At 41.1% G+C, this 144,179-nt stretch overlaps 2 protein-coding genes across 2 annotated transcripts in view; both read left to right on the top strand.

Moving 5' to 3' along the window:
* Positions 1 to 24,517: 24,517 nt before the first annotated feature.
* On the top strand, positions 24,518 to 77,745 carry CAPN14 (calpain 14; the record flags this gene model as incomplete). The annotated part of the gene is made up of 21 exons (XM_081943927.1): positions 24,518 to 24,766; positions 26,666 to 26,735; positions 27,489 to 27,610; positions 28,309 to 28,445; positions 28,808 to 28,982; positions 30,240 to 30,305; positions 32,288 to 32,373; positions 34,008 to 34,082; positions 35,728 to 35,891; positions 44,369 to 44,532; positions 45,219 to 45,230; positions 54,478 to 54,680; positions 55,821 to 55,857; positions 57,271 to 57,327; positions 58,333 to 58,399; positions 63,031 to 63,095; positions 64,138 to 64,206; positions 65,909 to 65,987; positions 74,561 to 74,677; positions 76,399 to 76,454; positions 77,658 to 77,745. 21 exons carry the CDS (start codon positions 24,518 to 24,520, stop codon positions 77,682 to 77,684), a joined length of 2,097 nt encoding a protein of 698 aa, XP_081800053.1. The 3' UTR covers positions 77,685 to 77,745.
* A 37,749-nt stretch (positions 77,746 to 115,494) lies between these two features.
* Positions 115,495 to 144,179, top strand: part of GALNT14 (polypeptide N-acetylgalactosaminyltransferase 14) — a 316,785-nt gene continuing 288,100 nt past the window's right edge. Inside the window, exon 1 of the mRNA XM_081945250.1 lies at positions 115,495 to 115,866. Coding sequence (XP_081801376.1) covers positions 115,738 to 115,866 — 129 coding nt within the window. The 5' untranslated portion in view covers positions 115,495 to 115,737. The remainder of the gene's footprint in view (positions 115,867 to 144,179) is intronic.

The following is a 144,179-nucleotide window of genomic DNA, read 5'->3' as shown; positions in this document are numbered from 1 at the left end:
TAGTTGAAGTGATTCATTTAATAACTGTGACAGACAATATGATAAACTTGGATGCAACTCCCTTAATCTTGCTTAGGAATGGAAATTCTGGTCCTAATTGTGACGACAACCTATATAAGGATATATAAACCTATATAAGGATATATAAATATATATTTTCAAATATAAGGAATTTCTCAGGCCAGAACAGCTTACTGTAATGTAAAAACAAGCTACCAATATCTTTAAAAGGACTGTCAGGACCTAGAGAAGTTACATTACATGATTAGACTAAAGAACTGGATATATGGAACATTAGGCTTGCCTTGCAGTGGTTTAATTCTAATTCAAAATCTAATACTCCCAGAAACTCAGATGTGATGCAAGACACCCAAACCTGATAGCAATTGTCTTATAATTATTTATTCCTCCATTGATATACTTTCTTCAGATATGGTAGCTTTTATTTATTGAATCAATAGTAATATTTCCTATTTTTACTCTCTATACTGTTAAAATATTCATGACTGGGAGAGACATGGGAACAAGGTCAGCCAATGAACAGCATAGCAACTAAGTCAACCAATGGGAGCTTAAACAGATCTGAGTCTGTGCAGAGAATTGAAACAGAAAGAAAGAAGTCTGCTGCTCTGAGAAGTAAACTGGCAGTCTGTCTGGGCTTCTCTGCTGATATGAAACTAACTGCTTGTGTTTGCCTGTAATTCTCCTGCCTTGTGTTTACTTGGAAGAACCACCTGTTGATATTGTACATTTATTCACCTATTCTTATGTATATAAAGAAGTTAATGAATCCAGCTGAATCAGTTATCTGTGTGTGCTTTCTGGATTTTTCTGCAACAAACTCTAACATATACTGAATAGTTATACTATTTTGAATTTGCTTTCTGCCTATCGTGATGGCTTAGTAGTATCTCTGTCCACAATGTTTTAAAAATAACTGATTTAGCGGACATCACAAAAAGTTTAAACTGACCCAGGGAAACAAGAGGAGAAGATAGAAATATAGGCATAGATAGAAGAGGGAAGAATATATGATTGCTTTGGTTACAAGTACAGTATATTCTGTACTGAAGAATATATAGTTCAAATCTTTAGATATCACTGCCAATTTCTAAGCATCAATCTTAAAGTGTCTGGAATACCATCAATTCTCTCATCCATTTTTTTCTGAAGTATCCTCCAAATTTGAAAAGGCTATGTAATAAACATGGAGCATGACATTTCTCAGAGGCTCTGTGCACAAAAATTCCTTTTCTATACAAACGTTAATAAACACGATTGAAAATTTAATATAGATCCCACCAACAACACTTCTTTTGATACATGACTATGTGCAGGACCAAGAGTGCAGGAATACAGAATGCCTTTTCTCCAGAAAGGAAATCATTATAATTTATATTCCAATACTTTGTCAACATTCTGGAAGCCTCTTATGCTAGGACAAATTAAACCGTAATGGGTTTTTTGGGTGAAGGGCAGTGGTGCAATTCAGTTGGTTCTATCCGGTTCAGGTGAACCAGTAGTGGTGGTGGTGGGAGGCTCCGCCCACCCACCCGGACATCATCACTTCCTGTTTTTGATGCTCTGCGCATGCATGGAAGGTCCTGTGCATGCATGGAGGTGCGCACACTCACATTTGCGAACCGGTAGTGAAGGTAAGTTGATTTCACCCCGGTGAAGGGTGTCTAATCAACCTTTGCCATCTTATTGGAAGGATATTTAAGAACATTTTCAGTAATACACAATACAATAAAAAAGAGTAATAAACAGATCTTTAACATAAATGCTAAACATTTTAACTTGTCCTAAAATGTGCAAACTTGAAACACAGTTTTCATAGATATACACATGCCTTTTTATCAATGGAAGTGGATGGTCTTTTTGTATCTGTCATAAAATCAGCTTGGAATGAACCTATCTACACCTGGCGTTTATGACAACCCATTCACTATATTATTTGTTTCACACTGGAAGACAGTTATTGTGACTTCCATTGCAGAGGAGGTATGTGAAGCTTCATAGTTCATCCTATAATTTATGAATAAACCAGTGATATCAGTGATATGATTCATGGATTGGAGAGTCATTTTGTGGGTGGATATTGCATTTATGGGCCAGTGTTACAGAGATGGCATTCTGGAAATATATCAACTAATGAAAGGAGAGGAAGGGGTTTCAAGAGAGTAAGCAGACAGACAATAGTGAACAGACATCTAAACGAATGCACTGTCACCAATAGCCACGACTATGCTCACCAGATCAGAGAGCAAGGAACCTGGTAGGAAAACTGTTGATATATACCCCCTTGTCGGCCTGCTTACTCTCTTGCAATCCCTTTCCTTTATAACTCTCAATTCTCTGAGCAAGAGGAAAAAAAAACAAGTAAGGCACAAGATGTCTATTAACTGTAATGGCCTTTACATGACTGAGTGATGCTGTGAATGTTGTAAATGTTGATCACAAAGTTATTTTTCCAGCACCCTTGTAACTTTGAATGGTTGCTACACAAGGCAGGTCCACTTATATGTTCAAAATGGGCTAAACAAAGGAATGAGTACTCTGGTCCTGGGATGGAAGGGAAAGAATAGGAACATTCTTGGCCATAACACTAAATGAAATCCAGTTGGTCAATTCAAGAGCCATATAATTGGAGATAACAATTAATTTCATGCAATATAAGAATTATCACAAGTTGCTTGGAAGCAGTGACGTGCGGTGAGGGTTATGGCTGGTGAGGCTGGTGATGTCATCAGGAAGGCGGTGAATGGGACCACGTGTGCAGGAGGCTGAGGCAGCCTCAGCCTCCAGCACACCTGGTCCCATTCCCCACCTTCCTGAGTTAACATTAAGGGGACCGCGGAGTGCACTGATCCGCGTAGCATTGCTTCCTCCACCGGCGCCAGTCCCTTCACATTTTCCTGCTGGGCTTGAATGGGAAAGCAACGAAAGGGGCTGCGCTTTCACCCCGCTCAAGCCTTGCCGCCTGCAGCCACTGCCCGCCCTCGCTGCCCCTTTCGTTGCTTTCCCGCCCGCCCTCGCTGCCCCTTTCGTTGCTTTCCCATTCAGGCGGCTGCGCTTCCCATTCCCATTTCCCATGCAGGCGGCTTCCCATGCAGGCGGCAAGGCTTGAGCGGTGTGAAAGCGCAGCCACCTGAATGGGAAAGCAACGAAAGGGGCAGCAAGGGCGGGCGGGAAAGCAATGAAACGGGCAGCGAGGGCGGGCGGTAGCTGCAGGCAGCAAGGCTTGAACGGGGTGAAAGCGCAGCCCCTTTCGTTGCTTTCCCATTCAGGCGGCTACGCTTTCGTGCCTTTGTCATCCGGTAGCGCTGACATTTCTGCCTCCCCCCCTCCGCAGCTCCCGGGCGCGGCCGGACGAATGTAGCCACAGTGACGCCGAGGCGGTCTGGGCGGACGAAAGAGCGAGCGAGGCAGCCTGATCCTTGCTCGCTCGCCCGCCGGACTGCCTCGGCGCCATTCTGTCGACGTCCGTCCGGGCGTGCCCGGGAGCTGCGGAGGGCAGAGGCAGAAATGTTGTTGGCGCTGCCAGATGATGAAGGTACGAAAGCGACTGTCGCTTTCGTGCCTTCATCATCCAGCAGCGCCGACAACATTTCTGCCTCCGCAGCTCCCGGGCGCGGCCGATATGCTGGTTTTGTTGTATTCGGGTCTTTTCCCATGTAAGGTTGAGATTGACAATCTCAACCTTACACGGGAAAAGACCCGAATACAACAAAACCAGCATACCTACACCCGTGAAAATCTACGAAAACAAATTATATATATATATATATATATATATATATATTTGTGTGTGTGTGTGTGTGTGTGTGTGTGTGTTGTATTTGTACCGATAATATATATATAGTCTGTGTGTGTGTGTGTGTTTTGTGTGTGTGTGTGTGTGTGTGTTGCATTTGTACTGATAATATAAATAAATAAAAATATAAAATATTATATACTATTATTTCATGAAGAGAGGTGAGGCTCTGCCTCCCCTGCCTCCCCTGACCGCACGTCCCTGCTTGGAAGTATAATGATACTTAGGGTGGGGTCTATTTGAAGAGTAGGTCATTCTTTCTGTAAAAGCCCTGGATTACTTAATTTAGAGCTACTTGCTGAGCAGTGACTCACTAGTCAGATAATATTTGCACATGATGGATTAGTTCCTTTTTTGGAATCAACTTTTTAAAACATTATAAGTTTTCTCCCATTTGTTTTATTAATAAATTGGAAAAATAAAAGAAATTACCCCTGCTACGTTAGAACCACATATGCTTTAATAAAGGCTAAACTTTTTCAGTATATGTTATATAACTATTTTGATATGCATCATTTAGAAGCATTATGCTGAATGAAAACAAATAAGTACACTTAGTTAAGTAATTCATCTTGATTAGCAAAGTGTGCAAACTGACACAAAAGTAAACCATTTATTTATTTTACTCATTAGCTGAAAATAACTCCTAGAATAACTTTTGAACATTAGAAAACAAAGTGCCCTCCTTCAAGTTTACAAAATAAAAGGCACGACACAAAAGAAAAAGGAGTTGGACAGCAGGACGTAAATAGGAGATACTTTCCATTTACAAAGTCTTCAAATTTATGATTTGATAAAATCATTTTTCATGATTTTACACTTCAGTAAAGAAGGAATATGTTTCACTTTGGTTCTTGTTTTTTTTTAAATAGTAAAAATGCTTTCCAATTGGTGACCTCAGCATTTTTGTTTCAGCTATAAGATATTCACTAAAAACAACAAAACAAAACAAAAATGATCACAAAATGTTGTATAAAGTGTATTTTACAGTGAACAGATTTATTATTTAATTATTTGTGTATTTATTACTTTATTGGATCAACAAGGGAGTTGACTTCACTGAAGGCAGCTTTCAAAATGATTAATAACAGAAACACACACACACACACACACACACACACACACACATATATATATATATTTGTGTTATATATATATGTGTTATATTTGTACTGATTATATATATAATATATGTTTATATATTTGTGTTATATATATATGTGTTATATTTGTACTGATTATATATATAATATATGTTTATATATATATATATATATATATATATATATATATATATATATATATATATATATGTGTGTGTGTGTGTGTGTGTGTGTGTGTGTGTGTGTGTGTGTGTGTGTGTGATATTTGTACTGATAAATAAATAAAGGGAGACTACTATAGATCTATTTCGAGCTAATTAGCTCTCATCAGCTAGCCATACCCTTACTGGGATTTGAACCCGGGCTGTATATATCTTAGGCAGGAGTTTTAGCCACTAAGCCACGGGCTCTGTTCCTTATCAGTTGAGGCAACATTAAAAAAAAAATGGTTTTCTGCCTGCATGGTCTTCTGTGATGAGCCAAAGGACAGAAAGAGGGAGTAGTGACCTTCCTCCCATATTTAGTCATACCAGGGGTTGTAACACAAATACATACATACATACATACATACATGCATACATACATACATACATACATACATACATACATACATACATATATATATATATGTTGTATTTGTGCTGATAAAATAAATATATATATACACACACATACATACATACATACATACACACACACACACACACACACACACAAACAAATGACAATTTTCAAGCAGTTAAAAGGGATGATGCGCACAATCAGCAGGCTTGGGTGGTTAAGCAAGCAAAGGAGAAACAAGTTGTCACAGATGGCTATGTCCTTAGTCCACCTTTGTAGCTCTGAACAGTCCTACTTTTGAGAACTTTTTTTTAGTAAGCTGACTGAGATGCCTAATCTGGAGCATAAACCCAGGACAATTCTAGTCCACTTTAGGCATCGAAGTACAGTAAGTTTCTCTGCCATGCTTCCATTCCATGTCATTTACATTAGATTCTGCTTTATACTGAAATGACTTCTAACATATTATGTAATTCTTTCTTATGAAGAGATTGCACATGTTTTTCTGCTTTACCCGTGACAAGATACAGATTGCTTCACCAACATGACAATTGGATTTTCTTTTGTGATTGATGGACAAACAGATGGAAAAAATCATGGAACTTTGTTTTTGTGGATGATAATGGCAACGAGATTATTTGTATGCATAAAGATGGGAAGACTCAGCGCTACTACAAGGAAGGAATAGTTCGTCAAGATGATAGAACTGGCCGAGGGGGCTAAATTAATTTTATTGATAAGAGAAAACACAATATCGGTATTTACATCTATTGCTGAGTGGAAACCCCTTTTAATTACTGGACAGGATAGATTATAGAAAGAAGAGAATTAGATTGAAATGATAGAATAAGAGATACATTTATAACTGTTCTCACAAATTTGTGAGTTTTTTCTTGCTTTTGTATTTTTTTTACCCCCCCCCTTCTGCACTTTTAGCTTTTTCTTTGATTTCTTTCTTATTTTATTTCAGTGTGGATTAGTTTTTATATTCCTTTTTTAAAAAAACTTTGATAAAATTATGTATAAAATACTGGTATAACGAATAATTTTGAAAACATTCAAAAATGTGGAATAGCTAATAAAATCCAGTGGTTGGTTTTTTTTTTTTTGGTCCATGGATATATCAATAGACTTTAGCTAAGAGGATCTGCCCTCTTACTCTGCATTGTTCAAATTTGTGCTGGAAGTCCCCAGTGTTCAGATTTGGGAACAGATGTGGGAATGGAAAAAAATGGGAGAAAGGAGAGAGATATTGTGTGGGCTGGGCTGTAAGGAGAAAGAAGCATCCATTCACCAGTGGAGCTTATTCTTATGATAGGTGGCCATGGCTGATTGTAAAGCTTTAGGAAAACGAGATGTATATGCGAATTTTAGAAAGGACACATACTGAATTATTGACTTGTCTTTTTTAATATATGAAATTCCTTGAAAGGCAACAGCTCTGATGCTATTTATATTCAGAAAAGAAAAGCTTTAGATGACTGAGTGAAGTCTTGCATCACTGCAATCCATGTTGAATATGTATACATAATACAGAAATCAACACATTTGAAAGCTAATTCAAGCCAGAAAAGGCAATCTGAAATATTAAGCTAAATAAATACTTGTCCTTCACATTTTGTCACCCCATTTCAAAGATGAGAGATGACAGGCTGTTTAGGAATGTCAAAAGAAATACTCAGTGGTTGGCCAAATCATAAGATTGTCAGGTGGTGCTTTGCATACTTGATCAAAGTAACCGAAATGGCTTTTCAAAACTGGGGATATAATTTAATTATATTTCTCCAGTCAGGGTAAGTTTTAAAACTATTTCTCAGAAATTTGGATAATTAGCTTTATTGCTATTTTCCAAGAATTTTTTTCCTATACCATAAAATACCTGGTGGTTTGCTCATCATTTTAGGTTGGTAACCAGGCTCCCATTTTGCATCTTGCTCAAACCAATGTTGTTCTGGGGATATTAAACATTGTGGAAACTATTAAGAGAAAATTTGCATTGTCCCAGGCTAGCTGAAGAATTTGGGGAGTTTAAATCCATCTAGAAGGTCTGCAGGTTGTGAAAGTTTGACCTTCACAACTGCCTGTAGCAATTTCTGTAGAATCTATGTCTGTCCATATCTTTTGTCTGGTATTATTATTATGGTTTGTCTTGCAATCAATCAAATGTTCAGACTGGATTTGGCATTTTTATCCACCTATTTTATCCACCTATCTGTTCTTTCCCAAGGATCTGGGATAAGCAGATGTTGTGTTGGAGTATCATTGCAGCATGTAAGCTGATCCAAGTAAACCTATCCTTTGCAATTATTATGATGGTGAATTATTAAAGTGGCCTTTTATGCAATATTAGCCCCCAATATTAGATAAGATTGTTAACCCTAACCCTGCCAGATTAATTCAAGATCCATATTGCCAGAACTACCTATTGTTTTTTTTAATCCAGAAGCTCAGACATCTAGAAAGAAATGCAGTCTTATATCTTCCTTTCTTCACTTTTAAGCAAACATCTCTGCTCATTCACACACGCATGTGTATATTCGCAACTCATAGTCTAGCTGGCCAGATTATATCTACAGTATGTATTCCAAAATTTCAGGATGGATACCTTCGTTTAATACTTGTTCTGTGTTAGGGTTTCCAAGGACTACAGATCCCATACATTTCCATACCTTCCAACAAAGCTTGGCCATCTCATCAAAGCTTGACCAACGCCAACCTTGGCATACTACTTGGTACTTTTCCTCTAGAATGTTATTGTCTCATTTAACCATAGGGAGCAATTTGTTGTTTTGAGAACCATTTTTTGTTATGTCTTCTTCAGACTCTTCATTTTAGTACTTTTCCACATGAAGCCTTTTTAGCCTGCATTGAATGAGTTTTCCATAGTCAGTTTTTCATTTATGTCCATTCAGATAAATATGTGGACTAAAGCCGCCACTATTGTTTTTCCACAGCATTACATAAGACTGGCATTATATGACAGTTGCAATATTCTGGCGTTAGTAACTAATACATGGATCATTAATTCAGGTGTTCATGCATAATACATTGTAATAAAGTGCTCATGTGTATATATATTCAGTGTGGCAATATAGCTATTATGGATGGGGTGGGGGAGAAAGGTTTTAAGGCAGTATCTTTAGGACAATATGGTGTTGCTGCGAGTGGAGCTGGTGGCAGACTCAGACAATGAGGAGATTGGGGAGGAACTTGGGCCAGTTCTGGAGTCTGGGGAAGGCTCTGATGAATGCTCTGTGTCAGACACAGAGATAGAGCCAGGGCCATCTGACATTTCCCAGCCACCAGAGAGGCAACTGTCTTTGGAGGCTGATATGAGTGAGGAAGAAGAACAGCGGGAGCCTATACCAGATGCATGTAGGGACAAAGCAGTTAGGAGAAATGAGCAACAGAGGAGAAGGAGTCAACTCGAGAAGCAAAGCAAATGTGGATGCTGAATGGCCTCTCTCTGGCTGGGGAATAAAAAGAAGGAAAGGGGAGTGGTTGTCGTAGGAGACAACAGTTTGTATTTCTGAAGACTTTGCTACTGTGTTTTGTGCCACAAAGATTGCTCGCCAGAACTTAATTTGCAGCCCTTTATTATTTTATTATTATATTTTTTTATTATCACAAAGAACTGATAAGTTCTGTATATTGCAGTTAACTCCTTGAAGGACTATTGCCTGGACTTTTCGGTGGGTGAATGCAATTAATTCACAAGAGGTAAATAAAAAGAGGTTTTTTGTGACAAGGAGTCTGTTTCTTGCTTCTGCTAAGGCTGGGTCAGAACATATGGGGACACAATAGTTCAGCAGTTAAAAGGGGATGAGTTTGTCAATTGGAAAGCTGACAGCCCAGGTTTGAGACGCAAGCACTTCATGATGGGGTAAGCTCCTTTACTTGCCCCAACTCCTGCCAACCTAGCAGTTTGAAAGCATGCAACGGTGAGTAGATAAATAGATACCACTTTGGTGGGAAGGTAACAGCATTTCATGCACTTCGGCATATAGTCATGCTGGCCACATTGCTACAGAAGTGTCTTTGGACAATGCTTGTTCCTTCAGCTAAGAAACAGAGAGCAGCCTTGGGTTGAATATGATTGGACAAGGGAAATGTTTATCTTTACCTTTAGGGCATGGAGTAATTTTAGGGCACTCCACCTGTAGTTGTGGATAACGGAAAAATGGATAATCAATACAAGTGCTTCCAAATTATTCTCTGGAATGTATATAATTACAGCAATAGTTGAGATGGACTTCATACAATTGGTAGATTGCAGTTGGCAGATTGCTCACAGACGTTGTCCCCTGACTGTTCTTAGCACATTTTCTTCAGTTGGTTAATTTCTGGGCACTGAGATATCTCTGGGTGTTCATACTTGTATGTGCGATTGTGCTCATGTTTGTATAGAATCTTTTTTTTTTTTCATTATGTTGGAAAGAAGTGACGAGACTCTGCCTCCTTTCCCCCCTGCCCACACCCCAAAAAAATCAACATTTATAGCGTGTGCTGGATATCTATTAAAAATACAGACGCATTCCAGTGGCATGAGTGTGACCCACAGCGTCATCTGTTTATCCTTCATGATTTGGAAGGGAAAAACAAAACCATAAACAAAGGAGGAAGTAAAAAGAGGAGAATCATGATGTAATTATACCTGCTATGAAGGCTCTCAAAAGCCACGTTGTATCTTTATTTCCTTTATTATTATTAATATTATTATTATTATTTTCTTTTATTTCTTTGCCTTATTCACATTTTAGCTTTCTTTTTTCTCCTCTACTTTATATTAGGTTGTATTAGTTGTTTACCTTCCTTTTAAACAGTTTTAATAGAATATTTATAATATATAAAAGCAGAGGAGGAAGTGCCTTTTTGTATGTGTGCAAAGCGTGTGTCATTTTTTAGATGATCCGACAGTTCCTTTCAGGTAAATCACGTGACCAGCAAAACTTCAAAAACCTCTACTATTACAACACCTCCTTCACATAGAACCCAGCTTTTGAACAGGTATCTTCCCTGAACTTGGTGAGTAGGTCTTAAGCTTACATACATAGGAGAATCTGGTATATGCATATCACAATTGTTTAAATAAGATATTGTTCTAGTATCACAAAATTAACAAGGCTTCTCTTCTGGGATTTATTACTTTAGTTTGGACAAGAGAAGTTATTTGGACAAGGTAAGTCTTTTATGGTAAAGAGAAAAGTCACCCTGTTAAAACGATAGAGCTTCAATGCTTTTGCCAGCTAAGGTTTTAATATAAAAGGCATTGTGAATTAAATGAAGTGATTTTTAAATTTACAACCAATTTTCCTTAATTTTAAAATTTAATTATACTACAGTTAAACTCTACTTTAAGTATGGGAATTCAAGTCCCATATTGTGCTATGCTGAGGTGATAGAAATATATATATATATATTTCCTGTGGCAAGATTAGCTTCATTACTTGTCACGCTTGGTGACTGGCTCCTTGTCTCACATTTTGTTTTTATAAAGTGGTGGAGAATCTTGACTAGATCTTTTATCTCTTTACATTTGGCAAACAACCATGGTCGGCTTATGGATATGATCAGTCAGGCAATAGCACTGGAGAAGAAACAACATTGTATCTTTACTTCCCCGTGAAAAACATTCCCATCAATTGGTCATTGTTTCAAAAAATATAGATTTATAGGTTGCATGAAACCACTTTTTCTAAAATAGGAAAATAGGTTTAGAAGGGAAAGTGACTTTTCAGTAGAAATATAACCGGAATTCTGAGATCTGGTAATGGATAATGCCTTTCATACATTGTTCATTAGACCAATAAATTAGTACATTGCTAGGAATCCTGAATTTTGAAACACCAAGGACTAGTAAGGAAAATTATATTATTCTTTGTATTTCGCTGGTCTCTTTTTAGCTGATTTTATTCTCAAAATAACTTCTAAGAATGTATGCCCATATAACCTATTCTTTCCAAAATACTACATGCTCTTATGAATGTTCCTATTAAGAGAATTGTTGGTATTTTTGTTACTGTTTATTTTTATTTTTGAAAGACATCTGATTATTTTTACAAGTGACATGATCTGATTTTAACTACAAAATCTAATGTGCATGATTTTGTTGGTTTAAAACCAAGCCAACCATTTGATTTCCCCTGTCATGGTCGGATCACTCACTTCTCCGGCTGGACTTCCCTGGTGCTACCCCCCGCCGCGAGGAGGCGGAACTGGAAGGTATTAGATGGTTCCGCCCCAAGCCCCTGATGGAACCAGATAGGTTCCAGACGGAGCTTGGGCCACCTCCTGTGGACCTGACCCGCCCCCGAGTGGAGGACCTGGTAGACGCATGGAATAGTGCGACTGCCGGGGCCCTAGACCGGGTGGCGCCTTTGCGGCCTCTCCTGCGGCGACGAACCACCCTGGCCCCTTGGTTTACCGAGGAGCTAAGGGTGATGAAACGCCACAAGAGACGCCTAGAGAGTCGTTGGAGATCCTCCCGTTCCGAATTCGACCGAGCACAGGCACGAGCCTATTTGAGGACGTACCTCGTGGCATTAAGAGCGGCCAAACGTCAACATTGCGCCGCTCTTATTGCGTCCGCAGATAACCGCCCTGCCGCCCTGTTTCGGGTGACTCGCTCCCTCTTGTTTGAGAGACCGCGGGAAGCCCCTTTACAGGGCAGAGCAGAGGAGTTTGGGAAATATCTACAGGACAAAGTCGCTCAAATCCGGATGGGATGGGCCCCTTTCAGTAGTTCAGTAGAGACGCCCGTGGCGAGTCTTGAGGGACCGCTTTGGGAGGAGTTTGACTCGGTTGCCATCGAGGATTTGGACAGGTTGCGTGGACGTCTGCGACCCACCACATGTTTATTGGACCCGTGTCCCTCCTGGCTTGTACTGGCATCCTGGGAGGTTACGCGCGACTGGCTCCTGGGCCTAGTGAACGCCTCGTTGGGTGAGGGGTCTCTACCGGCCGCCTTGAAAGAGGCGGTGGTGAGGCCCCTGCTCAAGAAGCCTTCCCTGGACCCAACGGACCTAGTTAATTATCGTCCAGTCTCCAACCTTCCTTTCTTAGCGAAGGTTGTAGAGAGTGTGGTAGCACAGCAGTTCCCACGTCACCTGGAGGAAAATGATTATCTAGACCCGCGCCAGTCCGGCTTCCGTCCCGGGCACAGCACCGAGACGGCCTTGGTCGCATTGGTTGATGATCTCTGGAGGGCCAGAGATAGGGGTTGTTCCTCTATCCTGGTCCTATTAGATCTCTCGGCGGCGTTCGATACCATCGACCATGGTATCCTGTTGCACCGGCTAGAGGGGCTGGGAGTCAGGGGCACCGTTTTACGGTGGTTTGGCTCCTACCTCTCGGACCGGACGCAACGTGTGTTGGCAGGGGAACAGAGATCGACCCGGAGGCCACTCACATGTGGAGTGCCACAGGGATCGGTGCTCTCGCCTCTCCTGTTCAACACATACATGAAACCGCTGGGCGAGATCATCCGTGGTTTTGGGGTGGGATATCATCTGTATGCTGATGATACTCAGCTATACATTTCCACCCCGAACCACCCCAATGAGGCCGTCGAAATGATGTCCCGGTGTTTGGAGGCCGTACGGGTCTGGATGGATGGCAACCGACTAAAACTCAACCCTTCCAAGACAGAGTGGCTGTGGCTTCCGGCCTCCCGGTTCAACCAAGTGCTTCCATCCCTGGCCATTGGGGGCGTGCAACTAGCCCCCATGGAACAGGTGCGCAATTTGGGCGTCCTCCTAGATGCCCGGCTGTCCATGGATGACCATGTAACAGCCGTGGCAAGGGGGGCGTTCCATCAGGTCCGCCTGATGCGCCAATTGCGCCCCTTATTGGACCGGGATGCCCTACGCACAGTCACCCATGCGCTAGTGACGTCTCGCCTGGACTACTGCAATGCTCTCTACATGGGGCTTCCCTTGAGATGCACTCGGAGACTGCAGTGGTCCAGAACGCGGCCGCGCGGGTGATTATGGGGAGGACTAGATACTCCCCGGTAACACCTCTCCTGCGCGAGCTGCACTGGCTTCCTGTGGTCTACCGAGTGCGTTTCAAGGTTTTGATTATGATCTTTAAAGCGCTTCATGGCACAGGGCCTAGTTACATGCAGGATCGCATCCTGCCCCACACATCCCTACGACCAATTCGTTCACACAGAGAGGGACTTCTCCGGGTGCCGTCCACCAAACAGTGTCGGGGGGCGACACCCAGGAGCAGAGCCTTCTCTGTGATGGGCCCAGCCCTGTGGAATGACCTCCCCCGTGACATCAGGATCATTTCCGATCTCCGCTCCTTCCGTGTACAGCTGAAGACCCACCTCTTTCAATTATCTGGCCTGGCTCAACCGTAATTTTTTTTTTTTTTCTCACTCCTCCTGACTGTCTTTTTAAATTCTAAATTTTAATTGTACATTGGGTTTTTTACAATTGGGTATTTTAATGGGGATTTTAACTGTCTAAATGTTGTAATTGGTTACCTCCTCCGTGCATGTGTGTCTCTGTATTTTTGTATGTTTATGTGTTTGTATACATGTTTCTATGTTCTATATGCCCACTGTACGCCGCCCCGAGTCCTGCCTGGAAAGGGAGCGGCTAATAAATTCAAATTTATTATTATTATTATTATTTGTATGCTTTCCCTTTATTAATTCTGATTTAATTCATAATTCCTGACAATTAAGACACAATGCAGTGTTCTTTTTACCATTCTGTTCCATCATTTTTCTAATATTCCATTGTAGGCAATTTATTTTATTTATTTATTATTTATTTTATTAAATTTGTTAGCCGCTCCCTCTCCACAAAGGGATTCGGGGCGGCGTACAATAAATAAAAACACATATTATAAAATTACACATTGTATGGAGGAGGTATAAAACACAATACAATAATATAATAACATAGAAATATTAAAATAAGTTAAATTAAAACCCCAATGGAAATTACAAGTTTAAAAATTGCCAGGAGGAATAAAATGGAGCTATGGTTGAGCCAGGCCTGCTAGTTGAAAAAGGTGGGTCTTGAGTTTTGAACGGAAGGAGCGGAGGTCGGTGGTAATCCTAATATCGGGGGGGGGGGGAGGTCATTCCAGAGGGCTGGGCCCATAACAGAGAAGGCCCTACTCCTGGGCGCCACCCTCTGGCACTGCTTAGTGGACAGCACCCGGATAAGTCCCTCTCTGTGAGAGCGAATTGGTCGTAGGGATGTATGGGGCAGGATGCGATCCCGCATGTAGCTAGGTCCTGTGCCATGGAGCGCTTTGAAGATGGCAATCAATACCTTGAAACGCACCCGATAGACCACAGGAAGCCAGTGCAGCTCGCGCAGGAGAGGTGTTATATGGGAGTATCTCGTACTCCCCATAATCACCCGCGTGGCCGTGTTCTGGACCAGCTGCAGTCTTCGAGTGCATCTCAAGGGAAGCCCCATGTAGAGAGCATTACAGTAGTCTAGGCAGGACGTCACCAGCGCGTGAGTGACTGTGCGAAGGGCACCCCGGTCCAATAGGGGGCGCAATTGGCGCACCAGGCGAACCTGGTGGAATGCCCCCCTCGCCACGGCTGCCACATGGTCATCCATGGACAGCCGGGCATCCAGGAGGATGCCCAAATTGCGCGCCCGTTCCATGGGGGCCAGTTGCTCGCCCCCAATGGCCATTGTTGGAATTAGCTGGTTGAACCGGGGGGCCGGAAGCCACAGCCACTCTGTCTTGGAGGGGTTGAGTTTGAGTCGGTTGTCACCCATCCAGACCCGTACGGCTTCCAAACACCAGGACATCATTTCAACGGCCTCGTTGGGGTGGTTCGGGGTGGAGATGTACAGCTGTGTATCATCAGCGTACAGATGATATCCCACCCCAAAACCACGGATGATCTCACCCAGCGGTTTCATATATGTGTTGAACAGGAGAGGCGAGAGGACTGACCCCTGAGGCACCCCACAAGTGAGAGGCCTCAGGGACGACCTCTGCTCCCCTGCCAACACACGCTGCGTCCGGTCGGAGAGATAGGAGCAGAACCACCGTAGAACGGTGCCCCTTACCCCCAGCCCCTCCAGCCGGTGCAGGAGGATACCATGGTCGATGGTATCAAAGGCCGCTGAGAGATCTAATAGGACCAGGATAGAGGAACAACCCCTATCCCTGGCCCTCCAGAGATCATCTACCAATGCGACCAAGGCCGTCTCTGTGCTGTGCCCGGGTCGGAAGCCGGACTGGCGCGGGTCTAGATAATCATTCTCCTCCAGGTGACGTGGGAAGTGTTGGGCAATGAGTTTTATAATTTATAAATTAAACGATGACTGTACCCAAAGCAAGTTTTTGATTACATGTTTATGAGGGTTTTTCACATTGCTTTGGATTTATAGCAAAAGGTCCATGTGATCCTTTTCTCTTCTTGTGTGGCCAGTCAGTACTTGTTCAAGAGGAATTTTGTTAGTTCACTGCATTTTGTAGATAGTGGTATCTTAATACAGTTAACAATAATCTTCCACTGACAAAGAAATATTTCCATATTAATATTATAATTTCTGGATGATATTGGATATCATTCTAATATCTATTTTGTTGTCATTTCTCTGGCAGAACCTAACATGCTCTATTTTCTTTAAATGACACAGTAATTCAAGTGGCTTTAATGAAATATTCCATTGATTCAGTAGAGTTGGAAAGTTGTAGCTTACGCAGGGTGAAACAGCAGTTTATTTTGATTAGTGGCTATATCCAGCAAATGCAAATATTCTCAGATCATTCATCCATCTAGCTCTCTAGTAATGTAATTTATAGTTATCCTGTTTTTACAAATAAGGGATAAAATTTCTTTTAAGAAACCATTTGGTTTTATTCATTAGATATATTGAAAACGTAATGCAAATCTATCCTACAGAATGTAACTGAGATCTATGTGAATACATATAATTGGAACAGCCATCAAAGTGGGTCCAATTTTATGAGGCCTTCAGAAGTCCCCTGGGAGCAGATTTCTATCAAGAAAGTGATATGCCCTTCCGGCACTTCTATAAGCATGGAGGAAGAAGAAGAGAAAAAGAAAATCAGGTGTAATGCTTATCAGAATTGAGATGCTAATCCTTTGGAATAGATACTTATAGGCTCAGTGTGAACAGAGCAAAACTTCAGCACTTGAATGCAGGACAAGAAACAATGGAAGGAAACTAATCAAGGAGAGAAGCAAGATAGAATTAAGGCTAAATTTTCTTATAGTTAAAACAATTAATCAGTGGGACGACTTGCCTTCAGAGGTTGTGGATGCTCCAATACTGAAGATTTTAAAGAAGAGATTGGACAGCCACTTGTCTGAAATGGCATAGGGTTTCCTGCTTGCACAGGAGGTTGGATTAGAAGACCTCCAAGATCCCTTCCAATTCTGCTATTCGGAATTAGAAGTTTCTGTTTGCTTCCAACACTGTTGGAACATTTTAAGATGAAAAAGGAGAAATAAATACATACAACGTTTCTTACTGCACATGTTTGTTAACTATACCTAGAGAAAAAAAAGAATTGTATCATGCCACACCACCAGCAACTTAGAATATTGGATACACAGGTGACTTAACTAATATGTGTTACTGTCAGTGTTGTGACCTATTTGAGTCTTTGGCCAAATAGCTCAATTGTGGGACTTTGCACAAATTCATCTTGCAATGCTGGTTACACCCTTTCCAGGAACAGGAGTACTTGCTCATTGTCACTCATGTCATGGACACTTCCTGGCTAGATTACTGCAACAGAGTATACATGGGCTGCACTTGAAGACCATCTAAACATTACTATTAGTCCACAATGCAGCAGTACACATAATTCTGGGCGCTCCATAGTCTGCTCCTGTTATACTCTTGTTGCACAAGCTGTAATAGCTTTCACTTTCTTTCCAGGTGCAATTCAAAATGCTGGTTATTACTGTATTTTTCGCCCTATAAGACGCACTTTTTTACTCCAAAAAAGAGGGTGAAAATCTGGGTGCGTCTTATAGGCCAAATGTAGCCACCTGGGCAGTGGTGGGTTTCTGCCAGTTGGTCAATGAACCCGGAAGCTCCGTCCCTGTCACTCACTCGCAAGTCCTTGGCGTTTTTTTGCATCGGGGCTTGCTGCAAGAGAGAGGGAGCAAAGACCTTTCCTGGATTGGTGGTGATGGAGGTGCGGGCCCGTATTCACTAAAGCAAGTTTGGGGAAGTCCTTTGTGCCAGCTGTAAAAGGTCTTCACTCCCCCCCCCCCCCTTGCAGCATGCCCCGATGCAAAAAATGGCGAGATCTCTTCTCAGAAATGTCTTCTCGGGCTGGCCGGATCTCTCTCCAGATCTTGCGGCTTTTTCAGGGTTTTCTTTTTAAAAAACACCTGTCCGAACTATCTTGAAAACCTACGATGTTGCTTTGGGAGGGGGCAGGCAGCAGCATTTGCCCCTGCCGCCCTCCCTGGGCACCTGCAGCCTTGGAGCCTGCAGCTTTAAAACAAGCTTTTGCACAGCTGCCCGTCTTTCCCCTCCGAAAGCAACCTCACAGGTTTTCAAGATCGTTTGCAGAGGCGTTTTTTAAAAAGAAAATGGTCTTTTTTTTGGGGGGGGGGGAAACGGGCTGTGCATGGAGGAGCTGGTGGTCATGGCACCCTGAAGCAACGCCAGCCAGCATGTCCCTTAAGGGCAAGGGCAGCAGCGCTGCGCCCACCTCTGCCCTGCCCACTTCTCAGCAACGCGCCCCCACCTCCTCCTCCTCCTCAGCAGGCAGGCCGGGCAGGGGCGTGGGCATGGCTCAGGAGGGAGCAGCCAACGGGGGGGGGGACTCTGGCCAGCCGGCGGCTGGCGCGAACTCCTCTCCTGTTCCTTCTTCTGCGGGGGGTGCTGCCTTGGTTTGACAGCCACCTTGTTTCCAATTGGGGGGTGGGGGAGAAATCCTCTGCATGGATCCCCCCAATTGGAAGGAGGAGGCTCCATCTGCGGGGGGAGAGATCCCCCTCACATTCCTCGTCTTCCTGGATGGGCTCCAGATCAGTGAAGCCTCCTCCTTTTTAACCAGGCGATCTCTGTCTGTCTGTCCCTCTCTCCGTCCCAACTGGAGAACAACCTTTTCTGTCCCCTTACTAGCCCATCTGGGAAGATGAGGAACGCGAGGGGGATCCCTCCCCCCCGCAGTTGGGCTCCGAACTAGCGGAGCCTCGTCCTTCTTTTTAAGCAGGCGATCTTTAAGCAGGCAATCTTTAAGCAGGCGATCTTCGGCTGCTGCACAAACCGTGCTGCCTTCTTCTCTTTGATAGCTGCCTGCTTAAAAAGAAGGATGAGGCTCTGCTGGTTTGGAGCCCATCCGAGGGGGGGGGATCCCCCTCGCGTTCCTCATCTTCTTGGATGGGCTAGTAAGGGGACAGAAAAGGTTGTTCTCCAGTTGGGACAGAGAGAGGGACAGACAGATAGAAACGCACTCAGAGAGAGAGAGACACACACACACAGAGTGAGTGATTGAGTGAGTGACAGACAGACAGACACACACACACATATACACACACAGAGTGACAGACAGAGAGGAAGGGAGGAGAGAGAAACACAGAGAGATAGAGAGGGAGGGAGGGAGAGAGAGTGAGAGACAGACACACACACACATACAGAGTGACAGATGGAGGAGGGAGGAGAGAGAGAGACAGAGATACAGAGACAGACAGACAGACACACAGAAAGAATGACAGAGAGAGACAGAGAGGGGGGGAGGGAGAGAGAGACAAAGAGCTACACAGAGAGAGAGAGAGACAGACAGACAGACACACAGAGAAACAGAAAGAGAGAGAAAGAGAAAGAAAGGCAGAAAAAATGAAAAAAGAAAAGAAAAAAAAAGAAAGTGGGAGAGAGATGAAAGAAACAAACAAAGAAAGAAAACTTATGACCACAATTGAGCCCAAAATTGAGCGGCTCCTCACATCGCTGGGGAGTGAAGTTTTTGTGGCCATTGTCTCTCCTGAGCTGCCCCCCCCGAATCTCTGAGGCACCTTTCGCTTGCAGGAGGAGGATGGTGAGGGCCAAGTATACCAAAGCCTCTGAGTAACTGGGAAAGAAAGCCGCGCTTGGAACCTGCCGAAAACTGCCGCCCGAAAAGCACGCCTTTCTTTCCCAGTTACTCAGAGGCTTTGGTTTAAGGAGGCGCTGCTTTAAGGCTCCTGAGAATCCGGAGAAATTTGGGGGGGGGAGGGTGGAGGAAGGGAAGGGAAGAGGAACAATCTCTTTTTACAATCTCCTTTCCAGCAGCATTCACTCAAACCAGATGCATATGAGGGGGTTACGAGACCACCAGATGAAATATGGGGGTTAGAGAGCACCAGATGAGATATGAGGAGGTATGAGACCACTAGATGAAATATGGCTGGATAAGAGAGCACCAGATGAAATATAAGGGGGGAGGGGAAATGAAGAACATATTGGTAATATTGACAGTTCTTTCATTTCTGGATTTCTTGCTGTTTCTTGCTCTGACTGTTAATGAGAGTAAAAATAGTTCTTAATATGTTACATGGTTGACATAAAAATGTTCTTAAACTGCTGTTAACTTTACACAGTTGATATAGAATATTTTACTATAGTATTTGGTTCAGATTCTTTTTTTTCTAGATTTTCCTCCTTTAAAATTGGGTGCGTCTTATATTCCGGAGCGTCTTATAGGGCGAAAAATATGGTACCTTTAAAGCCCTGAGTGGCCAGATTATATGAGGAATGGGCTCTGCTTTTGGATATTTGGCCATGCCACAAGGTCAGATAGGTTAGTCATGCCTCAGGTCTCTTCCCTGTTCCTTGCTCTGTGGAACACCTTTCCTCTTGCAATCTGGCAATCTGGCAGGCACCTTTTCATGGTCTGGAATGCCTTGAAGAGCTGGCTCTTCGCCCTCTAGCTTCATCCTCTCCAAACACTGGAAGGGGTGAGGCTAGAGCCTGGTCAATCGAATGGGGATGTATTGGAGGAGGAGTTGGATGCTTACTTTGGGGGAACTGGGAGATTTTGTAATATTTTTTATTTATTTTGCATGATGTTTTTATTCTTGTTTTGTGACCTGCCCAGGATCATAACATATAAAAGAGAATATTTGCAGCTTGGGGTTGAAATGTGGGGTCCTTGATGCTATCTGAGCTTGGTTGTTTTCTTGCAGATGTTTCATTGCCCAAATTAGGTAACATCCAATGTTCCCTCTAATTTTTTTTCAGTGTGTGTGGAAAAGTATAGTGTTTGAGTGGCACATTTTCGTGCCTGAGCACCTGATTTTTTTTAGCCATAATTGCATCAGAGCAGATGTTGGGGAGGGGGGCAAGGATGAAAAGGGTTCCCTCCCTCTCCCTCAGACCCCTAGGAAGGAAGGAAGGGAAGGGAGGGGGAGAGAAAGGAAAGGAAATGGGAAAGAAGAAAAGGAAAGGAAAAAGGAAATGGAAATGGAAAAGAAGTAAAGGAAAGGATGAAGAAGGAAGGGAAAGGGAAGGGAAAAAAGAAGGGAAAAGGAAATAAGGAAAGGAAAAGAGAAAGGAAAGGAAATAGCAAAGAAGGAAAAGGAAAAAGGAAAGGAAGTGGGAAAGAAGAAAGGAAAGGAAAAGAGAAAGGAAAAAGGAAAGGAAATGGAAAAGAAAAAAAGGAAAAAGGAAAGGAAAGGAAAGGAGAAAGGAAAGGAAAAGAGAAAGGAAAGGAAATGGAAAAGAAGTAAAGGAAAAGGAAAGGAAAAGAGAAAGAAAATGGAAAAGATGGAAAGGAAAAAGGAAAGGAAAGGAGAAAAGAAGGAAATGGAAAAGAAGGAAAGGAAAAAGGAAAGGAAATGGAAAAGAAGGAAAGGAAAAAGGAAAGGAAAGGAGAAATGAAAGGAAAAGAGAAAGGAAAGGAAAAGGAAAGGAAGACAGAAGAAGGACAGAAAGGGAAAGGAAAGAGTGGAAAGGATTGGTACTGCTCAAAAATCAAGTCTCAAGATCCCGTGGACCCCTTTGGCTCAGACAGTCCAATTCCATGCTGGTTCCCTCTCTCCCCAAAGCGAAGGGATCGCAGAAAGACTGCCCAATCCAGGATGGGGCTTCAGACAACGCAATGCCTGAGAAACCCTGTATGTGCAGAGAAAAGCAGGCTACAACCAGCGAATCATGTTTTCCTAGGAACCAACGAAGCCCCATAGGACCAATGGGAATTCTCCGTTCTGCAGCGTCATCTGTCTCCGGGCAGAGTCTTTCTTGATCATCAATCACACATGGAAGAGAGAGTTTGGTGCAGAGAGAGAGAAGGGAAGGAGGGGGGATATTTTCAGTCATATTTTAAGACATTAAAAAACACTGCGCTGCAGTTTGAAACTTCTGGCGGCATTTTCTTGTTATATGCGCGGCCGCGCAGACACGCAGCTTAGAGGGAACTTTGGTAACAGCATCAACCGGTCCAAACCAGTAGGAACCCACCTCTGTTCTGCACATCATGCCAAGCATGCAGTCAGCCAAGAACAGGATTGGCAAATGGTCAAGCAGAGAAATCTAACACCCTAGCATGCAATATCACTCCTCCTTGTTCTTTGCAGAAAGTATGGACAATTATGCAAATTGCTGACGTGAAAAATCTAGTGAATTACTGGATGAATTGAAATTGTACCTGATCTTCCTTAGTCTGAAACCAACAATTTTTCTCTTATTCTGCCAAGCTTAAAGAGGATGTTACGCAATGATCATATCTACCTAATTCTTGTTATATTTTTGTTGCCTTTAAATCAATCTTAATACATTGACTGCCTGGACTTGTCCCTGAGGTTTTCTTGGCAAGACTTTCAGAAACCTTCTTCCTGAAGCAGAGAGAGAATGACTGGCCGAAAGTCACCCAGCTGGCTTCATTCCTAAGGCAGTGGTAGAACTCACCATCTTCTGGTTTCTAGCCTTGTGCCTTAACCACTTCACAAAATGGCTTTCAATTATATCTATATGTAAGCACAGTCTTGAGAGACTGGCCATTTTATCTAGAAATTTTCTAAGTGCTCTTAGTGCTCATTTAGTGAGGATATGGCTGTCAAACTCAGAATCACTTCCCACCCCCCACCCCCCACACACCCTGGTTACAAACACCCCAAATGAAATCTTCATGTACAAAAGAAGTTTAATCTTGGAAGGAGGAGCTCACTGGGGATTTTCAAAGTAAGAATTAGGATATCTAATAAGGAGGATAAAGTGGAATTTTTGATTGACCATATGAGAGTACATTTTATGATTCTGAAGAATGTTCTGAAGACTTTTCTTAAAACCATCAAATGACTCTTAAGCACACTATTATCTGTGCAAAATATTCTGAGAATACACTTTTTAGAGGTGGAGGATGTTTGGTTTTAAAACTGTTAGGATTAGTATGGTCAGGAATCTAGTTGCAAAATACAAAGCTGTTAAAACTATTTTTTTCCTTTCTGTTTTAAATAAGAATAAACTATAGTTTTGTTTAATAGACTTGGCATTTCTGTGGCTTATTATATGCTCAACTTGTTTCCTTCCATTTACTCAGTAAAAGTTGATTCCGAAATCTACATGACCTACACGGACATATGCCAGCTTAGATCATTTTTTACTGACTTCAGTATAATTCTGGTGTGGTTTCAAAGAAGAGTTAATAATAATATGCACCATTTTTCAAAGCATTATTTATTATTATTATTATTTATTAAATTTGTTAGCCGCTCCCTCTCCACAAAGGGACTCGGGGCGGCGTACAATAAATAAAAATACATATTATAAAATTACACATTGTACGGAGGAGGTATAAAACACAATACAATCATTATAATAACATAGAAATATTAAAAATAAGTTAAAATTAAAACCCCAATGGAGATTACAAGTTTAAAAATTGCCAGGAGGAATAAAATGGAGCTATGGTTGAGCCAGGCCTGCTAGTTGAAAAAGGTGGGTCTTGAGTTTTGAACGGAAGGAGCGGAGGTCGGTGGTAATCCTAATATCCGGGGGGAGGTCATTCCAGAGGGCTGGGCCCATCACAGAGAAGGCCCTACTCCTGGGCGCCGCCCTTTGGCACTGCTTAGTGGACGGCACCCGGAGAAGTCCCTCTCTGTGAGAGCGAATTGGTCGTAGGGATGTATGGGGCAGGATGCGATCCCGCAGGTAGCTAGGTCCTGTGCCATGGAGCGCTTTGAAGATGGTAATCAATACCTTGAAACGCACCCGATAGACCACAGGAAGCCAGTGCAGCTCGCGCAGGAGAGGTGTTATATGGGAGTATCTCGTACTCCCCATAATCACTCGCGCGGCCGCGTTCTGGACCAGCTGCAGTCTTTGAGTGCATCTCAAGGGAAGCCCCATGTAGAGAGCATTACAGTAGTCTAGGTGGGACGTCACCAGCGCGTGAGTGACTGTGCGAAGGGCACCCCGGTCCAATAGGGGGCGCAATTGGCGCACCAGGCGAACCTGGTGGAACGCCCCCCTCGCCACGGCTGCCACATGGTCATCCATGGACAGCCAGGCATCCAGGAGGACGCCCAAATTGCGCGCCCGTTCCATGGGGGCCAGTTGTTCACCCCCAATGGCCAGTGTTGGGATTAGCTGGTTGAACCGGGCGGCCGGAAGCCACAGCCACTCCGTCTTGGAGGGGTTGTTTGAGCATGACATTATCTACACCAGTCAGGCATTCTTTAGAAATCCAGATTAAAAAGACTGTTTCTGCAGCACAGACTTAAGTTCCTTATTTGCTTTTAATGTGCTTTGTATGCTATCTCTTTTCTGTTTTGAATTCTACTTTCTCTCCCAGAAACTTAGGGTGGGGTACATGATTCGTCGCTTGCTTTTTAAAATGTGACGTTGAAAAATTAACCCAGTTTGTTCCTTAATATGACACGTCCCACAATGTTTTAATAGCCCGGAGAGTGCCATAGAGCAAGTGAATGAGGGAACTTGCTTGCTTATTTACTTATTTACTTGTTCACCTTTTATGGTATCTTTCCAAACAGGTGAAATTTGGATTGAAGAACATCTAGCTTTGGAAAGGGGAGTTAGAACCACTACGCAGATTCAGCACAACACTGTGTGACACAGTTATGCCTTTTCGGCAGCTACTTTGCAGGCACCAACAGAAGAGGAAGCGACAGCAATGGACACCCTTGAAGACAAAAAGCTTTTCAGAGCCCAATAAGCTTAGCCAACAGAACTATCACAGTTTGCTGGCAGAGTGCTTGAAGAAAGGGTGTTTGTTTGAAGACCTGTCCTTCCCAGCAGATGTGAGATCCATGGGCACAGGGCCATTGCTCCAGAAACTGCCCCAAAAGATACAGTGGAAGAGGCCACATGTAAGTGATGCAATTTGTATTACAGGAACATTTTATTAAAAGAAAGAAAAGAAAATGGTTTTCTGAAATCTTAGTATGGAGGACTTGTTTTACAAAGATAGTCTTTGCTTAATGACCGGTTATTTAGTGACCATTTAAAGTTATGATGGACTCTGAAAAAGACAGTTATGACCTGGATTTGAAGTTCCAACACCCACCCATAGTCACATGATTGCATTTTGGGAGCTCAGCAAGCAACCTGCATTTAAGGCTGTATGCAGCATCTCATGTCTTGAGACTGTGAGTCACATTTTTTTTTTTTTGCTGGAAACCAGTGTTTATTTTCAGTTTCCTGTAAAAACCACCCATTGTGAACAACAGGCTTGTTTAACAACCATGCCGTTCGCTTAATGACTGCCACAAAAGAAGTTGCAAAATTGTGTTGGTCATGTGATGACCTGCTTAAAGACTGGCAGAATATACTTACTCTGCTCAATTATGATGACAAGTTGAAGACTACCTGTGGAGGTATAACACATGCTTTGCAATTCAAGGCCACATAATTTAGCTTTAAAAAAGACCAGACAATGAGAAAGTTATTAACTTCATACTTCAGAGAACCACAGTCAGGGTAGATCTGTACTTTCTACTCAACCCCTTGCTTGTACCAGAGGCTCAGTTTTCTGAATGCAGGAATGGAGGTTACATTGTGCCTGCTATTCCTAGCCCATTGCAAATATATCCTGTTCTTGTGTTTTCTAGCATCAATTCAAAAATGCTATTTTTTAATGTAAGACTTCTTAAGTCCTTAAGAGAGGATGAACTCTGGCACTTTATTCTGTTCTTAAGCCAGCTCTAACTGACTGCTCTAACTGAACTTCTCTTTTGCCCTCTGTGCACGATAGTTTCCAGTCCGTTTATTATTGTTTTTCTTTCAATATTGTGAAGTTGCAATTAGTGATGTCTGATAATATTATCTTTGATAATGGTTCTATCCTTGGTAGTTTGATTAAGACATTATTTTTTCTTTCTTTTTCTGGTGTTAATCCCTCCTTATCTGGTTGTAGGCGGTGGTGAGGATGTTTTTTTTTGCTCTTTGTATTTCCTTCTTAGCTTTTTTATTATTTCTTTTGAATGATGTATGCATGTGGCTTATGTCTACAATATATGTCTATTGATGGTTGATTTGTCTGAATGTCAAGCTTCCATGAATTGCCTGATATTTTTGGTTTTATTTAACTTTGGATTTTGGCTTGATATTTCCTTGTTGGTAGATATATTATTCTTGGGCGTATAAATGCGGTTTTGAATGATCATCATTTTTTCTCAAGAAAAACGAATAATACTAGTTTCAGTAGTTCCAGGGAAACTAAGAATGCAATTATCTGATTATGAAAGCTCGGGGGATAAACACTGTATCAACAAAAGATGTATTATGTTAAAATATATCCACTTTATCTTTGAAAGAATGAACAGGCTGAAACTTTATATTTACATGACGAACACATTCTGTTAACATTGATTCCTAAGAATAGTTTGACTCATCACTTTTCTAGGCCTTCTTTTGATTCTCATTTAAATATTCATCACTACCAAATGCCACTGTATTTATGTTTTGACTCATTCAATTCAGAAATGAAAACAGTCCCTTGGTCAGAACTATTCTGATTTCTTGGGACTGGTCTTAAATCACATATTATAATGCTGGCAGGAAGCACTTATTACTTTTAGGCTGATCCTTGGTTATATGCTAGATTACAAACTCCCTATGTTACACTTCTTTCTTGAGTTGCAACATGTTTCATACGATAGCAAAACAGAAAGGCTTATAATATTATAAATATATTTATACAATAAGGCATTGTATAAACATAGTCTTGTGTGGGTTTAAAGTGGCTTATATATACCTATATATTGCAGGAGCTGCATAAGAATCCAATCTTTTATTCTACCAACAAAAAAAGGCTTGCTCTATGTCAAGGACTGATAGGTAAGAAATATTTCAAGAGAGAATGTGTCAAGTTTGGCTTAGCCTACCAGATCTATTTCAAGAGTAGTAGCTCTGGGGAAAGCCCATTCTAACTTGGAATGGTCTGACAGAAAATAGGCTGCTCCAAATTGAGCTATGTAGCCTATATTTGGAATTATCAGGATTCTGCCTCTACTTATTTGTTATATCTGCAGCATAAGCTTAAATGGCTATACATTTTTTAGATGAAATTTTCAGGAAAGTTAGCCTATGAAAAATAATTAAATTTCATGGAAGGTTCTGACTTGAAATAAGGCAGATTAAAACCAATTGTTCCAATTTAAGTAAAGGACATTTTGCTGCCCATTTGGAATTTCTCCAGCAATAAAACACACGAAAATCAAAATATAAAGTCAACCACACAACCATAAATATATGCGAATGGAACAAAAATGCAATTTTTAAAGAAAATCTTTGTAGGTTAATTGTGTGAGCTGTCTAGAGTCACAAATATGAAATGGGCAGTTATACAAATTGAATAAGCAAATAAAATTTCACTGCAAGTATAAAAGGTCTGCTTTCTAACCTAAGCTTCAGTTACAAATTTACTACTGAAGATGAAATGCATTCTACAGAATATGGCACAAAGCTACATTTGGCCTCTATTAGTCAGTTCCTGGTTAATTATAAAAGTAATAAATACCTGAATGTATACTGCCTTCTATTTAGTGCCTGAAATAAGGTCATCTTCTGTTTTCCTTAATTTTGGCACAGAGAACTGCTGGTTTTTGGCTGCAGTGGAAGCGTTAACATTTCATGAAGACATTTTATTTAATGTGGTACCACATAACCAGAGTTTTGAGAAGAAGAAATATGCTGGAATATTTCATTTCAAGGTAAGCATAATTCCCAGTACAGCTATCTGATGAAACATCCTAACAGTAAAAATGTTAGACTTCTGTAAACATAATGAATAATTCAGGCAGTTCTGTCAATATATGAACTATGAATTACATAGTTCTCTTTAGAGGTTTAGGATAGGAATTGCCATTGATATGGGCCTTTGCACAAGGGAATAATAAAATAGAGAGAAAATATGTGTCATGATGTCATTGCGTGAATGACATGACTTATGTACCGTGCTATATTAGTCATATGAAATAGTAGGTGCAGATTACATAATACATGTCTCATTTGCACAATGATGCATGTGAGATTATTGTGATAAGGATTATTATTGCAAGGAGGAAAATGACCACATTATCCCGTGAAACAAATCAAAAACATTATGTAGCCTGGATACTTAACTTTTTCAAGCAAGAAAAATCTTTTCATCTGAAGTGCTTTAATTCTATCAAATGCACACTCCTCCTTATCACTTCAGATCCTGGAGATCCATCTGACTTGCATATAACCCGAACTCATCTCTTCAAACATTATTGTTTTGATCATTATCACATTACTGTTGCAAAAAGTTCACTTATACTTTCCTGCAGTTATGGTTTGATCACCAATGAGCAGGATTAGATAATGCCCTTTCTCCGTCTTTGAAATAGGAACATGATCATTGTGTTTTCCCTTCCTTTTTTTTCAGTTCTGGCATTTTGGAGAATGGATTGACGTTGTAGTAGATGATCGACTACCAGTAAATGAAGCTGGTCAGCTTGTTTTTCTTTCTTCTGTTTATAAGAACCTATTCTGGGGAGCTCTTCTGGAAAAAGCTTATGCCAAGTATGTGATTTCCCTAGCATTCTATTATGGATCTTATTCAGTCTATTTAAAATCTATTGTTATAATAGTCCAGGGGTTGGCAGCCTGTGGGTCTGGAGCCACATATGGCTCTTTCATTCCTCTGCTGAGGCTCCCTGTCGCTGGTTGGCGCCACAATTGATAGGGCTTTTGGTTTGGACAGATAGAAGAAAAAGGATGCCATGCTAGGAGGAGACTCTATGGTGGGAGAACTGGACTTCCAATCAGCTCCAGAATTGAATGGGGGGCTTCCAGTTTGTGACTCCTTGAGGATTTAAGGTTGATGACCCCTGTTATAGTCTAACATCCATTTTTAAAAATACCTGGCAAAATTCTCTTGGCAGGCTGTGTGGTTCTTATGAAGATCTACAGATTGGGCAAGTGTCGGAAGCGCTGGTAGATTTCACAGGGGGAGTTAATATGACAATAAAGTTGGCGGATGCATCACCTGATCTCTGGGACATCTTGATAAGAGCAACCTACAGCAGCTCGCTCATGGGATGCCAGACTCATGCAGGGGTAAGAGCTTTCTTTCTTTTCTCTCACATTATTATTAAAAACAATTTGTCCTGTAGTTCCCTGTATGTTATTTATTGAAGTAAGTGAGACATTTCCTCTATTAGCTGCCCAGAAAAGAACATTATGTGATAAAAAGATTATTCTAATAAAGGAGATGAAAAACAAGATTTTTGGCACCTTCTTTTAAGAGTGCAAATGTCCCCTAAAAAAATAGTATTAAAAAAAGAATAAGGTTAATATGAATCCCTTTATAAGAACTTTGGGTTTTTTGGAGGGGGAAAATAGCCTAAAACACTCGCATTAATGAAAGACATAAATTATTTGTCATTTAAGAGTATCTTTTCTATAGCCCCATCTGTCTTAGAAACGTTTTGGAAGGAGTTCTATAAATTGCATTATTTCTATATGCCTAACTTTTTTGTCCTCGCGTGCTGAAAGCGTGCACGTTCGACAGCATACCCACACATGCCCACACCCATAATGCAATATGTGTACGACAACCCCTGCATGCCATGCCTCCCTGTGCATGCACCCACAACACTCTCCCATGCTCTCCCTCCACAGATGCACGTGTGACACCCCCTGTGGGGGTGTCCCTTTTGGGCCTAGCAGGCCTCCCTAAAGCCTCCTGGGACCAACAATGGGACGTGGGGGGAACCACACCTCCTGCTCCCATGCATGCATGCAGGACACCCCCATTCCATGCATGCATTTGTGTGTCCTGCATGCGCACATGACCCCTCCACCCTCCGTGCATACGCACGCATCTCCCGCATGAGCAGCAAAGACCCAAAATCAGCTGGCTGGCAGGAGGCACGCGTGCATGCATGTGGAGCTGAGCTGGGCTGCAGCTTGCATGCCCACAGAGTGGGCTCCACATGCCACCAGTGGCACGCGTGCCATAGGTTTGCATCACAGTTCTATACAAATACATAACTTATTTAAAATCAGATTCTGATTATTTCATATGTGGAGATAAATGATATTGCTGCTATCCTCCTATTTCTGCACTGTGCCGCAGCTCAGCAATTGTTTTTATTTTTCTAAGATGAACATTTTTATCCAGTAGCTGAATCATCCCCATAATTTCACAATAGCTTGCAGAAAGTTTAGTGAGGAGTTTAGCTCAAACTGCTTACAAATATTCAGAATGGACCAACTGCCAGTTGTTTTCTCTTAAAACTGTATTGGTTCCACTAGGCATGAAGAAAATAGTTCCCAGCATGGTGAAATATGTTGATTTTGTTTTTCCTACAGCCAACAAGGGTCCTAGCGAATGGCTTAGTGGCTGGTCACGCCTATGCTGTGACTGGCATTCGAAAGGTAAGCGCACGCTTGCTTTGATCATTCCAGACATGGTTTCCTTAATGGGTTTATATTCTTACCTTCTGTCTTAACATGGCAAAGAAGAAATTTAGAAATAAGCTGTGTATTTAGCATTTTTAAGCAGTGAGTGAAGCCAACAGTTCATCCATTTTGAAAATATGGCATATCTTTATTGACTCACACCTGACTATTTGATTTTCTGGCTTTCATTTTATATTTCTGGTTATCTGTTGTTGTTTAGCTTACTATAACTCAAGATTAGACAACCTTTTGGTGACTGAAGGCCAGATTTAATATTCTTTGTATGCCAAAGGACACTGTAGTAGGGCCACTAATGCAAGTGGGAAGGCCTTGTTGAGACAGGCGATATGAAAACTTTTCATACCATCCAGGTAGTATGAAAACTTAAGATTTTTCTTAAGCTTCAAGGAAGAGTTTAGTGGAGCTTTTTAAAAACAATATTATGATGCCAGTTTCAGAACTTATATTTTGATGATTTTGGTGTACATTTTCTACCTCAAAATGAAGAACAATTCTTCATTTGATGTTCAGCAGCTAAAGACAAAAAAAGATTCTTAGGGAATATTCCTTAAGGAATATGTTGGGGCCTGCACCTGGACCAAGGAAAGGACTAGAGCAAAGCAGAAAATACTAGGTAAAAGCCTTCATTTTTCTTAGACCAACTGCAACCGATTTATTTATAAGCTGAATCCCCCTTCCTCTTACCTTAGCTAGACTTAGAATCACTAACTTCAATTTTAACTGACTGAAAATTCACAGTAATGAGGAAGGGGCTGGGGAAGCACAAAAACCTTTGTGGAGCTGTCACATAGAGACCAAAGCTATGAATGATATTTTGCACAACCCGTGAAGGCACAGAGGCAGCTGCAGTACTGCTTTACCATATTCCCTCTAATGGCATGAATAAAAGATAGAAGAGTATTAGCTAGCCTCTTGTGTAAATCAAAAGCAGTAACTGATTCATGAGGTCTGCTGACAGTAGCTAAGCTAAGCTGAGGAAATTTGATCTTGCTAAAATGAGGACAGTGAGAAATGGAGGGGGTCTAGTTTTTTTTTTTTACAAATCATATGGCCAAAATACTGAGTGCATGCACTATATCAGAGGTGGCATTTACCCAGATCTGACAGGTTCTGGAGAACTGGTAGTGGAAATTTTGAGTAGTTCGGAGAACTGGCAAATAGGCTGGCCCCGTCCCCTTTGCCTCCCAGCTGATCTCCTAAACAGGAGAACAGAGTTGGAAAGGTTAGTGTGGTGGGAAGGGAATGGGGATTTTGCAGTAACCTTCCCCTGCCATGCCCACAAAGCCACACACGTAAAGCCACACCACACCCACAAAGCCATGGCAACAGAACCGGTAGTAAACATGTTTTGAATCCCACCAATGCACTATATCTAGTTTCCACTTTGCATACTGAATACAAGCCACCCAACCATATTTTAACCTAGCATGGTATGTGAAATCAGCCCAGATGGTTAGTATGCTGAATAATAGATACTACAAATATATCTCCCTGTGGTAAAGAAGACTAGAATTAGATTATTTCTGTGTACAGTCTTGAGTTCCAATGTTGAATATTGATGGGCAACTTCAGATCCCTCATAGCTCTCTCTATGGTTCTTTATCTTTGTATTTTAGACAGGGCGCCCCTTCTAATATAGATTATCCTCTTTAAAGTCAGAATCATAGCCTTCTTCCCAGTTCTCTAGTATGTCGCCTGTACATTTGGCTTCTTTTGGTAAATGGCAAACTATTTACTAATGGATCAAAACCTGGCAGAAGACAAAATTGGACTTATGGAACCTGAATGCCCTTGCAAATATTTAGGCAACAAGTTACTCAGTATTTACTAAACCCATATTGATATCTTGTATCTTACTTAGAAAGTTATAGTTACCCAAAGCAATGAAAAGTTGAAGAATAATTCTTACTGTAGCAATCTCTTATTGTTTCCCAAAGGTGACATGCAAACATGGACCTGAAAATTTAGTAAGGCTAAGAAATCCCTGGGGAAAAGTTGAGTGGAAAGGGGATTGGAGTGACAGGTGAGTCCTTACAGCAAAATGAAGTCACACTTCAGATGGATGCAATCTCAATGCCACCCGCAGGCAGAGATTAACACAGACAAGGCTATCAGTTAGAACACAACACTGAGCTGTTTTGAAAGATCAGACATCACTAGCGGAACTGAACTTGGGTGAACCTTAAACACATTACACCAAAGACCAGAAAATAAAACATGGTGGTGCAGCTGTATGAAAAAGAAACTTTATAACTTTCCTTGGTCTCACCCAAGACAGATTAAAATCTCAGGACTGCGATTTATTTACGAGGAATTTCAATAGCCCAAATTAATTGGAGACTTTTAAATATGTCTTGATCAAAAGTGAGAATACCAGCAACTTCTCTAAGTAGTTATGATGGGGGCTGAGAAAATCCATAGGAAGTAAATCTTTTTCTGATAAAGTTTTGATAAAGTTTCCCTTGATAGCACTTATTTTTAGTTGTGATAGTATTTATTTGTTGATTTAAAGATATAGAATTAATAATAGCAAACAATACATTTATCTGCAGTTTAATAGGATGTTAATGCACTATGTAAAAATGATCCTGTATATTAACAATAATATATGTGAGGACTCCATCTAAAGTAAATTTACATAGTAAATCAGCGACTTCTCTTTAAAACATTATTTAAGGCTTTATATGCAAAAACATTTTGAGGATTAACTAGGATAAAAGAAGAGGGAAAACATTGAATTTAATAAGTATTTATGCATTTTTCACTTTTAAATTTAAATTGCACTTTTACATTTAAATTTAAATTGTACTGTTTAACACCCACTCATTCAGCAACTGTATGAAGTGCTGAATGAGTCATCATAGTTGTAGCTGTCCTTGAGGTCATATGATTGAGATTCAGGTGGTCAGTGATTGGCTCGCAATGCACCAGAGTGTCCCAGGGTCACATCAGTGGTGGGTTGCTAATATTTTTACTATTGGTTCAGGCGCGCTCCCACGCGACACTTCTGTGCATGCACAGAAATGTCTGGGTGGGTAGGCGGAGCCTCCCACCACCGCTACTACTGGTTCGCCCGATCCAACCCAACTCTTGGTCACATGATGACTATTTGTGACTTTCACTGCTGACTTCTAACAAGCAAAGTCAATGGGTAAGTTGGCGGGAGATTGCAAATGGCAATCACATTACCATGTGATATTGTAACCAATATTTGCCTAAGAAGAGCAACTGGGGCTAACAAAATTGCTGTTGTAAATTGTCATGGTTGCTTGACCTCATGCCTTATAACCACATTATTTAGTAATAGAGTAGCTGGTCCCAATTACCATAGGCAAATGGGGACTCCCAGTAACGAATCAACCAAATTTCAGGTATTATCTGAAAATTCAATATCCTCTGAATATTGTAATGCAATTTTCCAACTAAACATTATATATCAGGTAAATAAACATGCACCATTAATTTAGGGCTGAGAATGAGAATAGGTAAATTTTGGGTGTCCAGAGAAAGCTGTAATTCAGCAGAAGCTCTTTCTGAACTGTGTCTTTCTGAATGTGTTGCCTGAGAGTCCGGACCTTCACTGGACCTGTAATTCTTAATGCATCAAAGCTGAGTGAGCTCTGTTTTACAATCATCTTTTTTTTCATTTTACTTTAGCTCTGGAAAATGGGAGCTTCTCAGCCCCAAAGAGAAGATTTTGCTACGAAGAAATTCCGATGATGGAGAATTCTGGTACTTTCATGAAATAATAAATGGCTATGTCTTTCAATCTATTCTTTTCCCAGATGCTTTTGCTCAGTACCGGTATTATTTGGAACCATCTTCTTCATTTAAGTTTGTGCCTCTGAATAGAAGTGGCGGGGCCACTTGAATAGAAGCAGGGAAAGATGAAAAAGGGAAAATGGGTATCAGACTGCAGGTCTATTGCCCCATCCCTCATGGGGTGAATATCACAAACTTTCTTCAGTGATGTCCTTCATTTGAAACACCTTCCAGTTGAACTGCTTCATCTAACCTTTGCACAGCCACAATAGGTTTACTCAATCCTGGATACCCCTAGGTTCTAGCAATTAGAAATCAGGGGTGGTATTCAGCTGTTTGCACTGGTTCAGGCAAACCGGTAGGGGAAATTTGGCCTAATTCGCTGAACTGGTAATGACCTCTGGCTGGCCCGGCCCCCCTGACCTTGCCTGGTCCTCACTCGCTCGCCCTGCTCGCTCGCCTCACCTGCCAGCTCACCCTGCCTGCCTTGCCTGCCTCCTCGCTGCTTGCTTGCCCCGCCCACCTTCTTGCTCGCCTCACCTGCCTGCCCACTCACTGCCTGCTCTCCACTTGCTCGCCCCGCATGCCCCCCCTGCCCGCTGCTTTCTGTCTCCAAGAACATGTTTCTCTATTTTTCTTTTAGGGAAATATAATATTATGCCTTTTAATATTTCCTAAAATATTTCATTCTTCTGGGAGGGTGTGGCTTCCCATATGTGTTTAGTTGGCAAAATAAAGCATTAAGATAGCAATAGAACTTATTCTTATATATCACTTCAGAAAGCTTTATTGCAGCTATCTTGAAACTTCCAAAGAGTATTATCCAAAAGATGAAGCTAGCTTGTTTTCCACTGCTCCAGAATGCAGGCTTAAAATTAATGGTAAGAAACCGCAGAGATACAGATTCCTCATTAAATATTAGAAGAACTTCCCAAGTATAAGAGTTGGTGTAGTCTCAGAAAGTGGTGGACTAGTTACTGTTATTGCTGCATTTCCTATATGGAGTTTGGATGAGATAAGATGAGATTTGAATCTAAAATCTTTTATAAAATCAGACACATCTTATCCCAACCCATACCAATGAAATTTTTGCAAGTAGTTTATGTTTGGTTTAAAAAGGGCCATTTATGAAAACCCAAAGCTTGTCACACGTTTGCACATACATTCATACTTGTCACCACATATGCAATCACATGCATACATTTCACACAAGCATTTTATATGCACAATGGTTTCACACGTATGCACAAATGTTCACACACGCTCCACAACTATAGTGTCAGAAAGTTATTTGTTCCATGGTTTCATATTATAGCATTTTACCACTAGGTGGCAATATCGACATAGATTTTAATGTTATGCTTTTTGACAAATAACATTCCCTTTGCTCTTGCCTTTTCACTCTTGCACTCATATTCATGTTTCAGCACTAATGATATGTCAGGCATTTTACTCAAGTCTGCATTTTCTTTTATCTTTTCCTTTGGTGATACCTATCGGCTTTGTCAATGCTAATTAGACAAGATGACAGGTGATTTTAAAGAAAAAGAATAAGTTCCTGATTTACCTATCTGGTCATAAAACATGGTGGGGCTTTTTATTTCTTTAATCATAGGATGTCACTGGAAGACTTGAAAATTCATTTTGTGGATCTGATGATCTGTAAATTGACTCCTGATCTCATGAGTGTGGAAGGTGGGAAGAAGTGGATGTGCTCCATGCAGTTTGGCAAATGGATCAAAGGAAGCACAGCAGGTGGCAAATGGAAGAACTTCAGAGGTGAGACTTTCTGGGGAGACGAGGTTTGAAAAATAATCCCTTGGTTTAAGGAGCTGTGCATCTGTTCCCTTATCGTAATGTCATCTGAGCAACTTGAAGACAATTCTATAATATTGAATGATATGATATCAAAATGCTCAGTTAACTCTAGCTGAAGAATCCTTCTTAAGCTATTTCTGTTGAATAATGATGTGTTTCAGCATGCACATCAGCTTAGATATAAGATTGCCCCCCAAAAGTGATTCTACCCACCCTTTGCAGAGTTGATGGGCAGTTTTCCCACAAGCAGGAAGTGATTAAGAATATAAACTGCCTTCAACAGACATATTGCAGGTAGTCCATGCTTAACAATGGCAATAGGGACCAGAATGCCCATTGCTAAGGGATGTGATAATAAAATATGATGTTATGTGACTGCATTTGCTTAGCAACAACAATCCAGTTGTGATTGTTAAGTGAGGAGTGCAGGACCTCACTAAGCAAGTGACTAGGACTTTTGACTTCCTGCCGACTTCTTTATTTACTTTGCTTGTGGGAAACAGGCAGAAAAGTTCACATGTGGCGAGCACATGACCTCAGGGACACTGCAACAATGGCAACTTTGAGGATGAGATGTAAGTCCTCCTCATTCAGTGCCTTCAATTGTAGCTTCAAATGAATGGTTACTAAAGGAGGACTATATCATTTGTTTACAAGCTCTTAAAGGGGAAGTTCAAGGGATGCAGTGACTCAGTGGCTAAGACTTTCTGAACTTGTCGATCAGAAAGGTCGGCAGTTCGGTGGTTCGAATCTCTAGCATCGCATAACGGAGTGAGCTCCGGTTACCTGTCCCAGCTTCTGCCAACCTAGCAGTTCAAAAGAATATAAAAATGGAGATAGAAAAATAGGGACCACTTTGGTGGGAAGGTAACAGAGTTCTGGGGTTCTTCGGCATTTAGTCATGCTGGCCGCATGACCACGGAGACATCTTCGGACAGCACTGGAGATGAGCACCCCCCCCTAGAGTCGGGAACGACTAGCACATATATACGAGGGGAACCTTTACCTAAAGGGAAAGGTGGCTTGAAAATGCCACAGGTTCTCTTTTACCGCAGTTACTCAACCATCCCAATGTAGCCCCAAATCACTTTGCTCTGTTCTGAATTCTGCCGATTGTTCTAAGTTTACATACTTACCCTCCACAATAACCCAGACAAAGGAACTGAGTGAAGCTGACAAGAGTTTTCATTATTTCCTCCTCCACTTAAACAGAAAGTGCCAGGCTTTTTATTAGGCTTTTGGTGTGGGATGGCAAAGCAGCTACTTTATGCTTTATGTTTGTTCCAAAACCAGTGACTCCAAATCCAATTCTGCCTTATCTTGATGGGTATTGTTGTTGTTATTATTCAGTTTGATGCCATTTGACTCTAAACAGCTTTGGGCAAACCACAAAACACCTGTCAATATAAAAAACGTAATAAAAAAGCAATAAATAATCTAGCATAGGGGGCTCTAGCCATCGAAAAAAAAAAACCCAGTCTTGGAGAACAACCAGGTGTTTATGGTCCCCAGAATGTCAACAGGGTTGGAGCCATCTGACCCTCAATGGGAACCTTATTGCAGAGAACAGCCATGCTGACAGAGAAGGAGTGCTTCTTGGGTACTGATAGATGACATGGTTTAATTGAAAGACCCCCCAAATTTGCCAACCTAAATCTTAAATTAGCTGGGCAGATGCCACCTCGAATAGAATAGAATTAGAATAGAATAACAGAGTTGGAAGGGACCTTGGGGGTCTTCTAGTCCAACCCCCTGCTCAGGCAGGAAACCCTATATACCATTTCAGACAAATCATTATCCAACATCTTCTTAAAGACTTCCAGTGTTGGGGCATTCACAACTTCTGGAGGCAAGCTGTTCCACTGATTAATTGTTCCGTCAGGAAATTTCTCCTCAGTTCTAAGTTGCTTCTCTCCTTGATTAGTTTCCACCCATTGCTTCTTGTTCTACCCTCCGGTGCTTTGGAGAATAGTTTGACTCCCTCTTCTTTGTGGCAACCCCTGAGATATTGGAAGACTAAATAACTAAGGTTTATGCTATATAGGGCTTTATACATCATAACTAGTACATTGAATCACACCCAATGCAGGTTTGCAGAGAAAAGATGTCATATATGCATACCATCACTGCCATGCCATTGAATTCTGGACCAGTTGAAATTTCTGAGTGGTATTCAGTGGCAGTCTCCTATAGAGCACAATGTAATATTCAAGCTGTGAAGTATTTAGGGCATGAATGTCTGTCTGAATACCTTCCCATCTGAGGAAAGGGTGCAACTTGCACATCACAGTTTCCACGTGTCCATCAAGCAGGAGCTGTGAATCCATGAAAGCCCCAAGTTGAGCACTACTTTTGAATGGGGACATGCAATCCCCTCCAAGGCTAAAAATACAATATCTCCCTAAACTAAGTTTCCCCAATAACTATATCTACCCAGTCTTGATGGAACTTAATCAAAAACGTCCACCACATTTAGATCCACTTAGCTTTGAGGCACTGGGTTAGGACCGTCTTACTTCATTGGACTGGGGCTGAATGATCTAATTGGGTATCATCAGTTTATGGATGATACCAAACCCCAAACTGGTGGATAAGCTCATGCAGCAATTTCACATACAGTACACGTTGAATAAAAGTTGGAGAAAATCAAACCTTTGTGGCTCCCCGCAAAGGAGTAGTTGGGAACAAGAGTATCTTTTCCATCTAACACCTACTAAAACCAGCCCTGAAGGAACAAAGCAAAGCACCATAAAATGTCCCCTCCCTCATTCCCAATCCTTCGAGCCAGTCCAGAAAATCAAAATTATTATACACCACTTAAAAAAAAAAGGATTTGTAGGAATGGTAACAATTATTTAATTTCTTTTTTTTATATCAGCTGTGTGTTTGACATGTTGCTGTAGGACCTATAGTAGATGGTGGAGGGCATTGAATGGGTAATAGTTTTTGTATTCTCCTATTAGTAAGCGAAAGATTTCATAGTATTCACTATTTGCTGTGTGTTCCAATTTCTGTAACACTGAAGATGATCAAAGATAAAGTTTCAAAAAGGATTTAGAACAATTGGAAAGTATAAATGAATATATGGATATGGCCACCGTCTTCCTCAAAGTGTTTTGATCCTTCCAAGTATTTTGGCCTACAGCTTTTTTTACAGCTTCTAAAATATCTCCAGGAGATTATGAATTTTTGGGGGCCAAGCCAAAACTTCCCACTTTGCCAAAGCCACTCCATTCCCAGACTCTTGGAGATTATCAAACACTTGATGAATGGCAACTGCCAGCAGAGAAAAAACACTCCCACGCAGAAAGCAAGGTTTATGAATCCTTCCCAGATGCTGAGGAAGAAATGCAAAGCTATCTTGATCAATTAGAGCGTTTTGAAAACTATGCTAGGGAGGAGGAGCTTCCAATGATGGCGGTCGCCTCTTGAGCTCCTAAGAGTACTATGGAGCTCCCGACCGGGTAGGGGATTGCTGCCGGCCCTTATGTCATCAGAGGGGCTGAGAGTTGGATAGCCCGACCACCCTGGCTTGTTTTGGGCTTGTTTTGGCCTGCCAGGGTGGTCGGTGAAGATCGGAGGGAAAGAAGGAACGGAGGGCGGCAAGCGGCTGGGAGAAGCTTGTGAAACAATGGCGACGGTGCGGTGTGGCTGTGCTGACGGCGCTGGCGCCGGCGGACCGAAAAAAGCCGAAAAAGCCGAAAAAGCAAGGAGAAGGGGGCGAGAGGCACCGGAGGCACCGGAGGGACACCAAAGACACCGGGGGCACCGGGAGGAGCAACGGGGCACCGGAGAGGCACCAAAGATACCGGAGAGGCACCGGAGAGGTGAGCAGGGCTGGGAGGCAGCCGGAGGCAACCGGAAGAGGCAAAGGGAGACGGCTGCGGCGACGGACGAGTAGAAGGAGCCGCAGCCAGGGACTCCTGTATGATATCTTGCCGTTCCTGGCGGCTCCCATGCCCCTGCCGGGCCTTTCCGGCACTAGTAGAAGTTGCCGAATTATTTCGAACTTAGAGAACATTGGGGCGCCGGATGGGAGGCCAAGGTGAGTGCACTCATTGGGCGCCTTGGCCGGGAACCAGGAATGAAAGTGAATGAGAGTGAAGACCTGAAACAACGGCTGGGGGTGGCCTGGAACCTTCGAGGCCACTGGAGGCCCTGTCTTGGCTATGGACAGGCCTGAGCGGTTGCCTACGCCAAAACAACTGGGCCAAGAATGCCCCCCCCCATTAAGGAACCCACATCCATCTGGGACCACCTGAACTTTCTCCCACTCTCCCACTCTTCTGCCATCTTTGCCTTCCTCCACCATTTGGGACATTCAAACACTTCCCGCCCTCCCCCCCCTTTTCTCCCAAATTACCATCTGGACATTAAAACCCCCGGTCCTCCATTGAGACCCTAGCCCTGCCGGCTATCAACTATTAACTTTGTACCATCAGCACCCTTACCCTACTGGGACTTTTAACAACTCAACAATCTATTCGAGGTTAGACCTGCTCCGCCTGCGAGAAGCCCCTCTCTCACATGCATGGCCCTTGGCTCTTTCAAGGGCCAGCCTTGATGACGGGTTTGTGAACCCCGAGAGGTGGAAGAAAAGGAAGCTGAGGGGCTTTTTATCCAAATGTTTTGTATTGTTTTTAGGGGGTTCTGGGAAGGGGGGGGACAACCAGGCCGGGAGGGAAGCCAGTGCCAGACGAACAGGTGAGTCCAGGAGGGAAGTGAGCGGGGTGGGGGGGAGAGGGAACAAGTTATTCTCGTTGAGGGTTGTTTTATTACAACGGTCGCGGGGAGGGGGGGATGCGAGGACAAGAGAAGATCACAAGGTCGGTTGGGAGACCGTGGCTGCTGGTTATGCCCGGTCGTTTGTACCAACCCCCGCAGCCTAGGTGGTCAGGAACTACAGAGCCAGGGCCTGCGGCTGATGCTTTGCAATGCAAGGTCCGTGACCAACAAGGCCCCCCTCATTAATGAGTTGATCTCCGAGGGGGAGCTGGACCTTGCAGGGATAACGGAGACCTGGTTGGGCCACGAGGGTGGTTTACCCCTCGTGGAAATGTGCCCACCGGGTTTCCGTGCATTCCATCAGCCTCGGGCCCTGGGTAAGGGTGGTGGGGTGGTGGTAGTTATACGGGACTGTCTAGAGCCGAGGGAGTTCACTGTTCCTCAGATACCCGGGTGTGAGTCGCTAGGTGTGAAATGGGGCCCAGGGAGGCAGTGGGGTCTGCTGATTGTATACTTGGCTCCTCGCTATACGTCAGCGGCCCTGCGAGCTCCTCGAGCTGTTCTCGGAGACGGCGGTTGAGATCCCCAAACTCTTGGTTATGGGGGATTTCAACCTGCCATCGACGGGAGCAGCATCTGAGGTGGCTCGGGAGTTCATGGCTTCCATGACAGCCATGGGCCTGACCCAATTAATTCAGGGCCCCACACATGAAGGTGGCCACATACTGGACCTTCTTTTTGTATCTGAGCAGTGGACGAGTGATCTGGGAATAGGGGATTTAGACATTACTCCCCTGTCATGGTCAGATAACTCATGTCTCCGGCTAGACTTCTCTGGCGCTACCCTCCACCGCGAGGAGGCAGAGCCAGTTTGTCCAAGCTGGTAGCGCCCCAAGCACTTGATGGAACCGGATAGGTTCCAGACAGAGCTTGGGCCACTACCTGTAGCCCTGACCCGCGCTCGGTCGGAGGACCTAGTGGCCGCCTGGAATAGGGCGACGGCTGGGGCCTTGGACTGGGTTGCGCCTTTGCGACCTCTCCTACGGCAACGACCCACCCGGGCTCCTTGGTACACCGAGGAGTTGAGGGTGATGAAGCGCCATAGGAGACGTCTAGAGAGCAGGTGGAGGTCCTCACGCTCCGAGTCTGACCGAACACAGGTAAGAGCCTATTTAAGGACCTACCTTGTGGCATTGAGCGCGGCCAAACGCAGACATTGCGCCGCTCTCATTGCATCTGTGGATAACCGCCCTGCCGCCCTGTTTAGGGTGACCCACTCCCTCTTGTCGCAAGAGACGCGGGGGGCACCCTTGCAGGGAAGAGCAGAGGAGTTTGGGGAATATCTGCAGGACAAAGTCGCTCAGATCCGGAGCGGATGGGCCCCCCCCCAGTGGACCGGACGAGCCGTCAACAGTGAGTCTTGTGAGACCACTCTGGGAGGAGTTTGACTCTGTTGCCCCCGAGGATTTAGACAGGTTGCGTGGATGGCTGCGACCCACCACATGTTCAATGGACCCGTGTCCCTCCTGGCTGGTACTGGCATCCTGGGAGGTGACACGAGGCTGGCTTCTGGGCCTGGTGAACGCCTCATTGGGTGAGGGATCCTTACCAACTGCCTTGAAAGAGGCGGTGGTGAGGCCCTTACTCAAGAGACCTTCACTTGACCCAACAGAGCTAGCTAATTATCGTCCAGTCTCCAACCTTCCCTTCTTAGCGAAGGTTGTTGAGAATGTGGTGGCGCAGCAATTTCCACGTCACCTTGATGAATCCGAATATCTAGACCCACGTCAGTCCGGCTTCCGACCCGGGCACAGCACAGAGACAGCCTTGGTCGCGTTGGTTGATGATCTCTGGAGGGCCAGAGATAGAGGTTGTTCCTCTATCCTGGTCCTATTAGACCTCTCAGCGGCTTTTGATACCACCGACCATGGTATCCTATTGCGCCGGCTGGAGGGGATGGGAGTTGGAGGCACCGTTTTACGGTGGTTCGGCTCCTACCTCTCCGGCCGGATGCAATATGTGTTGACAGGGGGGCAGAGGTCGACCCTGAGGCCACTCTCTTGTGGGGTGCCGCAGGGGTCAGTCCTCTTGCCCCTTCTGTTCAACGCATATGTGAAGCCGCTGGGCGAGATCATCCGTGGTTTTGGGGTTGAGTACCATCTGTACGCTGATGATACTTAGCTGTACATCTCAACCCCAAGCCACCCCAACGAGGCTGTCGAAGTGATGTCCCAGTGTTTGGAAGCCGTCGGGGTCTGGATGGGGGACAACAGACTCAAACTCAACCCCTCCAAGACTGAGTGGCTGTGGCTACCGGCACCTCGGTTCAGCCAGCTGACTCCATCGCTGGCCATAGGGGGCGAACAATTGCCCCTTGTGGAACGGGCGCACAATTTGGGCGTCCTCCTAGATGCCCGGCTGTCAATGGACCATGTGGCAGCCGTGGCAAGGGGGGCGTTCCACCAGGTTCGCTTGGTGCGCCAATTGCGCCCCCTTCTGGACCGGGATGCCCTATGCACGGTCACTCATGCACTGGTGACGTCCCACCTAGACTACTATAATGCTCTCTACATGGGGCTTCCCTTGGGACGCGCCCGAAGACTGCAGCTAGTCCAGAACGCAGCCGCGTGAGTAGTCATGGGGAGTACCAGGTACTCCCACGTAACACCGCTCCTGCGCGAGCTGCACTGGCTGCCTGTGGTCTTTCGGGTGCGTTTCAAGGTTCTGACCACCATCTTTAAACACTCCATGGCATAGGGCCTAGCTACCTGGGGGATCGCATCCTCCCACACACATCCCTGCGGCCAATTCGCTCTCACAGGGAGGGGCTTCTCCTGGTGCCGTCCACTAGGCAATGCCAACGGGCGACGCCAAGGAGTAGGGCCTTCTCTGTGATGGGCCCAACCCTCTGGAATGACCTCCCCCCCGACATTAGAACCACCATTGACTTCCGCTTCTTCCGACAGAAATTGAAGACACACCTGTTCCGACTGGCTGGCCTGGCATAATTATAACGTCTACCTCCTGGCATACATATCTCTTACTGGTTTTTTAGAGGGATTGTTCTTTTAAACTTAATTTTATAGGATATTGGGGTTTTAAATTTTGTACATTTTAAATTATTTACTTAGCATTGCCAGTTCTGTATATCTTTTTATCCTCCTCTTATTTATGTATCTATCTATTTAATAATTTTAATTGTCTTTCTGATATGGACTGTACACCGCCCCGAGTCCCTTTCGGGAGAGGGGGCGGTCTATAAGCGCTAAGAAATAATAATAATAATAATAATAATAATAATAATAATAATAATAATAATAATAATAATAATAATAATAATTTTATTCATGATTTGGCCGTGTTCGTTAAGGCAAATGGGAGTTGCAGTCCAAAACATTTTGGGAACACCAGATGGGTAACATTCTCTATTATTGAACTACATAACTGCTAAGGAAGACATGTATGCAATGTATATGCAATGTATACAGTCTTACCTTGGAAAATATTTTTCTTGTTTGCTTATTTTAAACCAGACCAGCTAGATCAATAAAATAGTTTATAATCTATGTGACATTTTTCTTAATGTTAACTCTATTCCATTTTTGTGGATTTTTGTTGTTATGGTTAGCAGTCTCTTCCCATAAATTTTACAGCAAGGCACAGAATGACATTCTGGGGACTGAGGCCTGCATTTTTTCCCTTTCCTCCCTCAGGTTCTTTTTGGATGAATCCCCAATACTTGTTGAAAGTTTTGCCAGGCAACGGGAGCAAAAGATCTTTATACTCCTGCAGCGTGTTGGTGTCTCTGATCCAAAAACATAGTGGCAAACATCGGAATCGGGTCCCTCATTTGCACATAGGATTATCACTTTATAAGGTAAAGAGAATTTTGCTTAAATGGGAGTTAGAATTGCTCAAGATGAAGAGAAGGAAGCCCCTTGGCTTTGCCAAGCAAATACTATAAACATCAACTTCTTTTCCAATACGGGTCTGTGATCTTAACCAACAGACATGTCCCAGTTCCATAAAATAGGCGCTGAATATTCAGTCATTTTTTTCTTTGCTTGAACCTTTTACTCTTTTTCTTTCTAATTTGTATTTAACTTTTCTTGTTCTAGTTAGAACTTACAATAACATATCAAAACTATTTAGCCTTATAAAGATTGTTATTAAATTAAGATAAAGAGATTATAAACTACAAGCAGAAAAAAGCAGAAGGGTCAGGATTACAAAAATATCATGTAAATAAAATATAGATAAGATTCTACACCCAAGTTTTGCATAGCAATCAAAACCTTACCCGATTTGATAATTCCCTAGTAAAAACACCAACATTTTCTACTATATTTATCACAATTTATTGTACACTTAAAAAAAGTTTCAAAGGGTTTTAAAGACGATATCGGCCTAAACAACCCTGCAAAAGATTAATCAACAAGAGTCGAAGATCTGGTTGCTGAATTTAGTGCTTTCATATTCTGATTAGGTCTATTACTTAACAATTCTCACTTTTAAAAGTCTTGGTGTTTACTTGTTGACACATGTCCTTTCTTTTCTTTCTAGGTGGACCAGGAGGTATGTAGAACATTTTTTTTGAGGGGGGGGGGACACACAGTTTGGTACAATAGATCTTATACATTACTTTCGCTTGCTTTTTAACCGAATTAAGGTTAAGCAGAAAATGTACAATTAACCTAAATGAGTGCAGCAAAACTGACTTTCTGTTGTATTAATTTCTGCTGTGAATATGATTTTCATTTATTCAGCATCTAAATGTTGGAGACATGATGTTGAAGGTAGACAATCTGAAGTGCAATAGACTTAAATTAGTAATGAAGAACATGTCTCAGTGATTGCAATGGATTTATTTTAAGTATTATACATCATAAAATACATAGGTCTTTGTGTGAAAATGTTGAAATATATTGCTTTCATAGGGTGAAATATTCAGACTGAAATCTTAATCATTTTTGTTGGAAGTTATTATTGAAATTGTTCACAATCAGGTTTTTTTTTGCTTTTCCAATCTGAACACTGTCTAATGTGAGTGTTTAGATATGGCATTCAAGTGTTCCTTGTTCTTATTTTAGATAAGCTTCTTAAGGAAATTAGAAAAAAAAAAGACTGTTAATGCCAAAGTGATTGAATACATTTCAAGATAATGCACTTTTATGGCTTAATTAAGGATTGATGGCAATGTTCCTGGGATATGCCCAGAAGCAGTAGACAAGGTTGAGTGAGAAATGGTTTTATTACATTTTTCCCCCTTTTCCCATTTCTTTTCTGGCTCTAATAATTATACATTCCTGGGAGATGTTCAACTACCATTTTGGCTGATTTGTGGAAATTACTTGTAGATGCCACTAAATCGATATAAACATTTTTCTCTATTGCATATAGCTAGCCTTAAATAATAGTTCTGAGCTACTTCATCTCAAATATGTTGAGTTTTTCAAATTTAATAATTTAAGCTGCATTCAGGAGATTAGATACCATTGTTCAGTAGAACAGCTTTTCCAAACATGAACATTCTCTAACATTTCATTTCTATCCCTCTGAATTCTTAGTTAAGTCCCTGTAGTTTGGTAACTTCTGGGACAGCAGAAGTCTAATATTCTAATTGTTTTTCATGTTTTCATTTTTATTCAGGAATTGTAATTTTTCTTTATTTATTTTTTCCTTTTCTTTTAGCTCCACTTTTCCTCAGTATCATTTTTATATACTATCAAAAACTGACCTGACCACATTCAGATTATAGCCAATTTATAATGTCTGCATTTTTGTCAAACATTTTGTTTTACAAATTGATATGTTAATGTAAATGTATACACATTTTCATTGATAATTCAAGTGCACTTTCATGTGACTGCATGTGCTTTGACAATGATTTGGAAAAATATCATCTTATCACAAGAATATGTGAGAATGTGAGCATAGCATCTCTGTTTAGCAGCCCAAGACCCTTGGAGGGGGGAAGCTGGCCAAAGGCCTGTGGAGACCTAGTGGGGCAGGAAGAGGGGGGGGATAGCTAGGAGGGGGCACTACAGCATCCCTGCAGTTGGTCACACGGACAAATGACTACAGAGGCACTGCAGTGGTCCTAATTTCAAAACTGGATCATAAGTAGCCTTTGGTGTGTGTCCTAACATTTAACAGTCACTAAGTGACTAGTCATAACTTGAGGACTACCATGTTTTCCCGAAAATAAGAAAGGGTCTTATTTTCTTCTGACCGCCGAAATAAACACTTGGCATTATTTTCAGGGTCTTAATATTTTTGAGGTGTAGGAGGCGGTGAGCGTGGTCACCTCATGGCTGCTGCTGTGTTGCAATATTTTCAGTGAGGGCTTATTTTTGGGGGAGGGTTTATTTTAACACATGCGCTCAAAAGCCCAATTGGACTTATTATCCAGGGAGATCTTATTTTCAGGGAACCAGGGTACTTGTATGGTTCCAGGCTAATGATGCATGAATGAATAATATGCTCTGGACAATTTTGCTTTAATGGACAAGAATGTTTTCAAAAGTTTTGTTTTCTGAAAAACTTTTGGTAATTATAATAGACTCCTTCAAATATAATTTCAGCATGACTGAATCACACAGGAATCTTGAGAAATATGAAATTTACTTTTAATGACTACAATATATTTAATTGCATTAAGTTTCTGATGTACTGCATGAGGTCAAGAGGGCTAAAAGTGTTTTGCTGCTGATTTTTGTTTGTACTCAGTGTCTGATGCATCTTGCTGCTATGTGAACAACTGCTATCCGGCACTGACTCCAGTTGCCGTGATACTGTTTTTCCATTGTGGCAATATGCTGGTGAAAACTTTTGCCATGTCTGTGTAGACTAGAAATGAATCTTTGGTGACATGTTGCACTTCATGGTCTTGTGTGCTGTAAGAAGTTTGTCAACCAGCTGATTAGTTACATACATACAATAGCAGAGTTGGAAGGGACATTGGAGGTCTTCTAGTCCAACCCCCTGCCTAGGCAGGAAACCCTATACCGTTTCAGACAAATGGCTATCCAACATCTTCTTAAAGATTTCCAGTGTTGGGGCATTCACAACTTCTGGAGGCAAGCTGTTCCACAGATTAATTGTTCTAACTGTCAGGAAGTTTCTCCTCAGTTCTAAGTTGCATCTCTCCTTGATTAGTTTCCACCCATTGCTTCTTGTTCTACCCTCAGGTGCCTTGGAGAATAGTTTGACTCCCTCTTCTTTGTGGCAACCCCTGAGATATTGGAACACTGCTATCATGTCTCCCCTAGTCCTTCTTTCTCTTAAGCTAGACATACCCAGTTCCTGCAACCGTTCTTCATATGTTTTAGTCTCCAGTCCCCTAATCATCTTTGTTGCTCTTCTCTGCATGCTTTCTAGAGTCTCCACATCTTTTCTACATCGTGGCGACCAAAACTGAATGCGGTATTCCAAGTGTGGCCTTTCCAAGGCATTATAAAGTGGTATTAACACTTCACGTGATCTTGATTCTATCCCTCTGTTGATGCAGCCTAGAACTGTGTTGGCTTTTTTGGCAGCTGCTGCACACTGCTGGCTCATATTTAAATGGTTGTCCACTAGGACTCCAAGACCCCTTTCACAGTTACTACTGTTGAGCAAGGTACCACCTATACTGTACCTGTGCATTCCATTTTTGTTGCCTAAATGTAGAACCTTACTCTTTTCACCATTGAATTTCATTTTATTAGATAGTGCCCCATGTTCCAGTTTGTCAACATCCTTCTGTATCTTTAGCCTATCTTCAGGAGTGTTGGCTATTCCTGCCAGCTTGGTGTCATCTGCAAATTTGATGAGTTCCCCATTTATTCCCTCATCCAAATCATTGATGAAGAGGTTGAAGAGTACTGGGCCCAAAAGTTTGATGCTCTGTAGCTGCCAAGAAAAAATTCAACATCTTTGAATGCTTTCCAGGTAATTTTCTCTAGCCCCACTAACAGATCTTCAAACCAGGAGTGAAATCCTCCTAGTTTGTCTGAACCGGTAGGGACAATCGTCCCTGGTTGTGCGAATCGGTAGTAAAAAAAAAGCTTCCAAGAATCGGGCAGCTCAGCTGTGAACCACACAATCGTCAGAAACTTCCGCCCTGCTTTTTAAAGCATTTTTCCTGCCTATTCGCCCAAACCAGCAGGAAAATAATGCTTTAAAAAGTGGGGGGAAAAGCTTCCGACAATCTCGTGGCTCACAGCTGAGCTGCGAGATTGTCAGAAGGTCCCTCCCTCATTTTAAACCTTTTTTCCCCTGCCAGTTCGGGCTAATAGGTAGGAAAAAAATGCTTTAAAAAGTGAAAAAAAGTTGTCCATGCCCACCCAGTCATATGACCCTTCCTCCCACCAAGCCACGCCCACAGAACTGGTGGGTAAAATTTTTAGATTTCACCACTGCTTCAAACCACTTGTCATTGATCTTGGCATCAGTTATTCTCTGAAACATCTGTCTCAAATAATGCTAACCTTCACTCTCCGTGTCCATTGCTTTCACAAAATTTTTCATTAGTTCAGGTTTTATGTGAAGTGGAGACAAAATATATATTTATTGGGCAACAAGTGGTTCATGCACCATGTTTTTTTTTTTTTTGGCCTGGAACCAAAATTCTTTCAAAGTGGCACTTTATTTTTAATACAATGCAACTCTCTTGCACAGCTGTCCCATTCACATATGTAACAACAGTACTTAGTATACTCAGACTGCATTCCAAGCAGTGAAGTCACTACTTTTAGATATCTACAAATATTCCAGCTGTATTTGGTGTACTGGATGTGCTTCAACATCAGTTCCATGTTTTTGTTCTTTTATGTATGCAGCATAGCTAACAGATACTGAAAGGTGTCCATTGCCATTGTGTAAGAAGACTATAAAACGCATGTAATAGGTTACATCACAGGTTATTTGTGTAATTAGCAGCCCAAAATCTATAAAATAAGCCCAAGAGTGTAGAGGAAGCAAAATCTTTGTTGTCCAATCTAATAACATCAAACTTTATTTAGAACAATACCAATAGGATAACATAATCAATATAAAGTCAACAAAGTCACCATCAAATCAGAACCATCAATGGCGTAAAACTGTTACTAAGGTAGCCTGAGAATAGTCTGTAAACATAAAAAAGAGAGTGCTTTAGTGTCAAGATAAAATCCATATCACAAATCTATATGCCATTGAAACTCTCCTTGTGCATTTGTAACCTTCAGTTGAGTGAAATGGTGAATCATTGAATCAACATATTTCAGATCGGCTAGCTCAGGGGTGTCCAAACTTGGGAACTTTAAGACTTGTGGACTTCAACTCCCAGAATTCCCCAGCCAGCTTTGGACACCCCTGGGCTAGCTTAAAGAATGTACCCCAAATATGGAACCCATAGGACTGAGATTTGGCAGAATTGTGGTAGTTTCAGCACCACCATACTGTACAGTACCTCTCCATTGTCAAGGTCAGTTGGGGACATATAATAATTTCTAACATTGCCAGCTTCCTGGCAGAAAGGAAGGTCAATGAGGAAGTCAGCAGGAAGACAAAAATCACTCCCACTCCTAATGCTTTTTTGCCTGGCTGCGGTCGTTCTGTTTGTCTAGTTTGGCAAATAACTATCTCTCAAATGGTGAGCCAATGGGTTATGAACCGCCTAGTAAGTAACTAAAAATCCTGGATATATTATATTTCCATCTGGCAATGAAAAAACTACAATTAGGTGTCATATGAAGTTCTCTAATGAACGTGTTCCATTGGAATAAGAACTACTAAGATTGATGTCAGCCTAACAAGATAAATCAGAGTAAAAACTGTTGCCATATAAGTAAAGGCTACTTTTATGTTGAGCTAAAGTAATAACAAAATCTTGCAAATCTGAATGTACTGCCCTCTGCCTCACTTTATCTTAGTGTGTGCTAAGGAGGGTCTGTTTGAGATGTTTACTCAAACTAATTTTTTGGCCCAGGCTCATGCTTCTCTTATCTAACTGCTGACTTAGTTGTGGCTCTTTCTACTGTCCTTCAAAGTCATTATCTATTCCCTCTACATTTTTGCTCGTTATTTATTTATTTATTTGATTTACATATATTTATACAGTCATACATACATGATTCTAGATCATATATGTGAGATGATGTAGGATTGACTATCAACAGTTAGGGAATCTGTAATCATGAAATATGATGCAAATCAGCACTTAGTAGGACAACAATGAAGACATGGAAAAGACACAACGACAAGTCACTAACTATAAAGAACCAAATTGTTCAGAGAATAGTTTTCCCTGTGGTACTCTGTGGGACTAAGGAAAATTGGATTTTGAAGATGCAAATGGAAGGAGCAATGACACTTTTGAAGTTTTGTGATAGAGGAGACTCTTGGGAATACTATGGGTAAAAATAAAAATCAACGAATGGATCATAGAGCAAGGCAATCAGAGTCCTTACTGAAGACATTAATGACAAGGCTCAAGCTATCATATTTGGCATACATTGTGTCCAGGTTTTCAGCTTCTTGAAGGCCATAACGGCAGGAAAATAGAAAGGTAGAGAACAACTTGCAGCAAGTTGGATAGACTTTTTAAATTAAATCCAGTTTACTGCATACAGAATCCCTTAAATGAGCTTGCATTTAATGAACGACGCAACTCAAATCCCAAAGAGATTGTGCAACTTGTCAAAAGCACTCAGGTTTTATTAAGGTTGGAGAGTAGTACACAAATTCAAATTCTGACAACCCTCCAAATGTTCTGAATTTTTATTTCAGATTTAATGAGAATATTCTGTTCCTGAGTGAACCCATCAGACTTTTGTGCTTTAAAAGCTAAACTCTACATGTTGCTTTGCTGTGAAACCTGTCAAGTTGTCATTGCTTTCCATAGGGAGCTCTTAAGGATATAGGGGATGGCAAGCTATATTATTCGGCTAGAGCATGGAAACTAAATCTATTTGTCTTTCATGTGGCACTTTGGACCAATTGGGAGACAGCACTTTGCCATTTAAGCTCATTGAAGCTTGGAGCTGGAGACTGCTAAGAGGTAATTTCAGACATGTATTGAACATCAAGATTAATATAGTGAAGTACAAAACCAAGAGCAGTTTTAAAATTGGAAATACAATGAATCACAGCATTGACCAAAGCATAAATGCTTTGCATTTAATATATGATGCATTCTAAGGGGCAACTCCACCCTCTTAGCAGATGATAAATTGCTCCATTAGCAAGAGAGAAATACAACGAGAGTGAGGGAGAGGGCAAAAGTTGCTCTGCCAATGCTCTTGTGGTAACAAAGTCCATTGGAGAGTAAAATGTCAGAGTCATTGTGAGGTATGGCTGGCTCCAGGAGGCTCCGTTTTTCTTAGCCAATGTAATTATTGATAGTCTTTCTATGCGGAGTATTCTCTGTAGTTGTTTGTGATAGAAATGCCTAGTCAAAGGGCAAGTTTTTCTTCAGGGTCATATGCAGTGCTCAAACTGTATATCTACAGTTGTAATTCTAAACATGCTTACACAGAAGTAAGACTGGTTAAGCTTAAGGCAGCTTTTATGGAACAAACAAGAACAGGAACACTGTGAAGAATATAGACTTGGTATTCTTGGGTTACATACAAAAATGGAGGTAAATACAATTTGAACACATTTGGATCACCCTATTATTGCACTTTTTAAAGTTCTTGTGTTCACTCGTGTCTTATTCTCAGAGTGCCTGGACAAGTCCTTGCAGTTTTGTTGACAGGTTTTTACAAAAGTCATTTGCCATTGCCTCCTTTCTAGGGCTGAGAGAGAGAGAGTAACTGGTCCAAGGCCAGCCTGCTGGCTTTGTGCCTATTGTGGGAGTAGAACTCACAGTCTTTGTTTCTAGTTTGATGCCTTAATCACTACACCAAACTGTCTCTTGCTTGCTCCTGACATAGTATTGAATCATTGACAGGTTTCTTTCTGGTGCTCCAATTGCAGTCAGGCATGGTGCATGATGTGCAATCAAGAAGAATATGCAAACTAAATGTGATACAAAATGCAGCAGCTTCAGCACTGATGCATATATCCTGATATTGTTAGGTGAACTTACTTTGTCAATAACTCACTCAACTTTGTGAACTGCATTGGCTGCCATTTGGCTTCTGGATGCAATTCAATATGCCAGTTGTCCCAGAGGTGGGTTGCTCCCAGTTTGGCCCGGTTCAGGCAAACTGGTAGTGGCGTGGCAGGAGGTTCCAGCCACCCACCTGGATGCTTCTGTGCATGTGCAGAAGTGTTGTGCGCGCGAGAGTAAACATGAGCAAACCGATAGCCTTGCGGGATCGTATCCTGCCCCACACATCCCTTCGGCCGATTCGCTCACACAGAGAGGGACTCCTCCGGGTGCCGTCCACTAGGCTGTGCCAGCGGGCGGAACCCAAGGGAAGGGCCTTCTCTGTGGTGGGCCCGACCCTCTGGAATGACCTTCCCCCTGATATTAGAACAACCACGGATCTCCGCTCCTTCCGTAAGAAGCTAAAAACCCACCTGTTTAATCTAGCCGGCTTGGCCTAATTCCAGCTCTCCCACCTCAGTCTGTATTTTTAAATTTCGTGGGTGGTCTTAGGCTGAGTTTTTAATTTTATAAATTTGTACAGGGGTTTAAAGTTTAATTCGATTTTAACTATATTTATGTTTATTTGTATGGTTTTTAATTTGGTACCTGTACACCGCCCGAGTCCCTTCGGGGAGAGGGGGCGGTCTAGAAATAAAATAAAATAAATAAATAAATAAGCCCTGGGATTTGCAACCCACCCCTGAGTTATCCCCTTTAAAGACCTACAAAACTCCAGACCTGATCTGATAGATCACATTCTCTTATATTTATCTGCCAGTACAGCCAATTTAAATAGATTCAACCTTCTCCAAGTTCTGCCTCTATAAGGTCTTGGAGAGTCTCTTGGAAACTGTTCTGAGCTGATTATTCAGAGGGCTTAAAACTGTACCCAAAGAAAGCATAGGGAAAAAGGGAAGGAAGTGAAACTGAGGAAAGACTAACATGGAGAGATGAGTGAAATGGCTGAAATATTTGTTGGGTTCAGCCGTAAAGTTTAATTTCTATTAAAACATACCATATGCATTTTTAGAATATTATTGGTGTGGAGGCTGGGTTGACTAATATTCTAGCCATAGGGAGTAAAAACTGTCAGAAGAAGAAAGAAACACTGACCATTCCCAGTGAAAATCTGCCACCTCTGCAATTAATATTAATATGTTTAAACATTCCAGAATGGTTATAAGTGTTGCATTTCATCTAGAAATATATAGAAATGATCTCCAGCATCTGTTTTTAATACAGGAACAGGATGATATGCAGGGGTGGGATTCAAACATTTTAGGAACCGGTTCTCTGCCTGGTTATTGGCATGGCCTTAGTGGGCATGGCCTACTCGACCTCCTGCACCATGAAGGGGGGGCTTTTCACCCTCCCCAGGCTCCGGAGGCCCTCTGGAGGCCAGAAATGGGCCTGTTTCCAGACTTCTGGATCTTCTGGGAGGCCCATTTTTCTCCTTCCCAGAGCGCCCGCCAAAATGGGCTGCATGGAGACTCCTGGGAGGGGTGGGGTGGGCAGAGCCAGCCAGTCCTTGCAACTACCGGTTAGGCGAACAAGATGTAAAATTAGCTTCTGGTTCAACTGAACCAGTCCGAACCGGCTGAATTCCACCCCTGATGATATCTATATTTGTTCCCAGGGCCTGAGCCAACATTGTGAACAGCATGAACATGTAAACATTCATTTCCCTTCTATTATTATTATTTTTAATTCTCAGTCACCATGGTAAATGCCCTTGATTTATTTTCCTGTTTTATTTTTTAGTCCTGTGATAATAATAAAAAGCTGCCTCCTTCTTTCTTCATCTGGAACAAACCTTTGGGTCAGTCGCTCTTTGTGAATAATCGGGAAGTGACTCAGGATTTCCGCCTCCCTCCAGGGACTTACGTGGTTGTTCCCTCTACCTTTGAACCTCATCAGGAGTCAGAGTTCATCTTGAGAATCTTCTCCAGAAAGCACAGCCTGTGGTAAGAAATTCTTTCTTAGTTTGCAAAAAACATCCCAACACCCAGACTTCTTGTTTTCAATTCCTCCTGTGTGTTTCCAGCAAAACCTCTGTGCTCCTCAGTTCTGCTTCCTTTAATCTCCTTTTTCACCACATTCATAGTTTCATTTCTTCAAACATCATAGCATGCTGTGAAGTGCCACTGAGCTTGGTATTTGGGTAACCAGTAGATCCATGGGTGGGCTTCAAAAATTTCAGCAACGGGTTCTCTGCCCAGTTGCTGGGTGGGCGTGGCCACGGTGGGCATGGCCTAGTCAGCCTCATGCATCATGGCTGGGGGGCCGTTTTTACCTACCCCAAGCTCTGGAGGCTTTCTTCAAGCCTCTGGGAGGTTAAAAACTGCTTCCCCCAGGCTCCAGAGGCCTTCTGGAGGGCAGAAACAGGCATGTTTCCAGATTTCCAGAACTTCTGGGAGGCCTGTTTTTCCCCCTCCATAACCTCTGCGTGGGCCCTGCACTTGCCTCGCATCCAAAAGGGACCATGTGGAGACTCCTGGGAGGGGTGGTGTGGGTGGGCAGGGCCAGCCAGGGGTGGGATTTCGAGGTTCTCCGAACCGGCTATAATGTTAGCTATGGTTCTCCTGAACCCAGGCAAACCCCTAGCAGCCCACCCCTGAGTAGATCTTTCTGTGCAGATTTCAGGCCTGTATGAAGTGCTCTGCATTTTTTAGAACCCAGAGATTTGCCATTTGGATATGGATGCCAAAGAAGTACAAGAGTTCCGAGATGAGAAATTGGTTTAAAATAACAACGGAACTCACAATCCTTCGAGACACAATCCAAAGCTTTCTTAACTTTACTAGGACAATTTGGAGGAGGGTGTTAAAAAGATTTGCTGATCTACCACAATCATTACTGCTCAACTGAATCAGCTGCATGAGCAACCTAAACATTTTTAAAGTTTTTAAAATAATAATTAAATTAAATTACTATTAAATTAAATTTTTATTCAAGTTTAAAAATCTAAAAATATACTTCGAAGTAAGATAAAATATCAGATCTCAAGATCAGGGTAAAACAACAGATCTCAGTCTAGATAAATCATGATACTCACTTCATCATTCTAATATTCATGGTGGTTTCTTTCTTCTTCTTTTTTAAAGTGAATTGGGTGGAGACTTGAGCTGTGTCCTTTCAAAGGTGAGATGTGATTAGGAATCATGGCGTATAGCTACTACTTTGTTTTTGTCTTTTGTTCTTCTCTGCTTAACTGCTCTCAGAAGCATAACCTGAATGGGGATGAGGCCATCAGTGAGCTAAATTTACAAATGGATTCTGATTGTCAGTCGTGACACCTGAATGTCAGAATAAAAATTAAAGAAAAAGTAGGAGTGATTGAGCCATCCTTGCGGTGTGCTTTTAAGGGGTAGCAGAAAGCAAAGGAAATATAACTCATAGTACTTCATAATGTAGAAATGGCAACATAAGATCTCCACTTCACCACTCATGTGGAGTGAATATTTCTTTTGATTTAAAGCATAATAGCTGATCATGAAAGAAAATCTTGAGAACTCACTAGCTAAAGGCCACAGGGACCCAAAACATATCCACTGTCTCTTACTAAGCTGTGGCTAAGGTAGAATAGATAAATAGATTGCTATTGAGAACAGCATCATTTAATCTCAGTTTTAAAAGAACAGTGAAGGGCTGCTATCATGCTTTCTGTCCAAACTGAAGAGGCAGTGAAGCTGTTTAAACCTCCTAATGATGTTGACCTTGAGGTTTAAGTCAATGTCTCTAGCTCTGTTCATCTGTTTCAATATTAAAATTTTGTATACATTTTTGGGAGCCAAATAACAGATGCTTTTATACCAAGGGTGAAGGGGGGGGGGGGGACCTTTTGAAGCTAAGAGCCTCACCTAAAAAAGAAAATCATCTGCATTTGTGGCCAAAGTTCAAGAAAGGGGATTTTCAAGAGGCTGAAGATATTGTATGGATCAATAAGGCAATTGCTAGCCATGAATTGCAGAATATGGCAAATAAAATGATTCGGGAGATGCTAACATTTTTTGACGACCTCTATGCAGCACACAGTTTAACAGTTTAGCTGGGAGACACATAAATGTGACGATGTTGAAGACTTAGATAGGTATCTCAGGAGCTTAAACACATTTATGGAGAATCAATAATGTATCTAGGACAGGGTATTTTTGATTTTTCCAGATTTTGAGGCTTTACATTGTATACATACATAATTAGAACTGGGGAGTCAGGGTCATATAGTGATTGAACTAGGACCATGGAGACTCAAGTTGAAATCCATCTTTAGCCATGGAAACTGACTGGTTAACCTGGGACCAACTACTAGGCCAGATTCACACATTGTAGTTGTAGGGAAAAATGGAAGAGGGAGTACTATATACTGTATACTGCCTTGAAATCCTGATGAAAGATTGGCTATACATCTAATAAATAAATATGCTGAGATACAAGTTGCTGACAGTAACTCGTAGGGAAAGGCCATTCTCAAATCAAGGTGAATATGAAAAAATCCTGAAAAATTGGATAGATTTTCCCCTTCCATCTTTTGAGTTTTTGTTTTATTCTTTATAGGAAATAGTTGATAAACATGAAGATTGTGAAGAATTCTTCTCTAAGTATTTTGAGCAAGTGAGTATTCCTTTCTGGTACATCTAAGGACTTTTGTTTGAACATGCCTGACCAAAAACAGTTTCTCAGAAAAAATTATGGGTTTCCCCACTTTACATTTGTCTGTTGGTGTGTAGGTATTAACTAAAGAAATATACTCTAATTGGATTCACATAGCAAAACCATACAATGGTTTGTGTGGGATTTTACTTCTTTGTAAAATATGTTTTAAAAACCATGGATTTGTGGATTTGTGTTGCATGAAACCAGGCAATTTTGGTGAATTTAATCATGATTAATAAACCATGGCTTAGTCTGAAGTATAAACCTCCTCTTTGATGATCATTACATCTTGAAGATTCAATCTTCAATGTCTGATAAGAAAAATAATGTGCTTCTCAATATCAAATGCCAGTATCCCTTAATCGCATGATGCAATCACTGGACCCAGAATGTCATAAATGGGCCATCCCATCTAGTAGCACACAATGGGAAGTGCTGAAGATGTCAGGTTCAAACTTCAAGTTGGGTATTGTGTGGTGGACCTGAAATCCAGACAGGCAGAGCTAGTTCTTGCTGAAAGTACAGCAACAGTTAGATCAATGGTCTTGCTTGATATAAATGAACTAAAAATCTATATGACCAATAAAGGACAGTAACAGTACAGAAATTAGAAGGTTTGGTTTTTATTACGATCCACTGGGATTTCTGCAGCCTGGACATAGTATGTCTAATATAAGACAGATTGTATGTGCTTGAACAGAATAATGTTTTTAATATATCATTGTCTAATAGATGGAGGAAAGATGGGATAAAATTAAATTTAATTAAATTGAGAATCATAAACCTTTCTCTTTTATTGCTTTGACATAGTTCAAAAATTGATTTGTTTTTGAAAACTCAGGTTTCCATATTTTTTTAAAAAAGATAACAGGACTATTCCCTATCTTTCCTTCCCCATTAGTAATTTTAGATGTAAAGATGTTAATCACTGGATTTTCTATAATTTTGCCTTCCCTGCTTTAGTATCCTGAAATAAACGCAGTGCAGCTGCAAAGGATCCTAAACAGGATGACATGGACAATTATGCCTGGTATGGAATTCCAAAACTCAGTATGTATTTTATACACATTTTCACACGTACCTACATGAAATCTATGAGTGATGCCAACAGTTAACTTTCCATTCATTCACATTTTAAGTATTTTAACTGCTTTAAGTGCTTTTTAAGTAGGAAAGTACACAAAATATTTTAAATCAATAAATATATAGGTTAGTCCCACAGGCTTTTAAAAGAGAATGGGATTTAATTTCCCTTTTATCCTTTATAGCACAGGAGCTCGTGTTACAGATGCAGATGTCTAAACTGCAGCATTTACATGCTCTTAATAAGACTATTGTTTTTAATGCAAATGAACTCATATTCATGAAGTGCAAGTTTAGTGATTATGCTTTCTTCATAGGAGAAGGGCTGAAAATTAGTGATAGTCCCTGTATGTAAGTGCAAATGCATTCATAGTGTCAGGAAAATCTACTTGTATCTTATCATATAAACTACAGATGTTCCTATAGGGCAGGGGTGTCAAACTTGCAGCCTGTGGGCTCAATGCATCACGCGCTGGCCACACCCAAATCTGGTTTAGCAAAGGGGGAAAAAGTTGTGATACATCATGTGATGCCACGAGTTTGACACCCCTGATATAGGGGCTGCCACAAAGAAGAGGGAGTCAAGCTATTCTCCTAAACACCTGAAGGCAAGACAAGAAGCAATGGGTGGAAACTAATCAAACAATCTAGAACTAAGAAGAAAGTTCCTGACAGTTAGCATAATTAAACAGTGGAACAACTTGCTTCCAGAAGTTGTAAATGCTCCAACACTGGAAGTTTTTAAGAAGATGTTGGATAATTATTTGTCTGAAATAGTATGGGGTTTACTGCCTGAGCAGGGAGTTGGAGTAGAAGTCCTCCAAGGTCCCTTCCAACTCTGTTATTCTATCCTATATAGGTAGTACTTGACTTACGACCACAATTGGAACCATAATTTTCATTAGGATGCAAGGTGGTCATTAATTGTGCCAATTTTGCAACCTTTTTTCCTCCTCTTTTGGTAGTTAAGCAAATCACATGATTGTTAAGTGAATCTGACTTTGTTGGAAGCCAATGGACTCAAATGCATTTTGTGTGCATGGTAATTTATTTATTTAAGTTTATATCTCACTCTTCTTCAAGGAGTACAGCGCAGCATGCCAAATATTTCCTTCTATTTTTTTCCCAAGCATCAAATCTGTGAAGTAAATTGGGCAGAATCAGAAAGACAAGCCAGTGAAACTATTATCTCTGTTGGGACTGGAGGTAGACTTGAGATTTGAGGGCCCTAGTTTAAGATCTTAATTATTATCTGTCTGTCTCTTCTCTTTTCTTACTCTGTTACATGCCTTACGTTCTTTTTAAATTTATGGCAGCAAATTCTTTATATTAGTTTTCCCAACTTTCATAACTTCTCGATGTGTGGTCTTCAGTACTCAGAATTCCCTACCCAAGCATGGCCATTGTTGAGAATTCTAAGAGTTGAAGTCTATATATTTGAAAATTGGCAAGGGTGCAAAAATCCAAAGACATTTGGGTTTCTGCTGGAATTTTTAATATGATTACTTCTCTTCATTATATTGCAAATGTTTGTGCATTTCATATTTATTATATAAAAAATAAGTCTCCCTCAAGTCAGACCTGCTTCTATAAACTATAACAAAAATATATCCAACATTCAACAGTATACAGTATTTGATTAAACAAAAGAAAACATGGTGTATAATTCTAAAGAATAGGTCTCTAAAGCATATCAATGAAAACTCATCTTATTTTCTTTTTGTCGACAACAATAAAAAAGAATCTATAAAGCAACTGCCAATGAATAATATATTCTTTCTGCATCTAACACAAACAACATCCTAATATACTGTTTATAAATTTAGCGTTCATGCCACCAAACAGGCAACAATTAATAAGATAGAATTCCATACCCTCAATTTGAATGTGTAGATATTTTGGCCAAATCTACTACCAGAAAACTTTAGAATAGTGCCATTATCCATTATAATGGAAAATGAATGTTTTGGAAGCTTGTCCAAATGTAGTACTTTATTATGAACCTCTTTAAAACAGGACAGGAGTCAAGAATGCAACACTTATGGGCATCAGGGTATCTTTTAGTAAGATGTTAAAACTTGCAAGATCTCAAAAGCCTACAAGATTTTGGTAGTGTGGCATGAAGCTGCATGAAGTTTCACATATGATTATGAAATATTTGTGAAATTCCACTTGAGAATTCCCAAACCTTTCAGCTATATAATTTTTTCCCCTCAGGTCCTTTCCAAGATCACATGATGACACCCAGAGCCAAACCTTAAAATAAAGAAACAGTTTGCAATTTTTGAAGTTTGACTAATAGTTTAGAAGGACTTCTAAGAAATTAATTCCTGAAGGATATTTTGCTCATATACTACAATTTATTTGATTCCTTCATGACACAAATCTTTAAAAACCTCTGATAAATTGAGCCTGTTTATGCACTGGTCGAATACAATTAAATAGACTCTCTTCTCACATCTTTTTGTTGAACTTTAATAAGCAACAATAAATCATTGCAGTAATAGAAGGGTATATTGCAATAATAGAAGGGTAGTACATAACAGAACTGTTGGGAGTCCTAAGGAAAAACAAACATTGATTTAAAAAAATATTTTAGAATTTTTCTATATCTAGTGCAAAACTCTTTAAAGATTCCAGAGGACCATCTTTTCTGCAGGAACTAAATCAATTGCTAGTTTTCTATTAACCAGTTGATGTTTTAAGTTCTAATTGCATTTGGAAAGCTTGTAGGTAACCTAGCTAGTAGTAGCAGTAGGCTGCAAGATGGCTAAAATCTTCTCTCTCTCCCTCTCCTGTTTTATTTTTTACTGAAACATGAAGTTTACAAAAACACAGCTTTGGTGAATATAACAGATAAATAGGATGGAATTTTTTTTGATTGGATAAGAACGGAAACCATTGGGGAAGTTAATGAGATAAATGCTTGTGTAGCATCAGTTCAGAGCCAAAGTAAGGATGGGGAAGCAAAACCTTCATCTCCTCAGGACATGCCAGTCTTTCTAGCTTCCCCAAGAGTGAGAGTAGACAGCTATTTGATTGCTCTTGAACATCTTTCCAAAGTAACCCATCAGGCAAGGGGAAATCTACAACGAAACTAACCAGGCTGTGCAGCTCATCTTTTATTCTTCATAGGCAATCAATTTTAAAGCTTTCATTTCCAAAGTTTACAGTGCATGATTCATATTTAATAAACAGGGCAATAATGAGATTAAAACATCATTGGTTTCTGTAGAGAAGGAATCCGTGAGTTATGAGCCTGGCGCCTGCTCAGTAAAAGTCTGCAGGCAATCTATAATCATGATTTGCGACAAGATTAGATACACTTTCTGTTTCATTTCTTGTCATTCGTGTCTCACTAGGACTGCTTGGGTCTAGCTTTTAACTTCCCTATTTATTCTGTCTGAGTGAGGCAGAGAGAAAGAGGGCAGGAGGGAGGAAGAACGCACAACTGTCAAGATTTATCCATGTTCCTGTTCTATTTTAGCTGGTATAGTTAGACAAGGGACAAATCAAGCAGAAAAAAAGGAGACCAGTGACTTCTCCCAAGGTCATTCAGACATTCCACTAAGCAGACTTCCTTAGAACTAGAAATGAACAGCAGCAACATTTTACCAAGATGCCCAAATAAAAAAGCCTAAGATGCATTATCATTATTATTATTTTGGCAATTGATCTAATATCATCTCCAAGATGGAACCCTTAGGATAAATTGAATGAATTAGAGAGAATTAGACATACCAATGAAGGATTGTTCACTCAGTAGATAATTATATTTAAGATAACTTTGGGTTACAATAAGTAACCTTCTGTTGGCAAATAACTGCTGCAGGAGCAAGAGCACCAGAAAGTTATTGCTTCTATGGTGCAAAGATTTGGTATGACCCACAGTGGAGGAATGATGGTGATGATGGAACTTAGATGCCTATATTGACTTCTTTGATTAGACAAAAGACAATATGTACATTTTTTGCTGACTGGAAATCCCTTAAGGACTTTTTCCATGGAACAGAAAAAATAAGCTTTTGATTTGTGGTTTTGATTATTAGGCAGGAGCGATTATAGAAAGAAGAGAGTTATGTGAAAGCATAAAGTAAATGGTAAATCTATAAATGTACTTACAACTAATATAAAGATCAGAAGCTACTTTTTTGTGTTTTTTTCCTCTTCTACTTTTCTCTTACTTTCCCCCTTTTCTTGGATTTTAAGCTTTGATTTTTTCTTTTTGTTTTCTTTGCCTTGTTTTTCTTGCTTTATGTTAGTTTTTCTTAAATTGTTTAAAATGTATGTTTGTATATGTGTTTGAGTCTCTGTGTCTCTTTCTTTATTTGAGGGACCTATCAGAAGTAACTGCTGGATTAGTGTGAAGAACAGGATAGTTTGTCATTTTGTGTGAATTTGGGAAATGATGATTTATTCACAAATCAGGGTTAAATAACCTGGATTAGCATTTTGTGGCAGCTCATTTATTTTTTATGTTCACATTGAAGATACATAGGCTCGGGTCCCTACTCTACTATGGAGAATATGGTTGCATTATGATTATATCTTTTCATTTCTTTCTTCCCCCCCCTCTAGATCATCAAAATTATGGGATGATATTTAGCCTGGATGCCTGCCGTAGTATCTTGGCCCTCCTAGATGTATCCTGCTTTTGGTTCTTAGTTGTGTCATCTATTTTGCTAGCTTGACTGATTGAAGAATGCAATTCTTGCCTTTTTCTGTAATAATTACTTAATATCTACTCACATGTTTATAGTTCTTCTGAACTCAAAGGGAAAAAGGATAACAAAAGTAGAGAGGAACATTATGTGAGTATCAGAGGTGGGCCCACCCACCTGCGTGTGGTCTATAGCTGTTTTTATGGCAAACGGCAAAGTGTGCACGCACAGTGTGCAGAGCCTGCGCAAACCCCAACAAGCAGCTGATTGTCGCAGGGGTGGTGGATTGCGCAGGTGTGTGCAGAGCAAGTCAGGTGCATGCATGAACAGAATGCATCAGTGCGTGATCAGCGTACCGGTAGCGACAATAAGAGCAACCCACCACAGGCGTATATGATTTCCTACATATACGATTGTTCCTGACTCTCATCACTGTTTTGTGCTACTCTCAATTATCTCTGTTTCATATTCACATTTCTTTCCCTTAAGTATTACCCTAAAGGTTGAGATTCTCACAAGCATTTCAAGTCCAACAACCTTGCCATGAGGGCTGCATAATAATATCAGGAGAGTGAGAAAGAATGAAAGGAAGAAGCATCTTCCAGAGGGTATGAATCTCTTTGCATGTAAAACAGGCCAGAGTACTTGGCTTAAGCCTTAGGAAGGACTGCAGGATTTAGATGCATCTGTATCAACAGTCCAGCCTCATAAATTATTCATCTGAGCTAACAGGGGGTTATTTTTCCTCTTGTGTCTACTCAGCCTGACGTCTGGCTTTGCAATCTTGGAAATTAATGGTGAAGAGATTCTTTTAGGAATTGGTACAATGTTCCCTAGGGCATAATTTAAAGACCTTCAAAATCAAGACCTAGTTTTGACTTTGAGTATATTAGACAGAAGGCATGCTTTGCTGAAATAAATTCCTAGCCTCCTTTTTGCCAAGCTAACTTGGTTTCCAGCTTTGCTATCTCTTCCCGGCCCCAACCTTGTCTGTCATATTGCATGCCTTAACAGCATATTTCAGCTTAACAGTACTGGAACCTTGAGCATTCAAGAATTCAGATTGCTCTGGAAAAAGCTGCTCCTTTACCAGGTAAGCAACAACATGGTGTGTGTTGTGTGTGTGTGTGAGAGAGAGAGGGGGGGGGAGAGAACAGTAAATCACCAATAGGAGTGGAGAGAAGAGTCCTTATGGTTTTTCCATTTTTGCTCCCATTTTTGCTTTAGACAGTATCAATAATGGAGCTGAGAGAGAATCATTATGCACAATTGCTTCTATACTCTGTCAGCTCCAGTGTAGATAGTAAGGAGAAAAACAGCTTCATACCGAGGCAGATACTACTATCATTCCAAGGCTGCTAAACTTCAATAGCTAGAGCATTTAGGCTTATATGCCACCTCATAGCACTTTATATCACTTTTTGGGCAGCTTACAATGTATTTACATGTTGCCCCCAACAATATGGGTGCTTATTTTACCAACCATGGAAGGATGGAAGGCTGAGTCAACTTTGAGATCTATCAGGATTGAACTCTAGGCTGTGGGCAGAGTTCGCATGCAACCCTGCACTTTAACCACTGTGCCAGCAGGACTCCTGTGGCAATCTCATAGTTTGACTGATATAATGGCATTTAATTGAGAGTGACAAAAACCATGAGCAATATATGTTCCATTCTTCTTATAAGCATTTCAAGACTTCCTGACCTCACATTGAACTTTATGATTAATTAGAGTCTCTCTGCTATAAATATGTGTGATCGTGGGAAAATATTTCCAAGAATCTGTGCAGAATCTGGGATTCAACTATTGCTGATAGGTATTTTTCTTTTGTTTTGTTTTTGGAGTTCATAGATGACTCATTTTTCTAATAAAACAATGTAACATGCATCTGTTGGGTTTCTGCTACCAATGTCCCAGCAAACTTTTAAAGAAGGGATAACAGCTGTTTGAGAAAGGAACAGCTGCTTCCAAGATAAAACATTGAAAATATCTTTTTTGAAACAGAAAGAAAAGGGAGTTGTTGGTAGCCACCAAGATCAAGGTTCGGTTTTCCTAAAATATTTTCTAAATTAGTTTCACCCACCATATGCCAAAATACCAGCAACATCATTAATTTGCAACAAATGAAGACAAAAACTGACAATTTCCCCTACAGTTAAGGCAATTCAAATTCTCTGGCAAGAAAAGCTACCATATGTAACCACTACAAATTATACATGCAGATGTGCATTATGTTGTGCCCACTTTTACCAATGATCGCCCATCTGCTTAATTTAAGGAAAAAATGGGGAAAATATAGGCTAAAATACCTTTCTTAATTATTGCCAGTTGTAGAGATTTAGCACACTTATGTTCCAATCTCTACTCCCTTGTGAATTGTGCTTTTTAAAGGAACGTCTGAAAGCTTCCCTGCATTGTGGAAGAAAAAGTGCAGCAAACCTAACCATGTTTTGCACAGATTTGGGTGTTTTAGAAAGCACAGACATCCTTAGCTGAAGAAGCATTTTAGTTTTTCTTAAAATTTTCCATCGAATGGAACATTCCTGTCCTCTCCAAGAGTTCTGCTATTTCTCAGCCTCTCTTTAGCTAAAGCCATGTCTCTTGGGTCACTGAAGAAAAGAAAGACATTAATGCAGGGGTGTCCAAACTTGGGAACTTTAAGACTTGTGGACTTCAACTCCCAGAATTCCCCAGCCAGCTGCATTAATGGAAGGCTTCACCAGCAGTGAAATTGGCTGCTTAGCATGATTTCATGTTATTAATTTCTCTCTTTCCCTTGAATCTCTCATCGCAGGAGGTTTTCCAGAGAAAGGATACCCATCAATTAGGTGCCTTGGATCAGTTAGAATTTCGTCGTGCTATGCAAGAAACAGGTAAACAAAAATGGAAGTAGCAATAAGATGGTTTTGTATCTAGATTTCATGATTTGTTCTTGACCTCCTAGTCAAGTATAAAATAGCAAACTCCCGAGCACTTTAGCTTTTCCACAAAAATATCCTACAGCTGCCAAACCTTATATATATATATATATATATATATATATATATATATATATATATATATATATATATATATATATATATATATATATATATATATATATATATATATATATATATATATATATATATATATATATATATATATATATATATATATTTCTATTTGATCAGCTCAACCATCCCTTTTCAAGAATGCCTTTGTGTGTTTTGGGATGTATGTCTTTCTTTGATGCCTCTTGTATCATACCTGGCACTTAGAATTAACCTCTCATCAGCAGATGCTTGGACCAGCCTCCATCTAAAGCATTTTTTTTTGTTGAGAGACCAGTTGAATATAATTATCACCAACTCTGCTAATCTACTTTGACTGACTTACAATACACACACACACACACACACACACACACACACACTCCAATACATACACAACACTTTATTTCTCTTTTTAATCCATTCTCAGTCTCTTTTATGTGAACAATGTTAACTCAGTTTTTTTTTCCTTTTTGGTCTAAGGCCAAACAAATAGATAAAATTCCTAAAAAGCAGACTAAAACTTTTCTTGTATTATCATGTAATCAACCATATCCCCTCCAGCGTTGTAAGGCCAAAGAAATAAATTAATTCAGTATAACTCCTAGTTCTTAAAAAAATGACCTGCCGTGGCACCCTATATATGACTATAATGGCATTGCATTCACTTACATATTTACATCTTAGCCCTTATCCAGAATGTTGTGTGTGATGCAATATTTATGAACATTGAAGTAGAACTGAAACATCCTACATTGGAGTTTCCAATCAGCCATAAATTTCAGTGGATGACTTTTGGTGAATCACTGTCTTTCATCCCAATTTGACAGTTTAGGCAATTTTAAGGATTATCTCTGTGGAGAAATCCTGAACCATCTCAAGATTCTAACTTTGACTGTCTCAGTATCTCAGACTGAAATCAGTCAACTTCATCTGTCTCTGGACAAGTGCAACACATATCCAGAATTCCCATTTAGTATCTGGGTTGAGGAGGAGGAGCTTCCGGAGGGGATGGAGGACTGCTTCTGAGCTCCGCTAAATGCGGAGGGCTCTTTGACGGGCGGGATGCTGCCGACCCTCATTTCCACCTTGAGGGTCGGGGATTTCGGGCGCCGAAGATCCTGGCACCCTGCCCGGCTCCAAGCTGGCCCGTTGGGTCGGCCGGGTAGCCAGACAGGAGGAAGATAGCGCGCCAGTCAGCGCGGCAAGGTGGCTGGCGTTTTAAGCCAGCATGGCGGCTGGCATTTTTTGAGTCGGAGCGGCAGAGAAACGGAGCGCCAGCGCCAGCGGAGCAGCGGTAAAGACTTGAGCACAGCGGTAAAGACTTGAGTGGAGAGGGCGGAGAAGGCTGGAGGAGGTGGAGGACGGCGGCGGGGGTCTGTGTGACTGTGTGACTGGGCGGATTTTGGCTTGGGATACTTAAAAAGATGGTGGCAACCCAGGAGAGCCGAGCAGCCCAAACTATAAATCTATGGATCGCTGAGCTCCAAGCTAGCTGGCGATTGTGCTTTAGACCGGCGAGAGGGCCCTGGGAAGGAGTGCAAGGCCCGAGGGAGGCCCGTGAGATCCGAGGCGCCGAAGGGAAGAAGGGAAGGAGAGTGAGGCCTGAGGCGCCGGAGGAAGTAGAGAACGGAAAGAACGGAAAGAACGGTGGAAGGGCTGCAGGGAGGCCGCAGGGAGGCCGATGCAGCCCTCCCGGGCCCAATAACAACAAATAACAACAAATGTGGATTGCCAAATGGACGGAGGACCATTCACAACCATGGCAAGCCATGGAATGGAGGCTTGGAACATCAGAGGCCCATGCAGAAGGTCAGACCCAGTGCTTTGCTGTACTCACTACTACCCCCCCACTCATTTACCACCTACTTACTATGGGCTATTCGCCCTACCGCCTATTATGACTTACCATCTATTACGAACTATTTCTTAGCTGCAATTTTTTATCCATCAACTGGCTATTGTATCTTATTTCCATCAACCATCATTTCCATTCTGATGCGGATTATTTCATCAGCCTATCCCCTTGCCTGGACTATCCTCTTGCCAGGACCATCCCCTTAGTGGGAATTGCGGCTGCTGATGCATATTATCATCTACAGCACCCACTTGATGAACTTGGCCCTGTCCAATTATGTTATACACGAGGCTAGACCTGCTACAGCTACGAGAGTCCCCCCTCTCGCAGTTATGGCCTCCAGCCCTTTCGAGGGCCCACCTTGAGGACGGGTTCATTAACCCAGAGAGGTGGAGGAAGCGCTCGTTGAGGGGTTTTTTAATTAATTGTTTTTTAAAAATTGTAAGGGGTTACAGGGATGGGGGGGGGGGAACAAGACAGGAGGGATGGGAGAGCCAGGCCCCTTGGTGTGGTCGAAGGAGGAGGGAGCGGAGTGGGGGAGGAGAGGGAAGATAGCATTCCTGTGCAGGGCTCTTTGATACCAACGGTCGTAGGGAGGGGCAGGTGCGAGGACAGATTAAGAGCGCGTAGTCGGTTGGGAGACCGGGGTTTTTGGTCATTCCCGGTCGTTTGTACCAACCCCTGCATACTAGGTGGTCAGGATCTACAGACCCAAGGCCTGAGACTGCTGTTATGCAACGCGAGGTCCGTTGTTAATAAGGCCCCCCTCATTCACGATCTAATTTTGGAGGGGGAGCCGGACCTCGCAGGAATAACCGAGACCTGGTTGGGCCACGAGGGAGGTTTACCCCTCGTGGAAATGTGCCCGCCAGGTTATCGAGCATTTCACCAGCCTCGGGCCCAGGGAAGGGGCGGTGGGGTAGCAGTGATTATCCGGGAAGACTTAGAGCCGAGAGAGTTCACCGTGCCACAGACATCCGGGTGTGAGTCCCTTGTCGTGAGATGGGGCCCAGGGAGGCAGTTGGGCCTGCTGATAGTATACCTGGCTCCTCGCTATACATCAGCGGCCCTGCCTGAACTCCTTGAGCTGATCTCATCGGTGGCGGTTGAGACCCCCAAACTTTTAGTGATGGGGGATTTTAATCTGCCGTCGATGGGAGAAGCGTCTGAGGGGGTTCGGGAGTTCATGGCTTCCATGACAGCCATGGACCTGACCCAGTTAATTCAGGGCCCTACTCACGAGGGAGGCCACACGCTGGACCTTGTCTTTGTCTCTGGCCAGTGGATGAGTGATCTGGGAATAGGGGATCCAGCCATTATTCCCCTGTCATGGTCGGATCACTCACTTCTCCGGCTTGACTTCCCTGGTGCTACCCCCCGCCGCGAGGAGGCGGAACCGGAAGGTATTAGATGGTTCCGCCCCAAGCGCCTGATGGAACCAGATAGGTTCCAGACGGAGCTTGGGCCACCTCCTGTGGACCTGACCCGCCCTCGAGTGGAGGACCTGGTGGACGCGTGGAATAATGCGACTACCGGGGCCCTAGACCGGGTGGCGCCTTTGCGGCCTCTCCTGCGGCGATGAACCACCCTGGCCCCTTGGTTTACCGAGGAGCTAAGGGTGATGAAACGCCACAAGAGACGCCTAGAGAGTCGTTGGAGATCCTCCCGTTCCGAATTTAACCGAGCACAGGCACGAGCCTATTTGAGGACGTACCTTGTGGCATTAAGAGCGGCCAAACGTCAACATTGCGCCGCTCTTATTGCGTCCGCAGATAACCGCCCTGCCGCCCTGTTTCGGGTGACTCGCTCCCTCTTGTTTGAGAGACCGCGGGAAGCCCCCTTACAGGGCAGAGCAGAGGAGTTTGGGAAATATCTACAGGACAAAGTCGCTCAAATCCGGATGGGATGGGCCCCTTTCAGTGGTCCAGTAGAGACGCCCGCGGCGAGTCTTGAGGGACCGCTTTGGGAGGAGTTTGACTCGGTTGCCATCGAGGATTTGGACAGGTTGCGTGGACGTCTGCGACCCACCATATGTTTATTGGACCCGTGTCCCTCCTGGCTTGTACTGGCATCCTGGGAGGTTACGCGCGACTGGCTCCTGGGCCTAGTGAACGCCTCGTTGGGTGACGGGTTTCTACCGGCCGCCTTGAAAGAGGCGGTGGTGAGGCCCCTGCTCAAGAAGCCTTCCCTAGACCCAACGGACCTAGTCAATTATCGTCCAGTCTCCAACCTTCCTTTTTTAGCGAAGGTTGTAGAGTGTGTGGTGGCACAGCAGTTCCCACGTCACCTGGAGGAAAATGATTATCTAGACCCGCGCCAGTCCGGCTTCCGACCCGGGCACAGCACGGAGACGGCCTTGGTCGCATTGGTAGATGATCTCTGGAGGGCCAGAGATAGGGGTTGTTCCTCTATCCTGGTCCTATTAGATCTCTCGGCGGCGTTTGATACCATCGACCATGGTATCCTGTTGCACCGGCTAGAGGGGCTGGGAGTCAGGGGCACCGTTTTACGGTGGTTTGGCTCCTACCTCTCTGACCGGACACAACGTGTGTTGGCAGGGGAGCAGAGATCGACCCGGAGGTCACTCACATGTGGAGTGCCACAGGGATCGGTGCTCTCGCCTCTCCTGTTCAACACATACATGAAACCGCTGGGCGAGATCATCCGTGGTTTTGGGGTGGGATATCATCTGTATGCTGATGATACTCAGCTATACATTTCCACCCCAAACTACCCCAATGAGGCCGTTGAAATGATGTCCCGGTGTTTGGAGGCCGTACGGGTCTGGATGGATGGCAACCGACTAAAACTCAACCCTTCCAAGACGGAGTGGCTGTGGCTTCCGGCCTCCCGGTTCAACCAGTTGCTTCCATCTCTGGCCATCGGGGGCGTGCAACTTGCCCCCATGGAACAGGTGCGCAATTTGGGCGTCCTCCTAGATGCCCGGCTGTCCATGGATAACCATGTAACAGCCGTGGCAAGGGGGGCGTTCCATCAGGTCCGCCTGATGCGCCAATTGCGCCCCTTATTGGACCGGGATGCCCTACGCACAGTCACCCATGCGCTAGTGACGTCTCGCCTGGACTACTGCAATGCTCTCTACATGGGGCTTCCCTTGAGATGCACTCGGAGACTACAGTTGGTCCAGAACGCGGCCGCGCGCGTGATTATGGGGAGGACTAGATACTCCCCTGTAACACCTCTCCTGCGCGAGCTGCACTGGCTTCCTGTGGTCTACCGAGTGCGTTTCAAGGTTTTGATTATGATCTTTAAAGCGCTTCATGGCACAGGACCTAGTTACATGCAGGATCGCATCCTGCCCCACACATCCCTACGACCAATTCGCTCACACAGAGAGGGACTTCTCCGGGTGCCGTCCGCCAAACAGTGTCGGGGGGCGACACCCAGGAGCAGAGCCTTCTCTGTGATGGGCCCAGCCCTGTGGAATGACCTCCCCCATGATATCAGGATTACTTCCGATCTCCGCTCCTTCCGGGTACAGCTGAAGACCCACCTCTTTCAATTATCTGGCCTGGCTCAACCGTAATTTTTCTTACCCCTCCTGACTGTCTTTTTAAATTTTAAATTTTAAATTTTAATTGTACATTGGGTTTCTTACAATTGAGGTATTTTAATGGTGATTTTTAACTGTCTAAATGTTGTAATTTATTACCTCCTCCGTGCATGTGTGTCTTTGTATATATGTATGTTTATGTGTTTGTACTCATGTTTTATGTTCTATATGCTCCATTGTACGCCGCCCCGTGTCCTGTCTGGAAAGGGAGCGGCTAATAAATTCAAATTATTATTATTATTATATTTCAAGCCCTCACTTGGAAGGAAAGACAGAGGGTTGCTTCTAAGGAGCACTCAGATCATAGTAATATCAAAATGAAACCCTCCTATTCATGCCATCTTGAGTTTTTACATTGTGTTGTTGTTAGTTGCGAAGTCTGACCCATTGCGATCCCATGGACAATGTTCCTTCAGGCCTTTCTGTCCTCTACCATCCCCCAGAGTCCATTTAAGCTCACACCGACTGCTTCTGTGACTCCATCCAGCCACTTCATTTCCTGTCGTCCCCTTTTTCTTTTGCCCTCAATCGTTCCTAGCATTAGGCTCTTCTCCAGTGAGTCAGGGAGTTTTTACATAAGAAGCATCAAATACATGAAACAAAATCATTCTTTCCTGCCACATAGATGCATTTTTATACATTTTACATAAAACCAGATCAAGTAGTAGTAATGTCTTCACAATAGCCATAATAGTAGACAATAGCCATTTAAAAACTTCATTAATCTCCATTACGTAGAGTTGAATTATCCTGCTGACTTTTATTGTTGCACTGAAATGAACCAAAATTAATTTTACCTTGTAAAATGTTTTTTAAATGATTTTGATTAAAGTAGTTGCAAGGTAAATGATTGTAAGGTGACAATATGGAATACTGTTAAATGAGATTAGTACAGTATTTAATGAATCTGAAATTTTAGCTTAATTATCTTTATTTAGTTTGACATTAACAAATATAAAGTATGGAAGTTACAGTTAAGATTATGTACAAACCAAAATAAAATTAAAGTTCATCACATTTCACTTGCATTCACATATGGCAGCAATGAACCAATCATAAATGAAAACATAATGCAATTAAAATACCAGATACGACATATCGAATTAATGCACTTTGACTGATTAAATTAAACAACTCATTATTAATGGGCAGCAGATTCCAATGCTTCTCCTGTAAAAAGATGTTTACATTTTTGGGACTCTCAGCCCTGTGTTTTCAATAGTTTCATAAATGGCAGAAGAAATGATGGCTATAATTTCATAATTGATGAGATACATAGTTCTGTGTGATATTAAAGGAGGTTAAAGATTATTTCCATATTATGGAGTTGGGATTAATCATTCTAATTGCTGTTGCCGCTCATGATAAGGCCAGTGTGATGTAGCAGGAAAGTTACAATTCCATATATAATAATCGGAGAACTATCGCTGTACTAAAATCAATGCAGTTCATAAACATATCAATACTTCTCAGCTTGCCTAAACTGGAATAGATAATCAGCTGAGCTACAGGGTGCCCCAAAATAATCATCCTCAGACCAGTACCTTTCAGTTTTTTTCAGGCAAGGTTGGTTGGGAAGTTGGGCTTTGTATGGCTTTATACTGTTTTTATCTTTGTACCTGGATATTCTGTGATTTCTTTATGTGTGTAAACTGCTGAAAGTCGTTTTGATTGGGAAGCATGGAAATATATTTAATGAATAAATAAGTAATAAACAAATACATTTGGAAAATACTAGGTTGGAGAAAGCCTTTACTTCACTCAGTGTGAGTTATCTACTCACTAGGGATCAGCCTCTTTGCTCCAGCAACTACTTACTTTGTTATTTGGAGGGAAGTCACCAGTGAATTGAGATGGAAACTATCCGCCCACCAGATACCAACTATGCAGTTTTGGATTTTGGCTATTGCCATGGGAACATACGTTGAAACTACTGGAGTTTGGAAGATGATTCTTGCATTGCAAAAGGAATTCCTTTTGGTCACAGTCATCTAGTTCTCTTTCTCAGAGAGGCATTATTATGTGATATGAGGGGGGGGGGGAAGAAGAGATAAATGCTACAAAACACTTGCAAACAGAATAGAATAGAATGGAATTCTTTCCTGGCCAAGTGTGATTGGACACACAAGGAATTCGTATTTGGTGCATATTCTGTCAGTGTACATAAAGAAAAACAAAAAAGAATACATTCATCAAGAATCATAAGATATAACACTTAGTGATAGTCATAGATTGCTAATAGGCAATCAAATTATACTAAGGCACAAATAAAACAATATAATTTTAAAGATACAAGCAACATGGTTATAGTCATAAGTGGGAAGAGATAGGTACTAGGAAGGAAGAGAAGAATAATAGTAATACCGTCTTAGTAGATAATATGACAGTGTTGTGGGAATTAGTTGTTTAGCAGAGTGATAGCATTAAGGAAAAGACTGTACTTGTGTCTAGTTGTTCTGGTGTGCAGTGCCCTATAGCATTGTTTTGAGGGTAGGAGTTGAAATAATTTATGTCCAGGATGTGAGGGATCTGTAGTTATTTTCACAGCCCTCTTTTTGACTCGTGCAGTATACACATAAATGATGAATTTATAAAATCTCTTGCATATAATAAAGGACATCTTTTCCTTGTGTTGTACATGTTAACCACTATAATCCATTATACTCTAGATCCAATGATGTATAATGGATTAAGCATTGAATTTGACCAGGGGCTATGGGTTCAAATCCCTTGCTCAATACTTAAATCCATTATGATTTACTGTCAGTTATTAATCTCTCATGGCACGATAAAATATACATCTCCAACAAACTAATCCCTATTGGAGAGGCTACTGAATTTAAAAAATGGTACCTGAATACATAAATCTATAAAGATCTGTGTTAAACTAAATTCTACTTTTTTAAATGGGATTTATTTTTTTAAAAAAAATATGATTGATTGCAGCCTAAGCATCTTTGTGGTACTGTTATGTTTCCAAAGGAATCTCACTTAGCAATGAACTTTGTAAGTTGTTGACAGTCCGGTATGGAAATCCTGATCTAAAAATCACGTTTGAGAACTTTGCCTGTTTCATGCTACGTGTGGAACTCATGACAGGTAAGTAGACTTTTCACTAAATTTCTTTCATGGGACTCCATGGGAATTTATTTCACAGATCATCCTACACAGAATACAAATGAATCTTTCAATGAGATCTCTTTAGATCCCTGCAAGAAACATGCAGGGATTTTAAAAAAAGATTTGCAGATACCATTAGAAGATAATGAATTGACAGGTTTTTTTTTTTTTTTTTTTTAAACCTATATCCCGTTTAAAAAAAAAACTTTCAAAAACTTATTTTGGGGCAATCATAATCAGGCAGTTTACAATGAAGCAAAAGGAAAACTCATTAGAGGGAACAAGTTTAAAAAGTATTAAAACTGACTGTAAGTAATACAAGCAAATAACCAAACAGCTACAAGCAAAACAACTTGAAATAACAATGTGATAGAAAAGCAAATGAATTGGGAGACAACGTCTCAGAAAGGAGATAGCTTGTTTTATTGATTTATTTTATCATCTACCTCATGTCACAACAACTCATGATACATGGCGACAAATAAAAGTACCCTTTTTCCCCAGGCTTAACCTGCCAGGTTTTAGGGCTTGGTGCTACAGTCCCTGTGAGGTTTCTTCTATGTACTATCTCAGCGATGGCGAACCTTTTTTGGCTCGCGTGCCACAAGTAGGGGGGAGTGCAGGGGGGTTGTGCATTGCATTATGGGTGCGACGCAACAGGTGCAAACCCCCCCATTTTTACATGCTTTTTTCGCCCTCCCCAGGCTCCAGAGGCTTTATAGGAGCCTGGGGAGGGCGAAAAGAGCCTGCCACACACACACCCGGAGGCCCTCCGGAGGCTTCAGGGATCATCCGGAGGCTTCTCTGAAGCCTTCAGAGCGCTCAAAATGACCCTCCGAGCAAACCGGAAGTCACGGAGGGTCATTTTAAGCATTTTGAAGGCTTCAGGGAAGCCTCTGGACGGTCCCTGAAGCCTCCGGAGGGCCTCCGGGGGGGCAGGAGAGGCTCTTTTCGCCCTCCCCAGGCTCCTATAAAGCCTCTGGAGCCTGGGGAGGGCGAAAAATGGCTTTAAAAAAGGGTGAACTCAGCTGGCCAGCGCGCGCATGTGCGCTGGCCAGCTGACAGGGCAGCACCTCGTGTGCCCTGACAAATGGCTCCGCTTGCCACCTGTGGCACGCATGCCATAGGTTCACCATCACTGTACTATCTTCTATACTTCAACCAAGGGACAAGTAAAGGTTTTCCCTCCAGTGATTAAAGGATATAAATTGGTTCAGATACCCTATTAAGGATGTGGGAATGGGGAGAGGTTAATGATAAGATGCTCAAAAGCAAATGTTTCCTGAAGGAGCAACTCTTCCAAATGTGACTCGTGCTTTCATCACCTCACATTTAGATAATCTTTGCTTTACAAATGGTTATTACAGAATTACTTGGCAATTTGGAAATACAACCATCTGACTGTAAATGTGTAAATTTCATAGGACCATACTTTTGTTGCATTGTTGAATCATAAACTTCCAGGCACAACTGAAGGTTCCAGTTTTCACCCTTGAAGTACTACTTGGCTTGATAGATTACAGTTTGTGAGGCATTTAAAAAGGTGATGCTCTCTCTGTCAATTGCTTACACTGAGAGAACATTTTCCTCAAGGATCCTTCATTGCTACAGCTGATCTGGTTTTTGAGGTGCAAAGATATGAAATAACCTGGGTTGCCTTTTCTCTCTCTGAATTTCTCCTCATTTCCTTTCTTTTACAGAAGCCTTTAATAATATGAGTAAAGATGGCAAAGGTATCTACCTTCTAGAGTCTGAGGTAAGGATAAGATTTCTATTATCTTTGGAGGGGGGGGATCAATATATGTAGACTATGGTTCTCAAGGATAAGAAAAATTCTTTAAAGAATGCAATGGCTAATGGCAGCACCCCTATCCTATTCCATGTAGCCTATGTAAGTTCCTCTTGTGCTATTCCCAATAAACAGTGGGGGAGGGGGATATTATCTCAGAACTGCTGTTTGAGGCAACTGCACTGCAGCTGGATCAAGAATTCTGCCACAGGAACTTCAGGTTCTTAGTTATAATTCATAAATGTATTCCAGTAATTCTTAAAGCATTCAAATAGTATTAGTATAGCTGGTATCTAGTACATTTGGCTGTGGGTCTACTGAGAATCTCCCTGGTTTTGCCTTGGCAAGGGAAGAAAGTGAAAGACCTCTCTTGCCACCTCATCTGAAAGCATTTACAGAGCCTGGTACATATAATCATGCTTGCATACAGATTAGATTAGATTTAGATTTATTAGATTTGTTAGCCGCTCCCTCTCCACAAAGGGACTCGGGGCGGCGTACAATAAATAAAAAACACATATTATAACAATTAAACATTTCACATTTCACGGAGGAGGTATAAAAAACACACAACAATCATTACGTACAGAAATAGTAATAATAAAATTAAGAATTAAAATACCCCAATATAAAATTACAAGTTTAAAAGATTGCCAGGAGGATTAAGATGGAACTATGGTTGAGTCAGGCCGGCTAGTTGAAAAAGGTGGGTCTTGAGTTTTGAACGGAAGGAGCGGAGGTCGGTGGTAATCCTAATGTCGGGGGGGAGGTCATTCCAGAGGGCTGGGCCCATCACAGAGAAGGCCCTGCTCCTGGGCGCCGCCCTTTGGCACTGCTTAGTGGACGGCACCCGGAGAAGTCCCTCTCTGTGAGAGCGAATTGGTCATAGGGATGTATGGGGCAGGATGTGATCCCGCAGGTAACTAGGTCCTCTAGTACACACATATACATATACTGTACATACAATATATCAACTGTATTGATAGTTGCAGAATTTTTAAGAATAGCCTCTTAACGTTATTGACAGAAAGAGTTGCTTTAGCCTTGATTTAGGACAAAGAACAACCCAAGATTTGTTCTCTCATTGGGACCAATAACAATGTTTAGATAAAGTATTGCCGGTGAATATGAAATAAATGATTCAGTTTATTTCTCCATATTGCTTTGCAGTGGATGATGATGACACTGTATTCATGAAACAGTAAAAGAGAAGAACTCAGCCGAGCTACATTGGCCCTTCAGACCAGGAAGTCAAAATCATGAATGTTAATGCGACTTTTATTATAAGATTACACTAACAGAATCTTGAAAGTCTGAATATGCAAGTCAATTATGAGATGCTTATCAAATTACATTCCTGTTTGGACTCAGTTTTTATTGATCAGACTATTGTCTAGGCTGCGGTTCTTCCTCCTGTCTCTCAAACTTCTTTTCACAGCCCATTTCAAGAGTGAAGGCAACTTCTTAATGAGTGTTTATGTATCGTGCTTGACATTTTGAGTCAGGCTTATCTTTCCTGTGAAATTCAAAAGTGTTTCATGCATCACAAGTAATTCCACTCGTCTGTTAAGGATTGCTTGTGGGTTTAATATAGTTTGAAAGTATTACATGACTTTGTTCATGCGGGTTTATGTTTAAAAGTAAATCTGAGTTACACAGCAACTACTTGGGCAGCAGCCTGGATTGACTATCAGGTTAAGCCATCAATCATTTAAAAACTTTTCTGCAAATCTGCAGTTAGGTCACAATGGCTACACTTATATCTTCATAGTAGCAAGGGGCAAACTAACACAAAGTAACCTAAATGGCCTCAAAGCAATTTTTCTCAAGAGCCACCATTATCCAATTTGTTTGAGACTTAAGATTGGTTTTGGTGGGTGTTCCCCCCCTCTTCTTCCAATGGTACTGTTTTAAGTATTAAGCATTATTTTCATTTTAAATTTACTTTTATATAATTGTATTTATAATTTCATCATATTTATATTTTGATAGTATTTAATACTTTTGTATTTTGTATTTGTTATTTTTAATAGAAAAAACCATGAAAAAATAATAATAAAAATGAGATATTTGACTGTGATTATTAGCATAGTCTGCAAAGTTTGGATAGCTGAATCACTGTGAAATCTTACATAATGCCATATCTTGCCCTTGCTTTCAGTTGTAGCTTTGAGTGTTAAGGATCCATTTTGAGGCTAGAATTAAGTAGCTGGACTACTTAAATGTTATACAATTGTTTTATTTATGGCTTTGATAAATTTACAGTTAATTTATAGTTACCTATTTAATGTTTATGAGTCTCTGTGTGATATATAACAGAAATGTAAAAGAATCTATGCAATTTTCAAATTGATGGCAGAGCAGAAAATATGCAGCATTGTCATCCTAAAAAAAAAAAAAAAAGCTCTGTAAATCCATAAATTTCTGATGAAATCAGGGATGAATTGTCATTCGATTGTAACTGACTGTAATTGTTGCATTTCTCATAGGATCAATTTTAACCTTTTCAGCCTATGTAGTTGTATGCAACTAGATAATGAGGAACCCTTTATAATGATTAAAAAATAAATAAAACTTAAGTGACAGAAATGTTAGCAATTTTGTTATGTTAAAACTTTATAGTGCAAGACAAAATTTTAAGCATATTGTTTATGTTTTAAACATAAACCTGTTTGAAAATGGCTACTACAAATGTAATACAGAATATTGTTCCTGGATTTCTTTTATGTATCAGTTTTTATATGTGTTATATAAATTTAAATCTATCCTTTTATACACAAAGTCTCTTTAACCTATTGTAATTGTGACAATATAATAAAAAAATTGATTATGAGTTTGCTACATATAATGTATTTTCTCTGTATGTCAATAAGGTTTTTAGCAACATTTAAAACAGCCCCGAACTGTTGGAACTGTTATATCAGCTGTGTAGATAAAACAGTCTGTTTTGTGTGGATCACAATAAAAGTTTTTAGCAAGATTACATGCTGTTATATAACTGATTATTTTATTGCATAACTTTCATGGCTAACAAAAGAAGCATTTCTGAAATTTTGACAAGACTCATTTTCAGTGTGTGTAGTTAAAATAATATAAAATATTTCTGAGAGATGCATTCAGTTGTATCTACAAATTCATACAAAGTCATTTCTCTTTTACTGGGGGCCATTGCAATAACAAGCAAGCAGAACAAACTCGACAATATTAACCATGGAGCTTATAAAGTCATGGGAAGTCATCCTTTTATTTGAAATAAAAAAGATATTGATGTGGACAAGCCTTCTTCCAATTTTCCCAGGGTAACATTGCTTTTCCCTAAAATTAATTTATGAAGCAGAAAATGGTTAATATGGAAGTAGGCGAATGGCGGATGATTCAGCTACCAGCAACAACATAGAAGAAGATTCTGTATTTCACTCACAGTCCTGGGGTATTCATTGGGTTCAATGCATTTCAGTTTCCTTTACATTTCTACCTAATTTTAAATCAGTATCATACGACTGTGCACCACAAGGGCATTATTGTATGTGTTTCTGCTGTAATTCTGGTTCAAGGTTATTTATTGGAAGAACTGCTAAGTACCATATTGGGCAACATAACATAGAGGTGATGGGGATAAGATTTATCCAGTCTTGGGTACTGAACAATGTATGGAACAGTTACAGGGACTGGATGTTTTGTCAGGAGGTCAAGAGACAGTGGGAAGATAGTATAAGATAATTGTTTCCAAATATATGAAGGGCTGCCATACAGAACTTGGGGCAGAATTGTTTACAGGTTGCTAGAAGATAGTCAAAGAACAAGAATCCCAAGGAAATAGATTTCAGTTGGACCTCATAAAAATATCCTAAGAAAAATATCAAATCATGGAAGCTTAGGAGGAAGTGCTGCTGAAAACATTTAAACATGGGTGGCCATAACTTTGTGATGTTTGAGCAGTGGGTTGACTACAGTACCCATCAATAGTTACCACAATTTATATGCAGTTAGAGCAGTGCTTCTCAAATAGTGGGGCGCGCCCCCCAGGGGGGGCGTGAGGCTCCGTAAAGGGGGGGCTCATTTGACCTCCTCTCCTCTGCCCACTTTTGTTCCGCCCTGGCAGCAGGGATTGCCCATCAGGATCGCTGAGCCCGCCCGCGTCTCTCTTCCCTCAGCCGCCCCTTCTCTTTCTCCTTCTTCCGACCGGCCCTCACAGTCGCGACTCAAGCCTATCCATCTCGGGCAGCCACAACAAGGTGACTGCTCCTCCCGCGGCCAGCGGCGGCGCCCATTTATCAGGTCTCCGACCCGGAACCTTTATCGGCCGCTGGAGCCATACGGGAACCGGATCTAGTGCCGGCTAAATGGGTGGGGAGTAAGGCGGGGCCCCGGCGGAGAGAAGCGAAACCCGGGCTTCAAGGATGCGTCTCTGTCTGGAGAGTTTCCAAGGCTCCGTGGTAAGGAAAGGCGAGAGTTTCCAAAGCTTAGAGCGCTCCGATGTTTTATCCCGCTCTCCTTCCCTTTAAGCCCCGCTGCAGAGAAGCTCGTTGAGGGAGCCAATCGGCGAGCATTTGGTTGGCATAAAAGTCAAAAGCCTCTGTGGCTCCCTCCCTCCCTAAGTCGGCGGTCATCTTAAGGACCACTTGGACAGTCTTCGCATCTGGGATGCGTGGGTCTTTCCCACTGAGATGAGCAGGTGTTGTTTCTAGAAATCACTGCGTGCAGGATATATATGTGTGTGTTTGTGTGTGTATACATGCACATACAAGTGTCATTTCTTCAGTGTTATCACAGAAGTGAGTACACCCCTTAACATTTTGTAAATATTTAAGTATACTTAAATATTTACAAAATGTTAAGGGGTGTACTCACTTCTGTGATACTCTATATATAAATATATGTATGTATATGTTCTAGCTGTGCTCCTTTAAATCTTTTCTGCTACAGTTAATAAAGCTATTCTTTGTTGTAAATTGATCCACATTTCTTTCTTTTTTTATTCTCTTATACGTTAATAAGGATACAGTGTTATGCAGAGGTGTACTTATAACAATTTTATAGACAAATGATACTATTTACAGTCGCGCGGGAGGCGCGAAATGTTTTCTTCTTCCGGTGGGGGGGGGGGGGGATGACAGAAAATAATTGAGAAGCACTGAGTTAAAGCAAACATGTTTTTTAATCTTTCACCTAGGAAAGTAAGTTATTATGGTCCTTGTTACCTAATCAAGATTCTGCAACTCTTAATAAAATTTTGGGAACTTCTTAAATTGCTTCTCCTGACTAAACAGAACCATGATGAGATTTTTCTGGGTTTGGTGTGTCAAAAATTTGGAAAATGCCTAATTTGATTCGGCTGGCATGACATCTCTCCCTAAAAAAAGAGAAATTTTTTTTACATACTTATTTATCTTAAAAAGGCAGTACAATCATTTGTGGAGCTATGTATTATATAAAGAAGCATCAAATAATTACAAAAATGAAATTTGAGTAAAGCAAGCTCAGTTTTGGAAGGTTCAGAGGCTGTGTCAGAGCATACACCATTATTTCGTGGCCTCTGAAAATCACATGAGACTAGCTGTCATGTGTTGGTGAATTCTAGCCAAAATGTCATGGTGTGTCATCTTTGACATAAGTGTCATGGGTTTGCCATCACTGGAGTTGAGGAACAGTCCTGTCTGTTGCCATCCGGGTGGCAAAGAAGAGAGAAGGGATTTTCTTAGGGTGTTTCTCCAATGAGGGTACAAGTTTCCATCTGTACAAAAATGGCTTCACCCACTTCAGTACCCGTGTGTATTTTCTTCTGAAAGTGAGTGGGAAAGAAAAGCAGGACTAGAAACACTTTGCAGAACCCTAGTTTTCAAAACAATTATAATAGTTATTCTGGACCAGATTGAAAAAATATGAAAATCAATTCAAACTCTATAAGCTATAGCCCCATACCAATCTGCAAAAAAGGGAATGGTGGGGTAAATTTTAGAATTTTCCAAAATGTAATGTCACTTTACTAAGTATTATTTTAATTCTTTAAGTAACCAAATTGTGCCCACCTTACCCATTCATAATATGGGGACAGGTGGTGAGACCCTTAGTTTCCAATTATTATGTAATAAATCAATGTCCTTTTTTGGATATATGAATTATTTTGGTGTTAGTTATTTTACAGGAATGAAGGAAGGAAGGAAGGAAGGAAGGAAGGAAGGAAGGAAGGAAGGAAGGAAGGAAGGTGTATGTGTGGTTTTTTTAAAGTCAGTTCTTGTTGACAAGATTCATAAAATGACAAGCTGGTGTACCTAGCACTCTCCATGTGTTTCTTTCATTTTCCCCCCAGAAATATTTTTAACATATGGCATACTGCAGCTGATTTCCCTATTGAGTAGGTTTTTGCAAAATGAAATACTGAGGTGCAAAATAATAATAATAGATGGTTCCCTTTGCTTTGCCTTTCTGCTATGTCTCACAGTGGATTGCACCTGAAAAGGAGCCTTGCAAAGCTTGAAGTTCAATTTATCAGCACAGTCAAGATTGATTTGTTACACCATCTATGCTGGGGAAATGAATATCTCCATTCTGTTCCCATCCAGTCCCAGAAGATCTTTGTTTTCCTCAGGTCACCTGTGTAATGTAAGGAGCTGACATTTCTGAGGAAAGAAAGAAAGAAAGAACGGAAAAAAAAGGGAGGAGTAGACATAGTCTGTGGAATATAAATTAACCATCAATATCTAACAAAGAAACTACCAAGAATTAACAAGCAAAGTCTTGGTGTTAAGAGGGTTAGGTAGAAATTGCTGTGAACGATAATAGCTGAAGAAAACCCATGTAAATATTTAATTTAGGAATTTTTACACTGTTGGGCTTGTAAGCGTACCATGTGATTTATACGCAGTACAAATGTTTAGTTTGTTCATCAGTGGAGTTTATGTTTTCTTTTGTGTTTCCTTAATGTGTTAATGTTGACAGCTGCTTTGTCATCTGCTTGGTAGAAAAGTGTGATCCCCGTTCAATAAAGAAAGCTATAAAGAATAAATGAATATCTCACAAGTCAAATTATAAACTTTATAAATTACAAACTGATGATATCTGTAGGATAATTTTCAGTGTATCTGTGCATTGCCAAGACAACACAGTTCTCTAGCAAAACTGTCATTCTCATCATCAAAGCAAAACTAAAAAGAATAAAAAAAACAGCATTCTGACAGTTCTTTCACATAAGAGTGTATTTTGCTTTACCTCACAATATAAATTTGAGAACAAGAAAGCAACCAAACCACTAAAGGCTGCAAATTTAGAAGGGAGACAATAAGAAAAGATGGAGATGTGATCATGTTTAGATGCCTGCATTTTTAAATTATAGAAACTCATTTTATAATTCAACTACCAACCTTATTCATGGATTTCTTGGAGTAGAGGTAGCCCAGGTTTATTACATACTTAGTACTTGGATTTTTTTTTGTAAACAAGTACTTCAGCATTAATCTCCTGAAGCCTGGAGATCCCAGTTAGTTAGTATGAAGCTTATTCATTTATTTTTAAAGATTTAAACTGTGTTTTACTCAAAGACATGTCAGAGTGAAACATTAGGTTTAAAAAATAGTAGAACAAAACATTGACAGCGACTAGGCTAAAGATTAGAGTCTCCACATAATATAATTGCAGTCCCAATCTGCTAACTGTAATGTAAATATTCTACCTGGAACAGTTTCATAGAGTATGTTAACAGAATTAAGAGAATTGGAAGGGACCTTGGAAGTTTTCTAGTCCAACCTCCTGCTCAGGCAGAAAACCTATATCATTTCAGACAAATGGTAGTCCAGTGTCTTCTTAAAAACTTGCAGTTTTGGAGCATTCATAACTTCTGGAAGCAAGTTGTTCCACTGATTAATTATTCTAAATGTCAGGAAATGTCTCCTTAGTTCTAGGTTGTTATTCTGATAGAGGCTATAGTGTAGTCTTCTTTGATTCTTGTTAATTGATATATTGTAGATATGTTGAAACTTTAACTCCCACAATCCCCAGCCCTTCTCTTGTGGCTATTCTGAGTAGGAATTGGGGCATGTCCCATGACCTTCAGATATACCAAAAGAAGATATGTTGCTAATTTCCTGCACTGGCACACATTTAATTATTTAATGTTTATGCTGCCATATAATCAATGTTCAAATTGTAATGCCCTATTGTCATAAATAATAGTGACTCTAATATAACACTCCTATGACAACTACAGAACAATCAACTATTTAATAAATAACAGTAAGGCATATTATTTCCCAAAGGAGTGGCTGTACTAAAAATAACATCCCTCTGGAATAATTTGGGTTTTACTGCTTTCTGATGCAGCTAATCCAGTGTCCAAGGCAGGTTGTTATCACAGTGTTGATGCTACAATGTAAAAAAAATAATTTCCTACACTGAGTTCTGTTTATCTCCTAAAAATGTTGGATTACTGAATTCTTATCAAAAGAACTGCATGCATAGTTCTGGTTAGAGAAGATACCTTGGGTCAGACCATATAGAGCTGTGTAGGAAAATTGTGTTTGGAAACACATCAGTAACTGTATGTATGCATTCCTAATTTTAGTACCTATTACCTATTACAACCAGGTTACCACATTCTGTTTCAGGTGTAATTTCTTTTTTTGCCTTCAAAGATAACTCAGTGTAGAGGCTTTCACAGTAATCTATAGATATGGTTATATGAACATGTTTTCCTAAAGTTAGAAATGAGGTCTAGATTGCCATGCTTAAAGGCTAATATCACTTTTAGATAAAAAGCTAATAACAAAGTCTAAATTCCAGGTTACATTTAATTTATAGTTCTTTTTACTTTCAGCATGTAGATTTGAAATTGGATGTATATTTTTGGTTACATAGCAGGTGGTGATATCTAAGCAACTTTGGTGGATTTGAAAAAAAAAACTAACTATAGTACCTAGATGGTAAATGACAAAAGTGCTAGTTGTTAGGCTAGAACAGTGGTGGCTAACCTTTTTCTAAAAGTGTGCCAAAACTGTGTGCGTGCGCACTATTGTTTGTGCTATTGCATGCATGCACGTGCCCACCTGCGCATGCATGAGCAACCTCCCACCTGTGCACACACGAGTGACCCCTCACCATGCATGCACGGACTAGCCCTGCATAGGGAGGAATTTTTGCCCTCCCCAGACTCCGGAGGATTTCCTGAAGCCTGGAGAGGTGAAAACGGCCTCCCCCAGCCCTCCAGAATGCTGGGGAAGCCATTTTCACCCTCCCTAGACTTCAGGAAAGCCTCCGGAGCCTGGGGAGGGTGAAAAATAAGCCCAACGGCCCAACCAGAAGTTCAGAAACAAATTTCCGGTTGACCATTGGGCCTGTTTTTCACCCTCTGTAGGTTCCAGAGGCTTTCCTAAAGCCTGGGGAGGGTGAAAACAGCCTCCCCGGGCCCTTTAGAAGTCTGAAAATTAGTTGCGCATGTTGGAGCTGAGGGCTGCCGAGGTCTGCCGTGCCGGCAAACATGGCTCCGCATGCCACCTGTGGCATGCGTGCCATAGGTTCGCCATCATGGGGCTAGAAGGAAATCATGGAAGAAGGCTGTTACAAATTACTTTCTTATTTCTCCTACTATTCCACACAGTCCATTTGTATTTTGGGATGGACGCCATTTCTGAGTTTCTGAATTCACAATCTCCAAAACTTACAAAGCTATTGGAGATGCAAGGGAGAAGAGCACATTTCCAAGACCAATTCCATTTAGATGTCCTGAGAAATAAATTCCACTGAGTTTAATAGGTCCCAAATAATATGAGCACAAAAAGGATTGCTGCATTAATCAAGAATAAGCACCTGAAAATCATATTAAAAATTATATTGTTATCTTAGACCAGCCAACAATTACCTAAAACCATTGAGTTGCTATGAAGAATGTTGTCAGTGCTAATAAAATAACAAAATGTATTTTTTCAATGCAATACTCAGAATTAATCATGATTAATGACTTAAGGTGCAATGAAATTAATTCAGTTATTGGAATCAATATTTTCAGCTAGTTTAAAAATATTTTTATTATGCACTTTGTCACATCATTTAAACAAATATGATGGTATGGAAATTAATTACAAATTGCTTCATTTCAGACACAGCTCTTAAAAAATCAAGCGTAAAATATTATAAAATTTACAAATAAAACATGGAGCAAAATATAAAACAAATTAAAACATGTACAGAATGAAACTACAGCAGAACCAAATGCCAAGGCATCAGCACATTTTTAAAACTGAAAGCCAAAAAAATAATAACATTAGGGAAGCATTTAAAGAAGTCCAAACGGGGGCATCTCTCTCTCTCTCTCTCATTCTCTCTCCCCCTCTCCCTCTCTCTCCCCCCTCCCTCCCCCCCTCTCTCGTCAGCAGGAACTGTGCAATCAACCCCTACCTTTTATGCAAGTTGGGTGGCCATATACACTTTCTAAAGAAATAATTTTTAGATAAACCAATGTTTCTATAGATAAACATACATAGTATTTTAGCCTGACTTTATAGCCACCGAATCACTGAAAATCTCTGACAAGATTACCCTAGTCCAAATACAGATACAGATTAACAGAGTTGGAAGGGACCTTGCAGGTCATCTAGTCCTAGATATTTTCCTAGAAGGTGAAAAAAAGTAATGGGGGAATGCTTTTAGATCTCATTCATCTAGCAACTAAGAGATGATTTTTTTAAAACCACTTTTGTCTGGCAATGTCATATATATTGATTTCTAAGAAGAAAAAAAGTCTTAAAACAGAGCATTAAATTGTGGTACATATGTTGGACAACATGTGACTGGACTATTCATCTTGATTACTGCACTAGACTATTTTACAAAGCTATCAGAAAGGTTATGTGAAAGCAGTTTTCCGGAGTAACCCCAAGAGATTCTAATTTTAGAGTGATGAAATACATGTTTTTTTTTTGTTTGTTTCTAGGAAAATTATAAAATCTAGGTCATTAGTTTTAAATGCCATAATGGCTTGGAGCTATATAATCTCAGAGAGCACAATCTTTTGTGCGAGACCTATCACTCGCTAAGATCTAACTGCATTTGTCACTCAGCAATCAGGCAGTAACTGAGAATAAACCTTTACTATGGATATACCTGACCTTTGGAATAAACTCCCCAATAGATAGACTAAATTTGGTGGATTTAAAAATAATAAAACCCTAAAAAAAATCTGTGACTAGATTTTTTTAGTGTACGTTACTTTTTCTTGCTATTTTTGTTGGTTCAATTTTTGTTTTAAAGTATTTAACACTTCAATTGTCTGTTTAGCATGTTTGATTTTCTTTGTAAATCACCTAGTGGGATAAAGACTAGGAGTTCAAATACAACAAACATATAAATATTGATTAAAATTAAATTAACAAATAAAGGGGGGTGATTGAAGTGTTAATACTCCATCTATTATTGTATTTCATGAAAATAGAACAGCTTTCACTATAACAGGATGATTTGAGATAACTTTGTGAGGCTTTTCTTTTAGTGACCCTAAATTTTGTTTCTGAAACAAATGAATGAGCCCCATTGTAAATTAGAAATAATAATCTGTGGGACTTTTTTTTCTCTCTGGGGCTTTATTAAATTACAAAGAGAACTCCAAGTACATTTATATTAACTCTAGAGATTATCACATATGTCTTCCATAAAATAAGAGTTTTCTTTCTTGCATCCATACACTCTATTTTATAAAACTGAGATCCAAAGATTGAGGAAATGTGGATTTTTTAAAAAAACCTATTCTTACAAGATGCTGGGGCAGAATTATTTCTTTAATCAAGTAGCAGGTGATAAAGGGCTCTCTATGCTTGTAGTGATCAGAGCAGATTATTCTCTGGTAACCTGAAGATGGAATCCTAAGAAGTAAGGTTGAAGAAACTAGATATAATTATGTGGAAAAAGGAAAGACTTATACCGGTCCAAATTGCTGTTTTCATTGGTGTAAATATCTTTTTTTTTTGTTTGCTGCCTAGAGTTTCTTGGATAAATCGATGACTTTATAAATTGGATCAACTGGAATTACAGTCTTTGGAATATCCCTTTGTCTTGTGAAAAAAACAGATTTCTTTCTTGCCTTTCTTTGCAGGAAGAAAAAGTATTGAGCAACATGGTTTTTGCATTGTCACGTGTCATTCCCAACAACAATGAAAAAAATGGCGTACAACACACAAGCTGCCCAAATGTTGAGTTGTCTCTTTCTCCTCTACTTCTACTCCTAGAATACCCACTCCAGGTAGTGAGCATTCTTTTTGAGTCTTGCTGTTGAGTAGCTGCTGGGCTACAAAGAGCAGCAGTCTGATCCTGAATGAGATGGGATCACACTAACTTACTGCAACTTGGTAACTTTAAGATGTGTGGACTTCAGCTCCTAGAATTCCCAAGCCTGCAAGTTGCTTCTGGAATTCTGAGAGTTGAAGTCCATATATATCTTAAAGATGTTGAAGTTGAAAAACACTATGCTAATAGGCAGTGATAAAGGTCCAAACAAGTGACAAATGCAATGTGAGTGAAAAAAGAGTAAAGGCCAATGTAACAATAAATAATTCTGGAAATTCAAATTAGGAGAATACAAAATACTACCAGAGCAGAAATACACATAGATGTATGCTTATTTATATGAAAAAAGTGTTTATGTGAGTGTAAAAAAGAGAAGATTTCCCAAATTTATCCACATTTTATCAAATGACTAGGTATCCACTGTAGTTATTTTTTAAAAAAAGGTATAGAATAAAATAATATAGTGCAGTATAGTACATTCCAGTACTATATATATATATATGTGTGTGTGTGTGTGTGTGTGTGTGTGTGTATGTGTATGTATGTATGTGTATATATATATATATATATATATATATATATATATATATATATATATATATATATATATATATATATATATATATATATATATATATATATATATATATATATATATATATATATATATATATATATATATATATATATATATATATATGCTGGTTTTGTTGTATTCGGGTCTTTTCCTGTGTAAGGTTGAGATTGTCTTTGCAACGTTTCGGCAGGATCTCAACTGCCATCTTCAAGCGTGGGCTGAAAATGTGGGCCCACATTTTGAGCCCACGCTTGAAGATGGCAGGTGAGATCCTGCCGAAACGTTGCAAAGACAATCTCAACCTTACACGGGAAAAGACCCGAATACAACAAAACCAGCATATATGTGTGTGTGTGTGTGTGTGTGTATGTATATATGTGTGTGTGTTTAAAAACATTAAAAAAGAAGGCACAGAATATAATAATACAGAGAGTTTGTTTTTAGTTTGGAATTGAATTAAGACTTTTATTTAAAAAAATACAAGAGAAATCATGTTAGAGCTAAACTAAAGCAATACATTTTTTAAAGATAAGACAAAAATGATAATGAGATTGGAGAACTGTATCTAACCCAGGAAAGACAGTGATTTCAAATTTTCCAAATCAGCAAGATGCAAATTGGAGAGACAATATGGCTCTTTCTCTTTTTAGCTTAATTAGAGGAAGAAATGCAGAGCACGCGGAAGATATGAGGCGCTGCATTTTTCTTTTTTCTTTTTTTTACATATGGTGGAGTTCTACGTCCTTAGACAATCTGTTTTTATAAACAAATAACACATCCATTTACATAACTACTCTGCATCTCTAATGCAAATCATCTGCCTTAGTGTTGCTCTGTAGAGAATAATATTCCATATTAATTACCACGCATATTTACTAAATAAATTCACTCACAGTAGCTAGCAGTCCACAAAAAATGCTTTGGTAAATGGGCCAACTAACAGACTCAAGCTGTGGTTTCTGTGATTGGAGCAGTTTCTCTCAGCTATGTCATCTACCCAGCCAAAAGCCATATGTCAAAAGTGACATACCATACTGCAATCTTCCCCTCTACTCCTTTTTGGCATGCATAACAATAACAGGGTATTTTTGCTCTTTTTAAACATAAAAACTAATTGATATGGAAAGTAATATATAAATTCTTTAAATAAACAAACATATAAATAAAGGAGACTTGGGAGACATTCTGTTGGAGTACGTGACTTCCACAGAAAATTGACAGATTTATTCTGGTTTATTCTTGTTTCTGGTGGTATTTCCATACAGTTATCCATTTCTATAGGCATCTTTTCCCCATTCCAAACGAAGCCATCATTTAGGAGCTGCGATGCTTTGAATGGAATCACTGGGCATTGGAAAGTTGGCAAATGATAACATTTGGGATAGTCATCCAGGTTATGTCCTTCAAAATAGCACAGTCTTGTAGACAAATGTGCTATTACAAAACAGTTTCCTCAGAGTTAATGTTGTGCATACTACAACTACTTTAAAAGGAAAAAAATGGCTTAAGAACATATTCATCATATAATTGACAGATACATCAAAGTCCATCTACTTGATCCCTGACAATGCAGAGGTCTTCTGCAATATATTCATGCTGAATAAGTCTCATGTTCCATCTGCAGTTTCATGAAATTCTTCCTAGTCATCAGTTAAAATTTGAATATGTTCATCCAACTTTTGTCATTTGGAGAAACTAAACACACAGTGGTTGAGTGATGTATGTCAGACATGAAAAAGGTACCACATCATGGCTCCATGTAGTTTACCGGCATCTCTTCTATGGCCCTCAAAACCATTTCTAACTGTTGTTAACAATTTTAGGTGTTTTTAAAAACATTATGGAAACAGTTAAGGGGCAAATTAATTATTTAAAGGCACTTTTATCAATTCCTCAAAATGGCATTTTAAAGTATGCCCTTCAATATATCATGTAAAATCTGTTACATTTCTCAAACAGATGGAAATTCTCTACTCCTATACAACGCATCATTAGCCTTTAAAAAAAATGAAGATGGCTATAATTTCATAATTAATTCTATTCCAGTTGACGTTACATCCCAAGATTTTTTTAAAGTCATATGATTTGGTCTTTAGTTCAGGTTGCTAAGACCTGTAGTCTAATGAAATTTAAAAAAAAAACACCTTCCTGCATAAACACACAAGATTGATATCTATATCTTGTAACATATGTCTCCTACAATCAGGACTACCCATTTACTATGAATTAAGGATTGGGTTTGCAGGCATACTTATTTCAATATATATACACTTCTCACAAAGCAATGTTTCTGTTATAAAATGACTTTTGTATGCATTTTCTTAATATATTCATTTTAACTTTTTTTTCAGTTACAAGCTGTGCTGCAAAATTCTAAGAAGTGCTGGTGTCAGCATGCATTTACATTTTTGGTTCCATTTATATTCAGGAAGTCTAAAACTGGTGCAATTTCATTAAGTTTGGACAGGACAAACACATTCTCCATTTTATGCTCACTTTGGCTATATGTGTGCCTCACTCTTTTTGGTGACTGATATATACATAGAGAAAGAATATACCCTCAATTGTTCATATGTCTAAAAGTATGCTGAAATCTGTCTTTTACTCATATGTTATTATTGAATTTCCTTTAGAATCTCTTTCTGTGTTGTTTTCTTCTTGGTGGTGGCAGAAAATACAGTTGCTGTTGTTTTCTTTGCACGTTTCTTGTTATTCTATCTATAACCTTCCTTGCAGTTACATTTCCAATGTGAACAAACCCTCCCAAGATTATTGCTTCGAGATATCTTTCTTTGGCATTTCAGTGGGGCCACAGATTTCTAAATAGTGATTGTGCATTAAAAGACAGGATGCTTACACCATCCTTTGACCCAGTGGTGACATTCAAAGTTTTTTACTACCGGTTCTGTGTACATGGCTTGGTGGGCATGGCAGGAGAAGGATACTGCAAAATCTCCATTCCCACCCTACTCCTTGGGGAAGAATATTGCAAAATCTCCATTCCCACCCCACTCTGGGGCCAGCCAGACATGGTATTTGCCAATTCTCAGAACTACTCAAATTTTCCACTACTGGTTCTCCAGAACCTGTCAGAACCTTCTGAATTTCACCCCATTTCACCCTTTGACCTATATACAGCCACCACAACCCATGATAATCCAAGTAGCATTTTTCCTTTGAATTCTTTTCTATTGAATAGAGTGAGGATGCTTTAAAAGATGCAAAAAAAAAAAAAAAACCCAAAGGAAAAGCAAAGCAAAGCAAAACAACCATCTTCTGATTTGTCATTCTACAAATCAGTTTAGTCTGCCTGTTACTAGGAGACAGGGAGAAAATTAAAAGAGAGATGGGCAACTGGTGCTCCAAAAGTTGCACATTTGTCCCCATGCCTCTTTTTATGACCTTTGGGATTTTCTCTGACCATTATTACTCCAAGCTGGAATTCCTCATGGAAACAGAAGAGAAATGGAAGGGCCTAAAATGACCTTAGTCTAGTTCAGGGGTGTCAAACTCATGGCCTGCAGGCCGGATGTGTTACAGGCTGGCCACCTCCACCCCTCCGTTTAGTGAAGGGGGCAAAAAGTCATTATATGTCATGTGATGACAACGTGACACTGTCAGTTTGACAATCCTGATCTAGTGGTTTTTTTAAAATAAAATGTTGTATTTTCTCAAACACAAGGGAAACTGCTCAAAAGAAGTCACTACTCCAACCCATTTACATGAAACATTTACTTCATTGCCCCCAAAGTTTTCTCAGTGCTAAACTAACTTTAACTAAAGATATTCCTGTATTAGCTTTATGTTGAAGGGCAATGCCAACTTTTTTCTCTTTTTCTTTGCACAACTTGTATATCTGTGCTTCTCTTGTTGTAAATGACAACCCCTTCATTCAAAAAAAAGGTAGTTAAACCATTTGTAATTTGAAAATTGTTATGGGAGGTAGAGATCCTCCTAAGATTTTAACTATTTCTAATTATGCTCTCATGCATATGCATTGCCCACCTGCATGCTCAATCATTGCAGAGAGAGAGAGAGAAAGCAGAAGGCAGCTCTGCAAAGTAGCTTGTGCTATCTTATAGGGAAAACATCCAGGTGAAATTCACTACCTCCTTCCTCTTATACGGGATAATCTTCTTGAGCTAGAATGAATTTTGCAGCTTTCTCCCAATGCAATTAAGACAAATTCACCTGCTTTCAGCTTCTATCCTGTCTGGTTTATTCCTTATCAAAGGATTATTGCTTATTCAGTGGAAATTATTGCAGCTTCCTAATGTGTGCTGTTAAGAATTCTGATTGCCACCTTTTACCTGTTTTGCATCTGCAGATTATTCCAGTCTAATGGCATCAACTGCAGCCAATATACACAATTCTGTACATATGACTTGAGGTTCAAAGGAGGATGCTCTTACTAGATTTTAATGCATGCTAACAGTGGTGAAATTATTATTTTTTACTACCGGTTCTGTGGGCATGGCTTGGTGGGCATGACAGGGGAAGGATACTGCAAAATCCTCATTCCCTCTCCACTCCTGGGGGAAGGAAATTGCAAAATCTCGATTCCCACCCCACTCTGGGGCCAGCCAGAGGTGATATTTGCCATTTCTCCAAACTATTCAAACTGTCCGCTACTGGTTCTCCAGAAGCTGCTGAATTTCACCTCTGCGTGCTACTTTACTCTCTCTTTGCAATTATGCAATGAGCATCTAGACAAAATGCCTGCTATGGGAAATTGGCTTCCTCACAAAATGGCCATTTCGCAGGAGGCAATCTGGTCACCCAAGTTACCCTTCACAATCCAAGTGGGACTTTTATCAAACCGCCAAATAAATGCAATGCTAATGGCTGGTGTTTTGCTTTGCAGTACCCCAGCAACCCCCCCCCCCATGTTTTTTTAAAAATAGTGCCTACTTTAAAAAGTCGGATACAACAAAAGGTCTGGTGGGCTTCAAAGGTGTCTGGGGTATGTGCATCATGTCAGCTATTTTATAGTAATGTCTTCCTAAAACTGGTAAACATCTGGTATACGGGTAGCTCTTGATTAATAACTGACCTGTTTAGTAACTATTCAAACTTACAACATGGGTGCTAAAAGTAGATTTATGACCAGTTCTTAAACTTAAAATGGTTGCATTGCCTCTGTGTCATGAGATTGTGATTCAGCCACATTGGACCAAGCACACATTTACAATGCTCACAGCCAGGGTTGGGTTCCTGCCAGTTCTAAGCTCTTCTATAGAAGAGGTTCCACAAATCTACAGTGCCGTTTAGAACCAGTTCCAGCTCCCTCCCCCTGCCCGTCCGCACATCATCAAGATGAACAGCAAGAGGAGGAATTCTGGGAGTTGAAGTCCACAAGTCTTAAAGCTGTCAAGTTTGAACACCCCTGGTTTTTTTCTAAAGGGTTAGGGGTGCAAGGGTCTTGTAACTTGACAGCTTTAAGACTTGCGTGCTTCAAATGCCAGAGTTTCTGAGCCAACATTTTGTTTCCTAAGCAAGAGTGTTGTTAAGTGAGTTTCACCACATTTTACAAGTTGACCATGCCCACCCAGTCACATGACTTCCAAGCCACTCCCACCCGGTCACATGGCTGGCAAGCCACTCCCACAAAGCAGGCCACACCTACAGAAGAGATTCTAAAAATCTTTGAAACCCACAACTGCTCACAGCACTCCACAGTTATGTGATTATCATTTGAGACCTTCACAGCAGTGACGTGCAGTCAGGGGAGGCAGGGGAGGCAGAGCCTCACCGCTCTCATCATGAAAAGAAAAGAAAATTTCTCCCCTTTTCTCTTTCATCTATTTCTTGCGCATGCAAGCAAAATACCCCAGGATCACGGTGGTGGGGACAGCAACTCCTTCCGCTGCGCTGCGGAGAAGAGCCACAGGAAGGAGGGGAATGGGACCACGTGTGCAGGAGGCTCCTCAGCGCCAGCCTCAGATCAGTGCAAGCCGCGGTCCCCTTCATGTTGGCTCAGGAAGGAGGGGAAGGAAACCATGTGTGCAGGAGGCTCCTCAGCGCAAGCCTCAGATCAGCGCGATCCGTGGTCCCCTTCATGTTTGCTCAGGAAGGAGGGAAATGGGACCACATGTGCAGGGGAAGGGGACTGCAGCTCACACTGGAGTGAGTTGCTGTCCCTGCCACTGTGATCCTGGGGTATTTTGCTTGCACGCTTGCAAAGATCAAAGTTGTCACAGTCCTCCCTTCATGATGATAATTTGATGATGTCACCAGCCTCACCAGCCATAAACCTCACCGCACGTCACTGCTTCACAGCCAGGTTCCGACAAGCAAAGTCAGTGGGGAAGTTGATTTTGAATGTTGTGCTCTTTGTGAGGGCATTAAGATGGAGTTGCTGTCTGCATTTGGGAAAAGCAATGTGGTCATGGCTAGTGTGTGATGCATCTTCCCCACGGACCATAAGTTTGACACACCTGCTCTATTGCCTCATGCAGAGGCAAAAGAAGAAGGACAAGAGTGGGCATTGGATGCAGCAAATGTTGTGCTGGTATAATTTACTGCTAACTCAGTGACAGCATATTTGATGAATACAAAAAAGAGAATGATCAAAAACGAGCTCTCTCTCTTGAGGGGAGCAAGTGCACTATGTAGAAAGAGAAAGGGACAGATAAGGCTACCCTCAGAATAGCTTTCAGGAGTAGTTTCTTTTAGTCCTTTATCTTGTGAAATGCCTGCAGATGTCATTGGAAGTAGCTTCTGTAATATTATTTGAATTATTCTTCATGCTCTTTTGGAATCTTCAGTGAACTGGAAGAGTAAAATCTCCACATCAGCAAAGGCAAATGTTGGAATACCAGATGGCATCTGGGTTGTATTCAGGTGAATTAATACATATAACTCAGTCTCCAGAATGTCCTTTCTTTTGTTTGACCAAGAAAAGAATGGAAAATGTGTTGCTTCTTTTAAATTCCATCATCCTAGCCATAATACAGTAGTGACTAATTTTGGACTAGGAGAAAACCTTATGGCACGCATGCCACAGGTGGCACATAGAACACTCTCAGCTCAGCTCCACCATGCTTGCGGACGCACCAGCTGGTTTTCTGGTCTCTGCCGCACATGCATGGGGGGAGGGGTGCATGCAGGAGATGTGTGCACATGTGCAGAAAGGGATGGGGTACATGTGTGGGGTTGCACATGCATTCACAGGGGGAGGGGAGCATGGGGGTCATGTGCGCATGTGGGGAGGCGCACATATATTACATTATGGGGTTGGGGTGTGTGCTAGGGGTGGGTTGCTGCTGGTTTGGTGCATGTGCGCAGTTGCCTATGTGCAAAACATTTAAAAATGCCCCCACAAAAAACCCCGTGGTGTGGCGACCAGGGAACCAGTTCAGGGGCATGGAAAGCCTGCCATTCCTACCGGTTCGGCAACCCAGTCTGAATTTCCACTACCAGTTTGCTCGAACTGGTGCGAACTGGTAGCAACCCACCTTTGGTGCACGCATTGCATTATGGGTGCGTACTTTCCTGTGTTTTCGGCACGCGATGGCTAACAAAAAGGTTAGCCATCACTCCTTATAGGATTGACGAAAGCTACGACTCATGTTTGATATATATCACCTCTGGTCAGACTCAGCAAACTTCTAAATACCATATCTTGGGAAATGACATAAGAAGAAATGTATTGACCTGCTCAGATACCTTCTAAGAAAAGGAAGCAATTGCCCATTGTAAGAAATAAGATGCTAGACATTGGTCTGATATGGCAATAGTTGACTTTCAGTCTTAACTCTATATTTAATATTTATACCATAACTTTGAGAATGAACAAGTGGTCTATTACATCCTTCCTGGCCTATGAACCGCCTGGCAGCATGTGGGAAACACAGTGAAATACGAGGTGGACTTATGGTTGGATTGCAGGGCTATTCTTATATAGTTTACAGATGTTTCAAGACTTCTGGGCTTGTCTTGAGAGTGAGATGACTTGAGGTTGCTCTGTTGCAAAATGTCAGTAATAGGTCACTGCTAACAAGAACCTGTATCAGATACTACTAAAGTTCAATAGAAGAAAATCCTTTCTTACACAATGGCAACACAAAATAAAGGCAGAAATGTACTCTTAAATTACCATATTTTGTTTGTTTATTTATTTAGGAACAATATTTTTAACCCACCCTAATTCCAGAGGACTTTGGATGGCATGCACTACAAAAACAAAATAGAAAATGAATATAATAAAAATCCTCTAATCTACATGCCTATGATAGATGCCCTTAGTAGAAATCAGCTGGGACTAACACACAGTTGAAATAAGTCTAGTAAAGGCATTAGGCCAGGAGGTTAAGTGAGCTGGGTGAATGGGTGTCTTCACTGTGGGTATATGGATTGCTTTGGACACAATGTTTTAATTGCTTTTTTTTGTTGTTTTGTAATTTTTTTGTTAGTTGTTAACTAACCAGATTTTTGATGGTGGGTGAGTGACTGTATAAATTGGTTGCTTGACTGACTGACTGAATGAACAGCTCCTTAAGTTGTTTGGAAAAAAAATCTTTGTGTGCCTCATGGTATCCATCCCGGATTCAGTAATTCCTGATAGAGGGTGGCCTATTCATTGTGGAGGTCCAAGATTTCTCTGGTCTGAAGTTTTATAAGGTACTGCTAGGATCATGGCAACAGTTGGCTGTTAATGCTATCTTGGGTTTTGGTGAGTCGGGTGGTTATGTTTAAGCCAATAAATAAACAAATACATTCTATCTTCAGATCTTTGGATTTTAAGAAGCAGGATAGAAAGAGTATTGATGCTTTTGAAATTTGGCTCAATATTTCTCTTCTGAGAATATCTTGGATAATGAAGAAAAAAAACCAATCATCAAACAAATCGACCCAGAGTTTCTATTTCACCTGAGATATAAATGATGAGGCTCAATTTTCTTAATTTAATTATTTATTAGAATTTTTTTACCCCATCTATTTTTATAAATAACTCCAGGTGTGAATTTACATAATACTCTTTCCTCCTCCCAGTTCCCCCACAACAAGAAGCTTATAAAGTGGGTTGAGCTGAGAGAAAGTGACCTACTCAAGGTCACCCAGTCAGATTTCCTTGCATAGGTTTTTTTCAGGCTTTTACTTGCTAGGCCAGCATCTTAACCACCACATTGAATTGGCTCTCATTAGTTCATTATCTCATTATCATACTTCAGACATATTATGTGATGTTTTAGCTCTCTGGAGAAAGCTGTAATGCTAGAAAAAAAGGAAAGAGGAGAAGAAGATAACCAGCAGCAAGATAGTTGGACTCAATTACAGAGTAGCAACCAGTGCACAACTAGAAAACTTGAAGGATCAAGTTCGGGAAAGATTTGATGGCACATAATCAGCATCTTCACATTGTATCTATTCCAGACTAAAGGTTATCATTGAATGCTATGATCAATTCTGATAAGCCCATGTTTGCCATGGAAATCATGAACATGAGCTGCATGAGACTCCTTCGGCAGGATATGATGGTTGAAATCAAGAAAGATCAAAAGCTATAGGAATTTCAACCTCAGCCTCAAGGATAGGATTGCCTGTAATGTTACTTAAGTCTTAAACCAAGAGCATAATTAAATCATAGTGTTGTAGAAATTCTCCAGACAAACATTTAGCTGAGAGGTCATTGGGATCACCTACAGGATATTAGGATCTTTATCATTAAATATTTGGGCAACATATAGGCCTATTAAATAACATATCCTCTTTTTTCATTTTTTAAATGAATTACATTTCCTCAGAATTTAAGTTGTTAATTAGCTAGAGATGTCAACAAGGAAAAGTTTGCTGAATTAAAAAGTAGGACAATATTTTAATTATGAGAGAAAAACAATAACAAGCAAACTATAATGAGAAACCTTTCCCAATAGCTATGGTGAAAATAAGAAATATATATGAATGTTCAGGAAATACCTATTCACTTTAAATGGCTTTATAACTTCAACATCAGTACAGAAAGAACTGGCTAATTATGGGACCTAATCTTATGTATTATCACCGAGAACTCGTGGAGAAAATTTCATGAGTAGATGACTGGAGAAGGCCATATGTAATTTTTATCTTCATAAAAGGACACAAAAGAAAAAATTCAGAGAATTAAAGAGAAGTTATTATGACAATGATACCTGGGAGGATTCTAGAAAGAACATAAAGATTTTGATCTAGAAGTATCTCAAAAATAATATCAGTCAGCACAGAGTTATGAAGCACATTGCAAGCTAACCTTTTCTTATTTATTGATTTTCTTCTTTCTTAGTAAATTGTGGGAATGTCATAGTTTGGTTTCAGTATAGTTAGTTTGAAGAGCAGCTATTCGTAGCTCCTCATTCATTGGATGGAGCCTTTATCCTTCAATTTCTATTGAAGACTTAGATGAAAATGACAGAGTGAATGCTTATCAGCTACGCAAATGTACAAAATGGATGGGATGTCCAAAGCAATAGCACTTAGATCTATATACCCCTTCATAGTGCTTTACAGTCCTCTCTAAGCAGTTTACAGAGTCAGCATATTGCTCCCAACAATTCCTCATTTTACTGACCTCAGAAGGATTGAAGGCTGAGTCAACTTTGAGCTGAACTAAGAATCGAACTGCTGTCAGTTGGCAGAATTAGCCTATAGTACAGCATTCTAACCACTGTGCCACCACGGCTCTTCAATAGTCTTGAAAACAAAAATAAAGTTGAAGATTAACTTGAAAAGCTAAAGAAAAAAATTATCATTAAGGAGATAGAAATCAGATGCATGGGTATAGAAAGGGATATCTGACTAGTAATAGTACTTGTGAAAAATTAATTACAAACTGAACAAGACAGTGGTGCGATGTGTTTATAAAAAAAGACAAATGTAATTATAGCTACATCAACAGAAGCACAGTTTCTACAGAAACCATAATTCCACTTTATTCTTAGTCAAACTCTGTCTGGGGTATTGTGTGCAGTTTTGGATACCACACTTTATGAAGGATTCAGATAAAACGGAATGAATTCAGAAAAGAGTAACAACGATTAGAGCAGTAGAAAATAAATACAATGAGTATTTTGAAGAGTTGTAATGTTTATTCTTGAAAAAAAGGACAGAGAGAGTATATAAAAGATATTCTGATAAGTACCTGAAAAAAAATGTTACATGGCAGAGAGCAGCCCAAACCTGTCTCTACTATCCTAGAAGGCAGGATTTGGAATATGGGCATTTAAGTTCCATTTGAATGTTAGCACAATGCTCCATTTCAACACTTGAGCTACTTATTCAGGATACTGGTTGGCTTGCTTTCACAGGAATTGTTTGAGAGGTGGACAGAAATCTATTATGCATGCTTTAAAACTGAATTCTATGCAAGCAAGAGAATTGAACTTGTTGGCTTAAATGGTCTCTTCCAACTCTATGATTTCCTGAATTTTTCCATTTTCTGTTTGATGATTTCTAATGCTAATGCCAGATGAGATCACAACAGCTCAAGCAGAAATTAAAATCTTCCAAATGCATCACATTTAAATCACTGATGCTGTTTGCTGTTTGGTGCTTTAGATATAAAGCAAGCAAGCTACTTAGCCTTACCAAAGAAGAAAAGACAGGAGATTTCTATTAAAATGCATTTTAGAATGATCTGTTTTAGTAGGTAGGATGCCCATTTATAAAAGCCTTAAAAATATCTAGGATATTTTGAGAAAAGTAGAATACCCCCTCTCAGATCAGAAAAAGTGTGCATTCTATTACACCAACAGCATGAAAATTGCCTCAGAAATAAACTGTATTATAACAGCATACCTGTTCTCCAGTTCCCTCCAGAAAATATCAGGAAATAATCAAAAGAAAGATGACATCTCTTGCTTGTCACCTTTGCTCTACCGTTCAGCAGATAATTTTAAGAAAAGAGAAGCTCACATCCAACATACCTGCAGAGGCTGACTGCAGGTATGATTCACTAGTATTCAGATTTACCTTTTGATAAGCCTCCAATCTAGACATTCCACAATTAATATATCAGCTAATTATGGAAGCTGTGACTATGTGCCCATTCTTTTCATAAATTAACATTCCATTGCTCTAATAGGGAGTTAATTGAGTCCAACTCCCTTTAATAGGGAGTTAATCCAGTGCTTTAAGTTCCTTCACTAGCTCCAAGACAGGAGCTCATTGGACCAGCTCATGGATACCTCATGAACAGGTTTCCTAAATCAAAGACCTACAAAATAGAAAAAGATGAATTTATAGTTTCATTCAATGGCACAGCACTTTTTACACACATAAACCCAAAACTAGCAAAAGAACCCAGAAATGCAGCACTACACAACTCACCAAACCAGAGGTGGTATTCAGCAGGTTCTGACCAGTTCTGGAGAACCAGTAGCAGAAATTTTGAGTAGTTCGGAGAACAGGTAAATACCACCTCTGACTGGTCCCGCCCCCATCTATTCTCTGCGTCCCGAGTCCCAGCTGATCGGGAGGAAATGGGGATTTTGTAGTATCCTTTCCCTGGAGTGGGGTGGAATGGAGATTTTACAGTATCCTTCCCTTGCCATGCCCACCAAGCCACGCCCACCAAGCCATGCTACGCCCACCAAGCCATGACATGCCCACTAAGCCATGCCCACCAAGCCATGCCCACAGAACCTGTAGTAAAATTTTTGAATCCCACCACTGCAGCCAACCTTACTTAATACCCAGAATCATGGACCTGACTGACCAATCTCTGCTTCATTGCCTATTTACAATTTGATGGACAAAATCAGAGGAACAGCTATAGGATCATCACTCTCAAGACTTATAGGAGAGGCTGTAATGCAGGATCTAGAAAGCAGGGGTGAAATCCAGCAGGTTCTGACAGGTTCTGGAGAACTGGTGGTGGAAATTTTGAGTAGTTCGGAGAACCGGCAAATGCCACCTCTGGTTGGCCCCAGAGTGGGGTGGAAATGGAGATTTTGCAATATCCTTCCCCTGGAGTGGGGTGTGAATGGAGACTTTTCAGTATCCTTACCCTGCCACATCCACCAAGCCATGTCCACAGAACTGGTAATAAGCAAAATTGAATTTCACCACTGTTAGAAACACTCTCTCACACACAACCAAAACTATGCACCTGAAATATAGATTATTTTGTTGTAATAAAAAGGAAGAATTAGAGAAGACACAATAACATCTTCAAAGGAATAAAATTCATAAGGGAAGAAGAAAACCTTAAACATACTTTGAGGTTATTTTTCAGTTATCAGTTTTATTCCAAATACATTCATTCAGAAGTTATTTCAGTTCCAGATACCTTTGCTATCAATATCAAAAGCATTATTATTGTCATGAAGTGATAGCAACCAATTTATGACCATGTATTCCAACAGTCTAGAATTATTATGGTTCAATCATTAACACAAATTCTAAATGCACGTTGATGACTTTATTGAAGTAATGAGGTATTTAATTTTTTAAAGGCTGGCAGAATCTTTATATCAAATAAAGAAGCAAGGCAGAAAAGGTATAGAAAGCCTTTAGCATTTGTGGGACTCAAATTTTTAGAGGAGATGGACTTTTAAAATAAATAACCTGAGCGCAGAAATTTAGGTGAGGGACTGATAAAAAGTCCTTACAATATTTTAAGGGGAAAACACTGAATTATTTAATATCTTTGAAACCTTTGCAATTTATAAGAAAAAGTTGGCATTTGCCAAGGGGTTTCTCTGGGGATCCATGTAGTTTCTTGATTCTATTTTTTCCAAATATAGCACATCAACCTAGTCAAAATAAATATATCTGGAAAATCCACATTTGAGCAAGTGAAGGAAATCACAATGCTCAATAGAAGGTATGAATTTGTCCAGCTGATTTATGGAAATTTCAGATTTCACTTGGTTTAATAATACACATAAGTATGGAATTACTTACCACCATGCATGATATCATGCATATGGAAGAAGACTGGAAGGCAAAGAAATACTGATGAAATTTCACAAAGCCTTACTGTACATATCCATGGAGGTTTTTTGCTAGAAACTGGTATGTCGCAAATCATGATCTTGTCATTGCACGATGCCATGATGGTCATAAGGGTGACTGGTTGCCAAGCACCCAAAATGGAGTCATGTTATCATGGGAGGGGGGAGACACAGGACAGTGCAATAATTTACAGTGGGTGGGGAGGGTACTTTGTGGACCATAGATGCAATGGAATGTGCAACTGCAAGCAGAACAGGGAGAGGATTTTGCCAACTAAGAACTTTACCAGAAGACTTGGATCAAGAGCCTGCATAGTTCTGAGCTGAAGGGCGGAGAGAGGAAAGAGCTTTGTGGCAACCACTAGAATCTCTCGAGAGAAATCTAGTAACTTAGAAAGTTATAGCTTTAATTTGGCAAGATGCTGTCTATTAGGTGTAAGTAAATAAAGAACTGGACTCAATTGGATCTCACTGTCTCATCTCCAGGCTGTCTCTTCCATAGTTCTTGTAAATGTGATGTCATTAAGTGACTGGTGGTAAGGCAAAGACTACCTGTATTGGACAGACTCCTGGCAATTTACAATGTAAAAAAATAAAATCAATGGAACAAATGTATGCTCAATCATAAAACTCTTAAACCATCAAGAGTCTCTTGATAACTACATTGAAAGTAAACACAAATCTTCTTGTAAGGTTTATTGTAAAGCTGTAAAGCCTTAATGAAAAAATTCCAATGACTGCTAAATATCAATTTGGTATCTATAGTAGAATTAAGCTTTAACTTATTACACCTTTTCTTCCTACATGTGCCATTTAAAAGTCTTGAAACCATTCTCTTTTGGACAAAAGGGTTGTTTCCTACCTATTGCTTGTTTCACCAACAAACTAGTCTGTTTTCAGGCTGCTTGTTTCTGACCTTGTGGCATTTGTCTTTCACAAAATTCATCAGCTCTCCCGATACATATTATTCAAACAAACAAAAATTTATTCATTAATCAAATTTATATAGCCACCTATCTCACATGAATTAACTCTGGGCAGCGTACAAAAACCATTAACATACATTATTAAATTCACTGCCAAAAATATGTCAAAATTGCACTCTTGAGCACCAAAGAAAGAGTTCCACCTAAATCTCTGCATATGCCGTACAGATGTAGCTGTAATAAATAAATATTGTCTTCTATTGCCACCCATCTCCATGAAACAACTTTATTGGGAATGGGGACTCTTTAATACTCTCATTTGAACTGAGTGAATCAGACAGATTGCTCTGTTTAGGAGATACCTGGAAGCCAAATCGTAAAACATTTATTGGTTAAAACCAGCTCTAGGAATTGCACACAGTAGCATGTTCAGAGCCTATGCAGTGCCTCCAAAATCAGTGTTATTTAGCTATAGCAGCTGTCATACATCAGCAAGCAGGATGCTGTAGTTTGCATGAATTGGAGCTTCTGGATAGTCTTCAAAAGCAAAGCCATGTAAAGTATACTGGGGGGAGGGTCTTCCCTAGAGGTATGGGGACATTTGTTACAGTTGTCAAGCTTTCTTGCTCAAAACAGGATTGGCCCACCAGCCAAATTTTAGCTAAGACTTCCCTACATACAGTCTCCATCCTATGAATCTAGAGACGTTTTAAATCAACTAATGCATACACTTTTTTCTGGGACTTCATCAGTGCTTGATCATGAGATATCCTTTTATATATTTTTACTCATAAGGCTTAACTTTAAAGTTTAATATCCACAAAATTCTTATCCAGCAATCTAGACCAAACAGAGAATAATAAATTGAGCATAGGAACAGATCAGTTCCTAGTACAATCCAATATTGGAATAGGAATAATTTGAAGGTAAACTTGTACTTTGGGGAGTTATTTGAAATGAGTTCAGAATTGGCAGTCAGCTCCGAAGAAGAAGATATCAGTGTCTAGATCATCCCTCCATGAATCCTTTTATTAATAGACCTAGAGTTCTTTCATGGTAGAATTGAAAACAATTGTCCCAAGGGGAAAAGGAAAACAGTATGATGAAATATGTTTCCTAAACCTGAGTCCAAACAGATATATTTTTTCCCCATGATTCTTCTAGAGCTGAATTGCTAAGCATAAGAGAAAGGGTTTGTGTTAATCTGAACAACGAATGAGGCAATCACATGCCGATTTTGTCTAAACCCAACCATGGAATCAATTTGTAGTTCAGTGGGTCACTGTAAACCCATAACATTTGGTTTAGTTTAATTATTCCTAGTTATCCTTGGGTAAGAGTAGCTTACGCATCCAGCCAGTACTTCAGGTGACTGATGATGGTAAGCGATGTTGAAAACTGCTGGAGGTAATTTCCTGTTTTAGTTTCACATCCAGCACATTCTCCATTAATCCATTCCTGCATGCAAATCAGAGCAAGCAGATGCACCACTCTGTTCAGCTAGCAAAAATAGCTTGATGTTTATTATTAAAGATTAGCAAAACATAAAAAGAAAAACTAGAGGGAAAATAGGACACACACAGACAGATGAACTGCAACGGAAGAAATGGATGGCAAAAGAAATTAAACTCAGACCTTTTACAGCCCACTGGAAATACTGTAATTTTGTAATTAGCATGCTCGTTTCCCAAAGGGAGGGCTTTAACCCTTTCATGTACATAATGGTAACAGACTCAAGAAGGAAAACCTGGCTGAACCTTATTTATTCTACATTTGGTGGGTGAGAATGATGTGTCCAACAAGTGACAGGAAAACAATTTGGAAAAGTGGTGCAGACCTCATGCGAGCGTGGTACCTGTTTGCAATCTATTAAAGCTGCCTAAAAAAGCTGTTACTGCTTCAAGGGCTGCATTAATTTCAAGGAGAAGAGTGCTTAAATCAGCAATGTATACACATATATATATTTCCAGATTTGTGCATAAACCTGAACAAAAGTCAGGCTTGCTTTAACAAAGAGCAGAGAGCCCCTTTCTTGCTTGAGTTCTTAAGCACTTTGGAGTCATTTTTCAAACAGCCATCCTAAATAACTTGGAGCTTTTACGATGTATAAATCTGTTGAATTTGAGCTACCTGCTTCTCCCCTAAACGGTGCCCTGAACATTTGCTCCAAATTCCTGCTCAGGTGGCGTCTGTGATTATGACTGCAGGTTTCTTTTGCCTGGAATTTGGAACCCTTTCAAGCTGCCTGCATAGCAAAGCTTTTAAAAATGGCAAGCACTGCTGCCATTAGCAACTGGAATCATTTTATCCTTTAATAATGGACATAGGTCAAGTCATTGTTCAAACTGCTTGAAAAGTCTCTATGAAAAAGGTTAGTTTCCCCCTGCCTAAATCAGTGCCATGGACAATTCCTTCCACTGAAATCTCCCTTGAGCCACAAAGTGAAACAGAAGTTCTACCAAGAGATACAATTTTGTTTTAATAAATCCAGAATAGAATGAAAAATAAAACGATTACTTTTTACCCGTCTCATGGGAATAGCAACATTAGAAAACAAAGAAACCCCAACTATTTGCTCACTGAAATATTCTATCTTAAAAGAATGAACAAATCCAATTTTAAGAACTTTTCAGGGAGCTACAGTAAATTGGAGATTGAGGTCTGCAACAGATAAAACCATATTTCAGACTTATGGGTGCATCAATAACTAATGTGATCTTTCAGATGATGGATATGTACAGTAAGGCTTTGTGAAATTTCATCAGTATTTCTTTTGCCTCCCATTCTTCGTCCACACCCCTAGACATTGTTATATGTTTTGTCTGAGGAAGCATCCTCACATTTTCTTTAAACTGACCTACAGGCAATGCATTTTTGTATCTGATCCATTTCAAGGATCTACAAGAACCATGGTACTTTAAACTTCAAAGTAATTGGGATGACATTTCTTTTCATTTTGCACCCCAAAGACTAACTGCTCCCCTTTTTTTTCTGAATAGATGCTGCCTTTCCTAATAACATATCAGAATTCAGCACAGGTAAGAGCAACTGCCTTTCTCGTTCATTTTATATAGATTTAAATGGCCTTCTACAAACTAGGAAAGAATGGATAACCTCATTCTGATGATAAGAAATAAATCACTGCAAATTTATTAGAATTGCTAGGACCTTGTCAATATCTTTTTTCACAGCAGAGGGAGATGTTTCTCAAAGTAGGAAGGCAGCATCTTTTGATTGCATTTTTGTCAGAAAAGCTATATTTATTATCTTACTTGTAATTTAATTTGTTCTGTATTTACCTTACTGTTTTGTTCCTTGGCTCTGAATTTTTTAATTTTCAATAAAGATTTGTACCCCAAAAGGGACAAAGTTTTAATCTCACCTTGGGTTGTAATATGCTACAAGTCTCTTTATTGTGATTTGTATATTAAAGATATACAAATTTACTCTTCGACTAAAGTTTAAATTTACTTAAAAAAAACTTTTGCCTATATTTTTACTCCTGTAGAGCATGCATAATATTAAAGCTTAATTTAACTCTGTTTGACTTAACTTTCAAATAGAGATATTCAGAACCAGGCACTTAATGTAATCTCTGCAAAGTTTGACCTAGAATAATTTGTGAATACAATATTACTGCAAAACATATGCTGGATATTAAACAAAACGTGCTGGATATTAATGAACACAGTAAATTTTTACTATGTACACATTTGCTGGTTGTAACATTACTGGACACTTTATATATATACACACACTGCCCATATATTTTTCATGGGCTGAAATGAATTTTGACTTTAATGCCTTGTAATTAGTTCAGTCTATTAGCAAAATAAAAAACAGAACAATGAGCTGTAGAAGTTTTAATGTTATGGTACTGTCAACTTCTGTCTTCCCTGCATATTGTTCATGTTAGATGGGATTGATGGGTTGCAAAGTTCCAGAATGCCTAGCAATGTTTATCTCCCAAATAAAGTACTGTCTAATTCAAATATGGATATATTATATCATGTCAGCAATGTATGAATGCTATACAGTCAAGTCAATGGTTGCACATGTAGGGTAGGTATGGCTGACTTGCACAAAACATGATGATGATTGATTCCTTCCTTCAAATAGGTTTACTTTAAAACTTACTGGTTTAAAGTAAACCAGTATGTATGCAAAAGAGCAGCAAGAGTTGCCATGTTTCTTCACAACAAGGCACCTATACCATTAATAGATGTGTGCCAAGAAACTGAAGATAACACTGTAGTTCTGAGTCATACTATCTGGATTTCTATCTGGTAGGTTTTCAGAAGACTGTTTAAACCAGAGGTGTCAAACTCATGATGACATGTTGTCACGTGACAGATCACAACTTTTTTCGTTTGCTAAACTGGGTGTGGGCATGGCCAGCACATGATGCATGCATCTCATGGGCTGTGGGTTTGACACCCCTGATATAGAGGGTAAGAAATCTGCTCATTGTCTATCTCTGCAATATAAGAAATTATTTAATGAAATTTGTTAACCAGAGGATTGAAGTAAGCATTCTTGGAAGGATTCTTAAACTATAAACCATAGATAATAAAGCACAATGGCTGGTTAATGCAACATGCTAGCTAAAGCCAAGAACACATTACTTAATCAATAAAGGAGCATATTTGTAGCTCAGGTTGAAATGAAGGGTTCTTGGTGCTCTCTGATTTTGGTTGTTTTTTTGGCAGATATTTCATTATCAAACTAGGTAATGGCACCAGTGCTACTTATTAGCACACTAACATTGATGTTATATATTTTGGATAATGAAACATCTCAAAGAAAACAACCAAGCTCAGAGAGCACCAAAGACCCTTTATATTGCTTAATATGTATCCAATTAGGATGATACAGTTCAATTTTTCCTTTGGCTTTGCATTTCTCTAAGTGAATTTGGATCAGTCATTATTTTTAATCTAAGTCATTTCACAGGCCTGTCATATGAATAATATTGGAGAGAAGGAAAGAAGCATTTAATATTCTCAAGCTCCTTTTAGGAAAGGTGAAATAAAAATATAATTGATATAGATAGGCATCTGTCAAAAGCTGTAATGATGTCAATAATATGAATGATTATTATTGTGTGCAATTATGAACTGTGTAATTATTTATATGATTACCTTGTAACCCCTATTGTATTTGCTTACTCTGACCAGTGCTCATATAATACATTTCCTAAGGCAGGGACCTGCGGTCAGGGGAGGCAGGGGAGGCAGAGCCTCACCGCTCTCATCATGGAAAAAAAAAGGGAAAAGGCACTGAGGAGCCTCGGGGAATGGGACTGCACAAGCTGTGGTCCCCTTCATGTTGACTCAGGAAGGTGGGGAATAGGACCACGTGTGCAGGACAGAGGGAGGTGCAGGAGGATCCTCTAGCCTCAGCCTCCCTCCTGCACAGGTGGTCCCATTCCCCGGCCTCTGTCGGGTTCTGACGCCGGAGCTCATGTTCCAGGGCGAATACGCATGCGTGAGTGGCTCCCTTCCTCGCACTGAGCAACGGCAGGTTTACGGGAAGTTGCTCGCGAAAGCAGAAAGTGCGACGGACTTTTCGGACTGTCAGCTACCATTTCCCTGCCAGCTCGCTCGCGAAAGGACCCTGGAAACTGAGTCGTGGCCGGCGCATTGTTAAGAATTCCCCGCCTTCCTGATGACATCACCAGCCTCACCAGCCATAAACCTCACCACACGTCACTGTCCTAAGGTATGTACTAGTCTAACTCAATATACAGGAGGGCTTCCTGATCCCCATTTACATTTGTTTATCTCTAATAATGTAAATTTTAATGGCCTGTTCTAAACATAAAATAGATTTTTATGGATTGCAATCTTGGAAGTATTATAACCATCAGCCCAAATCAATCCATTGCATGACAAAGGCCCTTCAGAGTCTATTTTTGTCATGCCAGGGCCATGATATTAATCACATGCTTTCTCTCTCATCTTTCATAGGTAGGAAGGGAGGGATGTACCAATCTATTTAAAGAGGCACAAAATAAAGCCAGGGATTTCTGGAAAAAGCAACGCGGTTATGTTGGTATGCTCCTTTGCATGCAGAAATATTTCATGTAAGTTTCAGCCAACCTCATTCAGGGGTGGCAGTGCTTATGCCAAATTTTTGAATTCAGCAGGACTAAATCCTCTGCCAAAGCAATTGCCAGAAAATTTTGTGAATCATGCAGATCATTTGGCTTTAGCAAACTGGCAATGCTTCATACCTACATGAGCAGTTCAACCACATCTTACTGTGTTTCATACTGTAGCTCAAGGACCTGCACGCAACCTTTTTCCACCCGGTGTTGCTGCAGTGTTTCTTAATAGTTTTGAAGAAGAGCAAAGGAATCGATGAGATGTAATTGGGTGTCATCCACATGCTTAGCTTGTGTGAGTCTGCTCTACTGCCTCCTGCAGTGAAGTGTCATCTGTCATTTTTTTCTTCTCATTTTTCTTTTCTTGTTGATACTGTATGCTAGCTAAATCTAGTCTCGCTCCACGCTAAACCACAGAAAAACAGCAGAGATGAGCTGGCGTATCTCCTTTTGTGATAGCTAATGAACTTTTCAGGCCTTTACTCTAAGCACTTGCCATGTATAACCTGGAAAACCAGGTTATGCTAGAAAAACAAAGAATGGGGTTGTGGGGAATGAAAATAGTCAATAAACAAGAAGCAAATGAGGCAAAGTAGTGGTAGAAAGGATTACACTGGACGGCATAGAATGTATGCAATGGACATTATGGCTTCATCATAGTTCTGTCTCTGCCTTTGTTGGTTTATGAACCATTTGAGCTTTTTGTGGGCTTTCATTCTCTAATCCATGGATGTCAAACTTGCGGCATCATGTTGCTATCACATGGTGTTTTGTGATGTTTTTCCCATTTGTAGAGCTGGGGTGGGTGTGGCCTGTGGTTAACGTATGTGGACCACGGGCCGCCAGTTTGACACCCCTGCTCTAGTCTACCTACTAGTATAAAAAGCTCACATCTGCTTCAGTTCCTAATTTATTGCCTGACAGAGTTTCCTATGAGAAAAGTTTTGCTCTCATAATACTAGCAATACTGTGGGTGTAAAAAGGATATTTTGAAATACGAGCATATTGCAGTTATTTGATTTTTTAAAACTTGAACATGTGACACTTTACCAGACAGAGGTTTAAAGTCTACAAGTACTCCCTAAATGAACACAAAATTTCTGTTAATCTAGTGAACTTGAATTCCAGACAGGACCATTTGATTTAAATCAAAGGTAAAATAAAAACTCAAGATAGTTTATTCAAATAACATAAAAGTTGGTGTCTGCATTTGCTACAACATTCTGCAACTGTTAGAAACCAAACTCAACAGTCAAACCTGGAACTATTAGGAGACACAGAGAGAAATACAATGAAGTATATTTTGGATATAACGTGCGTTGAGTCTCTCAGTAGAAATTAATACTTGGCTATAACTTTTATTGTGAAAAAGTTCTGAATAACAATTACAAGTGCAGTCAAACCTATTGTAGGAACATGACACATTTTGTTGTAATGTTTAATTGTACTGAAATTAACACCAGGTTGAAAATAATTGCAAGCTTGTTTATATGAGTTTAATGGTAAAAATCAGTCCAGAACAAAATAGCAATGCTTATGGGAAAAAATATAATGTTGCCTCTTTGCATTCTTTCAGAATTCCATTTCTGTTTGGAATTAAGTTTCTAGAGTAGCCATAGACATGGCCTCATGCAGTATTATGCCTGGAAGTTACCAAATGATGACACCACAATTGTCACAAGTTATGACAAACAAAGCTAATTGAAGGTGTTCCTAGCTATTGTTTTAATCTAGAAAACCAGAGACTTTGATGTAGAAGTGCCTCCAAACTGCATATGTGCTCCTTCTGGGAGAACATAGTCCAAATCTGGATTATGTTAGAAATCTACCAATTTCACAACAAATGCCTCCATGTTACCTGGATATACATACATAAATACATACATACATACATACATACACACACACACACACACACACACACACACACACACACACACACATATATATATAATTTTATTATCCCTTTATTATTTAGCACAGACAAGGTTTCAGGGATTATATGAAGATGTTACAGAGGGAAAACATGTGTGCATCATTTCCATTTTGGAGAATATCATTGTGAGATCTGGAGTTGGGTGCAAACCTAACATACAGAATGCAGCACAATGTGTAGCAAAGAAAAATGTAAGACTGTGAGCTAATCACTTAGCATCCTTTCTCCAAGTAGTAAAAACCCATGATGAAACATTCCCTATTTTCGGACAATTGTCCAGCCAGTCAGGATTTCTTTTGTCCCATTGTGTTTGTGTATCTCCATAAACCATCTTCCTCATTTTCTATAGCTCTCTCAAGAGCAAAATAATATATTTTCAGGTTTCAGAAAAGTCTAGATTTGTTTTTGTCACTTGATAGAGAACCCATCAACTTCTAAAGTAGATTGACTTGGCTGTATCCGATTTACATCTCTAAGATCAAATGAACATGGTCTGGAAACTTGTTTCCCCATCCAAGGTTACTAACACAGACACTTAGCAATAGCTAAGTGCTAATAGCTAATAGTGTCCCACCTATTAGTATTTTTTAGGTTTTCTGGAAATAGATTTGTTTCCTGTTGAAGATTTTATTTTTAAGTGTTTGTGACAGTTCTAAAAGTTCACATCCTCCTTTCCAAATCCAGTAATTAAATTCCACCTACCTGAATTTCCCCCTGCTGTTTCAATTGAACAAATTCATCTTCATACTATATTTTAACTGTAATCAGAAATGTTAAACAGCTGTTTTTGTTAAAATAAGAGATGAAATATAAAAGCGACTGTATCTTGGGTGTGGAAAGCATGTAATTTTTCTCAACAAAATGTTTGGATGTTCTTTATTTGCTTAATTTGTTTAATTTATGCATTAACAAAATCAGAAATCACCCTGTATCTTTTTTGCTACAAATTTTCACAACAACAAATAGTATTGAAGAATAGATCTACATTGAAGTAAGTAAAATAAAATTGTGTCATGTTGCTTGGAAAAAAAATGATTTTTAAGGCTTTTCCACCAATTATTTTTTTCTCAGCAATTTATTCTTCCCTAAAGCATAGAATGATAGTTCGATACCCAATATCAATTGTTTCTGCACAAACTATTATATGTGATTTCACTGTGTTTTCATTTGGTAATATTGATGAAATGGAACTTTAAAAAAAAAACAAAAAAAAAATATCTATTGCCCTGGAATAAAGTGAGTCCTTTTACTATTCACTTTAGGCTTGTAAAGGAAGAATTGTCTCCAGGCAAAAAAGTAAGGAAGTACCTTTAAGTTGGAAAGCACAGTTGGATCCTCCTTATAGTAGTGGTTGAATCAAATGCCTTGCAGAAGTATTACAAAAATGATTAAACACAAGACTTCTGTGCACTGGAAATTCTAGGTATCTTATCACAAACCAAAAAGTTATCAATTGTTGCTAGTTATTGCAGAAACATCGTGAAATGTTTTTAGAAGAGACAGAAGGTAGATCCAGATTTACTAGTGCATCCCTGGATAATTTACTTTTGATGGGCTATTATTAACTAGATGTAGGAGCATCCTAGACCATCTGCCTCAGCCTGCATGTGGCAACTGACTGCGCAAACTTTAGTCTAAAAGATCCAGAAGTTTTGTTGATCTTGCTAGATTTAAGATTTCCAATTATTTAACAATAAGAGCAACAAAGCAACCCCTCCCCCCCAAATACTGTTGCTGAAATAGCAACACTAGTAATAAAATGGGTAGCTAGGATATGAACCCCTGTTTGATTTTGGTGGTTCAAATAAGATTTCTGGCTTAAAAGTCTTTAATTCTGAATAAGTGACTTTTGAGCAAAGACAAGATGCCACAAGCTTGGAAACTGCCGCCCTATCTAAAAGAAGAATTATTTGTCAAGTTGTGCCTCTGCAGGCAGTCTCTTCTTGTGGTTCTTCCTTTTGCTTCAGGGACTACCAGGAGAAGATTATGCAAAGGAAGTAGTCCAGATGCAGGTAGAAACTTGCAATACAGGACACCGCATATGCTTGGAGCACCTTCCTCTTCTGTCCACACTCTTTCCCCAAAGGGGGATCAAGCAGGAGAATTAGCCCCCCACCCCACCTCTCATGAAGGGAGGCATGTGAGTATTACTGCCTGACACGGAGTAAAGCCGGAAAAGTATTTTTTATACAGACTGTCCTGTCTACCCATTGGTGTAATAACGGGCAAAGGATAGACGAGGCCGGGATGAAGAAGCGGGAAAATTGCGCAACTGGAGGCTATTCTTTCCCTCGCGCACTTCGCCTTGAAATAACTTCAGCTGACTCGCAGCCAGGATGGGCTTCCGAGGGTTTAGACGGAATCTGACACTAACGCGCAAGGCATTGCGCTATTCGCACCCAGCTGCTCTTCGCCCCGATCCTCTGAAGCGGAGCCCGTAAATGCCAAGGAAACACCAAGTGTGCGAAGGCGGTCAGCAGCCGTAGGATCGCGAGTTGTTGTGGCGCCATCAGCAAAACCGCATCTTTTCCTCATAGGCGGCTTTTCTTTCCCCTCCTGCCCGAACCGGGTCGGGCGCGAACTCGCTTCAAAGTTGCCGCCTTTTGGCCCCTCAGCCCCATTCCAACTCAGGCAGCCGAGTCCGCGGCAGCCCGGAGTGAAGCCGGCCTCTCGAGATCTCTCACCCCTCACGCTCGCTGCCAATCCAGCCGGAGCCTCCCCCGGGGCTCCGGCGATCTCAATCCTCGCGGGGAGCCAGCAGCACGGCGGCGGCGGCGGCGGCGACAGCGACAGCTGCGGCAGCGAAGCGGAGGGCAGGAGGCGCGACAGCCCTTCCCGGCGGGCGAGCTTGACCTGGGTAAGGGATAAATAGGCAAAGCGAAGCGCCCCACCCCGCCTTGCCTGTCAATTCGGCCCGGGAGTGCGCGGTCGGCGGGGGAAGACTACTATTCCCAGGGCAGGAGGAAGAGCGGCGGACCGATCCGCGGGCGGGATTTCATCCGAAATCGGTGCCAGGAGAGGCGGGGGTAGAGGCTCTCCCGCTTGATGCCAGTGGTTTGAGCCACGGAGGGATCCCTTCCCTTGGCGCCCGGGAACCCGGCAGCAGGCAGAGCCGCCGGAGGAACTGCTCGTCTCCGATCCGCGGCTCGAAGACCCATCCGCTCCGTTTCCCCACCCCTAGCGCCTCCCCCTCCGGCTCCCTCCTCCCCTGCCCGCCAACCCCACGCGGGGAGGACGGCCCGGGACTGCCTGCCAGCGCCGTTCCCGCTCCTCTCCCTCCTCTCCTGGGCTACTCCGGAGGGGTGGGGGTGGTTACCTCGCCGTGCCCCTCGCGGGGCTCGCCTGAACTCATCCCGCCGGCAGCGCTCTTGCCCGCTTCAGAGGGGCGGGAAGCGTGCCAGTCAGCTCCACAACCCCGCCCCGCTTCGCCGCTTTTCGAAAGCCAGGAGACTTTTTTTTTTCTCTTCCCCCCCTCCGCCGCTTCCCTCGCTCTTCTCCAAACTAAAGATGAGGCGGATGAGTCGAAGGCTGGCGTTGTCTGTCCTGGGGATCTTGTGGATCGCCGCTCTCCTTCTCTTTCTCGGGACCAGGAGGAAGTTGGAAACGGCGGGATCCGAAGGGCGGCAGACGCCAAAGGTACGTGGAGGGCCCTCCCCGTCTCCTTGGTGGGATGTTGGCGGGGAATAGAAGGGGCCACACAGGACTAGGCAATACCGAGGACAAACGGGGCTTTAAGGCTGGCCGGGAACGCGCGACAGACTTCGGATCCGAGCGGCCAAGTTGGTTCGGGTACAACAAATCAGCATCTCCAAACCCACGTGGTGACCAGACACCTGCTCGTCTTTTGCTCGGGCGGAGCTTGGGTTCCCCCTTGGCGGGCTGCGGTTGCTCGGCGGAGTAGAGCCGCCTCGCTCAGATTCCCGTTAAAAAGGACGCGGGTTTCCACGCCAAGTTTCCTTTCTTTTCCTTCTTTTTAAACCCGCGGACCAAAGTGGGAGAAAGGAGAGCGCGCTAGCCCTTTGAAAAATGGTCCCGGGTGATTTGATCGCGGGGTGCCTTTGAAAGGCCGTCAGCAGCCTTTATTTACGGGGTGTGCTTTGCCTAGGTGAACCGAGCCATAATTCACGCAGTCAACACAAGTTTCTGGTTCCACGAGTAAATCATTTGGACGGGATGGTGGCTGAGTTTATGCAGCGCCCCAGGCTGAAGCGGTCTTGGCTGGGATGTGAAGAGAGGTCTCGGGGAAAGTGATACTGATTTGTTTGTTGCATGTATGGGTTTATGAGTGTGGTGTTATAAATACACACACAAACACACACACACACACCCCAAGTCCTTGTATGTAGAGGATCTTCTGATTCCTCCAACCCCCCCCCCCCCACACTTAGGTGTCAATAGTTTGGCCCGAAGCCAATGAAGGAATGCATAGGTGCTCTATAACACCGGATCCTAAAATGATGCTTCTGGCACCCTTAAAGGAAGGTTGTGGAATAGTTGGAAGCCAAAGCATCATTTGGGAATTATATGTTTGGTCCCTTAAGTATAGTACTTGCTTGAAATACATAGGGATGGAGATTGCATTACTTTTTCTTCCCTACCTTAGGGTATTTTCACAAGAAAATGCTAAAAGCTTTTAAATCTGAAATGAGTTCACTTCTTAACTGTGCTACAGCTGGGAAGAGAGTGAGAGACAGTTTTAATCCAAATGGGCATTTACGGTAATTAAGAGGGATTCTATATTCAAGTAGCATAAATGAGGTCTGTGGAAAACAAATTTCAGTGTCATTTGTGAAAATGGCCTTAATGCCTTTAAAATGTTCTTGTTTAATAGGATATTCAGCTTTTGTGAATGGTTACAAGAGTCTTTAAACTAGAATGGTTTAGTGTTGTTCTTGGGGACAAAGTGCATTTACTAGGTCTATAATTTGAAGATTAAATCCTGCAAAATATATGTATTTGGTTCTGCTGTACAATGTCACACACACACACACACACACACACACACCATAGTGTATCTTAAGTAAAAGTTTAACTTTTGATTTACTTTCCAAATAGCAATATTCACTCAAAAACCACAATATTCTTATGGCTTTACCTCACGGCAGGACTTACGTTATTTTAAGAGTGTTTTGCAGCACAATCTTGTGCAGGCTTACTTGAAGATAGATTCCACTTTGTATATTCCCTGTTCATGCTTTTTCTGAAACTAAGCCACACTAAACTTACTTCTTTCCAAGTAAGATTTCACTGTCTCATCACACTTGTTACAAATTCTTTAAAGAATTGCATTTCTTCCAGTGGGTCTCTTCCAGGTCTTTTGCTACCTTGATGTAAACCTGTTTAATGAAGTTAAATAGATACTGATCCAAATTGGATTTGGCAGACTTTGTACTAAAGACATTCTTAAATTTTGAGGTATTTGGCATAATTTAGTATATTTCTAGTGAAGTAACACAGAAACCCATTCCATATTTCTGTAAATAGCAGTGTTCACCACGATTGTTCCAACGTGTTATCAGTAGGTAAAGAATCATTTCTCCAACAACTGAGTAAATAGGTAGTTGTCAACTTATGGCCACAACTACTGAACCAGAATTTTCATTGTTAAGTAAGGTGGTTGTTAAGTGGCTCATGCCCAATTTTATGTTCCTTTTTGCCATGGTTGTTAAGCGAATCACTGCAGTTGCTAAGTGAACAATGCAGTCGTTAAGTAAATTTCCCATTGTGTTTGCATGTCACAGGTCAGCTGGCAAGGTTGCAAATGGTGATCACATGACCCTGAGATATTGCAACCTTTGTAAAATATATGCCAGTTGCCAAGCTCGTAAAATATATGCCAGTTGCCAAGCTCCCAAATTTTGATCACTTAATGTGGTATTGCTGCAACAATCGCAAATGCAAAGAATGTTGTAAGTCACCTTTTCCAGTGCTACTGTAGTTTTAAATGGTTGCAAATTGAGGACTACTGTATACCCAAACTGAAACAGAAACTTAGTAAACCATGTAGATTAATTAGCTCAGGACAAGTACACCATCTGCATATAGAAGAGAGTAGGTAGCTTGTCTCCACAATATATGGTTTGAAAATAAAGGACTTTGTTATCACTTATCCAATGCCATTTGTAGATACTGTATATTCTTGGAAACGTGTGCATACTGTGGGTGTGAGTCACCTTTCTGTACATTGTGTCATATTTTTTTGCTTGAGACTTACGTTTTGTAAAATTATTTGTTTTAATCATGATTTGTTGAATAAGCCACATTGACCAAGGTGCCAGAGAAGCTTATTTGCTGCTAAATTGTAAACAAATCACATTATGCCTCAGAGCAATGTATGAGCCCATTTGTTATTGTTGATCGGGACTGGCAGAATGTGTAAGCAAATAGCATTATGGTTGGAAGATTGGCTGAAAAGAATGGCTTTATATACAATGTAATCTACAGTTATTCGGGGCCCATTCATACAGTATATGAAGGCAGATGCCATATAATAAAAATGCATTTATCATCTGAACTGAAATTTTTAACTTTATCAGTGCAAAAGACTGTTTCATTTTTCCTTTGGGTGTATGGTGTCTGCTAGAGGTTACATTAGTTCTACAGATTGGTTTGGTTCCAAGCTTAATGATTGTTCAGATGTAATGATTTTGGTGAACACTGCAACCTTATATTAACTCAGAGTCCAATTTATTTTTAATAGGTGATATGAAAACTCTGACTAACCGTGTTTCTGTGAAGGTTTAAAAATGCAATAATTAAACCAGTGGGCAGTGTCTCAATCAAGCTTTCCACTCATGTCACTGGCTGGGAATGTCCTGGGCAAGAAAAAGAAGCAGTTAATTTCTTTCTTTCTTTTTTTTTAACTGTAGCCTTTCCAGCCGTAGATGTGCTGGATTGAGGAATAAGTAAACTTTCTTTTTCTAAAAAAATAATATTTTAATACAGTATAACCTTACTGAAATTTGCATTTTTTAACCAATAGGACAGAAAGGAGTTGATTTCAGAATCTTGAAATGTAAAAGAAATGCAGTCCCGTTCCCCTCCCGCCCCCGATCTAGGCTTACAGAGCTCTGAATCCTGGTCATGAATCTTAGTTATAGTTGTAAAGATGAAGGTGACATCCTTTTTTCTTTTTTGACCGTTTGCTCATCTCTAAGATGTATAAACAAGGAGAAAAACTCTTTTTTTCAATGCTGTGCCTACTGACTTAGGCTGGTACTGTTGAATGAGAATCTTGTTTGCTTTTTTAAAAATACCTGAACAGAGGTCACAAACATCTCCACAGTAGTACTGAAAGAACCTGGATTTCAAAAACGTTTGATTATGGAACAATCCGAAATTATCCCTATTGTTGGCGATAAGCACCATTCATTTCCATCATCGTGGTTGAGAATGATTGGAATTGCAGTACAGTACATCTAGAGCCATGTCTCCCAACCTTTAAGATGTGTGGACCTCAACTCCAAGAATTTCCCTGCCAGCATGGGAAAATAGCTAGGGAATTTAGGGAGTTCAAGACCACGCATCTTAAAATTGCCAAGGCTGAGAAACACTGATCTAGAGCAGGGGTGTTAAACTTGATTTCATTGAGGGGCCACATCAGGGTTGTGTTTGACCTCAGGGGGCTGGGGTGGCATGGCTGGGGTGGCATGGCTGGGGTGGCATGGCTGGGGTGGCATGGCCGGGATGGGTGTGGGCAGCACGACAGCCTGCATCTCGCATGTGGCCCTCCCAGGCTCAGTTTTCAACTGCAACAGCCTCCTGCAGCCCTTTGCCAGTGAAAACCCTTCTGAGCTCTATTTTTTCTGGCAGAAGGCTGCAGGAAGCTGTCACAGCTGAAAACAGAGCTCTGGAGGGCCGCACCTAGCCTTCCCGAGATCATTTTGCTGGCGGAGGCACTGCGGGCCAGTCCTTTGCTGTTTCCTGTGGGTCAGATCTAAGCACTCTACAAGGCAGATCCGGCCCCATGTGAGTTTGACACTCCTGATCTAAAGTGTTCTTTCTAGAGTGTTCTAACATGGCCATGTTTTGCTTCTGATCCCCTGAAGAGCTTTCTACCATAAGATCCTTTTCTTCTCTTCTCCAGCTACAATCTTCCAAGCTGTTTAAATTCAACTTTTAAAAAAAATCACGATAGCCACAACTGTGAAAAATAAAACCCTTCAGATTTATAATTCGAGAGCTGCTTTCTCCTCTTCCGTCTCCTCTTTCGTGGAGTACACTGAGTAGCAGACGTTTACAAGAACGCATGATGTGATGCTTTCCCCCACGGGAACAGAATCAGCACTTCAGTCTGGAGACTAACAGCAACTTAGCAGGCAATCACCCCATCAACTGTGGGGTTGAGTTAGGCAATATCAGCTTGTCTATGGTCAGAAAAGTGCAATGCTTGACAGAGGAAAGAACTTGCTGATAAAGCTTCAAAGTGTTTCTCAGTTTGAAACGTAAAGGCTTTTTTTAAAGCAACTGCTTGAAAGAGGCTTGATATTTGTCTTTTGTAAAACAACATACTTGGGAGAGAAAGCATTGTAGGCACTGGAGCCTACAATGCAGTGCTCCTACCTAAGCACATTTTTGAATTTCTCCCATGTATATAAATGTTTTGCCCATCTCTTTTGGCAGGAAACAAAGGCGCAGATACCTGGAAATTTTATCATGAAAACTAAATATGGTGATCATGGAGAGTCAGATTGAATCCAGGTTTAAAAAACCTTATACAAAAACAAAGTAATGTAATCTGCAAGTCACATAAAGTTGGTTGGCATTTCAGGACTCCTCAGTTTGATTTGTATTCGGTTTTCCATTTTATTCAAGTACTGGTTAGAACACCCTTTTATGACTTTGATTCCTCCTATCCAAAAATGTCCATTCATTTTTGTGTCTGTTTTTAAATATTTGCATCTTTGTACTTTCTCTGATGTATACATGTTTTTCCTATGCTTTACAATGTTAACTTTTGTTCAGTGGGTTCTTATTGTATACATTTTTTAATGTAAAGTTGCACATGTGAGCATTCAACAGTTTGCCTGAAAATTTGGGAAGTACCCATACTCTGAATGTTAAAAAATGGCCAAGAACAGTTTTTTGAATCGATTACTAGGGAAATTTTGACATTCTCACCTCTCATAAAGATTAGCATCCTGGCAGTCACTTTTCAACAGCATGGAGGTAGCCATAGGTACAACTAGCTTGCTTTGAAGCTGACCATCTTGTATGGCTCTTTTAATGGATGCTTGCATGAAATACTTATGTAAGTTGTGTTCAAAATTGTGTCTCTTGAAACTTCTCCTTTCAGGAAGTATTACATTAAAATGATTTCAAATTATATTAGATGCACATAGATTTATTAACTTATTTATAGCCTCCCTTTATTTTTTTTATAAATAACTCAAGGTGATAATCATACCTAATATTACTTTCCTCCTATTTCCTCCACAATAGAACAACTGTCAGGGTTCCAAGTAACACCCCCAACAGAATGAAAACTCGAAGGCATGAATCTTCTTCAAAGCAAGAATTTATTAGAGATGTCATATTGGCACATCTGGGGAAAACTCGAATCTGAGGTCCCTGTGTTTTCCCCACCCAAAACCAAAGTCAAAGATCTGTCCTCTTCCATTCCCATCTGCATCACATGGCCCAATCAGGTCTCAAGCTCAGCCGACTTCCAGTCACCCTTCCCCAGGTGCTGGTGTGATGTCCTTGAGTTCCAAGGGAAAGAATGTTGCTTATGATTGCACACCCCACACCAATCTCCCATCCCCCTCCCATTCCCACAGCCTGCTCAACTTTTGCTGTGGCAGTCCTGAAGGCTCTCATCAAATATGACTCCAATTCTGTGGGGTGGGTTGGATGCAGAGAAAGAAGTACAAGATGGATCTATGGAAAGAGCAATTCAGTAGAGTTTGTAGCATTGAACTTCCATATCATTCTCCACTTGAATAGAGAAAGATGCCTTAGACTAGATCATCCTTATCCAATTTAATATCCTCCAGATACTTCAAATCCCATGATGCTATGCTAGCTGCAGAATCATGGGAGATGAAGTTAAACAAGTCTAGAGGACACCAACATTGTCTATACTAACCAGCAGCTTCTTTCCAGGTTTTATGACATTAATATTTAGTATCAAATCCACCTGCTCTCTCATCCTTTTATTTAGAAATGCAAAACACACGAAGAGAACTATTTCTCTCCAGCTTTGTAGCTGTGTACCGTGTTTCCCCGAAAATAAGACAGGGTCTTATTTTCTTTTGACCCCTGAAATAAGTGCTTGGCTTTATTTTCAGGGAGGTCTTATTATTTTTGAGGTGCAGAAGGTGGTGAGCATGGTCACCTCATGGCTGCTACTGTGTCGTAATATTTTCAGGGAGGCTTATTTTCAGGGGAGGCATTATTTTAGCACATGCGCAAAAGCTCGATTGGGGTTATTATCCTGGGAGGTCTTATTTTCAGGGAAACAGGGTATGTTTGGTGGAGATGACAGGAATGTCGCCAAATGAAAAGAATGTGGGACTCTCATGCCTGCTCATTATTTGAGAAGCAACTGAAATTTTAGGTACCACAGCTTTTTATACATCACAGTAAGGAATGTCTTTTTATATGGTTGTTGTAAGTCAACAAACTTCATTCAGTATTTTACCATTTTTGTCTCAACTGTGAGATCTGGGCAAGTCACAACGTAGGAAAGACAACATACAGAAGCTTTAATGTAACACTTCCCATTGAAAAGAAACCTTGCATTGCACTGGGGCCAAAAGCCCATTGAAATAAAATAGTATTCAGATCCCTCCTAAATAAGAAGGCAGTCAAATTTCACTGTACTGTCTAGGGAAGCAGAGTTTAAAGTTGGAGGTTATTATGGAGAGAGCCATATACCTGACTCAGAGTCTTTGCACCTATCCTTATATGGAGATGGGATTCTCAAAAAGGAACCATCTATATAACCAGATTGGACAGGCAGAATCAAATGTGGTAGGTGTTCTGACCTAGGCTTCTCAAGAGCATGAAGCAAACTCCTTGTCCCAGAAAATCCCCTTTTATTAATTTACTGTGAATTCTGATCATTCACATCCAGCAAAGTCTTTCAAGGGAGGATTTACAGTCACAGACCTTATCTGGCTTGGAGAGCTGACAGACCGATATCTGCAAAACTTGGCAAGGAGTTTCGGATAGCCACGAACCAATTAAGCGAACTAATTGTCTTCTGCAAACTCCACTCCCCTTTTGCTCCTACTTTATTTCCTCTGGGAGGGCCATTCATCATCCACCTGTGGCCTTACTCCCAAGTCGACCCCTGCTCTTTAGTTGTCCCCTTCGTCTGGCAACTCTGCGCACGCACACACTTCAACAGGCTCTAGCTGTTTGTCTGCATCACTGATGTCTGACTCTGAAGACAGCTGATAACTGGCATACCACTCTGGTCCCCTCTCTGCCTCTGATACAGAGCCCTCATCAGAGTCTTCCCCAGACTCCAGAACTGGCCGATGTTCCTCTCCAAGCATCTCACTGTCTGATTCTACTGCCAGCTCTGTAGGTCACTGGTGGGCCACAACAGCAGGGTAGCCCCTGATAAATCCTGGTGCCTTGCAACACAGAGCATTATAAGTGATTCCATATTTTTTGAATTACCTGGAATCAGTGCATCAACCCCAGATTAGGGATTCTATAATAATATATCTTCAGAATTGTCTTTGAAGGCAGCTTAAGGTAGAAAATATTGCAATGATCTGGTGATACTTTGACATTTGTTGCCCTCTAGCTATGTATATAGGCAGAAGGGACTACCATAATAAATGGTTGAGAACAGAACCTGTGGAATAATTTAAATGGTGTCTGGGTGGCAGGGAGAAGTGAAAAAGGAATCTTTTCAAAAGATGAAGAAAATTTTTGCATCTCCTTTTATGTACCTTTATGTCATGCTGTATGCCTTTGTTTGGTCATTTTGGTGGAAAAAATCCTTGATATATTTCCATGGGGGAAAGCTAAAAAGCCACCAAAACAACTTTCTCTTGCAAAACCTCCTAAAACAGTTGGGAGTGAGGCCAAATTGCTTGCAGTTGGGAAATAAAATGTCCCCAAGCTCTGAAGACGCACAACATGTTAAAAAACAGTGTTGTAGAATAATATAGAATAACAGGGTTGGAAGGGACCTTGGAGGTCTTCTAGTCAACCCCCCTGCTTGATCAGGAGACCCAGACAAAAGGTTGTCCAGCTTCTTCTTGAAAGCCTCCAGTGAAGGAGTACCCACAACTTCTGGAGGAAAGCCATTCCACTAATTAATTTTCTCACTGTCAGGGAATCTCTCTTTTATTCTAGTCTAGGTTGGTGCTCCTTTTTTCATAATTTTGCACCCATTACTTCTTGTCCTTAGGTGCTTTGGAAAAAAGCTTGACCCCTCTTTGGAAAAAAAGGTTGACAGCCACTCAAGTGTTGGAAGAGTGCTATCATGCCATCCTCAATCTTTCTTTTTATTAGACTAGACATACCTATTTTCTGCATACACCTTAGCCTCCAGATCCCTTATCATCTTTGTTCTTCTTTTCTATACTCTTTCTAGGGTCTAGCATCATTTTTGTATCATGGTGCCAGAACTGAACACAGTATGTGATCTTGCCATTGCAGTATAAAGCAGTACTATCACTTCATGTGATCTTGATACTATCCCTCTGTTGATGCAGCCTAGAACTGCATTGGCTTTTTTGGCAGCTGCAGCACACTGTTGGCACTTACTTAACTGATTGTCCACTAGGACTACTAGATTCAACTCACAATTACTGATCCTGGTGCTACCTATTCTATACCTGTGCATTTGGTTTTTTCTTCTCCTATCTCATCTAAATCATTTATGAAAATGTTGAAGAGTATTGGGTCTAAGATAGAACTTTGAGGTACTCCACTGTATGCTTCCATCCATTTAGATGTAGTTCAATTGAGAATTACATATTAGTACAATTGGTCATCCAGTTGTGAATCCATCTGGTGCTGATGGTAGTACTTTTCATGTAATTTCAAATATGCCTAGTCAAGCAGATACAATTTGTTGATCCCTATAGGGCAGTTGAAAATTCTTCTGTTCCTTGAGAATGTAAAAGTTTTATTTGATGTATACTTATCCATAAGTACAGTATAAGTAAAGTGATATAGAGTATGATTATATAACAATAGTAGCAGAATAACAATATAATAATCAATCTAAAACATCTTTTAATAGCATCCAATAATGCTTATGAAAAGAAATATTCTTCTATCTTTATAAAGATCTTGGGTGTAGAAAAGCACATTAAGAGCTTTTTTTTTAAAGCTCAGGAGATAAATGAACTGGTGGTTGGACCAGAAGACCTCCAAGGTACCTTCCAATCTGTTATTCTGTTGTTCTGAACTCCAAATAAAGTTTAGAGGAGAGTCCATTTCAAAAAGTAGGAACTAGACATAATTGCTGTATATAATGACATGTTCTTCCTAAACAAATAAACCATATTTTGGCAAAGTCTCATTCACACAGCAGGCTGTCCATTCCATTCCTGGTTCCATATAACATGTTGAAGCAGAATCAACCAACGGAGTCCTTGGTGCTTCCTCATGCACTGGTGATGTTATCTAGTTGAGTAATGAAACATTCACAAGAAAATAACCAAGCTTGAAGTACATCAAGGACTTGACAGTTTAACTCCCAGCTACAAATATTCTCTCCTGTTGGAGAAAGAAACCTAATTTAATTTTAGTGTAGCCGGCATGTTGTGTGGACTTGTAACATGTGTTTCTGAAGTTATTGAAAACAAGAGTTTTATTGTAGCATTTCCTTCCATGCTTAACAATCACTCAGTGTAAATAAGCATGTACTAGAAATGCACTCTAAAATTGCAGAATAAAATCCATTGCAGGGAGCATGGCAGACTGCATTCTTTTTTAGAAGAACCTTCCCTTTCCTTTAGCACTTGCCGTAGATTTGATTCTTTTTGAAATTAATTGAGCAGTTAGAGATTTTGTTTTCCCTCTTTTCCTCCTTCCCACTGAACTCATTACTGACCTGGATCAGCACTCAGTCAAATCAACAATCTCTTCTTCCAAGAGATAGGAGATCAAGCTCTACACATCTAGAGACACAAGCTATGTTACTGTCAACTCCATCAACCTGCTTGCTTAAAATAGCTTCTCTTTCATTTACCCTGAATTTTCCAACAAAACAGTTCCATTCCCCTCCCTGTGATATACATAAAAATAATTGTATTCTTTTTAAAGTATACTCGATGCTTGGCTTTGAATCCTTGTAAAAATTAATCTGAACTATGTGCTACGTTGGCAAAAACATGATTTAATGTTTCATGGGACCTTTGGACATGTGCTGTTTTTTTTTCATACACAGCTGCTTGGAGGAGTTCCAAATTTTCTTAAGAGTTGGTGAAACATTCTGCTATAAAGTTAGCATGTTTAAATACATTATTGTTAAGATTAACTATAGTTTACAGTGGTTAAGTGGTTGGAAGAAATTCATTAACTCTGAAAATCTGTTATGCTCCACATATTCCTGCATTCTAAGTTTCATTTATTTTAGCAAAACACTAGAGCTTGCAACTCTTGGAAGCTGCAGCTCAAGAACATCTGGAAGGGAACAGGTTCTACTTCATTTCATTAATCTATAGTTAACTGAATTTGGAAGTAGTGGAAGAGAAACATAAACCTGAGATTCATTCATGCCACATATAAGTTTGTGTTTTTAAGTCGTACCATTTCAGTTCAATCCTGTTCTAGAATTGCAGTCTGATTTTATTAGTTGTGTTAAAAATGGTTTGGGACTGTAGTTGATGAAGTGATGACATTGGTGTCTCTCCTTTCTAAACTATTGGACAGTCTCCTAGAGGGAAGTAAGAACCAGTTATTGTTAGTTATATAGTTTAGGCTTAATATATTGTGTGAACCTGGTTTGTGCCATAAATTATTATTGAACAAACTGTGGCTTATTATGATATAGGAACTCCATCACTGCTGTTTCAATGGATTCGTTTTAACTCAAACACCATTTATAAATCCTTTGCAGAAACACCATACTAGCTTGGAAGCTTCACAGGATTTAAGCATTGGTACGCAATCTCTGCACATTAATAAGCTGCTTCTTGCTCTCACAGTACAGAGAAAGATAAACACAGAGAAAGCAGCGCAAGTTCATGCCATTGATAAACACAACTTTAGAATCAGCTTTGCTGCCTTCTTTGTAATGGTCATAATTTTGGATATATGATTTTAATCCAGCACAGCAGCTGAGCCAATTTTTATATTAAAAAATATTCTAGTATGAAACAACCCTTGCTCCCTGCTCCTTCTCCTGAAGGTACCAAATGAACAAAAAGATCTGGCCATCACAAAGATTTACTGATGAAACTACATCATGCTGATCAATGACCTCCCAGTAGTGTCTTATAGATGTTAAAAGGGAGTGAAGAGAGAACAGAGCCCAAGGAAGCAGCCTCAATCTCTCTTCCTCTTCCAGCATTAACTGAAATTGCTGTCAAAGAAAAGAGGAGAACCACTATAACAAATTCTTCCCACTTCCAATCCCTGACCTTGACCAGAAGAATACCATGTTTAGTAGTAGCATCAATAGCATTTGGCTATTGAAAGATCAAGGAGGAACAGGAAAGGTGGATTTATTACCCCCATCCTAAGTCTGCCAGAGATCATCCACAAGCGTGATCAATGCCATTTTAGTACTATAACTGAACAAAATATATCCATGAAAGTATATACAGCAGTGATGGCAAACCTATGGCACGCATGCCACAGGTGGCACGCGGAGCCATTTGTCAGGGCATGTGAGACGCTGCCCTGTCAGCTGGCCAGTGCGCATGCGTGTGCTGGCTAGCTGAGTTCATCCTTTTTAAAAGCAATTTTTCGCCCTCCCCAGGCTCTAGAGGCTTTGTAAGAGCTTGGGGAGGGCGAAAAAAGCCTCCCCCGCCCCCCGGAGGCCCCCCGGAGGCTTCATGAGCTTCCCTGAAGCCTCTGGAGTGCAAAAAACTAGCCCTATTGGTAAACCGGAAGTTCGGGAATGGACTTCCTATTTGCTCGGAGGGTCGTTTTGACTGCTCCAGAGGCTTCAGGGAAGCCTCCTGAAGGTCCCCGAAGCCTTCGGAGTGCTTAAAACGACCCTCCGAGCACTTCCGGTTTGCTCGGAGGGTCATTTTGAGAGCTCCGACGGCTTCAGGGAAGCCTCCTGAAGGTCCCTGAAGCCTCTGGAGGGCTTCCGGGGGGGAGCAGGGGAGACTGTTTTCGCGCTCCCCATGCTCCTATAAAGCCTCTGGAGCCTGGGGGGGGGGGGCGCGAAGAAAGCATGTAAAAATGGGGAGGTTGCGTACATGCGCACTGTGGGTAATGTGCACATGCGCACTGTGGGAGTCACGCATTGCATTTTGGGTGCAGCATGCCTGCACACGACCTCCCTGCGCTCCCCCCACTTATGGCATGCGAGCCAAAAAACGTTCGCCATCGCTGATATACAGTATTAGAAAGATTGTCTAGTTGGTTGGTTGTAAAGGAAAAAAAATGATTTACTGATTTAAGACTGCAGACTTTTATAATTTTTTTATTCAGATCATTTATTTATTTATTTATTTATTATTCGCGTTTATATACCGCCCCCTCTCCCGAAAGGGACTCGGGGCGGTGTACAGTCCGTATTAAAATACAACAGATTAAAACATAGAAATAACTACAGAAATACATGTATATGAGGAGGATAAAATATGCCAAACTGTACTGCTAATAAATAAATCAATACAAAAGTTTAAAATATCAAATTAAATTTAAAACACTATCCCTCTAAAAACCAGCAAGAATGTGTATGCCAGGAAGTAGACGTTATAAATTATGCCAAACCAGCCAGTCGGAACAGGTGTGTCTTAAGTTTCTGTCGGAAGGAGCGGAGCTCAGTAGTGGTTCTAATGTCGGGGGGGAGGTCATTCCAGAGGGTTGGGCCCATCACAGAGAAGGCCCTACTCCTCGGTGTCGCCCGTTGGCATTGCCTCGTGGACGGCACCAGGAGAAGGCCCTCCCTGTGAGAGCGGATTGGCCGCAGGGATGTATGTGGGAGGATGCGATCTCGCAGGTAACTAGGCCCTATGCCATGGAGCGCTTTAAAAATGGTAATTAGAACCTTGAAACGCACCCGAAAGACCACAGGTAGCCAGTGCAGCTCGTGCAGGAGAGGTGTTACGTGGGAGTACCTAGTACTCCCCATGACTACCCGCGCGGCTGCATTCTGGACTAGCTGCAGTCTTCGGGCGCGTCCCAAGGGAAGCCCCATGTAGAGAGCTGGTTTTCCTAACATGACTTTCCATTTGGGTACTTCCTCTAAGTAGTGGATAATAGTTATAGGAAAACTCTTTTAAAAAATCTCAGCCTTAATTCTTAGTGGTTTTCCTATTAGTTAACATCTCTGTTTCTGATTTTTATATTAGAAATATCTAGTCTAATCACTTTGTGGTCCATATACCAGAATTCTGTTTTAATGGTGGAAAAACAATTTTCTCCATAGCGCTGCTTGGAGAGTCCAAGGATGGGTTAACACAGCCTGTTTGCCCATGGACTGAGTAGATTTTTCCCCTCTGGCCACGCCTCCTTTGCCTCTTCTGGCTCAGTTTTAAAAACTCAGTCTGCCCGGTAGGACGAGTTTGGGGAACACTCAGCTTTGAGCAAATAGGCTGGGTTCTCCAATAGTAATTTTAGAGTATTTTATGTGTTGATATTTAGTTGTTATTAGGATTTTTCTTCCAGGGGCAGACAATCCAATCAGGGGTCCTTTCGGAAGCCCTTTCGTGGGGGATCCCACAACCGTCAGTTTAGACGTGGGAAGTGACCGTCTGGGGTCTCCTCCCATCGGGGGCCGCCTGCAATTCTATGCAGACCGTTGGGAGGAAACAACCTCGGACAAGTGGGTCTTAAATACCATCAGGAGGGGTCTAACCTTGGAGTTTCTATCCTCTCCTCCGCGGACCTTTGTTCGCTGCCCACTATCCAAGAACCCTGTAAAGAGGGCTCTCATGCAGGCAGAGATAGATCATCTTCTGCAGATCAACGCAATAGAGGCAGTTCCTCCAGAACAGGAAGGGAGGGGGTTCTATTCCATTCTCTTCCTGGTCCCCAAAAATTCAGGGGGGTGGAGGGCCATTTTAGATCTGAAGCGCCTGAACAGACATCTGGCCTACAAGCGCTTCAAAATGCAGTCTCTCCAGTCGATCCTAAGCTGCACGCGACAAGGGGATCTGCTCACCTCCATCGATCTCAAGGAGGCGTACCTGCATGTGCCCATCCATCCTGCACACAGGAAGTTCCTGCGCTTGTGTTACAACGGAAAGCACTTCCAATACAGGGCGCTTCCGTTCGGACTTTCTTCTGCACCCAGAACGTTCACGAAGCTTCTTGCAGCTGTGGCGGCCCACCTGCGCAAGCTTCCAGTCCGCCTGGAGTGCTATCTGGACGACATCATCATCCACTCAAGGACTCAGCAGCAAGCGGTGAGAGATGTAAACGTCACAGTTCACACCTTACAGGACCACGGTTTTTCCGTAAACATGGAAAAAAGCAACCTGACTCCTGCCACACGCATACAACACCTGGGCTCCATGATAGACTCGGTATCTTGCCAGGTGTCCCTGTCTCCGGAAAGAATCCGCAACCTCAGGAGCAGGATCCGGTCGTGTCGCAGGAACAGGTCCTGGCAGGTGGTGCAGCTATCCCAACTGTTAGGGATCATGATTTCTTGCCTCAACATAGTTCCCTGGGCACGTCTTCATGCAAGGGAACTGCAATGGTTCTTACTTCCAATGCAAAGAGCAAAGACCAGCAACTCCACCAGGAAAGTTCGCATCCCACCAAGAGTGACTCGGTCTCTGAGTTGGTGGCAGTCTCGAGCAGTGGAGAAGGGCTGCCTATTCAGAGAACCCGACAGGATCGTGGTAACGACCGACGCCAGTCTCTACGGTTGGGGGGCGCATTGCCAAGGTCAGCTGGCGCAAGGCAGGTGGTCCAGCGCGGAGGCAGCCCGGAGCATCAATTGGCTAGAACTCAGGGCAGCCCGGCTTGCGCTGAAGAGATTTGCAGAACAGCTGAAGGGGCTCCACGTTCTGCTACTGACCGACAATGTGGCCACAAAGGCTCACGTGAACCGACAAGGAGGGACCCACTCCAAAGGACTCATGTCAGAGGCGGAGGCCATAGGACGATGGGCAGAGATCCACTTAGCGTCGCTGAGGGCGGATCACATCTCCGGAACCAGCATGTGAGTGCGGATTGGTTGAGCCGTCAGACCATCGACAACTCGGAGTGGCAACTTCATCCGGACCTGTTCGCACAGGTGGTAAGGAGGTTTGGTCCCCCACAGGTCGACCTGTTTGCCTCGGCGGCAAACACACAGCTCCAGCGGTTCTTCTCCCGCTACAAGTCAGCACAAGCGGAGGGGACGGATGCCCTGAGGTCCAACTGGCCTCCAGGGCTTCTTTACGCGTTTCCACCCCTCCCTCTGATCCCGCAGGTGATCTACAAGCTGCTGAAGGAGGGGGCGGAGCTCATTCTGGTGGCTCCACATTGGCCCAGGAGATCCTGGTTCGCGGACCTAGTCGATCTGTCTGTGGAACAACCGTGGAGAATTCCTCCAGACCAGGTATCCTTGCGTCAAGGGGCCATCAACCATCCAGAGCCCCAATGGTTGCAGTTAGCCGTCTGGCACTTGAGGGGCAGCTCCTAAAGGACCAGAGCCTCTCAGACAACGTCATTAAAACCATCCAAGCTTCCAGACGTCCGGCCACTACTCGCATTTATGACGCGACTTGGGCTGCCTTTTCTTCCTGGTGCAGCAAACGGGACATTGACAGTGTGGAAGCGTCCATCCCTCAGTTATTGGACTTCCTACAAGAGGGCTTGGACAAAGGACTGGCACCAGCCACTCTCAGGCGCCAGGTGGCTGCATTATCCACCATCTTAGCCAGACACCAACCTCAATCCCTGAGTCACCATCCTCAGGTCAAGAGCTTCTTGAAGGGGGCCTACAACATCCGACCCCAGGTGGTGCACAGGTACCCGACCTGGAACCTACCCTTTGTCCTGCAGGCATTGACAGCGGCTCCCTTCGAACCTTTGAGGAAGGTATCTCTTCGACATCTGACTCTTAAGACTGCCTTCCTCATAGCCATTACTTCAGCCAGAAGAGTATCTGAGATTGCGGCCTTCTCGGCCAAGGAAGAGCTGTGCATCATCCACCCAGACAGGGTCATCCTACGGTTAGACCCCGCCTTCATGCCGAAGGTGAATTCTCATTTTCACAGGTCTCAGGAGGTTATCCTCCCGAACTTCTGTCCCAGCCCTCAACACTCCAAGGAGCGCAGGTGGCACAAATTGGACGTACGAAGGGCAGTCCGCATTTACTTGAAACGGACTAAGGACATCAGGCACTCCGAGGCCTTCTTTGTGTCTTTTCAACCAGGCTCGCTGGGTCGCAAGGTTTCATCTTCAACCATAGGGCGGTGGCTGCGAGCTTGCATTAAGATGACATATGACCTTCAGGGCAAGCTGGTTCCACCTCGTGTAACGGCACATTCCACCAGAAGTGCGGCCACGACCGCGGCCTGGGCGACTCAAGCATCTATTTTGGACATTTGCAGAGCAGCCACGTGGGCGTCTCCCACGGCTTTCATTAGAAACTACAAGATCGATTCCTTTGCCTCTGCCGAAGCCTCCTTTGGCCGTAGAGTATTACAGAAGGTTATTGAGGCTCCGGACAATGTCTCTTCTTCCTGCCCTGGGACACAATAGCTTGGGCATGTCCCATCCTTGGACTCTCCAAGCAGCGCTATGGAGAATGACCGTCGTCTTACCTGAACGGTCGTTCTCATGGCGCTGCGGAGAGTACAAGACCCACCCAGGGTGATTGTTTAGCTCCGAGATTGTATCTTTGCACAGGTGTGAGCTGAGAACGTCTTCGTCGGACAAGACCTCGTTTTTAAAACTGAGCCAGAAGAGGCAAAGGAGGCGTGGCCAGAGGGGAAAAATCTACTCAGTCCATGGGCAAACAGGCTGTGTTAACCCATCCTTGTACTCTCCGCAGCGCCATGAGAACGACCGTTCAGGTAAGACAACGGTCATTCATAGCTCTCTGTGTGAAAGATTATGTTGATTTAGGAGACCTTGGAGTAAGAACATCAGCAATAGCTGACCTTGGAGTAAGAACATCAGCAATAGCTGATGTAGATCTAGATGGTGTTGATCATTCATCATCATTGATGAAGATCTCCATACTGTTAGTCATGTTAAAACTAAATGTGCTGTATCTGAAGATGACTTAAGATGGCCAATTTGGACAAAGAATGTCCTGGTACATGCTGAGCAGACAGGTAGATACTGGAGTTGTTGCACTGATGGCTCTAGACTTATGCAACTAACATTTAATCTGTGCTTCTGCAGTCTGGCTTACTTCGTAAAGTTGACAGTCCTGATGAACGAGGCCATGCCAGGGAGAGCAATTTTGAGCCAGTGTTTCCTGGGTGGCCATGTGTATATCAAGTGACTTCAGGGAGGCTTTTAATGTGTCTTTGTAATGTTTCTTCTGCCCTTCATGCAAATATTTTCCACCAGACAGTTCTCCAAAAGGGAGCTGCTCGGATATGCACTCGTACCACATATAAATGATGTGACCTGCCCACTGGATCTGTGCTTTCATTAGCAGTGTGTGGATTGATGATAGACTTGCTCTAGAAAGAATGTCAGTATCTGGTACTTTATCTCACTATCTGATACCAAATATTCTGTGAAGACAAGTCATGTGGAAATAGTTAAGCTGTCTTGCATGCCTTGGATACACAGTTCACACTTCACAGGCCTAAAGAAGGATAGTCAGTACCCGTGGCTCAATTTTATTGCTGCACTAGTTCTTCTATGTTCTCACATACTGGAGCATAATCTTCCAAAAGCAGAACTTGCCTTTGCTATTTTTCAACTGATCTCTGTATCAATGGGTCACTACTCGGAAGAGGGGGCTGCCAAGGTAATTGAACTGGTCCACTGCCAATAGTTTATTTTGATTGTGATCTGGGGTTCTGTGAATGGTCCATTCGGAGCAGGCTGGTGGATCTCTATCTTTTTAATATTGACAGTAAGTTGAAAGTTGTCACAATTGGTGGAGAATTTGTCCATACTAGCATGCATCCTCTTGGGTATAGAACAGGTGAGGCAGTTAGCTGACAAGAGTTTATCCTGAAATCAAATTAATCTTTTCTGCTGGGAGACTTTATGAGGAATAAGAACTAGTAGTTTTTATGAGCAAGATCAGATGAGCTGTTTGTTCACAGCATTCTGTTTTGCGTTTCATCTGCTGGGTTCAAAGTACTGTGTAAACATTACAGATTTCCCAACATTTCTAATCATCTCCCCATTCCCACTCTTTTATGGGCACAAAGAAACTGGAGGCTCCCTGAGGCTAAGGGAGGTTAGTATTTTTCTAAATGCCTGCATGTCTCCTGGACACCATGAGCTTAAATTTCTTGACACTTCCAACAAGCAATCAGGGACTTGCGAGCCTAAGCGCTTGTTCTGCAATGTGCACATAATAGGAGGGGGGGGACACATCCCCCTGCCCCCACATCATGTTTGTGTCTATTTTTTTAATTCATTTTTTGAAGTGCAATTTGCATGCCCAGGGAAATGGGAGCAGAACTAATGAAAAGACATATGCCTACAAAGATGCAGCATCAACAGTTACATGATGCACAGATGATACCATGTACTGTGACATCTCATTAGGGTCAGTTTGTGCAAAAGAACCTGCGAACCTAACATTATGTCAGTTGTCCTAACTGCTGGATGAATGACACACTTAAAGACAGTATATTCAAGGGCAGCATTACTGTTGTCCTGATTAAAAAAAAGAGGGGGAAAACCTCCCTGCAAAATTATAACTTAATTATCTTGAGGAAATGGCAATATGCTGGATTAATTAGTAGTAAATTCCCAGATTAATTTGTAAGGAAGGCTTGTGGTTGGCTCTACAGCACAGTTTAGTTGACAAATCCCATTCTCCAAGCTTAGGCTGAGACTGTAACTATATACAGAAAAAAGAAAATAAGCAGAAGGCAGAGACCACGTACATTACTGACCCATGACAGAGATGGTGTTTTTTAAACATATGACTTTAGGTTAGACTTCATATAGGACTGTAGGAATTCTGGTACTTGAAGTTCACACATCTTAAAGTTGCGGAGTTTGAGAAACATTGCTTTAGATCAGGGGTCACCAACCTTTCAGACCTCAGGGACCACTAAATCCATAATTTTAAATCTTGCGGACCACTAATATGATTAAAAAAAAGATAAATAGTATTTAGTGCAATATAAAAAATGCAAATAATTTTTCTGTGGACCACCAAAATTTTCTCGTGGGCCACTAGTGGGCCACAGACCACCAGTTGGTGACCACTGCTTTAGATGATAGCTGTAGCATTGCTAAATAAGGTTAAATTAAGAGCTGTATGTTCAGATCACCTATTTGGGCTCTTGATTCCTGGATCAGGAAAGGGCTTGGTAGGTTTGCTGATGTATTATAAATGAAAATAATAATAATAATATAAAACCCACTTCTTGATAGTTTAATAGTTCATAAGCTGAGGAATAAATTGAAGGATGCATATATAAAATATGTCTTTTTCAACTGAATAAAGCACAATTGGCTGGATTGATGCATCCCACTAATTAATAAATCCTTCTTTGCAAGCTATAGTTACTGGGCTTTTATGAAGTACAATTTCTTATCCTTGTAAGCTGCTTGGAGTCCCCATTAGTGAAATGGGTGGCCATATAAATGTTCTTAATAAATACAATGAATACAAGTAAGCCTTTTATTCCTAGGTAGCTTCCTGGGCAGGGATCTTGTGGTAATCAGCATAAACATTACACATCCTATTGGCCAGTGCTAGAACTAGATGTCCGCCTTCACTGATTTCATCTTCACCTTCATACTACAGCATTTTTCTTTTCACATTTGTACAAGTTGGCGCAATGTCGTTACCTTTCCATATTATTTGCTCAGGTTGTAGAGTCCAAGGTGCAAATGACTTTCAGGCATTGATTCTGTAGAAAGTTTTTATTTATTTACAATAATAACACAATAGCAGAGTTGGAAGGGACCTTGGAGGTCTTCTAGTCCAACCCCCTGCCTAGGCAGGAAACCCTATACCGTTTCAGACAAATAGCTATCCAACATCTTCTTAAAGACTTCCAGTGTTGGGGCATTCACAACTTCTGGAGGCAAGCTGTTCCACTGATTAATTGTTCTCACTGTCAGGAAATTTCTCCTCAGTTCTAAGTTGCTTCTCTCCTTGATTAGTTTCCACCCATTGCTTCTTGTTCTACCCTCAGGTGCTTTGGAGAATAGTTTGACTCCCTCTTCTTTGTGGCAACCTCTGAGATATTGGAATAATGCTATCATGTCTCCCCTAGTCCTTCTTTCTCTTAAGCTAAACATACCCAGTTCCTGCAACCGTTCTTCATATGTTTTAGTCTCCAGTCCCCTAATCATCTTTGTTGCTCTTCTCTGCACTCTTTCTAGAGTCTCCACATCTTTTTTACATCGTGGCGACCAGAACTGAATGCAGTATTCCAAATGTGGGCTTACCAAGGCATTATAAAGTGGTATTAAATTTGGTATTTTATTTGTTTCTTAAATTTGTTTGTCCCCCATCCATCTCACTACGAAGTGATGACCATCATACTTTTAAGCTAGTTGTGTGGTTCAACGTGTTTCTGTGTTTTGTTCTAAATTCAGGACTATGTATATGAAAAGAGATCTAATCCTTAATTTTCCTTTTTTTTAAAGGAGTGTGTTGTAGGGGGATAAAGTGAAATCTATATTATTTTTTGGACTTCTGAAAAACTTTCAACACTTCTTCATTTCTTTCCAGTTATCTTCTTGTATCAAAACCTGATTGACGGCAGATACCTGCTTATAATAAGTGAAAATGTTGGGGTTTTTTTTAATATAAAAGATATGTCCTTTCATTCCTGTTGGATAGAAGCACAGATAACTACATATTTAGTTTTGTCCTTAGCTACTACATTAGAGCAGATCCAGACACTGATCTCATTACAGTAAGAAAATTGAAGAGAAAATTAGGTTGCAGAGAGATATTTAATATGGGAATAGACATTTTCTTTGATTACACCAGCAAATTCTAGTTGCAATCTGATCTGTCCTGCATTTAACAGTCTCTCTTCGGCTCCTAGACCCACACTGATTGCTCTCATAGCTGTGCCAGGTCACACTAGCCAACCTTCACAGGGATCTCTCTTGACATTCTCAGCTTTATAGCTGACAAGCTGAAAGCCTCAGTCAGAACAGATGCTCTTTTAAAGTTGTGCACAAATGCTGCATCTCTGCTGAGATTCCATCTGAGATGTTTGAAACTAACCAGCAGGATCCCCCAACCATAAAGCTGAAATGCTGCAAGTCTCCTATCATAGACTATTTGTCCTATAGTCAATTTATTCAAGGTCCATCCTATGATTTCTGAATCTGCCAGAGAATTAGGGGAAAAAAATCCCTTTCGTTCCATACCGAAGCACTTTGCCAACTTGCCTAGCATGCTTTGTTTTCAGTGGCTTCTTTTGCTGCGAGGCAAAATCGTTTGATGTTCCCAGCACTGTACTAGCCGGAGACAGGTTTCAGCTAGGAGGTTTTAAAATGTCTGCATTTCCTGGGAAATCGAGTTGTTTGATATGTCTGGATGGTGCTAGGCTAGAAAAGGTATTAAACATCCTGTATTATCTCTTTTGTACAATAAGTCCCTGCATTAAAGTGTGAAATATCTCTTTCTCCTTTATCATATTAAGATTGTTAGGATAATTGCTATTCTGGTACATTGCAAAATGTAAATGTATGTCAATCCACTTTAGCTAAGTAAGGCTATGTTTGCTTCTAATGTTAAGAAAGACACACTGAACCCTTTAGTACATTGTACCTGCCCTGGCAAAGGGACGCGGTGACTCAGTGGCTAAGATGCTGAGCTTGTCGATCAGAAAGATTGGCAGTTCGGCAGTTTGAATCCCTAGTGCTACGTAACCAGTGACGTGCGGTGAGGTTTATGGCTGGTGAGGCTGGTGACGTCATCAGGAAGGCCTCAGCCTCCAGCACACGTGATCCCATTCCCCGCCTTCCTGAGCGTGCTCTGCCGGCTCACGCTCCGCAGTCCTTGAAAGCGACTGGGGAACGACGAGAACCTTCCTGCCTCTGCTGGACTTTGTGCGCTCCTCGCGACTGCATATTGCAGTCTCGTCGTTCTCCAGTCGCTTTCGTGGCTTTGTCATCCGGGAGCGCTGACAACATTTCTGCCTCCGCAGCTCCCAGGCACAGCCGGACGGAGGTAGCCAGAATGGCGCCGAGGCAGTTCGGCGGGCGAGCAACCGAGGATCAGGCTGCCTCGCTTGCTCTTTCATCCGCCCGGACCGCCTCGGCGTCGCTGTGGCTACATCCGTCCGGCCGTGCCCGGGAGCTGCGGAGGCAGAAATGTTGTCGGCGCTCCCGGATGATGAAGCCACGAAAGCGGTCGCTTTCGGGGCTTCGTCATCCGGGAGCGCCGACAACATTTCTGCCTCCGCAGCTCCCGGGCGCGGCCGGACGGATATATATAATATTATAAAATTTTATATAGAGAGAGTATATAATATTATATACTATTATTTCATGAAGAGAGGTGAGGCTCTGCCTCCCCTGCCTCCCCTGACCGTACGTCCCTGTTCGTAACAGAGTGAGTTACCGTTACTTGTCCCAGCTTCTGCCAACCTAGCAGTTCAAAAGCATGTAAAAATGCAAATAGAAAAATAGGGACCACTTTGGTGGTAAGGTAACTGTGTTCCCTGTGCCTTCAGTGTTTAGTCATGCCGGACACAAGACCACGGAGATATCTTCGGACAGCACTGGCTCTTCGGCTTTGAAACGGAGATAAGTACTGCCCCTTAGAGTCAGGAACAACTAGGACACATGGGCGAGGGGAATCTTTACCTTTACCTGTCCTGGCACTGACCTAGCACAACTTCCTCTATGTAAATGAGATTTATTTTTGGATTGGTTCGTAGCTCTTCTGTGACTCTTGTTCTCTGCAGCTTTAGGAGAGATTTTCCAACTAACTAGAAAATAATATATCTTGTAAGATGTTTTCCTTTAGTCAGTCCGTCCATCCATCCATCCACCCATCCATTGCATTACTTCTCTGAGGCTCTGCTTTCTATATAACATTACTGTTCTCTCTGCCTCTAATTTCCCAGTGTATATGAACATCATGCATACATCCTTATTCTTTTTTCATTTATTCACAGTTCATTTTTACTTCGATCTGAACCCAATTCCTCCATTTCAAGTTTTGCTGCACCTCAGTTTTCTGCAAGGACTTCTCCTGCTTCCTGACAAACTGGATAGCAAAAGTTTGCATACTTTAATCTGAGCTTGTTTGATAAATTACATTATTTATTTCAATTTCTCTAGTTTTTATAGCAGCCAGTGTTGCAAAGACATTGAATAACTTAAGCGAAAGGTATGGGTTCTGAACATTAATTCTTCAGGAAATTAATTAATTGAGCTGCCTATTCCAATTCAACATGGCTAATGTATGTTCTGTGCTCATTAAAGTCAGTTGCTGCAATGTTTCTAATTTTGTGAAGATGCTTCTTTCTTTCCCAATTGAAACATTTCCCCATAATGCCTGCAGGAATACTAGTTCTATCACAGGCTAAGAATATTAATGCTGTACATGAGCATTTCCAAGATCAAACCCTTCTATTTGGAGGATACTTTCAATACTGATTGCCTTCTTGTGTAAGGCTAAACAGTGGTTTAAGTCAGGATACAAAGTGTGGCTTGAGGACCTCTGTGGCCTTCAGAACTTCCCAAATGGCTCAGGCAAGGGTATTGGTCCTTTTCCCCCTGCATCCACAGAACGTGAGTTTTTAAAGGATAAAATGGATGGGTGGGTGGGAGGAAAGATCTCTTCAGAAATTTTAATTTAGATTGTATACCTTAAAGCTCCAAAATCCTCCCACTTAGAGCTTGATGCAATATTTGACCATACAGAGATTTCAGATTTATGTTATAAATAAGGGGCAAGTTGTCAGAGAATTTGTGATTTTGACTCAAGCCAAGTTTCCTATGCTAATTAATCAAGTGATTGATCATGGTATCTTTCTGGCTTGGCTTAGGGTCTTGAGAGTGAGAGCACCATGTTATGGAGTTTCTCATCTGTTCTCCAGAGCCAGTTGCAGCTCATGTTAGTAGAAGATCCTCTTTGTCAATTGCCTTGGAACTCTACTCTCTAGCTATTCCTATTTAACATCCATGCCATGCCACTGGGTGTCATAATCTGTTGGCAAAAATTCAGTACCATTAATATGCTGATGATTCCCGGTTGTACGTACATCTTCTTTCTGAGCTGATGAATTAATGCTACCAAGATCCTTTCCCAGTACCTGGAGACAAGGAGGGTATAGATGGAGGAGAACGGGTTTTGGCTTAACCCTGGCAAGATGGAATTGATGTGGGTTTTGAGATCTCCCACCTGGAAGAATTTGCAGCTCGAAGTTGCAAACTCAGAAGTTTGCAGCTAGCCTAGAATGCAGTGGCATGGGTACTCTTTTTTGGGGGGGAATTTCTTGTTATCCCTATGTAATATTGCTGCTCTGTAAACTGCACTGGCTCCTGGTAGGCTTCTGGGTGCAATTCAATGTGCTGATCATCACCTGTAAAGTCCTTTATGGCATAGGGCCAGGCTATTTGTGGAACTGTGTTTCTCCTGTCAGATCTGTTAGAAGGGGCCATGGTTCAGATCTTTTCTATTGAATAATGTCAACTTGTTGAACACCAGAATGATGCCTTCTCAGCAGTTGCACTTGTTGTATGGAATAGCATTCTCCCCATCCCAATACCTCCCCATCCCCAGAGATTTGGATAGCCCTAATTGTTTTAGTCTTTTGCATTAAAGATCTGGCATGAATTTGGGTCAGGTTTGAGAGGAACTCTGGTAGTATGAGTGCTTAGTAGTTAGCCATTTATCCTTGTGTACCAGGGGAGTTATATTTGGGGGGATTGTTTGTTTTTAATTTTGTAAGCTGTCCAGAGTTACTTGCATGTGGTGGGTGGCTATATAAATAATAAGCACATAAGCAAAGTATATGTAATCATCTGAGACTTCCTCCTGTGGCTTGAAAAACGGCCTTAAATAACAGGAGCATCTTCAAAAGAGCTTCTCTTGCAGACTTTAATGGCTGAACAGATTTGTAACAGGAAAACTGGTCACTTAGATACTAAGCTGTTCAGGGCTTCTTAAAAGTCAATACCAAAATTATAAATTGTGCCTGGTAAGCACTTAGCAACCAGCGCAGATAAAGTATTGGCAGCACCAGCTCTGTGTACCTGGCACTGGCTTGCAGATTAGCAAATGTATTTTTTATTAGCTGCCACTTCCAAACGCTATTCAGGCTATAGCCCCACATAGAGCACCTTACGCCAGTCACGAAGACCTGACCAAGTCATAGATATCTGTAATCAGATTTTGCTGGCAGCTGGCAGTACTTCAAACATAACTATGCAAATATCCTTCTCATTGCAACCTCTGCCCGTTCATTCCGTGACAGCTTAAAGTCAAGGATCATTCCTAAAATGGAAATTTGAAAAATTCTTGAAGACCACGAGTGTGGGAGTTGTCCATTTTCAGGTCCCTCCGATTTCACCTCAATTTGAAAATACCTAGGATGTGGTTTCTCCATGGCAATGGAGTCACTTGAGACTTCTCCACATTTAGATCATGATCAAGACATCCAGAGATAGGGGAAACAGAGGGGGCAGGAGAGAAAGTATGCATTGTGATATTACAGTGCAAAGGTGATTCTCCACATTCCTCTGTGATGTGGTATGGATTGTTTTGGCATCACTGAGATTATGGAACCGATGCCTATGGTTCTTTCCGAACAAACAACCAGTTCCAACATACATGCTGAGGTGTGCACGAAGCCTGATAGTAGTTAGGACAAGCCAAGATGAAGACTATGAAATCTATAACCACTACTAATTCTGCAGTCTCAATTTAGACATTAAAATCCTCCAGAACTAGGTATATCCAAGAAGGGTAACCCAACTATAAAATACGAGAGGGAACTTTACTTCTTTTCATAGTAAAGATGAGAGGAAATGGGAACACACCACACAGGGTTGTTATGGGGGAAAAGAAGGATAAAGGAGTTTTATGTATATTTGCCACCTTGAGTTACTTATAAAGTAATAAGTATGGGATAAAAATCAAATGCATAAATAAAAATATAACTCCATTGTAGCTTATGAAACTAAACTACAGATAAGAAACCTAGTGTCTCCAGATATTATGAACGACAATCCACCCATTCCCAGACTATTGCCTCATGTTGGTTTGTTTCTTTATGATTTGGGGTTGCAAACATCTGGAGAGGACCAGTTTTCCATCCTTGTATTCATTGGGGCCTGAGTGAAACCAATCAGAATGAGAACTTCATATCTGGATTAGGTTAGCTAGTAAACGGATCTGTAGAGTTGGGCGCTGTAAACTCAGCCTCTGCCCGCGAGATAACCAAAACCAGCAATTGTTTTCCTTCTCAAACTCCAATGCCTACTGAACTCCTCCACTGCTTGGCTTTCACAAGCTGGGACCTAACATTACATTAATAGGCAGCAATCCAATTTGGGCAAGCATTCTTTGAGCCTGCTTGGGATAATGAAACGATTGAGACGAATCATGTATAGCCTGTATTACTCGGATTGTTTAATTAATCTATTGACCATGCATCAGCTATCTCTTCGCAATATCTAGAAAACAATAGACGGTAAATGAAAACTCTGTTAATTTTTCATTTGTAATTACAAGGCATGAATTTTACCCCCATTATGCTTCATTATGGTTCCATGTTGCAGCAGTGAGTGATAGGGACATAAATATTGATTGAACAAGGCCTGTTTGCATTTAGAAAATGATGAGCATGGGGTCATTTGAGGACCAAGCATGCTTTCTGCACCAGGAAAAAAAGGGAATGGCAGGGAAAGAGTGGAGAGAACAGAGAGGGGAGCTCAGATGAGACCCTATAAATCTTAGCGGTCACTAGAACTGCCCATTCATTTGACATCTTCCAGTGAAGGAGTAAAAACAGCAGAGTTGGTTGGCTGCTTCATACTGGAAGATAAAAAAAAAGTCTGTAAAGCTCTTTACAGTAATTCGCTCAGCTGCTGTGACTGGATAAAATCATATATCCAAAATTATGACCATAACAAAGAAGGCAGCAAAGCTGGTTCTAAAATTGTGATTATCAGTGGCATGAACTTGTGCTGCTTTCTCTGTGTTTATCTTTCTCTGTACTGTGAGAGCAAGAAGCGGCTTATTAACGTACAGAGATTGCATACCAATGCTTAAATCCTGCTGAAGCTTCCAAACTAGTACAATGTTTCTGCAAAAGATTTGCAAATAATTTCCAGGCTAAAAATCCATTGAAACAGCTGTGATGGATATCATGCTAGGCCTTGGTTTGTTAAATCATAATAGGTGGCGTAAACCAGGTTCACACAATATGTTAAGCCCTAAACCGTGGCTTACATGTAATTCAAGTGGCTGGTTGCCAGATCACGCAGATCTTCAATCAATTGCAGCAGAGCACAATGTCTGAACTCCACCATGAGCTTTGGCCACTCTTTCATTATACAGTGGTATTTTGGTATTCATTGTTAATTGAGGTGTGATGAGTACCAAAAAACGAAGAGTACCAAATATTTTTTTCCTGTAAGGAATAATGTAGTGAGTCACAAGGCAGCTGACACAGATGAGTTCCAGCTTGTGCGTTGAGTACCAAACAAACGATGAGTTCCGGGATAAAATATTCATGTCAAAATGCATTGAGTACCAAATTCAATTATGT

This window comes from Natrix helvetica (genome assembly GCF_964273705.1).
Source record: "Natrix helvetica genome assembly, chromosome: 2".
NCBI lineage: Eukaryota > Metazoa > Chordata > Lepidosauria > Squamata > Natricidae > Natrix > Natrix helvetica.
This window is presented reverse-complemented; position numbering and strand designations above follow the sequence as displayed.